Source organism: Anopheles moucheti, chromosome 2, assembly GCF_943734755.1.
Source record: "Anopheles moucheti chromosome 2, idAnoMoucSN_F20_07, whole genome shotgun sequence".
NCBI lineage: Eukaryota > Metazoa > Arthropoda > Insecta > Diptera > Culicidae > Anopheles > Anopheles moucheti.
The window spans coordinates 71,957,168-72,101,346 of NC_069140.1; the positions used below are offsets into that span (position 1 = coordinate 71,957,168).

General features: G+C 41.8%; 6 protein-coding genes across 8 annotated transcripts; 3 read left to right on the forward strand and 3 right to left on the reverse strand.

Annotated features, from left to right (window-relative positions):
* Positions 1-260: 260 nt before the first annotated feature.
* LOC128298858 (dynein axonemal heavy chain 3-like) lies at positions 261-4,478 on the reverse strand. Its single transcript, XM_053034661.1, has 4 exons — positions 4,370-4,478; positions 754-1,064; positions 338-669; positions 261-276 (listed from the first exon to the last, which is right to left on the reverse strand). Exons 1-4 carry the CDS (start codon positions 4,476-4,478, stop codon positions 261-263), a joined length of 768 nt encoding a protein of 255 aa, XP_052890621.1.
* Positions 4,479-5,795: 1,317 nt separating this feature from the next.
* Positions 5,796-50,070, reverse strand: LOC128299138 (protein 4.1 homolog). 3 transcript variants are annotated; one of them, XM_053035007.1, is made up of 14 exons: positions 49,522-50,070; positions 18,728-19,026; positions 18,196-18,641; positions 17,975-18,127; positions 17,541-17,899; positions 17,319-17,476; positions 15,992-16,079; positions 15,862-15,932; positions 12,080-14,866; positions 10,895-11,116; positions 10,541-10,654; positions 10,208-10,372; positions 10,029-10,139; positions 5,796-8,477 (listed from the first exon to the last, which is right to left on the reverse strand). In XM_053035007.1, exons 2-14 carry the CDS (start codon positions 18,866-18,868, stop codon positions 8,412-8,414), a joined length of 4,881 nt encoding a protein of 1,626 aa, XP_052890967.1. In that variant the 5' UTR covers positions 18,869-19,026; positions 49,522-50,070; the 3' UTR covers positions 5,796-8,411. The 3 variants fall into 3 exon arrangements, with proteins under 3 accessions (XP_052890967.1, XP_052890968.1, XP_052890969.1); XM_053035008.1 differs by lacking the exon at positions 10,541-10,654; XM_053035009.1 differs by lacking the exons at positions 10,541-10,654; positions 10,895-11,116.
* Positions 50,071-51,581: 1,511 nt separating this feature from the next.
* On the forward strand, positions 51,582-53,419 carry LOC128306384 (peptidyl-prolyl cis-trans isomerase Fkbp12). The gene is made up of 3 exons (XM_053043885.1): positions 51,582-51,622; positions 51,718-51,892; positions 51,997-53,419. The coding sequence occupies exons 2-3, from the start codon at positions 51,856-51,858 to the stop codon at positions 52,284-52,286; spliced, it is 327 nt and encodes a 108-aa protein (XP_052899845.1). The 5' UTR covers positions 51,582-51,622; positions 51,718-51,855; the 3' UTR covers positions 52,287-53,419.
* A 329-nt stretch (positions 53,420-53,748) lies between these two features.
* On the reverse strand, positions 53,749-58,497 carry LOC128305982 (protein EFR3 homolog cmp44E). Its single transcript, XM_053043641.1, is given in 5 exon segments — positions 53,749-54,422; positions 54,463-54,866; positions 55,240-56,845; positions 57,953-57,955; positions 58,416-58,497. Coding segments are annotated over 5 exon segments (2,541 nt in total). The 3' UTR covers positions 53,749-53,976.
* Positions 58,498-99,038: 40,541 nt separating this feature from the next.
* On the forward strand, positions 99,039-110,059 carry LOC128301029 (uncharacterized). The gene is made up of 8 exons (XM_053037330.1): positions 99,039-99,126; positions 105,503-107,504; positions 107,573-107,813; positions 107,876-108,306; positions 108,379-108,514; positions 108,583-108,881; positions 108,962-109,053; positions 109,131-110,059. The coding sequence occupies exons 1-8, from the start codon at positions 99,039-99,041 to the stop codon at positions 109,655-109,657; spliced, it is 3,816 nt and encodes a 1,271-aa protein (XP_052893290.1). The 3' UTR covers positions 109,658-110,059.
* A 335-nt stretch (positions 110,060-110,394) lies between these two features.
* On the forward strand, positions 110,395-111,370 carry LOC128298160 (transmembrane protein 234 homolog). The gene is made up of 4 exons (XM_053033901.1): positions 110,395-110,504; positions 110,583-110,934; positions 111,016-111,175; positions 111,260-111,370. Exons 2-4 carry the CDS (start codon positions 110,716-110,718, stop codon positions 111,325-111,327), a joined length of 447 nt encoding a protein of 148 aa, XP_052889861.1. The 5' UTR covers positions 110,395-110,504; positions 110,583-110,715; the 3' UTR covers positions 111,328-111,370.
* Positions 111,371-144,179: the final 32,809 nt, after the last annotated feature.

Sequence of the window (144,179 nt, forward strand, 5' to 3'; positions counted from 1 at the left end):
AGCTGATAGTATTAGTGACAAACGAAAAATCATAAAAAGGATTAATAAAGAGGACTCTTCGACAAGCACTCATTGGGCTCAGACGTGGTTTCGCGATCCGAAATTCGAGCTATTGAACAGTTTCGGAGTTAGGATGATGGTAGAACAGTGCCCACCATCATTATAGCAGCGGTTACGATGGCGCCCTGGGCAAAAAGCATAAATAAGGCCGAAGGATGCGCCTTCGGCCTCTTTCACCGCGAACCGTACTAAAATACACACTAATTTTGTGATATACTTCAAAAGAATATCGAACATTATTATTTTACTTAGAACGGGACGCAAACATCCGCAACACCGTTCGATCCACTGTTCGATCTGCTGTGCCCGGAACTGCATCGTGAAGGGTCCCAAGTACGCAACGATACCAGATGCAATCAACACGTCACCGGTGAGCGTGTCGTAGATTAGTGCCAGCGTTTCTGCCGCCGTCTGCCAGCGATCCTTCTCACCACCCAGACCGGTAATGATCTCCGTAGCGCGTTCCAGCTTCTTCATACACAGCTCTACATTTGCTTGCAGCTTTGCATGTTGAGCAATCTGTTCGTCCAGCTTACGTTGGAGATCCGCAAGATTTTCCTCGACGATACGTAGCTGTTCCAGCTTTGCATTCAGTATCGTCATAGCGGACTAGGAGAAATAATACACAATAGTTTGTTAATGGATGCTAATGTGGTGTAGTGAGATAACCGGAAAAAGAACTCAAGAACCTACATTATAACTCGCTTGAGCTTCGGCTAATGCTGCTTTCTTGGGTGCTATCTCCTTTGCTACCTTATTGTACTTTGCAATCGCAATGACCCATTTGCACAATCCTTCCGCAGCCGCCGACGCCGCCTTCACCTTCTCCGGATCAAAGTTTTCGTTGGTAAAGACACGCTCCTCAAGCTTCTGTATTACCTTCAGAGGAATATCATCCTTCTCGAAGTTTAGCACCGCATCGATATCGTAACCTTCCACCGTCCGATATAGTGACCCGAGCAGTGTCCACAACAGATTGACGTCTTTTTCATTTCGTTGATTGGCTGCAAAGAAGCTTGAAGGAATTTGTTTACGACGACTGAAACTTGTTAGGAAAGCAAATCCTGCACTATTTGACAGTTCTACAAAGGACTACTGTAACTACTGTCAGAAGTTTACAATCGAAGCAACCATACGTCTAATATAAACCTTTAGCAACATTGAAATATTATCATTCAGAACATTACCATCAAAGCAACCATACGTTCAACTATACACAGCTTACATGATGGAGTTCATCGAAGTGCCTCTACGCATTCCACGGATTCCCGCTAGTGGATTCGTGTTCCAGGGGGTGCTTCATATAAAGGAAGCGTATTTAACGAAGAATCTCGATTGCGCTGCCGGAGATGGTTCACCGGTGCAAGTTAAACTTTTCGTACACGACGCCGACAACGAAGTGGTAGGAACGATTACGATGATGCCGCAAGTCGTGCATGATGTTGCGATTGCAGATTCCAGGACTACTTCCGACATTATTTATCGCATAAACGACAACATGACCGTTACCGGAGAAACTTGTAAATCAGCTGCTGGTTTGCGATCCAGCCAAACACGACCAGTGCACCAAATTGCAGAAAATCGCTGTTTGCAATATTTCAAATGTTGTGAACGTTGCCAGGCCTGTTTGAAGTGGCTGTCAATCGAGTGCTGCTGTTCAAAGTGTGGCAACAAAACCCAAAAGGAGGAACCTTTGGCAAAATCTATTCTGCCAACCTGCTGCAACGACCCGTCCGAATTGGGGCCGGCACCCAAAGGAAAAACGCCATCTTTCTACGGTTTGGACACAATGGAAGCTTGTTCCCAATCGTGTCGATTGTGCCACATTTGCCAAATTCGTTGTATCGATTGCGCATACCAAATGAGCCTGAAGGATGAGTCCAAATCGTCCAGCTCTTTCAGCTCTTTCAGCTGTGTTCCTCGACAGATTATATCTGCAACCGCTCCAACGACGGCCACAAAGGCCAGACCTGTTACCCGTCGTCCGTGGCGTACTGGTCGTCCATCCCACGGTCCCAAACCCGCCTGCGTTATGCTGGGAAATGACAACAACGAATCTACCAACCAGCCGACTGCTGATGGCAAAGATCGTGTCAGTGCGGCCAGACCTGTTACCCGTCGTCCGTGGCGTACCGGTCGTCCATCCCACGGTCCCAAACCCGCTACCAACCAGCCGACTGCTGATGGCAAAGATCGTGTCAGGACGGCACAGATTCGCAAAAACAACAACGACAATGTACCCGTTTCGACGAAAAAAACGGTCGGCTTCCGTACGGATGATCCTGCACAAGGTGATCACAAGCAGAAACCAACGCTTCACCAACGGAAAGATGTCAAATCCAAAGCTCCCGGAGTAGGTGGAGGTGCAGCGAAGAAAAGCAAACCTACTGGAAAGGGCAGCAAAAAGTAAATCACACCACAACAGTTAGTGTTTCGTTTTGAAGCCTCGATGCCGTCAGATGGCGATACTGTTCGGTTTGTTGGATATTTCTCCAACATGTCCGGCTAATCGCAGCCGTTCTTATACACCTATTTCTTTATCTTATTTCTTTATACACATATTTCGTTATCTTGTATCGTACCTTTGGAACTAAAAATAGAAATTCGCGTATTCTCGGATAAAAAAAAAAATATTTTACATCGAATTAGTGAAATGGCAAATATCACACATGTACTTTGTTACACCAATCAAGTAAATCTGGAATGTATTAATAAAAGATGAAATTAAAGATACTAAAAACAAAGTACTGCATGAAGGTTTTTTTTATTAAATAATGTAATAGTTATTTTTCTGCATGTTTCCATTTTTAAGAAGCGTTTGTGCTACAGTTTACAGCTACAGTTAAACAAACACGGCTTTAGATTCGGCACATTTAGTTGCCAGCAGTTTCAGCAGTAGTAAATGTGGAGGGGAAAGATAATTTCTCGGATAGTGCATAATTTCGTAGTGGAAATTAACGTGAACCTCGTGACAATTAAAAAGGGTACGGTGACACATGTTGCCATTATGTCATCGCTTTGCACTCGTCAACAATTAAATGATGCAATAATGAGTTGGAGTGCACCCTTTAGTAATATGTTTTCATTTTCTTAAGAGAAGGTGAATTAGTATTGACGTTGTCGAATAGTTGAAATTAATAAAAGTGTGTTTTAAACCACATCTGTTTCAACGAGAACATATATCTTCACTGTACTATACCTATGATGCATAGCTAATTTTTTACTGAAAATGTTTGGCAATTATGCAAGTCAAGCGAAGACAGCTAAGGCTTTAATAAAGTTATAACAAATTATCTTACCTGGTTTTTTACATAAATTTCAATTTTAATGGTAATTTCTTTACATTCCTAATATTTCTTTTTAAGTTTTGTTTTAAATTCTGTGGTAACCTAACCTTAAAGTAACCTTTTTTATATCTATATTTATATTGCAAGTTGTTTTCTCTTCTTTTAGCTTCTTTTTATACTTTATGAGCTATTGTTTTGTTATTTGTGTAATTCTGGAGCGGCCCGGTGGCATGATGGTAGCGGAGCCGGTCTTCACACGAACGGACCGGACCAAAACGTCCTTTGGTTGATCTTCAAGACTATGCCATAAAAATGGTAAGTTCCATGCTAACCTCCGTGCGTCGATGGTTGTGAAGTTTTCGTCACAGATTATTAAACAATTCGTAGTCTATTTCAAATGTAAATCGGTTCTCAAAATAACAATAATTACATTTCTTTTAGTTCAGTTGAATGTGCACTGAGCAAATAGAATTTTCTTTCATTACAGGATCACGCCACAGTACATTGTTGCGGTTCATGATGCGGCATTACGTTGCGTATTCCCGCTTCATTACGCGATGGCACCAATTGATCGTTATTGTAGTACACGTAGTAGTACGATACACGTGTGTCGTGCTTATGCACTCACCCGACATGCATGGTTTATTGTAGCGCATCACGCGTCTAGCGAGTGTCCGCGAGATGACGGAATGCTGTTACGTTTCCATTCGTTAGGCGGTGAACGTTGCGGTAGGATCTGCGTATCCGTTGACGTACACAGCGCGTAAATGTGCATCTGATGCCGAGCCCTAGACCCTGAGAGATGCACGCACCCGGGCAAACATGTCAAGTGCAATGATTTGTCCTCGGTAAGGTCAAATGCGATGATAGTCGTACCGGTATCGCCCATCAGGGCTCAGGTAGGATCGCGTGGCACCCAGCATCTGGACGCCACCGAACCGGCCGTGAAAGTTCCCACTGTCCGTTGGCATAAATTACTTAGGATGAAGCCGGTTGATAACGATGCCGGGGTGTCCACGTACGTTCACTGATAACGCATAGTACACTCCGCTTCTCGGTTGGTGGTTGATGAGGTGTGACGACGTCACAATAAGAGGTAATAATCGGAGGTCCCTGCGAGATGACCCACATAGAGCGCATCCATCCACTGCGCAAATTATTCTTCCCAAGCGACAGTATACAGCGTACAGGAAACGGACAAATGTTGTGTACATTTTGTTCCAGTTATTACCGGCAACCCACGGCAACGTTTGTCGGCGAAGAGTGATTATTCTCGCTGGAGGTGCAAACATTATCAACATTGTCGAACGTTCCTTGTCGGGGAGGGTGGGAGAATCTCAAAAACAAGCACGAGATACAACCGAAAGTATAGTAGGTAAGTACATGAAAAAATACGCAACACAGCACATTGTTCGTTACACATAAGCTATATCTTAATCACGTTGCATTGTTTTATTATAATGTCAGCTTTCCATTTCCCATTGTAGCGTTCCTCCCCCATCCTCCCCAGAGGCAGGCCAATATGCGGCCCGGCCTGCCGGAGGGACACATTGCGCACGTAGTATATGTTGGAATAGGTTTTCAGTTTTCAGTGGTCCATTTGGCTCTTTTCGGTTTCCAGCACGGTACCCCCAACTGCTAACTACCACACCGCGACAGCCAAAAGCCAACTCTCTAAAGCACCTTAATATCGATCACACCAGTTTCAAGCAATTCTCACCCTTAAGGATACACGCATACACATTTCCATAAACGACCCAAGCTAATCCATCGGTTTTCTGTTTGCCATCGGAATCACGAGCTGAATGCAGTTTTGCAATGTTTACCACTTGTGCTCACAGTACCACCTTGAATATACCAACAAAAAAAATCACCTTTGTTTCGTTAGAGTATCCTATGTATGTTGGAGTTGTTATTACTATTTCTATACGTAGAAACGGATTTGAGAAGAAGTGTGTAAGCGTTCAAAATACAACGGTTCACAAGAGAAATTGATTAGTGTTTCGTTATGACGCGTTCGTACTGCGCTAGCTAACTCCATTTACGTTGATCATCTCCGCCATCGGTTCGCGTTTAAAGGTTTAATGATAGAGAATATATTAGCTTTGCCTATTCTCCTGATCTGACGCTAACTAGAACAACCGCACTAACTAGCTAGTTTGCACAGCCTCTTTTTCCCTTTCTTGTCGGCGGATCATCATGAATAGAAAGATGGTTATGCTTTGTCACCAGCTTACTTTCGTGGACCACACGTTGCGTTGCATGTTTTAGGTTGTAAGATGAATTTAAACGATTTGATTGTGATTCGATTTAAAAATCATAAAATTTACATTACTGTTAGTGATTAAGCCAAACTATTTTAAATGATATACAATAAAACCAAACTCAATACCCAATTCGGAGTTCAGTAAGAAAATAAAGAAAACAAACAACAAACTTAGCTCGTAATTAGACAATTAGACTTAACAATTTTTAAAGTATATTTCGATAAGATAAAAACACGAAAATCATGTCGTTAACGTATGCAAATTAAATTAAAAATATAAACTGAAACAAACAGCAAATATATTACGATACATTCGCGGCCCACACACATGCCTTGCTGCCGCAGTAACGATTCTAGGTGATGTGTACCGTTTTCCCCCTTCCTATTCCGGGTTGTGTATGTCTATCTGAAACCTCTGATTGCCTGATTGAGGTTGTGATTGCGCTTTGCAAAACCCTTTTGCTACATCGTGCCAATAGCCATACAGTTGGATGGTGAACGATTCCTATACTGCACATTCGCGTGTTTACGTTAACATACATCTAAAACGGGATATTGCTGAACGATCGTAAATGTAAAGAAAAAACACATAAACATTCCTTAGCTTAGCTTGGCTAAAAATGTGCGGATCGGTAACCGATCAGTGCTTTACAGCAAGTATTGTAGATACGCATAGCAAACATAAAGTGCACGAATAATAAAACAAATAAATTAGAGAAGGAAACAACATAGCGTGCTTAGGCAATACAGACATGACAAAACTAAACCATAATACGGGGGCGCAAACACGCCAGATACCAGAGATGCTTTTTTCCAAGAAAGTGTGGAATGTTTACGCAAACAAAAGAATAAAAATACAGAACTTAACAAACAATAAAACAAACGTACAGCTAAAAAAAAACTACATCTGAACGGCGTTGTAGATGGAACAATCCGAATGGTACACGGAAAGCAGTGAAGCACGATCCTTTCTGTGGCGACATCAAGATTTTCTGAACAGGATGTAGATTGCAATGAATCGCTCGATGTTCTAGTTGTGCCTAAGGAGAGTAATTAAAATAAGGCAACCGTTTTGTGTTGATTCGGTTTCAATGCTGCAGCAATGATCCGCGGTGACTTCTGCTTGCAATTCAAGCTTAGCTTTTGTTTAACTAGTTCAAGTGTTACAATTTATCGACTGTATGTGTTGTTTTTACTCAAACAGTTTCATCTCAAGGGTTAACTCCTTTTTTGTACACAATAAATTAGATAATGGTTTGTTTTGTTACGGCCAAACTGGTGTTAAGGAGGGTTTGTGTGTTTGAGTGTGTTTCTCCAAAATTTTCCTTTTGTTTACTATTACACCATTTTAGCTGCTTGAACACCAGTTGGGTATATTGGTTAATATTTTTCCCTCGGTTTGACTCACTCTATTATGTTTTAATGGTTTCGCCTCGAAAGGAAAACTTCTCTCTCTCTCTGTATCTCTCTGTCTCTCGCACGGTACACGGGTCTAACCCACGTTAAAAATGTCTCCAAAAGTATGTGTATCTGCTAAATCGAATCGCGTACAAAACTCCGGACTAACAACACAAAATGTAGACGGCGCAAAAGAAAAAAGTAAAAACAAAGCACGCATTTTCGGTACACATCAGGCTTATTACATTCAATGCAACAAATACAAATATTTTTGCCTTTCTATAGTAAATGATACTTTATATATGCCCGGTCAATGTATAATCGGGCCCCTAACACACTGCTCTTCATTGCTGCTTGTGTCGGTTGTTCATTTTGTCACCATTTAAGACACGTTAACCAACAACTGTAAATAATCGTTTTCGGGGTCTTGTTACCTATCATTTGTCCTTCCGTTTTTATATTTCTTTTGTCAAAAATGCAAATTATCATACACTTTGTATGCCCTGAAAAATTGTAATACATCTTAACATCAAAGATTCTTTCGCTTAACCATTACGTGCGCTGTTTATGTGTGCTGCTTGCTTGCTTGTGTTGTAAGTATATATAAAGGTTTCCAATTTTTGTTGTTGTACGATTACCGTCCAAGCATTGGTGATTTTGTTTTTTTAAAGCGAATTTGATTGTTTGCTTGCTATTTCTTTTTGTTTCTTTTTCCTCTGTGACGTTCACATTTCATCTTTACTTTAAATATGCAAATCGCTCACTTGCTGCACGCATGTTTGCTTCGCTCAAAGCAATAAATAAATATATGAATAATTTTCTTATCTGTCGTGATAAACACGTGTCGACTCTACACAACATTCTCGGTTCCCCTTTGGGCCGATAAAGAGATAGAGAGAAGGGGAACTTTAGAGTGAGGGTCGCTCTAGAGTTTGCACTTTTTGTTTTGTTTAATTACTCTTGACATGTTCCGCTGGGGTTTTTTTTTTTAATATAAATGTTAACAAACGTGAACAACCGCACGATCTCGGGTTGACTCTTTTGCACAAAGCTTGTAACATATTAAGCAAACACTCTAGAACCTTTTTGGGCGGGGAAAAGAAGCGGGAAACTCGAGCTTATGTTTTCCACCGACAGGTGCACCTGTTTTCACTCTCTTTTCCCGGTTTCGGGATAATGGCACACCACATATCGTTAACACGCTTCAAATGCCAATATAATCGCGGTTTCGGTTATCGCTCCTTTCGATTTTCTCGTACAATAGGGCGCTGACAGCTAGTGATGCGCTGTAAGCAGCCAGGTCGTGTTCATTGCTGAGCGTTTTTGTGGGACGCTTTGTTGATCCTCGCCGCTGCTCAGCATACCATAGGGTAAGACGATTGTGATGAACTGCTTGTTATTTATTGCGTTTGCTGTTGAATTTCAATCTTCTCCACCGTCATATCCGGATTCATGGCGGTTGCTTCCTGTAAAATTTAAAGGGATAATGACCATTATTCGTTTTTGGCTATTTTCGCAATCGAGTAAGTAACATTAGCATCAAAGAAACAGTGCGCAAAAGAAAGCGAAAAAAGGAACACGATCGGGTGCAGATCGTTTTATAGAAGGTATTATTAGTCACTATAAATAAAACAATAAATCTTTTACCAATTCGGTGATAAGGGTTCGTTAGCAGCGCAAAGAAATGAGCAAATTTGTCGCGCAAATTTGGGTTTACTTTTGTCGGTTAAAATGAAATGACGAATTTTCAAGTATGCGAATATTGGCGTACTTTCGTGTAATCGCATACGGTATGAATCGAACGGAGATTACCTCATTGACATAACGCAAAAAATAATAATTTTCTCGCGTATTCCAATGGGCAAACACGAATGAGCATGAGAGGGTGCGATTAAGGATGGGTTCTTCCAATATGATGTTACGAAAATTTCCATTTGTCTCTGGTAGGAAACTCTTCAAAAACAAAAACTGATGGTTTTCTGATTTTCAAATGGGGGGGCACATGAGGCGTACACGTTAACGAATTTTGCAGCCCTACTGCAATGGGTTTCTTTAGCATACCATATCTAGGCAAGGTAAAACATGAGCGATTATGGAACGGTTATGCAACCGTTCATAATATGGCAGCCACGCACAAAATACGAAAAAAGAATAGTATATTCAAAATGCTACTCAACCATCACTGGGTGCTTGGTACTGACGTTTGAGTAAACCGTTGCTCGACACGGTACCGTCGTGTGCCATCCTAATTACTCACACACAAGCACACACAAACATACACACCCGTCCATCCCTTTCATCCCTTTCATATTGCTTCATTTCCCATCCGGACGACCGTGGGAGGTTGGGCCGGGTTTCGTCGAATGAAACTCGGTCAGGGGTGATTGGCTTGTGTGCAGTAGATATCTACGGGCTGCTTCCCGGCGATCGAAAGGGTTGATATTGATTTTAAGTGAAGCAACCTGCGTCCGGTTGAGGAGGAAGGCGGCGGGGAGGGGAATCATTGTTTCATGGAAGTGGGGGATCACATTTGTAACGACAGATAACAAGATAAGTAATTCGCATTCTTATTGAAGGCTAGTTTGGTAGCTTAATGTGTAATAACGGCTGTATTGCAGCGTGAGCTTGTACGTAAACCCAACGATATTCAATTTGGTAAACGACTGTGGGGACCAAAAGGCAAACGCTTGTAGCAGGAAAAAGGTGTGCATTAAAACACTGATCACTGTTTGTTTGTTGTTTTGAAAGTAATACAGCTTTTTAGTACAAAGTATTTAAAAGAAAAATCATTACTACTTTAATATGGCTTTTTTTCAAGTTACGAGACATCCAAAAGTGCAACTTGCATTACTCTCAAAATAACCTTTTGCAAGCGAATAAAGTACATATTAAAAGGTGTTATAGTCCATCGTTTTTCATCACATAGGAGCCAATTATGCTGCCTAAATTCTGCAATTGAGTATCCTAATCTAACTACATACGTCTATTCATACCACTCTTAATGTTTTAGGGCGTACCTGAATTGCCTCCGCAAGGGCCTTGTCATGATCAATTGGATCACCATCGGATTGGATGGTGATCTTCTGTTCAACACGTGTCTCCACTACACCGTCCCGTTCCGTTTTGTACTAAAAGTAAAGAAATAGTGTTTATATTTTACGTTCATTACCTCATTGATGGGATGTACGAAACTTACGGTAATTGTTTCAACGGTTCGCGTTTTGCTAGATACCGTCTGGGACGATACAATTTCACCGTGGGTAGTGGTGCCTCCTTCGGCAAGATCATCCAGCACCACACGTCGATGTTCCACGTTGGGTCCTTCCGGAATCTGTGAGGCACCGGCAACATTATCAGCTCCCTAAAACAGTTCCAAACATGTTTCGCTCATGAGTACCTAACGCTTACATAAACAATAGCACGCTCTTCAGGACAGTCGAAGCATTTCTCAATTTATACACATATTCTACCCTTTCATGCAATGGATCCCCGCTTACGATAGAGAGAACATCAATAATGCTGTACAAACCGTGTAGGACTTGTTGTAGATCACCTCCGACAGTGAATCGTCTCCGTAGGGGCCATCGATCGGTGTTCCGGAATCGCCGGAACTCGATGATGAGACACTGTCACGGCGCGCATACTACATTCACGTGCAAGTAGTAGCAGTACAGGTCCGGGATGTATTTTAAGTAATCGTTCGAAAACGGCATGCATGCAATACAACATACAAGCATAACAGTACGACAAAGCACGGGTATACAGTAATGCAAAATAAAAAATCAAAACAAATGGGTAAGTTAATCAACTCATATCGCATCGAAACGAATGGAAAATATAATAGGAATAAAATGGCGATTAAAAAAGCCAGCGAACACCTTACCTGATCACCACTCGTCACAGTGGCAGTAGTTTTCACTTCCTGCGTAATAACACGCTGCTCCTGTCGCTCGCCGTGCTGGGTAGTGGTCGTGGCAACCGTTTTCTCCTCAAGCTGTTGCGTTTTAGCGTTCGTGCCCAGATCTTCGTGGGTCGTGGCGGTACGCGTGGTAACAGCAGTCGCCGTCACAAATTTACCTGCATCCGTACCAGACGGGGCATCGGCCTGGGATTGTTAAACGCGTTGGGATAGGAGTTGGTAGGGTGGCAACGAAATGGAACGCATATTGTAGGTCAAACAAAAGCGCGTTTAGTGGAAAGCAAACCGAAAATACAAACAAAATTATTATTAAATAAATTTAAAACAAAATTGATTTCATTAAACAAACGATTGCTGCATTCCCAGTTGAGTGTTCATGCGTGACTAGAAGGTGCACAGTACAATACTAAATGAATTGTGCTCACCATAACCAGGGTCTATCTACTTTTCGATGTTATTATTGTATGCGAATACCTTTGATCACCAAATGATCAAACTAATGTGTTGTTAAAAGGTTAATTTTATCTGCCTTTTAAGCGATTTAAACATTACCTTAGCGAACCGGAATATGTCCACATTGTTATATTAATGGCGTTCTAAAACTATCGAACCACGAACTGAAATCGCTACGTATTTAAATGTAGAAGAATCCCAATATTACCAGCATACATTACTTAAAAAAAACAGTAAACACAAGTGGACATTTGAAGGATGATTCAATAATACTAGCGTTGTAAAAGTGACTAGAAAATACGGTACAACATTAAATATGCAGAAAAACTACCGAATAGTATCAATAGTAGTGGAGAAAAAACTAAATATGACGGAAAGAAAGTACAACAATATTACACAGACGACAGTAACACACAATGAAATAACAATGAAGACAAGCAAATGTGCAAACAGACAAAACAGTTCATTCGTGAAAAGAACTAAAATAGCACAACAATTGGATTAGTATGATGAAAAGAATGTTATCTTAATAGTACGATAAGCCATAACCAAACATCAAATCCACGGTCAACTAAAACACATTAAAGTAACTAAAAATGCCCCAGTGTTGTAGTGAGAGTGAGTGCCAGAAACGGTATTACGCTGCGGCCGATGTACTCTTTTTAGTTGCGTTCGTGAAATAAAACGTTACACTACCTTGTGCTCTTGCGTGGAGTACACGATCTGGCCGGTGCCAAGATTTTGCACTTCCTCCTCAACATTATGCGTAACGCCGTCCTCGTTCTTGGTGATCACCTGTTTGGTAGTCGTCTTGACAACGGTCGGAGTGCCGGCAGCATTCTGCTTACTGCCGACCGCACTACCTGAGTTGATCTCCTTGATGCTTTCCTTGCCGTACTGTGCGGTCATATCATCGTCCGAGCTTTCCGAGTCCCGGCGCGTCGCCTTCTTGCCCATATGTTTGATACCTTCGTAAAACTGTTCGCGGGTAATGGGGACGGTTTCCTTCGTCACGGTAACGTTCTTGCCGAAGTGGCTCGGCTCGATGTCGGCATAGTTGAGGATGAGTTTGCCCGTGACCGGGTCACGGATTGCTGTCGCTGGATCAATGTCACCCGTGTTCGGATCGATGTGACCCCACTCGGACTTGATGCGTCCGGTGACCGGATCGATCTCGCCGCTCAGTGTCATCGTCTGTGTTACGGTGGTTCTGGCACCGGCGATACGCGGATCGTTCGGATCGACATTGTATGTTTCGCCCGTGATCGGATCACGCATCTTGTACAGGTAGAGTGTTTTCGGTGCCACGTTCCGGATGTGTCCCGTCTCCGGATCCAGATCGACCGCACTCACATCGAGCTCCTCCGGTTTACCGCGCTCGTCCTTCTTCGTCATGATAAAGATCTTGATGATGACTAGTCTGCCTGACTTCGGATCGATACGTCCCACCTTGGTGTAGATTTCGCCGTCCTCTTCGTTAATTTGTGTCGCTGCGAACAGCGGTTCACCAGTGCTTTCGTCCACCTGTCCGGTAGCGGCATAAATCTGACCCGTAGATGGATCAATCTTCGTGAGGTTCGGGTCCAATTTAGACTGTCGTTCGATTTCGTTCGTCTTCGGGTTGAGATAACCGTAGATCGTGATAACGAAACCCGTTTTCGGATCGACCTGGCTGGAGGTGTAAATCGTTTCACCCGTCTTCGGGTCCTTGCCGCCATCCGGCAACCATACCTGGTTCGTTTTGGTGTCCACACGCACATCCTTGTCGTCGACCGGTGCTGCCGGAACATGCTTACCCGTCACCGGATCGATGCGGTTATGCACGATGCGAATCGACACGATACGTCCGTAATCTTTGTCCGTTTTGCCCGTCTTCGGGTTTAGCTGATTCTTTAGCAACACCTGTCCCGTTACCGGATCTACCTTAATTTCCTTCGTTTCTGTCTTACCCGTCTTCGGATCCACAAACGATACGGTTTGCTTCACTAAATCCAACTGGCCGTATTTAGTATTGATCTTGCCCTCCTTCGTGTCTAGCTGACCCGTACTCTTGTCAATCGTAATCGTTTTCGGATCGACCAGACCCTTCTTGTCGAGCTTACCAAGTACTGAGGTTACTTCCACCACCGGATCGACCTGATTGCCGATCGCAATCAGATGCGCCTGGGTGTTATCTAGCTTATTCGTCTTCGGATCGGTTACACCGACGACTGTTATTTGGCCATTGTTGCGATCAACCGTCACGGAACGAACGGCGGCTGCTGCCGGCGAAGGTTTGCCAGTTTTTGGATCAATAGCGCGCAATTCGCCCGTGCGTGGGTTAATGTCACCGTACTTGGTGCTCAGGATGCCGGTACGATGATTGAGAATACCGCGACTCTTTTCAATCTCTCCATTAATGGTGTCTATTTTCCCGGTGTTGGGATCAACCTTGGATGTGATAGTTGTGATCTCCACCACCGAATCCTCATCCGGTACGACCATTATTGCTTGTCCGAGCGTGTCATCTACTTTACCGCTCGAAGAGTCTACTACCCCACCCACAATATGTAGCTGTCCCGTTTTCGCATCCGTTTGGCCCTGGAACGTTTCGTTCTGGCCGGTGCGAGCGTTAAAATTGACCACCGTGCCAGCCTTGGGATCGATTAGTCCGTATTTGCTCTCAATCTGGCCCGTCTTTGTATCCAGCACACCGGTCGAATGCTCCACCACGCCCTGCGCGGTATCGACCTTCTTCGTTTTGGGATCAAACTTGGAAATGATTACCATAATTTTCACCTTCTTCTTGGTCGGTTCGGCAGCAGCGGCGGCTGCTGCTGCAGCGGCCGCGGCAGCTGCACCAGCCTGTTCGCCCTGAATAAACGCATTGCTTGTGTCGTCCAAAGGACGGAACGTACCGGCACCGGACGCTAGCGGATCGACGCCTTGTCGTCCCTTATTGGGCGAGTATGATCGGGCGCTCGTGCGCACACCCTTCTCAGCATCAGTCTCGCCAGGCAAACCTCTGGCAGCCGATTTTGGTGACAGTTGGTCGGTCTTGCCCGTGGCTGCTACCGGAGAACCCGGTGCTTTGCGCTTCTCGACCGACTCGCGCACCTTCTGATCTTCACCCGGAGCATAGTTGAATGCAAGTCCGGTCGCACGGCGGCTCTGCGAGTTGGGGCTCAGCTGCGGTTCGTTCTCCTCGTTCTGGCGCAACGGTGCCTCATCGTAGCGGAAACCGCGAGTTTTTACGTTCTTTTTATGCGCAGCCGGATCTTGTTCGCTTTCCGAGTATTCGTACGGTTTGGTAAAACCGGGCTTCTCAGGCGTGATCTGCTTGTTCGTTCCGTCTTGCGATCGCGCTTGAACAGCTTCCTTCGCTGGATCCTTTTTACCGGCACTGCCGTCACCGTTTGCGGCGGCCATCACCTTAGCCGGTTGCTCCTTGCCGGTTTCTTTCTTCTCCTTGGGAGACTTACGACCGGATGAAAACAGGAATCCCTATAAGCGACGGTACCACAAACATGACGGATGACACATGGAGACGGGCGTACACATTTGGCGGGATGGACGTAACAGACGGATACAAATACGCATACAGGACGATCACATCACAAATATACACACATGGATCATTTGTAGGATGTCGGTATATAGGGCGTGGAAGGATTCATCAGTTCAACGCAATAGAAAACAGAATTTGTAACATGGATAGGAGAAAAGGAGAAACAAAACGGGGTAAAAGAGAAAAATAAAATCAATCAACGTTACGCTAATGTTAAACGACTAAACACTTTATGGAAATCGTGTCAGTGCTCGTGAATCAACTCAAGATATCTCATGGGAATGTACCGTAGTAGTACTGGGAAATTTGACAATCGTACTAACAAAAAAATATCTTCCACAGCAGACACAACAATCAAACTCTACCGCTATACGTTTGTATTGAAGAAATAAACACAGCAGACAGCTTCATTACCGACATACACGTTTTACATGTGGGACTTTGGATGCCATTTTGTCAAAAATACGATTGGCATTAGCAGATGGAAAACATTGCATTCGATACTACGTTCAGTGAGGGGCACGACAAATTTGTATTGACTTGTAAACAAGGACAAAAAACATTCTACTACAGCTGGAGAAAAGGCTAAGATTTGAATAATGTTCGAAAATAGTATCAAATCACAACGAAGTAGAAAAAAGTCTACGGCATAATTTTATGCATAAAGTTTACGAAGTGTGTATCGATCGAATGGAACAAACATGTGCTTATCTTCTAGAGCAGGGGGTCTCCAAACTACGGTCCGCGGGCAGTATGCTGCCCTTCGAGAGCCTTTAGCCTTTGCGTAAATGGCCCGCAAGTTATTGTCTAAGGGTCCCCAACTACGGTAGTTTCAACCAATTCGACCCGTGGACTGAAAAGTTTGCAGACCCCTGTTCTAGAGTAAATAAATTTGTGTTTATTAATTTATATACGTCAATATGTTGCTTACCTTGCGTTTGCCAGATGGCGACGTTGCTTCTTCTGCGGAAGAATTCAACGCTTCGGCTTGTCCATTATTGCCTAAAAATAATGGTTCAATTACTATCGTTGTACTTTCAACCGTAAACTAACACACTTACCATTCAGGCCTTCTTCTTTCTGGGAGACTTGTTCTGGTTTGTCTTTCTTTCCAGCGCCTGGCAATACGGCAACTCCTCCAGCCGGTTTCTGAAATGTTATATCGATTTCAAAACAAATTAGTAACATAATTATTTTCAGAATTTAGAAAGAAAGAAAGAAAATATCTCATAATCAGCATGCATAAGTTGACAGTTAAAAGATGAAAAAGCGTACAGTGCAACATCGAAAACATATGTAGAAATACTAAGCCTACGTAAAAGCGTATCATACTTCAAAAGGACAACAGTGTTTTGTAACTATTAGCTCTTTAACTTAATTCGAATAATTTTAATGCATAATGTATAATTTATTTATATATAAATATTAAAGTTATTTTTAACATCTTTTGTGGTGGCAAGAGGCAAATGAGCACCTTTGGTTTCGTGGCAGTTTTAAAATTATTGTGATATAAAAAACTCGTTAGGAATTAAGTTAAGGCACTAATTAAATGTAACCAAAACTAGGCATCACAATTAGTTGCAATTGCATGAGATAAAGGCAATTGTAAATCATAAAGTAAAGAACGCAACTATGCACGAATATACAATAGTAAACCGAGTTGAGTGTTGAGTCTATTGAGCTATTAACCTGTGCTGGAACAACGTTTGGCGATGTGGTTTCGTACTCTCCCTCGAGGGAGCTCTGCGATGAGGCGGACGCTGTGCCAGTGCTGGACTCGCGCTTCAACTGTACGAAAGCCCACCCAGACGAATGTGACCATCATTTGCGTTCGTTTGTGTTTTTAGATGAGTTTGTTAACCGTATATCATCGGTATTGTTAGTGGGAATCGGTCATGAAATTAGTTATTGATCGAAAAGTAACAAGCAAACAGATAGTCTCATTAGTGAAATGAATTGATATCCGGTTGGAAAGAAGATACAAGGGAAGCAAACTTTAGCAATCAGAACAATCCACGCGATTCGATCGTATAACAAATAAACGAATAACGGTGAAATCGAGTTTGGTAAAATCAGTCTGTAGAAGAAAGTGTACTTATTATGTTTGAATGAAAAACAATAAAACGTCTGTATACAACTGAGAGTAACGTGAAGTTGATCTAAATTTTGCAATAACATCCAAACAAGGCCACGATTTCTACGAGTGTCGTCGCAAATGGGGGAAAGAGGGGGGAATTGAACTGGAACGAGCCAAATTACATAGTGACAGAGAGGTAGGTGTTACGAAACAACGAAACATCGCTAGGTGATCTCGCGCTCGACGAAACTAGTAAGTAGGTTTAGTTTTGTTACAGTTTACAGCCAAAGGCATAGGCTGTGCGCACTTACGCGTTCCTTCTTTTCCTTCTTGATCGGGCTGCGGGAACCACGAGTCGGTGAATCTAAATCGGGGATATGATCCGGAGGATGGGACATCGTGTGCCGTTTGTTCGCATCCTTGTTCGCGTCCTTCGCAGCGGCACGTTCCTTTTCTTGCTGTGCGAGAGCTAAAAATAAAACTAGACATTAGCAGTGCTGTTTAGCGTTTCTGCAGTAAGATCTCAAACTAACCATCCATACTACGGCTGGACAGCCTCTTTCCGGTTAAGCTACGCTTGAAATCTGGTGCCGGACGCTCTACAGGTGTTTTGCGCGTTTCATAATGCGTTCGTCCGGAGTACCGATACTTTGAACCGAGTCTGGGAAAGAGACCCGATTTTTGCTGCGGTTCCGGTGTCATCAGTCGGAAGAAGGTGTGATGCTCGACGCACGCCTTCCACAGCTTTTTAGCAGCGCGATGGTTTTCCAGCTTAAAGCCAATCGTCGACTCGTACTGTTCGAACTCGCCGGGACGGATTTTGATGTAGAAGTTGTTTCGTTTGTAAGAAATTTTTAAAATCTTCGGCCAGGCAAATCGATTGATGCGAAGTCTGCAAAAAAAAACATGTCATTAACAATACATTACAATCGAACTGTTGAACGTAGAAAAATAGAATGTTACTTACTTATCTCTGTACACGAGCAACCCCGATGCGCAAACGCCAAGCATGATGTCGACACCCTCCGAATCCTTCGCCGGGTGCAAATCAACCCCGTACATCGCGAGCTTTTTTGCATTTTCAAGATAATGTAGCTCAGCTTCTGCCGGTGTTTGACTCCTAGCAGACAATATAAAATATGCATTAATTTCCTTTATCTTGGTAGCTGTTTCAACTTTGAATCATACTTGTGAGTCTTGTGAAGATCGATAACCTTATCCAACAGTTCGGGTGTTTGGTTGGGTGCGATCTTGAACTCCTTCAGATATGAACGATCCTTCATCTCTGCCGAATCGTAATCGCCAAGCTCTGACTGTACCAGATACGATCCGAGCAGGGCATGTGTTACGAACGAGCAGGGCAGACGTCCTTCCAAGATGTCATTGCGCACCTGCAGACACAGATGGTACCGCGTGATGTCTTCCTGCAGCTGGGCCGGTTCCGGTGGATAGAACTTCACCTCAAACGCAAGGTCCCACGGATCGGAGCGGAAGAACTTCGTAACCGGCCGCTCGAGATCGAGCCAAGCGCGCGGATCGTTTGCTGTGTGGTACGTCAAGCCGAAGTAATCTTTCTCCAGTATGTTCAGACCGGCACATACCGAGTTCAGCAGGTCGCGTCCACGACATTTGCGCTAAAATAGAGGAGAATGGAGAAAACGATATTAAAATGACAACCTGTACGGCAAATCAAACGCCGTTGCGGTAACGCTCAACTTACATCAATGGTCACCTCCAGAATTGAACCATCGAGCAGTGTAACCTTCGCCAGTGCCGCCTTTGAGTTGGTGGGCTTCTTTTTCGGTGTGCTGGGACTGTTGGCAGCGGCCGGCTCCGCCGCTTTGGTTGACTCTCCAGGCATTGCACACACTAATTAGGTTCACTCGCTGCTGCTGGGCTTTGCTTGGGCTATACGCTGCTTTACCACTTACGGCTACTTCCCTACGACTACCGCTATAGGTCACTCGGCCAACGCCAACACCAGGCGCGTACACAGCGAAACGAACTTCCGGACTACTGCTGCAAGCGGAAACACGAAAGAAGGGAAGAGAAAGAGAATGAAATTTAATTGCAACCATTATCGAAGTGGCAAGATACGCGCTCCCGCCCTATGTTTGCGCCCCCCGGGAATGGAATGGGATACCGCTAATGTATTTAACAGTGTCTCGGCACTTTGCCGTCATCATTACGAGCTACACACGACCGACCCTGCCCAGTTGATAGGATCTGCATTTTACCGTGTAGGGTGGTGGTGGGTTCGCAGAAATATCGGATCGTGGTTTTGAGTGTGATGTGTTTCATGTTTCGTTTTCGTACACGGGCAGATAAAACCAGCCACGATGGAATAGGTCGCACCGTCCCCCGTGTATCAAACGGGCGGAATTTCTCGTCTGTTTAGGCGCACCATTACGGAGGTAAGCAATGCGACACTGGCTAAGCGCTAGTAATTGGACAACCGGCAGACATTCAGGCCGCCGTCTGGGCGATGATGCACAGCCGGACTCGGTGTGTGTTAATGGGAAAGGAATGCGCAGCTTGAATCGATTTATGCCCATTCGATGGACACTCACAAAACGATGGTTAGAGCTTGCCGTGATCTCGAGCTTGTCTTACAGCTTTGGAGGAATAACAGTTAATGTTTTCTAATTAACTGAATTGATAGTTATAATGTATAAAGTAAACATATAAATCAACCCTTAACCGTAACATATTTCATTTCTAATGATTCACATAAATTACTCCATACACAGATTACAAACAAACATGATTCTCCATATGTAATAATCTCGCCCATTTCTTCCATTCGTCTCGAAATGTCTGTAATGGGTCGGGGATCGCGTTTCATTTCGTGGCTTACTTTCGAAACCTTCTTCACTGTCCAGTGAAGCAATTATTCATTATGTGACGCACATATATATGGCATTCGCGCGTCAGCTGTTCTGGCGGAAGCATGATTAAAACGACACGCAGCAAATGTTCCACCGAAGTCAGATAAATCATGGTTGTGTCAAAATCGAGTGCACTTGCTCCAAAAAGCCAAACAGAAATTAAACAACAAACACACTACAAGCTGGGCTGTTTTGTGATAAGAAGCCATTCGAATAACAACACAGGACCCGTTTATATTTATTTATTTATCAATTCGAACAATAAACATAACCGCGAGTTGTTGCGGAGTTACAACTTGGAAGCAATGCAAGCATGGATAATCAACGTATTTTTAGCAGTTTACTAACTTTAGATTCTCTTATCGCGTAAATAACATTGGAAGAATTTATTTTTAAGAGAAAATATTATCTCATCTACAACATTCTTGCTCATTTTTGACAGCTCATTGGTTTTATAAATTTAATATATTAAAATGAAATTAATATAATTCTTTTAGAAGACCACATTCCAACCAACGTCCACCAAAGTGTCTCAAGTTCATCTGCACAGACGGGAATTAACATTCTTCCATGAAATGAAACCGTGTCAATAACGTACGGATGTCCGTTTATCGATGCATTGGGTGTGTGTACATGGTTGCACTTTCCACAATTTACCCCATGGTATTGGAAGGAGTGCCACGGTTTCCGCCCTTGGTTGGCAGTGGATCACACGATAAGAGTGCCCTCTTATCTTATCACGGTCAACGATATGGAGGACACCACGTATCGGAGTCACCACTTGCCGATTGATCCACACACAATAACAAGTGCGTACTCGCTGATGGACGGAGATCGAACCTGAGCAGCTTAGCGGAACTATGTCCGACCGCCGGTCTGGGCAGACGAGACCCCGGATCATTCCATCGACGGGAAAAGTTGAAGAGTGATTGTGTCTTATCAACTCACCGTTCAACCGAAACGAAGAAAGATTATTTCCTTCCCAGTAGTGCGTTTTGTAAAGCTTGTAATCCCAATACAGAAGCGAAGAAGTGAATGGATTAAAAACAATTTTCTGCGTTTGATTGTTTTGTGTTTTGATTTGCGGTTTTGCTGCGGTAAAACGTGAGCCAACACTGCAACAATATGCGCTTTTGGCTGCAATCGCTTACAGGGGGCTTGTTCCGCACAGCACAAACCCACGCGTAAAACATGCTATAATTAGAATGGTGAGCTCATATTTGCATTTATTTCGAGAGGAAGTGGAGTAAAGATGCTTAAGCGAATATTATAATTCATCGTTTTGTTTGCTTAAGGAACACCGGAGCTCTAGGAAATTGTTAAAAGTGACTTCTAAAATTTCGATCGCTTACAGTTAAATACAGGCAGTCCCCGAGATACGCGGATCCTCTTATACGCAGATTCGGAGATACGCGGTTTTTGGAAATTTGACAGCTGAGCTAGTTTATAGCACAAAATGGTTTATAGCGAAATGGTAAAAAATTGGTCGAAAATATCTTTTATGTCATATAAAACATTTGTTTTTGGCTTATTTTAATGTAACCTTTCCAAAAATCGCCTGATCCGTTGCATAAATCAAATGCAGAGAAGGAAGTCGTCTCTGTGACTTTGAAGTATAAACGAAATTGCACCAGGATTCGACTTACACGGGAATTCGAGTTACGCGGATTTTTCCCGGGTTATAGCAGTCCGCTATAATAACGTATCTCGGGGACTGCCTGTACATGGTTTCGAATCACAAAAGGGAACATTTCAACCGTTTGGAGGAATATCGCATTTTTTTTTCGATGAAGAGAAATTTGCAACCCTAAACAAAAAACTTGCAAACATACGGACGAAATTTGCTATAATGAGCTAATTTTTACTAGGTACAATCCCCGAGTGTATGGACCGCTAGAATCCGGGAAAGATACGCTAAACTTGAATTTCCGCGTATTTCGAATCCAGATGCAAAATCGTTTATACTTCAAAGTTACATAGTTGATTTCTTTTTCTACACTTCATTTATTCAGCAAACCATTTTGTAGCTTTTGTTAATGTTTTCTTTCAAAAAGTTGATTCAATTGTCGAAAAAAATAAAGAGCAGAAAAGAGTGTCGATACTATAATATTTAAGTATAAAATATAAATCAGGATTCAGTATTCGACATACGCGGAACTTTGCTTAATAAGAACTGTCCGCTATAATAGCGTATTTCTTGAACTGTCTGTATTGTTATTAGTATTTATAGTAAGCTAACTTTACTGTACTATAAAGATTGACATCACACAAATCGTTTCCCACACATCCAAGTGCGGCTATAAAAAAGCAGAAAATAGCATTTGTAATTTGCTTTATCTGCCGTAACTTTCGCTGTCCATCTTGATGATAATCAGTGGACCATGCTCGTCTTAAATCCTACACGGAACACAATGTGCACACGCCTTTCACTTGCGAGAGCCCACATTTGGAAGCTGACACATTTATTCGGTTTTGTTTCCTCACTTTCCATTTCTTCCTGTGGATGATGTTAACACCATCAGCTCACGATGGTACGAACACTTGGTACTCATTCTGCTAGTTGCGCATCCACAGCAGTTTTGTGCCATTGTTCGCTTCGTACATCCTACAACATATCTTTTTCACCTGAACCGAAGCACCAGACAAACACACACCCACGAGCCAACCGACAATGCCATTCATACACTGATAGGCGCGTGGAGGCGCCAATTTTCCTCGGAGATTGCACCCTCTTTGAAAGTGCGGGGGGACTCACAAATCCACACCCAAGCTTTTGCTTTCACTCTTTCACTCCTCAAAGCAAGGGAATGAGATAGTTTTTCCCCATTTTTGCATAGAGACATACCCAAATGGTGGGTGTTTTTCTCCTTCCGGACGTCTGTTTGTTCAGACACAATGTACAACACACACGTCCGTGAAAACCTTGGAAATGGGGAAAATGGAGTAAGCAAGGGCATTCAGCAGAGAACGGACGAACTATGTTTTTTTTATGTGTCTGGACAGTGTCTCCGATGTGTGTGCGGATAAATTGTCGCCCGATAAAGACCACACCCCGGTAGAATCGTTGCTAAATACTGTATTGCTAGCCCATAGCGAACACAAATGCAGAGGAATAGGAAGTTTTCCAGTAATCATTTGTAATTTGTACTAATAATCAATGAAAAAAAAACCTTATCAAAACCCTATAACAACATCGATAGTGTTCTGTTGAGCATGAGCACGCTGCGGCAACGCTTACTAATGAAAACTGATGTTGAGCTTCGAGGAAAAAGCAAACAAATTAGCGATCCCCTAATGAAACACAAACAATGTTTTAACGATAATGGAGCATAACTGCACTGTACCATCATCACGGTCGGTCACTTTGCACCATAATTATGTTGTAACTTTGCGGTTTGATTCTGCTGTTTATAATTCGCAGTTTGCATGCATTGAAGATGCAGCGTTAACAACAACTTCACATTCGTACATCGATCAAACGCTTTTTTAAACGATTTCCCACCAGGAATGTTTTTTGTTTTTTGTTTTGCTCTAAAGGTCACCTCTTTATAGGGCAAATTCTCATTCATTCATACAGAGGTTCTCATACATTCGTGGACACAGCGATGATGATGATCAAAGCAAATAAAATGAACTATTTTTTGTTCTTCTAAAGCTGCCAATCGATGCGTACCGCCTCCGAACGAACGCCCCCACCGGGAGAGCATAATTTATGCCTGTTTGACGTCATTTTTTATGAGATTGTTACTACCCTTTTTTCTCCCTTCTCCACGCCGGAAGGACGCATGTTTCGCTTTCTCGTATCTGCACCATAGAAGAGTAACAACAAAAAAAAAAAAAATCCCCCCGTAGAACGAAAGCGAAAATTTTGAACATCAGCATTTATGATTCATAAACATGGCATGTTATCTCTGTTTTGTGTTTTTGTCCACTAGCTCCATCATGGCCCCTTTACCCTGGCCGTGTCTCGATGATGCCAGGAAACGTATTGGGGCTTTGATATCGCACGCATTCATGCCACTTTTTTCCCCGAAAGTTTTCTGATAACATCCGTCAGAAGGTTTGTTTCGTCTTATTGGTTGTTTTATTTTCCCGCCATTTAAGCGTTACTGGCCAGTTACGCCAGAACAGAGGAGCTGCTCCATGCGTTCATGTGTAGCCATAATTATTGCACCAAGTCGTAAAACCAAGCTACGGGGCGATATCTGTTGCGTTCCATTAATTTAACTTGCATTAATTTTATCTTTTTCCAATGTCAGCTGCCACGGGTCCGTTCGAAACTGTCACAACCGGGACATCTTTCTACCTGTCACGTGCGAGAATGATAACCACACTTGGGACGTACCTTCCGAGCTTACGGAACAGTCACGTATCGAAAAACGGTACCGGAACGCTGCCGAAAAGCGTGCTTCTTGTTGTGTTCTGTCTAAATGCACGGAAAGCCATGAGAAGCCAAAGGTACAAATTTGTATGCCACTCACGCCAGAAGGGAGATGGATGCGTAACTGTGGCAACTCCAGACGAACTTCCTTATTAGCCCAAACATGACAGGAAGTCGTGATCACCGTGATGGCGACATTGTTTGCAGTAAAGGGATTTCCCTACCTAATCCGCGTGTTGTCACATCTTTGTATTTGTCATTAAAGTATTTTTGACCCAAAACAATAAATGGTAACGGTTTTCATTGAAGCTATTAATCCATTATCCAGTAAACTTTACTATATTTAATTTACAAGTTCTTTATTTAATTTGTATTTCTTTTCAAACAAGTTATCAACGATATAGGGAATGATAAACGGTAAAACACCTAAAGTTATGCAATCCGCTCAACAATAGTACTGTATTAACCATAAACTATGTTATTAGAAATTCTTGATAACTTCGAACCTTAATAATTTTTAAACTAGATGATAAGATCAACGTCAAATAATAATGATCACAGTCGCACAAACGGTATGCTGTCCGTAACGAAATTAACCATTTAAAATCAATTAACATTCCCTGCGTACTTACGCACTATTATCGCTGTCGTTAGCTCATGAAAACCAACGCACTGCTATCGATGTCATCTAACAAAAGTATCATTTGCGCATCCGTCCCCGATGGCAAAACACTCACTATGAACCTGTGCCTCTAGACCACAGCGCCGTGTACTGGAAATAAAATCGATAATAATCGAAAAATTATCGACCAAACAACGGTTGCACTCGGTCGCTGTCTCGCAGAGCCCGGGGATCGTCGCAGATTGCGGCTTTTATGGTGGCCATACTTTACACGCTTGTCCATCGACCCAGCCCCCGCTCGGTACAAAATGGTTATGCTCGTGCGACAGGACGATACGGTGCGTGTCACTGTGTGCTAACGTTAAAGCCATCGCCTAACCGCCCTGCTACACTGCCGCTCCGGCCCACAGACCGTAGTGCGTCAGGACCTTTCGCGTGACAACGTCCCCAAAAAAAAAGGAGACAGAGTGCGTGTTCTAACTTCCACTACTGCTGGTTGCTGCTACTATGCGCGCAACCGCTCTGTCTTGGTCGACGAATGGGGAAAAGCCTGGGTGCGGATCATGTTTACGACCGGTCGGGTCGGGCTTAGGTTTCATATATCGTGTGCACTACTCCTCCACGTCACACCGTGCCATGGAAGGTATGAGTTTCTGTATTCTTTTTTGGTCTGTTTTTTTTTTAATTCGTCTGTGCATTAGACCTACTATCAACTAAGTGATGTGTTGTGTCTATATTAATATAAACCAACGCAGCCAAGCCACCGCATGCACGGACATGCCCTTTTTCGGGTCAATTGCGTCAATTTTGGCCGACAGAAAGGTGTTCCGAGCTCGTCGGTCAGACAAAATGATGATTCCCTGGGCGAAAATGAAAAAAAGTATTCATACAAAATGACCCGAAAAGAACCTATTTGATGTTGGTTTCACTGGGGATAGAAAGTCAATTTCAAAGAAAAGAATTATTCATTTATTAAAATCATACTGATGTTAAAGAATCTACAGATATCAGAATTATACATTCACACATAATACATTCAAATAGAATAAATATATCCTTTGCATCTGCCAAAATTGACTCGACCAGTCAGATAAAGTCCAATCAAATCTTCTTCATCAAACCATCATACTGCTGACCATAACAGTAAATTGATTTTTTATGGCCATTCGTTCGTCTGCACCGTGTTTTGATTGATTGGTCAAAGTATGAAGGTCGTTTAAATCAAAATTGCTTGCGAGAATGCGATTCGACACTGGTGATGATATCTTGTAGATTGTAGTAATGCAATGATGCTAAGTAGACGAGATTGCAGATATTAGTTCACCTCCAGTACACAAATTAACGTTGGTTGAGATTTATGATTGTGTTGAATATTTGAAGGATACTTAATCCAGAACAACATCAAAATCACCTCAACAGGAATCTATCCTAATCAATTCAATAATGCCGTCTGGCTTCCAGGCGTACTAATCTTTTTTTTTTTATTAACATCTGCCTTGCTCCATAAATCCAGAAATAGGGAACATTCCCATCCATCTTCACCGTGCGGCGACGTTTTATCGTCAGCTCCTGCAGGACTGGTGTTAATTTAATTTATCATGTTAAATCCGACACGCTCCAATGCTAAAACGATCCATTATCGTCATTGCGCCAGCCGTCGACACAGGCGGTCGAATAATGCGATCGACTCACCCGGCCCCTCCCAAAACCAGGCACCATAATCGTACCGGGTAGCGGCTGAAGTGAGAGCCGAAGCGACCCGGTGGAAGTTGGATTTCAATTTTGACACTAGCCGAACCATTTCCAACACCGCTTAACCGCTAATCTCCGGAAGGATTTGGACACTGCAGCACCCACAGCAGAACGCCAGGAAGGCTAGACACAATTTGACTTCGCTAGGTCTTTTCTGGCCATCGGCCATGCCCGAGGGGGGGATTGGTGCACGATTCCTATTTTTGTTTAATCGTACGTCAAGCAAATGTCTGGTTCATTTCGGTGCACAATTGGAGTGGGACCCATTGCCAGGAAGCCACACTTCGCTCGCCAATCACTAATCGGACGATATTAAATATTTACCATCATACGTCCCCTGCCCATAAAGCAGACAGGGCGGCACTGTTGCCGCGTCTGGGAGCCGTTCTGCTGCTGTGCCGAAACGCATTCGAAAGTGAAAGTTAATACGATGCTTCATGCTGGCTGAAAATTTAATTCCCACTTGGCACGGCAACACGCCGAACGCCAAATCCGACTGTACTTGGGTGGTGGTGCGCGAGGGCGGTCTTTGATGCTTCTACCCCCAAAGTCCCACACACTTGTGTCTGGAAGCAATTTTAAATCCTCGGCACCGTGCAACAATCAGCCGCAGTCGTGTGTCAGCCCTTCCTTCTTTTATTCTTGCCAAGCGTCCCCGTGTGGGGATGGAGCAATGATGGCTAAAGATTGGCAAACATCGGATGCATAAATCATCATCAGGGAACACAAAACGAGCGTCGGTAATCGTCGCTCGTTGTTGGGTTTTGATGAACGTGCGCGAGTGCGACAAGTTCTCCACTTATGCGGAGGATGCAAATGCTCATGTTGGCACACGTCGTGTATGTTTAATTAATAAAAACGATCCAAGAAAGAATAAAACACCAGAGGAAAGGACGAGAACAGAAGTTGCTGTGGAGGAAGACTGAAGCAGACGTAAAGGACGACGAAAAGGTACTTGTTGTGATAAGATATAAGGAGAACTGCCATACACAGGGTTCATCTCTAGGTGGATGGCTTGTAGATCGTTTATCTTACATCACAAATATCTGGAGTTGTCATTAACTGTTGGCATAATATATCAACCACATTTAATGTAAAATTCTATCTTGTAACATCTACTTTTGAAGTTGTCTAAAACTCTTGGATCAAAGGTCAGCGCATGGACAACAACATTGATGTTGAGATACGCACGGCTGCCTACCGGTCTTTCCTACTCCGTCTCTACTCAAAACACTTGTCGCGACGAACGAGGCTGGGGCTATATAGAACTCATATAGGTCCAGATCTCACATGCTTGTCCTCTGAGACATGAATTTTGTCCAAAACTGACGAAACCCTCTTAGTCGCGTTCGAGACGAAGATGCTCTCAAGGATTCTTCGCCCTGTATGTGTGGAAGGACAATGAGGAAGAGTCGTTACAATGCGGAGGCTCTATGAGCTGTACTCACTGTTGTACAGCGTATCAAACATGAGAATGACACCGGACAACCAAGCAGCCAAGCCAAAGATCTTTTAGGTCGTAAACATGGACAGTGGAGTCGACGACGAACATGGACAGTGGAGTCTGTTTGGAGGACACTTGTAGCAGACCAAGACCGTGGGGTGGTTGTAGCGTTCGACAAGAAAGTGAGTAGTAAAATATTGTTCGAAAATTAATGAAGTTATAAAGGTATTCTTGAATACCTCTAAAAACTTTTTCATTATTTCAAAAAGGACGTCCTGCAAACCTCTGGAGGCTTAAACTGAAAGCAAAACTCACTAATCAGGTAATCAGATCAGACAAACCAGTTCATACAGCCCTTCTCACGTGCCTGCAAAGGGTCATCGTTCCCTGAGCTATTGCACAACTCATTCGACATAAGACGGACCACTTTACACTGCACTTTGCATCATGCCCGCAGATGTATGCGTGTGCGCGGCCGGTGCGCGTAATCCGATCGATCGGATTTCCACCAGCGTTCCATACGCGTGGTCGTAATAGTAAACAAAAATCCACCATCACACACCGCGAAAGCCGGCAAAAGGAAGCCGCAAAGTATGTTATTATTTACCGAATGCAGGACGTTTGTTTACGAACGAATCCATCTCGGTGATGGTGGGGAGCGAAATAAAAAAAAACACGCGTGACTTCTTTCTCCACCATAGATCACCATAGAGGCTCCGTCTCCCCCGCTTGCTGTGGCATGCATTTTCCACGAAACACTAAACACCATAATTGCGGACGAAGATGCATCGCCGACGCCGAATGTTATCGCATAAAGAAACGGAGTAAAGTCGACACCTCGCCGACGCACCCACTTGTGTGCATACTTTCGGTGTAATGATACACCCACAACGTGTAGGTGGGAGATGATGTTGTTGCTCTTAGCGGGCGTGTTTGTTTACGGAAACTTATATCCATCGGTGGATGAAAGCTTCATTTTCTTCAAGAAGTTAAAAAGAAATTTCATTCTAATTGGTCTACAAAATAAGATTTTGGGAAGTTAATTTATTTTAATTTAAATAACAAAGATAAAATTGAATGTCATATTTGATGATAATTTGATGTATTGATCATAAAAGCAGATTTATTTTTAAATTCCATTATGACGGCAATGCCGTATTTTCAATAAAAGCAGATTTCAGGGAGGACAAATTAACAGACATATTGGATTGGTATTTCCATTGGTAGATAAGTTTATTATCAATAATATTTAATAAAACTGATATTTGAAAAATTCTACAATAGACATTTTTACAAGAGTGTTATTAAAAAAATCCAATTTCTGATATCCAGTGTCGTTTCGTTAAATAAAAAACTATCGGAATCCAAAACTTGAAATATATTCAGAAGACGCTTATATCTAGTACTTGTAATAAGTGGCCTGTATAATACTTTAAGGTAGTTTTTCTGTATGCGTTTTGACGTTTCCAGACTTATATGTTGTCAAGCTCCCCATACAAAAATGGCTAGCCTAGGCCAAGCTTGACGTTGAATATTGAATATTTTCCATACTTTGTAAATTATTCAATTTTAGTTATAGCCAATTCAAAGTCGTCTAAGACAACTATAACAATAAGATTTATTATTACCTTGTGTTATTGTTTATGTCAAAAAGATATGTCCTTTTCGAATCTGTACGGTGCTATTTGAATTATTTGACAGATACCGGCTGAAAGCTTAACCTTTCTAATTTATATTCCCAAATGATTCGAAACATAATCAATAAATTTTCGGTCGTTTCAAGTTGAAAATGCGATTTTCACCCGAAAATTTCAAACTATTTTCCACAAAACATTGAGACAACAATTTATTTAACATTTTTTATTTAACAACAACCATATTGCTGTATTATTTGATACAGAAACTACAAATTAATTTATCAAAATCCCCACAATAAAAATAAGAAACTTTAATCCTAATCACAGTCGCTAATCAAACCGATGATATCATAATACAAACGAAGAATTGAAAAAAAGCGATATTAAGGAAACGTAAATCCACCCCGCTTCAAAACTAACAATCCATGTAATGCTTTTTGGCAGCAGCTTACAAAACCGAACCGCATTAGTTACTAGCGAACCCGGTGCCAAGCTGTCCTGACCATAGTAAAGTTCGTCGCCGGGTCCGATCATAATCGAAACAAACAAACGCAATGACATAGCGCGCTCGCGTGTGGCGTGTGTTTTTACATAGCAGCTGGAAAGCACTATGTGTTATTTTGTTTTTGTGAAGTAGAAAAATAACAACAACCAATTGCACAAAGCAAACGAAACAACAACACTTCAACTCTAATTACGGCAAAGATAAGCAACCACTCCGGCGCCAAATTGAACTTATGTACGGTTCCATCTGAGAGTGTTCCGTTCCTTCCTAATTTTTGCTGTACGTTCCCTTCAAGAGGCCAAAGGCAGCCAGTGTGTGCCCGTGAATGGGAGTTTACTTTAATGTTCTCTCAGCACATTCTCTCGAGTGGCATTCGGTTTGCCGGGTTTGTCGAAACAGTCCTGGCATCAGTGTTCATAACCAAGTTCTGCTAGCCCTTTGCAGGGATACGAGTGTTAAACTATGTTTGCAGTGGCGTTCGTCAGCTTTGGAGCTCAAAAAGAGGAAGACACTTTTCTTATGCTGACTCCTTTCCCCGTGCTTGTTTGATTACTTACCACGATGGTTTAAAAAGTTTTCTTCTCTTTTCATGCCTGAGAAGTGTGTTTATGTGTGTGTCGACAGTTCATCAGTAACGATTGCCGGCACCAAACCATTTCTTTCCTCAACGGACCAAGAAACGGTAATTGAGTTCCTGGCCAAGTTTCCTGTAGGCAATCACAAAGGCAACAGACTATTTGTATGTTTCCTCTTGTGTCATTTGTTTCAATTTATGTTTTCCTCCATATAATCAACTTTGTGTTGTTGGATATTTATATACCAATATTTAAACAAGTGTCCAAGTTCACTTATTGTATAATATTTTTAATTTTTTGAAGAATTTAATTCCTAACGAGAGCCCGAATGTTGCGGAATGTTAGATCAAAATTATTTCGTAAAAAAACTTTAAAATTCAACCTTTTCCCCGTGGAACTAATTGAGAGTTCGTTAAATGCTAACCCTTTTTTCCACACGAGTTAAGCCGTAAGATTTATATTCCATTGGAATCACGTCCGAATATTCGCAGAAATCTTCAACATTCCACGTACCCTGCCGAGAGGGTTTGTTAAAAAGCGTAAAGATCGAAGCACAAAACCACTCGAATCGTGAACAGATATCCTATGTTTGCTCAAAGTTTTATAGCAAAATAAATTCAAGAACCAAAAAAGAAAATCTTCAATCCTCTAAAATAAGGAAGACGAAACAGCTTAAGAACCTGAGAAAGGCTGGTACGAGTGAATAAATAATAACTTCAGCCCCCTGCCAAGAAAACAGACATAAACCAACATAGTTTCGTACGTCCGCAAATTCGACCTAAACACCTTTGGAAAAAAAAGACTCCACCAAAAAATAAACCACCACTCTGTAGGGATAAACATTTGGATCGCGTTCGGGGAAGTTTGATAGCGTGGAGCAACAACACCACCACGGCCATCACAGAACTAGAAGAAGCAGAATAAAGCACATATTCCCGCCAAATAAAGCCACCAGCCGGGGAAAGAAGGAAGAAAACAAAACCAGCCCGTATGCATTCCCGGGGAAAATCGCGAAAAAAGAAAGTTCCCTACCGCGTACACGCGATGATGTGCTTCCCCGCTAAAAAACCTTCTTAAGACCACACCCCCGATGATCCAGTGCCTAGCCCGAAAGCTGGAGCGAGGCAGGGCCAAACACAAACTCTCCTTGCCCGGAAAAGGGAAGGCAACTTCTTCGCGTCGGGATTTTGCATTATCGACGGAGTTCCCTTGTGTGTGGAGGTGAAAGTAGGTCGTCGACAGTGCGCGCGTAGGTTCGTGTTCTTGGTGGCTAAATGTGGGTCACTGGGAGGGGTAGATCGCATCATCATCGCCCGGACCTGATATCGAGCGGAGTGGTGTTGGCCAGCCCGTGTGCTTGTTGCTTGTGCTGGAAGAACTTCCGTGCGGTGGCGTTGCCGTTGTTGATGTGGCATTGAAAAGGGTTTTGACAGCCGTAGTTCGATCCGCACCCTGAACGCGTTGGAGGGTAAGCTGACGGATTGTTTGACAGTCAGCGATCAGGCTACCCGTCCGGACGCCAGAAGATTCGATATATTTGTTGCGATATTTACAAGTTCGATTCGATTGGATGTTTTACTTTTTGGTGTTTTTTTTTAACTTTGAGACAAAATCCTTCAGAAATTGTACACCGATATAACGCCACGCCGAGAAGCAACAACACACGCAGCGACGAGCACGATCATCATCGCAGAAACAAATTTAGAATAGTGTTTTCCTTTTTTTTTTCTAAGACCCGTTTTCACGACTATGTGTGTTCCACCGTATGGAAAATGGTATTTATAGGGGTGATGAGGACGCCACCGTGTGAAGATTTTACTGATGCGCTCGAGATTTTTATAGCCTTTTTTCTGGTTTCACATCCCATTGAACCGCTTCGGACCTTGGAGAAAAAAAACTAGTCCTTCTAGTTGAAACACGATGTGGACAAGGCGGCAGCATTGAGAATAATAAACAATCGAGTATATTACGGCGTCCGTTTGCTAGCCATACATCATCCAACCGACAACCCTCGGTGTGAATTGAACTATGATTAGAACACAGCGATGACACATAGGAAGCACTACTCCGCGCAAGATGACCTCTAATCGCAAATTCTGTTCGTGAGCAGCACATCATTCATGAAATCAGCGAAGAGTGAAACACTCCACAGAAATGGACGCCGGTGGTAGTATGAGACGTTATCAAACAACCGGTCTCTCCCAATAGGCACGATAAGAGGTCGGGTCAACTGATTAATTAGTTTCGCCTTTCCACTCTAACGGTGGGTTAAGTTGAACGATCATCCCCAGTTTATTGCGAAGCAAACCATTTCCCTCGAGGAATTTGACGCCGCAATACCCCAAACAGCGAAACAGCAGTACGTGCATCGTTTCCGATTCCGATGGTGGAATTTAGCTGCCCCCTTCGCATGGGACGCTGTGATTGCATTCTGGGAAAAAGGGACGGCAGTGGATTAGTCGGACAGACAACAACGAACACAGATTAATCACTCACCCTCCGCCGTAATGCACGGAGATTGTGCTAAGGAGCAATCGATGGGGTTTCGGTGGTGCGAGAGAATACCCATTCCATCGAACTCGCCGCCAGAGGCTGTGGCGAAGAAGGACGCCATTCAACAATAACAACAGTAGCAATTCAACTATTTTTACTCCGTTCGATGCGCGGTTAGAAAACAAAACAAGTCATCCACTGGCAGTGAGCGGTGCGCGATGTTGGCGTGGCACGGGCACGATTCCACTGAAGGGCCACAAGCGCAAAAAAGGGCTGATTGGATATCTTTATCCTTAGCTGATGAGTAAGCTATTGAGTAAGCAATCCCGTGCGCTTTCGCTAGCTAAATAAACACGGAGTGAACTTGAGACTAGCAAAATTAGCTCGGATTTAGTGTAATATTCTAGATGAAAGTGTAATGCAGACTTTGGTCCCGAGAACTGACGACTTTCGCACGTGGGCAATCATTCTGTTCCAATATTTGGTTTCATTTTACTGAGCTGTGTTTAGAGTGAGAAGAGGCTTTCAATATACCATCTTTCTATTAAAGCTACGTTTAGTATTAATATTAAGTTTTGCCAACTGGCTCATGGTAAACAATTACAAAACCCCAAGCTAGTGATACCTACTAAGTTCGTACCGTTCCTTCTGTGGAACGATCGAACCTAGGTGCATGAAAGATCACAAAGTAGGATTTTTGCAGTCAAAATTATAACGTTAACGTTTACTTGTGTTACTATTGCGCAAATTTCATTTGGAATGTAAGCAACTCCAAAAGAAGCAAAATGAGTTCGCGTTTGTTCAAGGATCTTCTGGAAAATTGATCGTCCATTTTCATGGCTGACAGCTGTCCGTTTGCAAAGATATCGCTGTGTAGGCGAGAAGACTATATTAGAAGGTCGGAATATTTACGCTTAAGGGACTTAAACAAACAACGTTATAAAACATAACTATAGTCGTTAACGGCGTCTTATTTTTATTCTTTTGGAACTCTGTTAAAAAAGATTGCCAATAATAGTTGCAATTAATTCATAGTAATACATTAACATAAAAAAAATTGTGTACATCATAAACTATAATTGAATTATATTAATATGTTTGTTGTAGGGAATGAATCGGTGAAAATTATATCATATTATTTAAATTTTCACGTGAAAGTGGCTTCAACTAATCTTTTAGGTTCGTTTCGGTTCCGTTCAGATCCGCAAAAAAAAAAAATGAAATTTTCCCATCACTATCCCAAATTTAAATACAAAATACCCTGCAGTTAATAGTATATATTTATTTCATAAAATTTTAATATTTTCCTATTTGGCCGAAGATGTATAGAGTTATTATTGTATTGTGAGCAGTCTGTTTAATACGATAATAAACAACCATCTACTCTCGCCGTTTTGCTCCACATTCTGGTCGGCAAACTATGAAAATAAAAGTCACTTCAGAGTTGTGTTAACAGTGTGTGTTACACGCACACGGGCGTTGTAGCTGCTGATGACCTCAGCGAATCGCATATATGATGTCACACCGAAAACGGCATGTGGACCTTCAACCAATAAAACGTCCAACACGTTGGGCGACGATGGTGTATGTTCCGTACGTGCCGATATTGCTGCCCAAGGTGCGGAGGAATAGATTCAAAATATTCTGGACCACCCCCAAGTGGTGGTCACTCGCAGGAAGTGACCTTCGGCGCGTATGACCCATGTCTGTTGCGTGTTGTATCGTATGGAGTTATTTTTACTTCACTATCATTAATCGGTTTCACTGGCAACGATCGAACCAGAGAATGAAGTCAGCCTAATCCGTTCCTAGTTGAACCTTCGGTGGAAGTTCTCAAGTGGATACAAGCCGGCTGCTTTTTAATCATTACAATCCATCAAATAACTCTAATGCGTAGTGCTAAACTCAGTAAAAAAAAGGAATGAAAATGGATCTTCTTGTCTGGTGATCTTCACCTAGTTTCTCATCATCGAGGGCAAGTAGGGGATCAGTCGCATCAAAATCAATTTCAAGTAGTTCCACTCCAAAGCGCACAAGAGTCACGACATACATGCTCAGCCGCGCCTTTTCGGACGCCAGAAAGCCCTCCCTTAGTTGTATCACATTCGTGGATCGTATGCCTCGGGTAACTCGTGACATCTTCACCCTGTCCTTCACAGACAATTGACACATCGGGACCGAAAATGAATTCTAACAAATTTAACTTCCCGAAGGGGCATATACATTCGGCACGCAACGAGTTGTAAGCGAGCACACCAAGAGGAGCTCTCCCGGTTGAAAGTGAGGTTAACTTCCACAGAGTGATGACGTACGGTTATTAATAGAAGCAATAAGTCAGTGTGTCAGTGACACGCCGCTACCCTTCCACCATATTATGCGCTACCCGTAAATCCATTACTCGCGTGCACTGCTGCGACTGTTGCCACTGGCACACTTTGGCCTGTTCCAAATTTATTATACGTGCAAGTGTGCAATGGGCGAGTGCACTAGAGCGGGTCACCTTCTCGCATATGGAGGGGGCGCGTAAGGGAACAAACCTATATGCAACGGAATCTCCGCACCGGCGTTGCATTGTACAGTGTGCGAATGGGACCAAATGGGGAGCAAGGGAAACAATTGTATCAGCTTCACACAACTGCTGGTGCCACCGATGTAAAAGCAAAAGATTCAAAATGTGGAACAGTTTGTAGATTGGTTTGTGCAACGGTTTCTTGCACTAATAGACATTTGCACCTACTCACGCAACACATTCGCACTGGAATGTTGATGTGAAGCGTGATCAGTGAGAGCTGTGTCGATTGTGATCGGAACTTAGTCAACTTCATAGAACTCAGAATGACGTCTTTGGATGACTTTCTCCATCAGCATCCATCACCACTGTGGCGATATTCTTGGTAATTTGTAAAACACGCAACTTTGCCCTATAAATCACATCAAGATCGGTGGCAAATGGTACCATACCAACTGGTCACTCATAATTACATCATCAACCGTTTCGGTTCCATTTGGCTGCACGATGATCTCATACCGGAGAGACACACATATAGGGCCTGGTGAATGTGCAAAGGTGCAGAGAAATTGTGGTTTGGAAAAATGCTTATTTTTTCTTTGGCGGATGTTCGAACATCAGGCTTAACTATCACATGAAATGGTAATAAAAGTTGTCCATTAAATAGCCATGATACTGAAACACACTTATCTAAACCAAGCACCACTCCACCATCAGCTTCCCAATGGTGATGTGTGCACAATATTTACTCGATCGTGCTTGGACTGCCGCTCCGGTATCCCCAATTACGAGCTCCATTAAATCAAAACACGACAGAGCTTTACACTAATTCCATTACCACCGTAAATGGTAGGAGAGTCAATATTGCAGCATCGAATTAGTACAAGCTGACACATTCCGAGCTTTTTCATGCCAGCGTCATTTCCGTGCTCCAGTGGATCATCGATCGCTTCGCAAATTGAGTTTGCATCTTCACTTCAAACGATTCAATCGCGACGGCACGGTGTTGCAAGGAAATGAAAGCCACCACCGTGTCAACCCGGTGGCTTACAAAGTGACATTCACCACCTTGTTCCGGTAGAAAATTAGATTCCCTGCCTTCTTGAAGCCTATCTGAATATTGGTTGCTTCTTCCGTCAAACGTTTGGCAAACGCTGTAACTGATATCTTGGGATGTAATCGTAGAGCTGTGGGCTTTCAAAATTATGGGGAAAGGGAATTAAATTCAACTACGGGCTGGAGTCAGTCAGCGCACTTCCGTGATTGGGATAGATTGTTCATACACACCGTTGTCACCGTGTTGTGTAAACCCTGTGATGGATGAGAATGCTTTGGTAAACAATGCGAAATTGATGTGACTGTTTGGTGCCAACTACAAGCAGAATGTTAACCTCATCAAGCGTACAACATTAACTGACTTTGGGGTCAACCTCTGATGACTCCAACCAGAGTTTCTGTATGTATTTTGATGTTTTAAGAATTAAACTCTGGTAAGTTTACAAGCAAACTAACAGACCAAACTAGTCTTTGAATAGAAATGTTGACAGTTAGCAATTTTACTGCTCGCTGAATATTCATGAGCTTCTGAACCATGGGGATTCCACAATTTTCAAACATTTCTGAATCTCTGGAGAGTCATAATTTTATGTAACTTTATTTGATCAGCGTCGGCAATAAAACTATGTGTCCATATTGCAAAGAGAAATTTGTCTGTAATGTTCTATTAGTAGCAATGGTGTTTAATTTATAATTTGTGATAGCTCCAAAAAAGTAAATTCTGTTGAATTAGTCTATTCCAATCGAAGGAATTATTTGATTTAGCATGAGTCTTCATACTAGAAATTCAGAGCAATTCATTAAAGACTAGAAGATTCAATTAGACTTATGAATCTAAACCAAAGACACCCAATACTAATACAAATATATCACCGTACTGCAAACGTTCGTCTGTTTGTTTTGTAATTCAATATCAAGATAGTCAAAATATCCCTTCCAGTAAGACTGTTTGTCAATCTTAAATAGAACCTCCCTCAGGCTAACACTAATCCCGTTTTCTGACCTAGATAAATATGCTTTAAACGCTTAGTAGAGTCTACAAACCAAAGAGAATCGAACGGTTGACCGTCTGTATTTTCAAGCTTCAGTTGTTAAAAAGTCCGCTTGTAGCAAACGGAAATACGTTCCCATCTATCATGCCGTTCGATTCATCTTTTACTTTAACACGTCGAATTGTGTTTTCTCTAATGAAAGACGGCGATGACGTGCCGGCAGATCCTTGCTTCATTTCGCTACGCCTAGCGGAGCGCGGTGAGAATGTGTCCCTCTCGTTTGACGCCCAGATTATTAGCAGCTCGCGCTATCCCGTGCACGCGCGCATGGTGTGTGTTTGATGTGTAGGGTGATAATTATGCATGCAGCCGCAAGAAGAACGGGAAAAGACCTAAAGCATTTACGGACTACAGAAAACTTGGTAATGCGTGTGTGTGCGTGATAAAGTGTCAAGAAAAATGTTACTCACAGTGTAAGAGAAATCGAATGAGAACGATAAGGACAGGACAGGGGTAAAGAATTTCATAATTTATGACACACGAGGTTCAGTGATGCATACTTATAAGCACGGTGTGTGCAGGAACCAAACGGAGGACGACGACGGCAAGCATTTTTGTGGCAAGAAACGAATCCGCAGCGGTAGAGATGAATGTGCTAGGAATTTATGCTACACCCCTTTTGTGACGTTGCTGTAGAGAAACAACCGACATAACTCCTACGCTTCGGCAATCATCTTCCTTGCCCAGTGAATGTATAGCCTGTGCGGGGAAAAGATATGATTGCCTCCTTGCTGAACGCTCGAGCAGCTTGGGGGACATAAATTTATAGCATAATGAGCTAACAAAGCGCATTCAAATGGCTCTCAACCATCCGGGTGTCGATTATCGTTACCCGAGATTGTTGATGTCCGCGTACCATCCTGTGCTGCTTTACCCGTCCGCAAGCAAAAACAAACCCACTAGTGCTGTTGAGTGGTTGTCATCCATCCACTGGGGTTTGCAGCGCAAGTGGCTATCCCATCGAACAGGTGGCTCTTGTCGGAACAGTGGCAGAAGGATGTCACATCCAGTGTGGTGTAGAATTTTTTAATGAACTTCTACCGAACCACAGAACTGTCACCACCATAAGACAGCACACGCTGCCCGGAATGTTTAATGAAACCCTCTAATGGTATGCAACATAAATGTTATTCTTCTCGATGACTACGAGACGACGATATGACTTTTTGTGTTCTCAGACATGCAAAACATCCGCCCTCTGCCGTGGTCGTCGTCGTCATCGTCGTAGTCGTCATTACGGCTTCAACAGCCGTCTTCTTAAGCATGATCCAAACGAGGAGTAGCAAATGATGCCATCAGAATTAAAAAAAAAACTCCCTCCCATCTTGTGCACTACCGTTGCCCGATTGGATCACGTCACATTGCTGACTTTTAACCGGGATGGATGACTGATGAGCGAAAGAATGGCTGTCGATTTATATCAGGGATATGGTATCGGGATGAAATACCAGCCGGAGCACGAACGATCGCATGTGCCAGCAAGCAGCATTAATAAATAGAAAAATGTGTCGCTTAGTGCATTCGGATTGCTATTTATTCAATGAAGCCAAGACGATTATTAGATAGATTATTAGATTATGTAAAGTTACTATAACTTTTTGTAATTATTGCAGGGTTTTACAATAGATAGGATACGAAGAGCACAGCTTAATGAATCGCACAAACGAATAAGATAAAAGAAAGGATTGATAGTGAAACACAAAAGGATTTACTGAATCGCATGAACCTGGACACGGAATTGTGTGCACAGAGTTTAGTGAATGGAATACCGGCCATCGGTTTACATATCGGTGGTTTCGAGAGTTGAGATTGAAGATAACATTTTTGAGGATTAAGTTAGTTAGGATTAACTTTGTAAAAGTAATGTCTCCTGTCCGGACTCGATGTTTGCTTTATGGATTAAAATCTTCAGAACATAAAAGAATGCCGGCACAGTGCATTTTCTTTCATAAAACTGTTTTATGAAGTATTGACTAACCGTATTTAGCAAAATTAAGTTCCTAGCGCCAGGCAAACACTTGAGACATAAGACAATTTTTACAGCCTGATTTAAGATCCACAACACATAGCACTAATGACCCTATAATTACATATAGTTTTTAATTCTCCTATTCTGAATCTTAATTCTGTTTTCCGTTGCTTGAATTCATCTGTTCGATTTGGCATTCATCACTTAATTGTTTACGCGATTCCATATTTAGTTTTTGCGATTCAGTAAAGTATTTTTGTTTTTCATTAACAATCTTCTCGTTTATCTTATTCGTTTGTGCGGTTCTGTAAATCGGACTAGCGATATCCTATTTATTGTAAAACCCTGTATTGTAGACGAAATAATATCTACTGTTGTGTGTGATAATATTAATCGAAAACCACTTCATAAAAATTACTTATATTTTTATTAAAATCATTTAATTATTATTTATTTTTTGCAACACAAAGTATTGAGGTACGGTCTAAATTAATTCATCATCCAATACGTAGTCTCCAAATTGACCGTTTAAAATGATCCTCCTCAAATAGGCGCACTACTTTCAAACTTTCCGACCAATCAACCCCAATTAACGACGTTTGATTGAAATCAGCGAGATATGACCGACAGTGAAACCTTTCGCAACAAACCCCAAACAACCAATGATGGTCCACAGTGCGACTCACCTGCAGTACGTTTCGGCACACATCACAAACTGCAACGATGGACACACAGAGGAAAAATAGCCTGTCTGCTTCTTCACTTACACCGCAAACAATTCCCACACCAGCGTTTTGTTGGGGTGTGGTCGACATCTAAAACTTTCTTGAGGCTTGCTGAGCGGCACATACACGCACGTCGTTCATTCGTAGCGGTAACAATATATTATTTGCCCGCAAATGAAAACCCGACTACGAAAACTCCCCCAGAGGTCGATGTGGGGTCTCGCGTTTGACACAATTTTTCATTTATATTCATATGTAAGTTTATTTCGCTTCTTCGCTCGGCTATCGGCTGGGGTGGGCTAGGGTAAAAGCGTTCTATGTTGCGACGACATTTGTTCTTCTTTTTATTAGCGTTTAAACTTTGCCTACACATGACAGTTTTGCAACCTACTCCGTACTCCAAACGACACCCCTTCCCATCATTCTCCCGCCTCTGATCACCTTCACCAGGATGGAAGCAGGCCGGCAAATGGTGCAATGATGATCTTCGGCTTCGAGGCCAGAACCGTATGACACCATCATCAGCAGCATCATCAACATCATCCGTGGCAACGCAGCAGTGTGTCTTCGAGAAGGCAGCAGCAGCACCAGTATGACATCATGCGATAGAGCATTTGTGCTCACTGTCGAATTTTGTGTTTGTGTGCACACACACGCGTGAAACGGTTCTTCTGCACCGTTGGGACAGACAAACTAAGACCGCAAAGAAAATACCATTTCTTTCGTTCGAGCAGCAGAAACGCGTTTGATTATTTTATAGCAATTGCGCTTCTGTGTTCGCGAGATGTTGAAGGGAGGGGGAATAACGCAGACCTTCCCCCGTGCTCGTTCGTATTCCGGTCGAGTCCGTAATTGAATTTGATTCAGCAAATCGAAAGTTCGCCTACCATTCGTAACCGTCAATTGCTACCGAAAGACGGTCCTGAATGAAATACAGTATAACGCTTTCCGGGTGGTGATGGCAAATTACTTTACTGGCTACAATATATTATATATTTTGTCTCAACGACAAAATTCCTTACTTCATATAAATGCAGCTGAAACAAAACAAAACTCTTGTGAAGACATCTAGAACAAAATTAAGGCACTTTATGAGTTAGACCGTGGAATTGAGGACTTGGACTCAGACTCGGGACATTCTCGGACATGGAATTGGACTTGTTGCTAAGTCGCTTGGTCTAACACACCAAAGACTGTGAACCGAAGCTCAAATGGATCAGAGGTGATGCCTGGAGCAAAATAATAGAGCAATATCAGATTAAGGGGAGATTCATATATTTCTCTTCCAAACATTTTGCATCTGATGCTCCCAAAGATGTTTGGTGTAGAAGGACAATATAGGAGCCGCTACAATGACGAGCTCTAAGAGCTGTATTACTAACTCACTGCTGTACAGTGAATTAGATTCATGGGAGATGGACCTATGAACTCGGGGGTTATAAACTCGCGGCTTACAAGCTGCCACAGAATCTGGGCTCTAGAAATTAAATGCTCTCGATCAAAAAATACGTTGTTTGCACTTAATATACGCTGATAGCAAAAAATCAAGTGTCGCCAGTCAGACCTGAATAGTAAAACCCTATAATTAAATAACTAAGTAGATATATCTCTGATATACAACTAGATATAAGAACAGATACAACACCCCAATACAAAAGAACATTTATAACAGTTGTTAATTCTGGTTGTGGTACTATAACGTCGAAGGTTTTGGTCTACCATTTCTGACTTCCTGATTGGTTGCTATCAGTAAGAGAATTATCAGTTCTGCTGACAACATTATTAATAACAATATTAATAATTTCCAATTAATCTTACATCTTTTCAGGTGAATTACAGTCAACTTTATCAGTGCTCGAAACGTCGAAGCATGGCAATAGACCAATAGTGTGTCACATTCAACAAACCGCCCAGCTCAAAGCAGACTTGTTACCGATTGATGCGACCCGATTGAATTGGCGGAGGTCTCCAGGCCCGGCGGACGGAGCAACTTCATCAATCCCCTTTTCCATTATATGCAGCGGGATTGTTCGATACCACAATACGACCAGCTGTCAGGGCACTGTTCCCTGCGTTGCCTCGGCACGCGAAGGGACATGATGTTGATTGTGGGTCTTTGAGCGGCTGCCAATCCACACTAATAACCCACTATACATTGAACGCTTCTCCCTTGGGGTTGCGAACCGAGGCTCTCGATGCCGAGTGGAGCTAACAACAAAAAATGCACTTGCACACACACACACATACACACAGAACCAGAAGGCTCGTGGGCTCGAGTGGGCATTGAATGTCGTACGTACCTCAATACCACTTCGTAGACACACAATCATTGCTCCCTCGGCGGAGTGCGGGGAATGTGAGTGCTTTTAACGGTTGCTGATTGAAATGGCCACGGAACAATAGGCTTACCCTCTGGTCTTGCCAGCATACCGAGCGGTATACCGATCGACCACACACCAGTGTCTGACAAAATGAAGTACGTGGTTTATGCTCGGGTGCACTCTGGCGCAGCCGGCACACACAAAGCTCGTGGAAGGTGCTGTTTGATGCACTTCACGGAATTGTTTTTAAAGTGAGCATTACTTTTAGGCGTGATTTAATGGCAAAAAATGGCGAATAGTTCGAGCGTTCGCTGATCATTAAAGAGAAAACAACAGAACATTTTTATCGAATTAATTTCCATTTTAAACTCGTAAGGAGGGAGCTTCGCTTTACGGCTAACGGCTTCGTTTTACGGAAGAAGAAACACACCGATTAAAATAAAACGTGCATTGTTTCGGTAAGTGTTCTAACCAATTCGGGATTATTGTACTGTTGCGTGGTTAATGTAGCATTTAATCCTAACCTTAGGCATTCTTCAGAGAGTACATGGTCATTACATTTTTTGAAGACATTTTCTTCTTAAAGTGACTCCATACGTTTGAAAATGAAAGTATAACAGTAAGTTTAATACAGTGGTACCTCGACATACGTGCTTAATTTGTTCCGAACCCTTGCTAATTGCTGGGCGGCCTAATGGTGGATTGGTGGTGGAAGAAGAGAGAACCTTATCTAAAAAAAACCCTTAATATTAGCAACAAGTTCCAGATCCCCAAATAAAATCTTTCGTAGTGACATAGATGACGCAAGTTCTCTCTTATTTTTAATAAAATATATTGAATCTGATTATAAATATATAATTCAGAAATAAATGAATATCGTCTCGGTTCGGTGGCTCATATTAGAGAGATTTTTATACTTTGTTCATTTGGTTTACTATACTTTGTTCACAAGGCTTTCTAATTCTTCCGCTTTACAGTGATAAGCCTGAGTGTAAAAACATTACAAAACAAGGAAATGAAGTGCTTACAGTAGCAGATGCTCGTCACTGGTTTTTGCTTCCTTTGTCACGCGTTTTCCATTTTCGGTGGCAAATCGTTTTAAAAAGCAGTCTAAGGCGGTTCTCAACTCAACTCCTCAATGGTCAAATCCTCAAAATAAATGTAATCCCGGTGTTGACAAGCTAACGCATTTTTACGCGTACAATTCGGAGGTCGGATTACTCTTATCGCGAATTTGTCTCGTATCTCAAAGCGAAATATCGCTCGCTTGGCGGCTCGTATCGCAAACAAAACCACATCACTGTTTCCCGTCAAGAAACTTTTCATTGAGAGAGGTTTGTTTTTCGTGTTTCAAATAATGCTAACTCCCCGTTTTAGAACCTTGTATCTTTTACTCACTAATTCTAATCCGAAAGCTCCCCCCCGAAAAGACACCCCTTGACGACATGCGTGTGTGTTTGTGTCTTGGTGGCGGCAGCACCACACTGTGTGACAGAGGCCCGCGAAAGGTGCGGCCGCTAAGCTGGTGAGCACACGCGCGTTTTTACCCTTGTCTGCGTGTGATGGGTCACGCGTTCGCGCGACGCTACGCTAGTGCTGCCGCCGCCCAACATTGTCACACGATCACCAACAAACCGCGATCGTAATACCTCCATGCCCTACACCTGCTTTCCCCCTAGTGCTGTGGCCGATTCCGAAACGGCAAATTCCGATCTGCGTGCCAATGTGATTAGCTCCCCCATCTCTCCACCTGGTCAATGGACCAGGAGTTTTAAAGCCCCTACATTAGCAGGGGCCAGCAGCACACAACCACACACAAACACCAAAATAGTCAAACACGTTCGTTGGGCGATCGACAACAAGTTGTCAAAGCCGCTCGAGCGAACTCGCTGACTCAAACATCTGGCGCGCCCGTGTATCGGTACATACGTTGGAGAGGAGATGGCGTTAGCGTGACTGACCGTGAGATTCATTGGTGAGGCAGAATTTAAAACAAAACGAAACAAACTGCAAACATTATGTCATCTTTTATTTTATTTCAGTGCACGACGTCAGGTTGCGTAGTCGCGTTGGCTGGATGTGGTATTCTGAAAGGCAGCACAGCGATATATGTCCTTCCTAACCACAATTTCAAAACATGAATGCGCTGCTCTGAACAGAGGCGAAGTTTATAAACAATATCTGAATATGTAGGTCACCTTACCAAAAAGGTTCTAGCAAATCAGAAAATATATTTGTAGACGAAGATTTTCTGGAAGAAAGCATGTGCTCTGGAAGTTGGAATTCGAATGAAAGGATTGATTGGAAGAGATATGTGAGATACGTAATACTTGGTTGTTAGAATGACCACTCCTACAGATCCATACCAATCTCGTCAGATACCTTTGAAACTGTAGCACTAAATTGGAGATGTCTGAGGCTCCATTTTGGGAGATCCACACCAGCATTTTAATCTCTTCTCTGTCCACTTATGTGTCCACATGTTGGACAACAGAGTAACAACTTTGTCCGAAATTTACTATCACGAACACATTTATAACCTTGTTGGGATATTGTTCCAGCTTGAAGCCTTCGTGCAAGTGTTTCTTAGTGTAGACAATTTACCTATCATGCTACCTTTCTTCGAACGCATTTTCTTCGTCTCTATAGCACACACGTGTCATATAGCACGTTGAGAGGGCGGACCCGAACCACACCCTAATGTTGCTCTGTCTGTGGCATTTCACCAGTGATGGTGAAAAGGGGTTCCACACTAGAACAATGGGGGTCGTCTATGTACCTGCCGGAACCCGAAACATTGAACCTCAACTAACGGGAGGCGATAAAAACGCCACAAAAGAAGACAAACAGCGTTGCAACATTACAAGAAACATTATGAGCACGGTACACCTGTAGATCTTCCTGCTGTGTTTGATAATTGCAGGTGAATAACCTCTACCACCAATACACGCAGACCACCAATGACTTCCCGTCCTAATGTGCGTCGTCAGGTGCGTTTAGAGGTTTTATTCTTTCTTTCCTTCTTGTGGTTTACTTGCCGTTCCTACCGGCAAGAGTCGAAAATTGGAATCTTCATTATGGGTAGAGTTTTAGGGTATTTAAGGGCCAATTAGCATCATGCATGTCCCGGGGACCGGTAATCGACAGGAGTTCCAACAAACACCCATCATATACCGCAACGGGAACGGTGTGTTCCGACAAAAGTTCCGAAAAAAAAACCAACAGGGAGTCTATTTCTGTAAAAGCCACTACTACTACACCTGTACCTAAAGACACTCTCCCAAACATGGCCACCCCGATGCCGCTAACTAACCGGAACTTATGACCCATAATCAAACGGGGTTGGGACTTATTTGGGCGCACCATCTCAAGCAAACGTGTATGCCGGTGTCTGTCAGACGATGGACGCCAATGCCGACGAGACGCGCCGTCGTCTGGAGTGAAACTCTACGCAACAATCATCTGGCGCCACATGACAAATACATCCTTTCCCGTTGGAAGCCTATGGCGCACTTGCCAGTGGCAGTGTGTCTCGATGTCCCGCAACAAAAGTGGAAATTCAACGCACCACCCGGTGGAGTTCTTGGGTTTCAACTGGTAGGAGAACTTTTTTTCCCAGCGATGGCAGACAGTAGGGTGAAATGGGTTTGCGGGAAAATTATAGTGCACCGTACTGAGTTCCTGACGTCACCCCAAGCGCCAAGTGGGGACGCTTTTATTCGATTACGAAATTAGCTAATAATGGACATTGGTTGGGTGTGCATAAAGTTGGAAGTAGTGAAAGTGAAAATTATTAATTTATTTTAAAATTGCAATTTTGCCATTATGTTAGTTGGGAACCTTCTAAGTTGAAAGTCTATTTCTACTCACTGTAATGATTATTTTATTTATTTGTTCAACAAAAGTAACAAACCTCTCGTTACTGCAGCAAGCAGCTGACGCTAGGTCTGCCGTAAGAGTTTTCCTTGACTCTCGGCTTATTTGCTAAACTGCTCCCGTACTCTGAAACGCGACACGCTGCAGTTGTTTTCGAAAACAAAAGGAATAAACACATTTCCATTCGTTTTCGTCTTATTTTAGCCTGCCTGGGGCCTGGTGCTGGCGTCGTGTTCTCGCTTTGGAAAGTGCCCGGTTAAGGCACTAACCGACATAAATTTCACACTTTACATTGCCAACCAGGAACCATATCCATGCGGGAAATCGTATCTTCCGTACGTTTGCTTCACCAGACACCAGAGACACGCCACCACCGGCACCCACCGGCATTTGGGAACACATCGAAACCTTTTTAGGTAAATAGCTGCCGTACCGGGGACGGACCGGATGTGCGGAAGTGTAACGGAAAGTTTATCTTCCCAAGTGGCCCCAGACGGAAGGTCTTAGCATGCGGACAGTTTAGAGCATCTTCCCGGGGATGTCTTGCCACCTTCAAGACACCATACTTCTTTCGAAATTCTAGCACGGTGCCGCGTCCCAAGGGCACCGATGTGGCGTGCTATGCTTCATTTTCATGATATCCGTTTACATGTATTGCACATACAACCGCTTCGAAGCGCGTGAACGTTTGTGCCCTTAAATGTTTGGGTGTGTACCTAGACAACGCTGATCGAGAGGAAACATTTTAACACAAAATGATCATCCTTTAGCAGCTTTAACGCCACTCGATAGCGAAACGTCAGGCGGCTTGTTAATAACCTTTACTTTTTGTTTCCCACGTCCAACGTAGTTATTATTTCCGGTTTCCGGTGCATCACACTGCGGTGCACTTGCAGCTGAGAGAGATAGAAGAGAATCTTATTTTAATGAGAACCTTTTACGTTTCGTTTTTCGACTTCTCATACCCGTATTATGTTCAACGTAAACAACATCGTACGATTAGACCACAAAAGTAACACACACTCCGGAAAAAACAATCTTCGAAGCACTACGTGTAATATTGTAAAGCAGTGCATAACTGCCCCGTTGGTGATGCGCCTGTTGGCCCCATTCTTTGTGATCATTTCCAACGGCAAGAATTCAAACGGTGCTCCATCACGAACCGGTTGCCCCTACCCAAGAGCTCCACCTTCAACGTTCCACACCAACACAAATGTAACACTGCAACGGAGTAAAAACTTGCCAGGTACGACACACTCGCAAGGAAAATATATAAACTGTTAAGAAAGAAGTTCAAAACGTAACAAAGAATTAGTAGTAAAGAGGAGAGGGGAATCAAAAATACCCGCCGAAATGTCTTCCCACGAATGATCGTTGGAATGGTATTTGCACCACCCACACCAAAAAAAAAAAACCGCGAATTAAACGCGCTTGATCTTCTTACTCATCGGTGAGGAAGCCTATGCGCGTACACACCGCCGAGTAAATATGAAACCGATCAGATCTCACAAAAACAAAGTTATTCGAAAAGAGCTTTGTACACGCGAAATATAGCTTTTTGGTTTGAGGGATGTTTATTCTTTTTGATTTTTTACTTTTTGATCTATTTTGGCTCCTGTACTTCACTTCATTCAATTAATCAAAACAATTATTTGTTTTCCAACATAATAAACACTAATCCCTTTAACTGTTTGGAGAAGGAAATGTCTTCAAACTAATGTAAATTGTACACTAGATTAAGCTACCTTGGGCCGTTCTCCATGAATAAACAAAAATGAATAAATGATAAACATTCACTTAACTAAATCACGAAGCATACACTCAACGATGATTAATAGATAAAATAGTTAATCCAAGTAAGATCATAAAATTGCTCAAATACGGTTTCATATTTACACACCAACGGTCAGCATAAAATTGCCGGCTCACTGTTGCGCGGTCTCGGCTCACTGCGTTTGTTGTGTGTATTGTAACTATTTTTTTTCTTCCCTCCGCTATGGGACCCAACCAGTTTTTCGACTTTTCGGTCTTTCGAATTTCGTCAAGTTCTACCCACCCTGCCCCCTCCCTTCCTCCCCCAAAACATTACGTTCTCTCACCTTTACCACACGCCACCCCACCGTACACCCCCCCAACCCCTTGCTGAAAGAAGAAAGGGTGAAGTGGAACGTGTTCCACACACAAAATGGGCCTTTCTTTTTTGGATACACTTTTATTTACACTTTTGGGGTGTATGTGTGTGTGTATGATTGTGTGCGTGTGGTTGTAGTTGCTCTTAAGAAGAAGGGAAACAGATTGGTCCCGCTTGCTATGTTGCTTATGCTGTGTGGTTGTTGTTTACTGCACCTTATTTGATATTCCACTTTGCTTTATTGGTCTCTCCGCTTTATACCAGACATTCCCTCCCCCGGGTATCCCCGGTCCCTGCAGTCTTGCCTGGTTGGTCCCACTCCCCGCCTCAACCCAAACTACCCCTCCCCACCCTACCTTTAAATCCAACCCTCGGGAGGGCGTATGGAAGCAACCGTGACCCTTACCGGCTTCGGAAACAAAACTTTACATCATTCGAAAACGTTAAACGATGAAGTTAAAAGTTGAAACATAAACAGTCTTAACCAATACTCAACGCGAAGGAACGCGTGCCCACGGGGAAATCGTATATAAATGGCGGAATGAATAAGAATAAAAAGGACTGGTGCTTTAACTCACCTTTGATGGGTGAAGTTTTTTGGCGCACCGCTTTATATATCGGGTGGACGTGGACACGACGACACACACGTTGGTGGTAGGTTTTGGGTGACGCAGCCAACTGACCGTTTTGATGACGACGATGAGGTAAGCAGCAACAGATCCACACCACACCGCTGTTGTTCGTTTTGTTTTACTGGCCCCCGTCCGTTCTTGCACGTTCAACAGCTAAAGCTCACCCCTAGAACAGTGCATAATAATCACGAATGGGACAGTGTGTTTTTCTTCCGATATATTTTTCCCACTTTCGTGCCGGGGCTCGGTGTGTCGATTGCCCTTTGTGTGGCGTATTATTTTTCTCTTCTGAATCACACACTCGCCGTACACTGTATTATGCACGCAGCACACGGGATATAAGTAGGCTTTGGGAGGAAAATTGCACCATTCACAGGAGGAGTGTGCGAGAACGAGAACGCGACAAGACGGAACGAAAAGACACACACACGCGCTACGAACGAATTTTCACTTTTCCTTTGTAAACATGCACGTACGCATACACACAAACACACACACACACACGCTCGCTAGAGGGGAAAGAGAAAATAAATAAATTCAAACTTATATTATTCCGTTTCGGGATTTTTTTTTGCTGCTCACACGTACGCGCGAACTGGTTTTGATTTTTCATTCATACGGTAAGAAGAACTAAGCCCGTACACAACGAACGCACGGTTTTTTTTTTGTTGTATTAATTCCTGCCCGTACTTCCTCCCCCTTAGGGCTTATGTGTGCAGCACACGTACATTCGCTGTCCACCTATGGGGGGGCAGAAAGCGCAGCAACCTACAAACACACACACACACAAACGCGCGCGTGAGCTGGACTGTCCAGTTTTTCGAGGAAAAGGAAAGACAGAGAATCAACCCCGTCGGAGCAGAAGCCACGAACCTCTCCGCATAATACCCCACAACCAACCAACCACCCTCTTCCGTGTTTCCGTTCCTAAACACCACTGACACACACCGATGCGAAATGGCTTCTTCACTCCACGGTTTTCCACCTTTTTTTTCTTACTCTTGTTGCATGCACCCTCCGCGATTGCCCTTTTTTTCTGGGCTTTTATGTTTTATCAACGCACTGGTCACACGCTTGTCTGCGTTTGTGGCTTGCTGTTTTTTTTTATCGCTCTACGTGTACAAATAAAATCGTTTTGAATCCTAGTGCGATTTCGCGCAACCCACGAAAGCTCAAACAGCACGACCCGGGATATTTTATTAGTTTTTTTGTTGTTGCACCTACATAAAACACTATGCGGTATTTCAGCGCGACCACAGCGACGACACGACGCACACGTCCACTTTCATCGAGTTCCGCGAAGATAATAAATTCGGCCTAGCGCAACATGGATGTGACAGCGGCGAACCATTTCGGGTATTGAAATATTTCAGCGGCTGTCAAATGGCGTCGCGTCGTTTCGAACATGAATGTTCGATCGAGACATTTGATTGTGTGGGAAATTTAAATTAAACGTTCGATGTCCGATCACTACAGAGAAACTATTTCTGCATCCACTAGAAGGAAAATCAAGAATTCGTCATTATTCCAGATTATTTTGCTAACATTTTCTGCTAACATAGACAACACACCACGACGTTAAGAATAACTTTATACATCGATTCTCTCACAAATTTCCAAAATTAGGTCCAACTGATTTATTTGTTGCTAGGTGCTCAGTTAAAAAATAGCATTTGTAGACTGGTTTCCAGTTATGCAATGCAAATTACAATTAAACTAAAGGAGCAAATAATTTCGACATTATTTCGGCTAATTCAGACTAGAAATAAAAACCTTCTTAAAAATGCTAAAACCCAAAGGGGAAGAGTTATGTAACAAAAGAAAATGAAATGTACAAGTATCCTTAACCAAAGTTCTAACTAATTTTCTCAATACACTACCCAAAAATTTCCAATCCGTTAATTTATTCGTTCGATGGTCGAATTGGGCGAATTCAACTGCTCGAAGGGATTGTTCGAGCACTTGACAGCTCCTTGGAAGATTCTTTTGTTCGATCGTTCCTTGGGAATCGACGCGCAAGACGGAAGACATTTTCTTTTCAAGCCGTGTGAGTTTTCGGTGTGAAATAAAATCGTAAAATTTAAGCAACCATCATCGTTTCACTGACCCGTGTGTTGCGAATTCTTTTCCCCACCATTTCAGAAAACCAACGTTTGCAAGTGTTTGAGCTCACTCGCAGCACCGCAGTCTGTGACCTTCACGTGGAAGTAGTGCAATCTTTGCCGGCTAATTTTTCACCACTGTCGCCAAGAAGCCGTAACTAGGCAGCAAGAAAAAAAGATGGGTGTACAGATTGTCCCAATTGCCAACGGTGACCGTGAGTATTGGGGAAAGAAGTTTCGTGATGGGTTAGATCCTTTTGCGGGATAAGCTGTGAAATGGTGGAGTACCTGTACGTGTTCGTGTCTCTTCTCATATTAGAAACCACCTTCCCGAAACCGGGTCAAACTGCGGTCGTTCACTACACCGGAACTCTGGACGATGGTACGGTGTTCGATTCGTCGCGTACCCGCGGCAAGCCATTCAAGTTCTCGGTCGGCAAAGGTGAGGTGATCCGCGGCTGGGATGAAGGTGTCGCCCAGATGTCGGTCGGTCAGCGCGCCAAGCTGGTGTGCTCGCCGGACTACGCCTACGGTAGCCGTGGCCACCCGGGTGTCATTCCGCCGAACGCTCGGTTGACCTTCGACGTGGAGCTGCTGCGAGTAGAATAAGCAGCATCCTCCCGGGATGCTTGCGCACATACGTTTCACATGCAAATATTTACCAGATACACCGATGCATTGACCGATACCGAATGAAGTCAGATGACGACTCGTCTTGAAGTGTGGCAAACAATCGATGGAAGAGACGCAGCGAAAGAAAGTTGATAAGAACACATAGAAACACACCCCTATCATCTCTCTTTCCTTGCAAACAACACATTCTTATCGTCTCGTTCGTAGCAGTCAGTAGAGATTATCTCTTTAACATCCATCACAAAATACAGCAGCATTATGGTTAAACTTTAAAGCGAGCTACCTCCGTTCAATGTCGCGCTTAATAGTCTGTTTTATTGGAAACATTATTAAAAAAGCTCATCTTTAGTAGTTACGTTTTAACTTAACCTATTTTTCCAATTTTTAATTCCAAATTGCACCGAATTGCATTTACATATTGCACACCGGCTAAAGAAAAGGATCGTGAAATTGATTAGTAGAACGAATGGGAAAGAGGAAGTACCATATAGCTAGAAGGTGGTAGCGTAATACGTGGTACGAGAAGAATTGTTAAATCAAAAGCTAATAGCGGAAAGATAGATCGCTGGAAGAACCAATTCGCATATAATTAAGCTAATTGCAAATGTCCCATTATTACACATTCGTGGCTGATTGTGAACGATGATGATGATGATGATAAAAACGAACTTACTTTTCAAGCACTTGCCAACTTGTCTTCTCTACGAAAATTAGCGCTCAGGGCGGAAGTTTCCTATTTCTTCTTTGCTGTAGAAATACAATCATTCAGCACTGCACATGCAATATGCCGCAGAAGTCAGTTAGTTAATCTACCGGGTTGGGTGTTTTGGGTGTCCAGTTTGAAGCATTTATTCGTAACCATCATGGGTGCATCTCTCTTGATGGAGGTAATTGCATCGATGGGAATTTATCTCTGTTTGAGGAAAGATAGAGCATAGAGGATAGTTTAACCAGTTCAACCTCCCCATTTGACATACATATTAGCTATCGTACTGCCCGGAGTGCAAACAAGTTTGGTAATTCTAAAGAATATCTCTACACAATATTGGTCATGGTCGGAACAATGTGAAATTTACTGAAATTCAATAAACCATTAACTCTATACCAAATCAGAAGTAAAGCGTTGTGATTGTAATAAAATGTAATTAAATGATAATGCTAAGAGGGTAAGTATAGCAATTAACATTCCAAACCTGCTTTAACGATGCCTGAAATAATCTTTTTCACATACTATACATTTATAAACCATTACTCACGACCACTGTTGGGACGTGAGCCAAATAGCTACCTCTATCGCTGAGATCACCTCAGTCTGCTCAGTGCAGAAGATCAACTAGCGCGCCAAACGACAGAACTCGACCAGTCCGATGAGTAATGTTTCTCAAAAGTAATACCCTTTCCAAAATAATACCATACAAATGTTTTCACAAATGGGATTTGCGCCATAGGACCATTAACTGTTCATATTATTTTTGGAATTAAAGACAGCCTTTTATTATTGCAATAATACAAATCTTTAGCAAAAATCACCAACGTCGAAATAAATACAAAAACATAATTAACCCACCAAGGAATTCAAATACCATTTACCACTAATTGCGTTTACTTTCTGTACTTTCTAACCATTTGAAGTTAAACACCATTTCCTACTATTTCCTTTTCATCCCTAGTAGAAGAACAGCTCGGGGAAATTATTCTCGTAGATTGGTCGCTGTCCGGTTCCCACATGTTTGCCCGGTTCGATCATCGTCGCTCCACCTAATCCACCGTTGGCGGCGAGCAAGGAACCGGCCTGTACACTGCACGTGGCCGAGATTTGTCGTTCCGCCGACAGTGCGTTAAAGATTTCGTTCAGCTTGTTCTGGATAACGTCGTGCTTGGGTTCGGTTCGGCGAACCAAATCCTCAAAAGCAGTCTCGCGGAAGGTGCGCCCGATTGCCATCTGCTTTTCGCGTGCCTCCCGCTTGGAAGCTTCCGTCGGTTCGGCCAGCACGCGCTTCATCGATTCAAAGTTGTATTCGGACGCTAGCGCCCGTTTCTGCACGCCGGGAGAGCTGCTAACACTCTCGATGTCATTGTAGCTCGAATCGACCACACTGTTCCGGACGGCACCTAGGAGTAGAAGGAAAGCATATGGATGGAAGAACTCGACAAACATGAGATATCTACAATGGATACATACTGTGCGTGTCAACCCAGGAATGGCGATGAGCGGATATGTCTGTTTGATTGAGTGCGTACGGTGTGCCCGTCTGGACGCGGTTACTTTCCAGCCCGGCCTGCTGCAAACATTCGGCCACCGCAAGCTTGTCGATGAGTAGATGCGGTAGGTTGGTGTTTAGTGTGCTCGGTGCACTCTTATCGTTATCCATCAGGGGTGGCAGCAGATATGATGCTTCCTCCTTTCGGGCTTGGATCAGCTTCTCAACGTACTCGACCAGCGAACCGACACCGGTACAACGTCCGAGCAGGATCAGCAACGAAATGGCAATGCTGTGCAGATTGCAACGATGCTTCGGCGAAAGTTCCACCTCGGTTACGGCTACTTGCTGTAGGCTGTAGCCGTAGAAAAAAGGGGGAAAAAGAGAACGACGGTGCTAATTGAGTTACGTGTGGTTCAATTTATTTGATTCGAGAGCGAACGGAAGTCCTTCAAAGTGGAAGAAAAAAGGATAGGATGCACGGCCATAGGGAATGTAATTGGTAATCTATCGATTTTGTGGATATTTTAAGTGTAGCAAAAAAAGAGATACAAGGCAAATACGGACGAATGAAACAATATTTTTTGACAAACGTCCAGAACAATTGAAACAAAAAGCATCTGGCCGTTGCAATTGCGATAGCATTATTTTCGTATCAAACAGTATGAGATGGATAGAAGGACATTGCACTAATTCTCAGATGCAACAAAGAGAAAAGGCTAGCTTACCCTAGTAAAAACAGCAAAACCTCCTGCACCGTCTCACCGCACGCCATCTCCACGATTACCAGCGCGATCGTGTTGTACGAAGACTTCAGCACCTCCAGATGGTTCTCCTGCGACATGCTCTCGATGATGGCTTGCAGTATGTTCGAACCATACTTGTGCGTGAACAGAATGTCCGACCGTGATGGGCTTTCGATGGTAAGCGTCGGATAGTGGCTTACGCTGATCACGTTCAGCAGGTGTTGGTTTTGATGTCGATCGAGTAGCTGCTGGAAAATTTGCATCACTATGATGCGGATCGGTATGGAAGCGGCCCGAGCCATCTTGAGCAGTGGCTGCAGGAACGACACTGGGAACGCTTTTTCGAACGAAACCGTCCGATACTGGGTGCCGACCTTGAGCAAACTCTTCAGAAGGATGTTCTGTAGCAGCTGATCACCTTTGCTCTTGTTCGACGGATCCGGTACGGTGTTCATGATGAAGAGCATTATTTCGATTTTCTGATAATCGGGATGATGATTAGCGAACTCGCCAAGCGCGTTTATGAGCGCTTCCTGATACTGTGTTTCCTCTGGAGTGGATTCGTGCTGGGTGCTAACGCTCGTCTTCAAATGCATCAGCAGATTGTTGATAATGTCGAGCGCCGACGGACCTACACTTTCACCCGCTGCAATGGCAATAATCTTCGAAAGGACCACCGCTAACGATGTTCGCGTTTTCGGGGAAGAGGTTAAGTTTTGGTCCAGATGTGACATGAGTGTTTCGACGACCGTGTACGAGTACTGCGGTTGAATCGATATCATCACGATCCGGAACGTATCGATCGCAAACTTGTTCGGCACCCACAGCTTGTGATGATCGAGATGAGTTAGCAGTGGCTTTAGCACGGATTTAATATGCCCAAACGAGGCCCTGCTAACGAGCTCGCGCAGTACCGCCTCCGCTAGCAACGGTGGTGTCGAAGGAGTAGCTTCCGTATCGGGCGATTTCGATGGTCCCGATTGCATGTTAAACAGTAGCGATGGGACAATCTTTTCCATGTGCTGCTTTTCCCATATGTTCGCAACCAAATCATCGGATACGGTCTTCCGGATAACGCCCTGCAGGCCCTTTATTCCCGCCATCCGGATGCTGTCACGCAGCTCCATATCGTCATTGTTGCCGTAGCACATCGAGGAAAACTTCGAAATGAAAAAGTCATACCGACGATGGTAGGACGGTGTGTCTTCCTCAATGTTGGCGAACCGCACGAACGAATTGGTGGCCATTATCTGCAGCGTTGGGTTCGTGTCTTCCAGCAGCTTCTGCACCATGCGTAGAAACGATTCAACGAACAGATTCAGTATCTGAGCGTGACATGCCATCAGCAGCAAATCCATCGCTTCCATTGCGATCTCGACGAACTTGTAGCGTTTGCGATAGATGTCCTTTGAGGCACGCTGGTACAGATACTCGCCGATACGGTCCAGCTTCTCCGGGGAGCGCAACGAGTAGAAGGTGAGTTTTTCCATGTTCGATTTCACCAATCCATCTTCCGGATTGGCCGGAAAGATGTTATCCACCAGGCGCTTGTAGCGAGGCCGCAAGGCCGAACAGCAACCACAACAACCTGCAAAAAGTTTCACTATTAATTTTCTCATCACAAATCATCATTTGTGGGTGGGTATTTTCGGAAAGACTAATCCTAGAATATCATTAGCAAGCAAAGTTTACCTAGCATTTTCGATAGGTGTGTGTTGGAGTACTACTTCGTTCGTTGAAACACACAGAGAGTGAAAGAATAGGCCACGAAACTATTGCCCTTCTAGCGCTAGTTACACTACATATGTGGGGGAGCTAATTAGACCATTTTTATCAGGCAATTACCAGGGACACTTTCGTAAAGGTATACCACCGGACAAGATACGCAAAGAAGCAGAAAAAAAGCGATACAAATATGACGAACAATCGCGTTTGACAGATGATGTCATAGGGATTGTTTGGGTCAGCTGTTCCAGGAAATGAGGTTGGTTTCTTTTACAAGTAAATTTACATGTTGATAATTGTAGTTTATGCAATTTAATTTAAACCCTCAAAAAATTAGGTTGAAAAATGTAATTTTAATGCAGAGATGTCAAACCTTCATGACCGAATGGATTCGAGCAGTGTGCATTCGATGTTTTCGAGTAGCCTTCAAAATTCTGCTACAAACCGTTGAACCGTTGTGATTAGAATTGCAATCAGCAATCAATTTCCTTTCCAACGACCCTCAAGAATATATCAGAATATTCCCTCGAAATATTGGCTGAATGATTTTTCGACTAAATTCCTTGTTTAAATTGATGTGGGTCTCTCGGAATATAGTATCTTGCCTGGGCGTTGGTTCTAAACTAACGTGAAGATTTAATCTGCTTTGAATTGATCTCCTTTAGATGGATCTTCAACCTCTAAAGTCATGGCCTCTCAAAATGGTTAACTTTATTGGACTATATTTCCCCAGTTTTTGATAATCACTCTTGCGAACCTGGGAACGCTTTGGATAGGATATTTTACTCGCATTGAAGCGACTATACTAATACCAGTACGTAGTACCAGTCTATACTAATTATCCAGTTACGCAGTAAGGTGCAAGTTAAGCGTCTTAGTCATTGAAAATTAATGTATCTAATTCAATAAGATACAGAGGACACGAAGACACATGAAGTTAGAGTTTTATTAATTTATAACTTTTCCTTACTTGCTTAATGATTTTATTTTCAATTAGAGCATTGTAAATTTTACCTGGGAAATATTAAAATAATAATTAATAACGTAACTATAATAAACTTTACTTTTAAATGTTTCCCCTAAAAAAAATCAGGAAATCTATTTAGCGTTCAGTGGTAAACTGTGCGAAAGAGAAAGTTCCTAAAATAACGCTCACTTTAATTGCTCTCAATCGATAATCGTCAACCACCGAAACGTTCGCTAAACCTGAAAGCGCCTTTTCCATGTTCCGGAAGTAGTCAACCATGTTCCCGGCAGTCACGCGACTGTATTTGCCTTACAGAACGACTGCTTCCCACATACTCCCGTGTGGTTGTTTCGCCACCAATCCAGACTATTCTATTCCCTGCCCTAAACATTACGTTCTGCGTTATGTAATATGTGGTACGACAATTTTTAGCCAACCAAAATCACCCCACGAAGCGTAAACTTACAGCCTTCGGTGCATTTTTTCACGAACGAATCCAGAAATTCGGGCATTTCCAGTGGTTCGAAGCAGCATTTTATCATCGACATTCTCGCTGGCTGGTGTGGATCGTTACGTTGATTTATTAGAAGTATTTCTTTCAGGTGGTTTGTGTATAAATTTGCACAACACACTGTCGTAAGCGAAGTAAATTACAGATGAGCGGTTCGTTTGATGGTCATCTCGGTGGATTGTTATTTACATAAAATATTCACTACAGTATTTTACCCATCCATTTAACATTCCATCACAAAGAATCACTAATTCAATTAGCTCGTTTGCAGCTGATTCACTTGAGTCGTATTCAGAACGCTCCTTAACTGCTCACTGCTATCTATCGCTGTAGTTAGCTCATGTGATCACTACACACATTAGCATAGCCCACTGCACATGACGACCTTTTTTTGCAGAGATATTCATAAGAAAATGACTAAACGGGAGGGAATTAGCCCTATTATTACACAAACCGCATGAAAAATCACTTCTTTTCACTGTGCGAATACCAACCAAACAAGGTCAAACTTGTACGTCCTTCGAACTTTGCTCATCCCCCAGTAAATGCTACCACCGGGTATGGAACATCTTTCCCACTAGGAACGTTTACTCTCTCGCAACGAGTTCGTACGACCGTTCTGAACGCGGCAAGCTTCCTTCACGTAGGACCATCTACGACTGGGAAAGCGTGTACGAGTGTTGTGTGCTTGTGGGATGAATGTTTGTGGACAGCTTTTCCGGCCCATGCGCACTCCGACTCACTCTCTGTTTTCACCGATAACAGTTGACATACGCCAACTGCTGCATGTGCAGTGAATGGGAAAAAATAACATCAAAAACGGCAACCGAACCGAACGAAATGATGTCTCTCGTGTTGAGTTTTCACCATCCCACCAACACCAGAAAATGCTGGCGGAGCAATCACGGCGCACTGTTCGGACTGGTGTTACAGGTTGTTTGTGTTACGATTTATGAATGGATTTACAGTCGTCCTCATTGAATGGGAAAAGCTCCCGTTTGATTCTGTTCTAAGCTGGAGAGCTGCAGCGTGTTTTGGAATGGCAGCGGGCAAAGTCTTTCACAGTTGCAGTGTGTCTGAAATCGATTCTCGGACACGGGACACGTGGATCGTGCGAGGGCCGATGCACGAAGCTGGTGATGAAAAATGAAAATCTTCTGAACTGCAGTGATCCGAAACGAAATCGGTATTTATCAATTACTCATGCGATCAGGCAACACTCAAGGTCAGGCATGTACGACGACGACGACATAGCGATGATTGGGTGGATAAAAAAGTTTCCGATGAAAAGGTAACCAGGTCATCGTTGTGATCGTGTTGGTGAGTAATGAAATATATCAACTATTGGAGCATAAAAGTTTCCTTCGGGGATATCTGCTGTAGTATTTATTTATATCGCTTGATCTAATCTTGGGTTGTTGCCAAATACAATGAAAATAAATATCGATCGGTAGGAGTGTTAGGCCACGATAGCACGGTACAAATGAAATATTGCCAAACTTAATTAAACCATTCCATCCCAGGGGTACCAAATCCTTATCCAAATGTTTTGAAACTTTGTAGTCCTTCTAGAAATGACCCAAAACGAGAAGCTAGAACATAATTTCAAGATATCTGAAGAACAATAATTCAATGTTTCCTATAAAAATATTTTACTTTATTTTGGCTTTTTTCGAATTTTGTTTACAAATTTATTGTATAGCTTATTTGTAATTATTTTATCACCAATTGCCTCAACTTGAAATAAGTTTGATTACAAAATTTTGCAAATTTGGATGAACATTTTTTTTGACTAAATTTTTCCCGAACGTTAGACACCACAAAACACTATATTAAAAGCCAAAATTAACTCACGAAGTGTTCCTGGCACTAACATTTGATACTATTAAAAGATGATTTAATTTTTTTATTTTTACCAAAGCTTTTGGAGAGTTGTTTCTTTTTGTATTTTCTTAATATGTGATGTTTATTTCCTTTAGTCGCATTCTTATTTCATGACAAACAATGATATTCCTATATACAATGATATATACGAAAACCTCCAAGACAGCTATTTCGAGTTCATTTATGCAATCATCTTGAATTTTGTTGAAGTAGAATTGTGGAAGAAGTGACTTTGTAAGTAATACAATGTTCTTCACAATGAAGCAATATTTCATTGGGAAAATGATGTGAATGTATGCATTCGCTTTATATAAACGATATTTATATACAACATCAAACTTTGGAAGGAATTGAGCAGTCATTAAAAAAAGCAACATTGCCAAGCTTTTGCAAGTCTTATTCCTAACTCTTTCTCACTGCGATTTGTTGTACTTTGAAAATGAGCAAGCGTTACATAAACCACACAAAAACTCAAAAAATCTGAGCCTGAAATAAATGTTAAGGTGATGGTTAATAGCTCCAATATACGGTGTTTTACTCCTAAGGCAATTAGGCTTCTTTTGGGTTGTAAGAGAAGAGAATCTTCATAGAAAACCCACTTCTTGCCACAGAAGCCCGCTTGTATGCAGGAACCACCACAGTCAGGGAAGTGTCCGATTCGCCGAAGCGCCTACGGACTAACAATTCTTCAAGCCTCAGAACTTATGCCGAAAGAAATTCGTTAAAGTACTATAGTAAAAGATAAATATTTAAATAAAATATGTACAATATTTTGCAATTTAAAAGGTGTCCCACAACAAATTGCATCACGGAAAATGACCTATTTTCTAGGTTTGTTTGAATTTTGAGTAGAAGAAGTTGGAATGTATTTTTCGCCAATGACTGTATGTCAATTTTACGATAATTATGGAAAATATGACGTTTTTTAAGTTTTTTATTCACAATGAACAGCCCGGCCGTATTTCTAAAAAAGTATGGCGTTACCTTAAAAACATTATCCCGAAAGAAGTTATGCGGACGCGTGGAAAATTGCATGAAAGCGCAAGCACTAGGTGTTGACGAAGCCTCACTGTCTCATAATGGAATTGGAGCTACTGTTGTTAATCGTTCAGGAAAAATCTGAAGTACGGATGAATGAACGTAACAGATTACCACAAGGTTTACCAAGAATTAAATGATTTGGCAAGCAATCTGATCAGATGTGGTTTGAAAAAGCGTACATTCGATAGTACGTTACTACCGAGACTATATAACGAGAAGATTTACCTCAAGGGATTTCCTAGGTAAGTCCCATCGAAAAATGCAGGGCTATTATAAAGCAAGCAATACGATAACATATTCGGAAACAAACGAAAATTAAGGAGGTAAAATTTTGAAAAAATTTAGATGAACGAAAAGTGATTTTAGGTACAGAAAAATTTGCTGACAGATGTTGTACAGAATCTGATGAGTGGTTTTAGCCTTAAGGTCCGTGAGTATATTTAAAGGTAAATCAATTAAATTTGTCAAACGCTTACTTGAAAGTTATATTATATCGTCTGAAATTTTGAAATACATCAGTATACTAGTTAATTTTTTACAGCGTTTCAACCGCGAAGCTATTTGATGCGAGATACCCTTTATCAAACTACTTAGAAAAAATCATTGATAGTTTAAATAAGTTTTTTTTATAAATAATTTGAATAATACGAAAACGATCTCAAATGTTTTATAACAAAAATAGGGTAATTAAATCGATAAATACTAAAAAGTTAAAAAGTAATCGTAATAATGGTGTTAAACGATAACAAAATAATTCTATTACAAAAAACAAAAAAACATCTTGTAATGTTTAAGACATTTTCAATAGTTAATATAAAAACAAATCTTATCTCAAACAAAAACAGCTTCCGACGAGAACATCAAAATATTTCTGTTTCTTGTGTACAATAAGAACTAGAGAAAAATAGAACATAATTGTATGTGTACTCCAACTGACGTCATACCGAAAACGCCCACCTAGAAGCTCAAGTTCACTTTCGATTCGCATTTTTCGGAGCTTAACGAGCAATTCAAAGCAAAACAGTGAAGAAGAAAAAAACACGCTTATGGTGCGAGTATTCTAATTACCACGCTCATAAACGCCATTTTGCAGCCAGGGTACTTACCATTTTCCCTGCCCAAGAACTTAAACCGATCAGCCTTGATGGAAGTTTTGAGGTTTGATGTAATTTTTTTTTTCCTTCCAAAATATACCACAACCCCCTCATCACGGTTACGGATCGGACCGTGGCAGACCACAAACAAGTCCAAAAAAAAAAGGGTAAAAGCGGAAAAGCGAACCACTTTTGGATGCAACCGTTTCATTAGGCGGTAAAATTTTCGTTTTCTGTACAGGTATGCGTTCGCGATTCGCTACATTTATTATTACGTACGGGGTAAGTTACAATTTTCGCTTTCACCGGCCACTTCCCTTTTTTTTTCGTTGTTTTGGTGTAGAGCATCTTTAAGAACAATTAGCCCACCGCTGGACGGATGCGACCTGCGTCCGATCGGTTTGCATATTTATGTGAATGGGTTATTTTTATGGGATTTATGGTTTGGAATTTACACCACGCTTGGCTCGGCTAGCCAATGCGAGTGCGAGAAGTGCAGGGTGCACTTTCATAATGTGCTCACATTATCGTAGACACGCGGTAAAGGATGGAATTTTGTTCGCTTTTTTCTTGTGTGGCCAGGCAAAGCGATACATCAATACCGACACATTGCACAATAGTGCATAACAACAAAACCGTACCGCATAACAGCGCACCATGCGCCGGATGCCCACGATCCGATTTCGCAAATGTTGTACAAAATTATGGAATAACCGAAATAGGAGATGCTTATGTAGGGGGCGATGTATGCACCAACAAATAGGCAAGATTAATTTCACCACCCGGCCATAAACACCCTTGTGGGGAAAACGAACGCATCCGCCCCGAAAGGGTGTGGTAGCTGTTGTAAAAGACTGTGCAAAAATGAAAAGAAAAGTGTGCGATGCTATAAAGCACATAATAATCGCAAAAATTCATTGACCGCGTACAATTTCGAGGCAGCGAGGCAAATGTCTTCCTTTTGTCCATTGGAAGGAAAATAGGGAGGCGGGTCGAACAATGCACTTTTGCAAGGCTGCTTTGCATAATTTCGAGCCAAAAATATGCATCACGATGCACTGAACCGCTCTGATGAGACTGCGGGTGAGTGACAGTTTGATTGATATGAAGCTTAATTCGCACGACAAAACTCCACCGCTGTAAGAAGGCACCAGCGCGCACAGAACCATTTGCGACCAATAAATTTTCTTCCCTTAAAAAAAAACTGTTTCTTTTTGGCCCATCTCTTGGGAGAATTTCTTCACCGTGTCAATCACTCCTGCCCAGTGCGAGCGTTTGTTTGTCAAGTGCGGCGTACAAGGCGAGTACAAGCGGAACACTCTTATCGCACGGTACGCACGATCATTACGTACGTTTAGCACGTTCGGGCAAAAGGGCATTAAGAGGGGTTTTTGCTCGGTCTCAGCATGGGGATGGGTGACCGCTGCGGACAGTTTATGGGTTCTGCCGGATTTAAGTGGGCGGTGTGGTGTACCGTGTGTGCCGGACCGGATTGTCAAGATGGCTTTTGGTGGTACTTCATCATCGTCAAGATTGTCGCGATTAAAGCTTCACTTACGGTGGGTGTGTTGAATGATCTTAGGGTGGGAGAAAGGGACAGATAGGTGATAAGAAAAGGCGAATGAAAAAAGCGCTTTGTTCTTTAAAACAAATTTGCTAAAGCTTAGCTAGAAAAGCTTTTTACTAAGCTTATGAAAATAATTACAAAACTATATAAATTTAAGAAACGAACTCCTCGAACGAAATGAAGGAAAGAAAGAATAATAAAATGAACTAAAACATTAAAATAAATTCGAAAACAAAAAATTGAAACAATAACACAAATCAGAAAATAAAATTAGTATTTTTTGGATTATTGTTTTATCTTTTCATTCTTTGTCACGTTTCTTTGCATTCACACTTTATTTAAATTGTATTCCATTTTTACATTTGCTTGTTTGTTTTCTGCAATATTTATTATTAAAGCCACATTGTAAACTTGTCAATTACTCCGTTGTTTTGTATGCTTTTACTACATATTTCTTCTTTCATTGTTAGTTTACAATAACGAAACAAGTATTTATTACACTTTCTACTCAATGGTGTTGGTGTAACAATATATTAATTTTGATGATTGGAGCGTCGGCCACTACAATATACGTACAACCAGATTATATAAGGTCACGTCATAAGAATGACTCCGGACGACCCAGCCCGTGAAGTCTTTTCAGGTCGTTCACATGGACAGACGAGGGGCACGGTAGTCCCAAATTGAGATGGACTGATGGTGTTGATGCGTTGGATTGGTGTTGATGGATGCATTCTTGGAAGGATTGATGGATTGGATGACGACGGTAAACTAATAAATAAATTAAATAAATTAATCTGAAGGACGAAACCGATCATCAATGGATCTAAACTGAACATGAAACTAAAATTGATCATAATGATGAATGAATAATTTTCGCTATTGGAAAACTTAACCATTCGGCAACCGCGATCCTGTAACTTTTTGTAAATAAATATTTTATTATTAATCAATTAAAAAAACCTATGGCTATGGCTAGAGTGATGCTTTCGATGGATTTACAGATGCACTCGACATTCAATTCGTTTGCTTTCGTTACCTTTTCTTACAATAAGAGTGGGTTCATATTTATGTTTGTAAAAAGCTTTGACAGACTATTTGCAATTCCTTCCTAAGAATCGTTTGGATATAAAATGGATATATTATGCATGTTCATAAGAGTATGCACACATTCAAAGTAGTCATGGTTCAAAATCTCTCTCTATTGGGCTAATGTAGTAGGGATCATGTTGCGACAAATGTAATGCAACCAACGAAAAACAAAACAATTATATTGATGAACTCAAACTAGTGCTGGAAATTGTGGAATTTTTCATCAATTTGGTTGAAAGTCGAAACAAATTCATAATGAGACTTTCCCAAGTTGTAGAACGTGTTAGATATTTAGCTGTTTATTAAATTTGCCGTGAATGGCAGGGGTTTATTGAAGTAATAAACTGAAAGCTGATTGCTAATTGAATGACAAATTTAGTATATAATATATTGAAAAACCAAGTTAAAAAAGGTAAAAATGAAATAATAAACATTATTTACAAATATAACATAAAAATAATAAGGTTTTTAGAGTATCTACCTTAAATTTATAAAAAAATAGATGTTTGACAATCAGTTCATTCATGTGAGATAATATTACCAATATTCAAATTTGTAAATAAAACTTTAATCTTCAAGACATATGCAAAAATGTGTAAAAATAACCAAAAACTCTCCACTCTACAATTTATGTGAATTAATCCCGACTATGGGCTTATTTATTGGCCGCGTACTGCACATCTTACTCCGGTCCGGTTGAAAGCCCTGGAAACAGTATGACGACAAAATAAACCACCCGCCACACACACGCACAGAAAATTCGAAAACTGTAGAACATAATTTCGTCATCCTTAGCACGAAAAAGTGGATAAGATAGCCGTGGGGTAAATTATGCGAAATGCACCATGGGATGAAGCCGCATCAAGTGGTCCTAACAACACATTTCGTGTGCTTGTTTTGAGCGAGTGCTTCACTTCAACGGGTCCGACATTGCGAAGAGGACTGGTAAGGTGCCATGGAGTGTTGTTAATGTGATGCTGCTGCCGAGGGATGGCTGGTACACCGCGATTCGGTTCGGTCGGTTCCGGTCGGTTAGCTCATGGTGTGGGGGGGGTGTGTTTGGGTTTGGGGCTGCTTCTAATGTGAATGCGTACGCCCGTGGGCACATGCAGTTGATCGTGTGCGCCGTTATCGCAATGGCCGAAACCGATGAAGAAGATGTTTATCGCCACTTAATCTTGTTCAATGGGTTTCCTTTCCATCTTCGGCTGATGCCAAGGGCAAGGGTTGTGGCCATGGAGACACGATCGGTGGTAAGGATCGAATGCAAAGTGCATTAGAGAGATGGTGAGTGGTGTTTGGTTGGGATGTAGGTTAGCATGTACCGAAGGGTTAATTTTGTAATTGAAAAGCGATGGTCATAATTTTATTAAGTGTGTAGAAAAATGTTAAATGATGTTAAAAAATGTTGTTTTAGAATAAATTAGATTTAACTGTTAAAATTTATTAACTACGAACGATAATGCTGAACACATAAGGTATAAACTCATATTCAGTTTAAAAGAGAAATGTTCAAAAGACGCAGGAAAAATATCCTGCAACGATTGCTATCATTTCCGTATTAAATAATCAATCAGTAATTTATTTAAAACCTTTGTAGTGTGCTTAAGCACACCTTACACGAATTTAAGCACGAACGAAAGAGCACTTTGTTTGAAATGTTCATTCAGTTCCTTTGCATTATTCAGGCGATCAGCGATTCAAAGGCAAACACAAAACACCAAAGCCCCCAAAAGCATCATGCTGCGTCACGCACTCGTAACAAGGGAAAATATCATTAACGCACGATGGGACCGTATAAAAGGGCAAGCATCAGGTGTCTCCCTATATTTTTTGCATCGTGCCACAAACACACGGGCTACAGCGCCATAAAATAATCACAATAAATCCCGTACAATAAGTGCTGCGCGCGGTCGCATGAAATCATCCGTGGTTGCCTTTTGCCGGACGTCGCCTAAATTATGCCAAGCGATAATTCTTCCCGGCCGTTCGTTTAATCCTAATTAAATTTTACACCAATGCTTCTTTTCAGAGATTTTGTTTGGCTTGTGAACAGAAGATCCAGTGAAATGTAGCGACAAATGCAAAAAAAAAAAACAACTATATAGCTTGCAATAAAAACATGAGCGCAAAATGCAAGCGAAATCATTACCTAACGAGAATGCAACGAAAACAGGAATGCAATGGGGCGATGTTTGGCGTTTGCCGTTGGTGTGGAGGTTTTGTCTTTTTTGTGTAAGCCCTCTTAAAGCCATTCGTGTTTCTCCCGAGGCACAGAATTTATAGAGATGTTACGCTTAGCACGGGTACTTCCCATATCCCTCCAGGCGACACATCGGCTCATCGTTTCACAGCGACTCAATTTCGCGATTCTTTTCTTCATATTTTTGTTGCTGCTTTTATGATGCTTTTTCAGCACTCTTCCTTTGGCAAATTCTGTCGAATTTCGGTTTTATCAGTGGAGTCTTTTTTTTATTTTTAATATTCTTGCATTGCAGCGATTATCATACGTGTCAAACCTTGCATGAAAGATTTGGAAATGCAGTTTTGTCAAGTTCTAAGCAGCAACAAATTCTTTTGTATCAAAAAGGAAGTCAATTAAATCCTTTTTGTGTTAGAAAATTTATATCGATATAAAATAACAAATTTGCTTGGTCTGCTTATTTGTAAAGCTCACTCATTTGAGCTGAGCTGAGTAAGAATCTGAGACAAAAATGTTGTTTACTAGACTTGTTTTTAATATAGTCACTCTTCGTTGCGAGAGAGCGAAGAAAATGAGATTCAATTTGTGCTACAACATATTGTGGTCGTCATACTCGAGTCTAACGAAGAATTATAATTAAAAAATAGACGAAAAAATGAAGAAAGACGAAATTATCGCAAAATGAAAGCAAGTTAAACAAAAAGACCGATATGGCAGAGCATACGAGTACAGTCTTTTCCCGAGTTACGCGAATAATGCGTGCCAGAGCAATTCGCGTAACTCGAATTCCCTTTTTAATGTCGTTTAATTTAGTATTCAAATATAGATTTCTTCTTTTCATGGTACAAAGAGCATTAGTAATTGATATTTTTACGTTTATTTCCACAATTAGTTTACTATTTATCAAATTTTATCTTTATAATATTTGGGAAAATATGTATAATACGTATTTCTAGGAAAATTTGAAATTTGACAAATAAAAAATTCAATTCTACATACAAAATTACACGATCTGTCAAAATTTTGGGATTCGCGTATCTCGAATTCGCGTTACTCGGGTGTCGCGTATTACGGGAAATGACTGTCTTCGTGTTTGTATGAAGATCAGAAATTGTAATTAAAGAGATTGAAAATTGCTAACATATCACAACTAATCTTGTTCGACACCCTTGATGTCCGATAAGTGTGAAGCTCGTTATGGGCTTTGAAAAAATGCATGTTTGAATATTTTCTTACACTGCTCAACGTCTTCTTTCACCACTAAAAAGGAACAAGAAAATGATAAAAAATACGTGAAAAATGTTATTATGATTCATTTTTGAATATTTTAATTCTATACGCGCCGATCCAATCGATCGAGCGAAAACCGGAATGCTTCAAACGTGCAACCGTCGATCATCGTACACCGGCAAACCGTACCCATACTCACGCACATCACCACACACCAGTCTATTGAACAGTCGGTCCCTGTGAGTGTCCCTTAAGGTTCGCTTTAAAGTCAACCGCCGCCGAATATTTCCACGCGTATATCCCGGCACGCAAATGGATTGTGCCTGCGTAGGCTGATAAATTGAGCTGCCTGGCAATGTGCATCATTACTGCAACACGGGTTTCGCACACATTATGCAGCCGGTCGGTTTTTTCGGTCGGGGCCACGGCAAAGGTACACGTGTTTTACGTCCCGGCATGTGGCGCAATTGGTGCACTGATTAATGGCCATCCATTACCCGGCCTGGGATGATGGCGGATGCGAGAGCGATGGGAATTCGATTTGAGTTTGTGTTTTTGTTAATTAAACCCATCTACTTATGCTGCCAATGGGAAGGATTTTGGAAGGTCGGTGGTTGAAACCTGACGACCAGATCGGGAAGGTTGCTAATAATTTCACACTTTCCAGCGCTTGTCCCACCGGTGGGAATGTTATCGATATTATTATGCTTGCTTTATTCGCCAGAAAGAATACTCATTAAAATGTGTTTATACGTTTTGTGTGTGTGTGTGAAGTTTTTTTAGCAAAATCATTTATTTTCTGCTGCTTACGGTAAGCAAAGAGTTTAAAATTTATAGCTGTACCATAATCGTAAAACATTAACGAGTATTGAATGAAGTATTCATTTGGTATACCCTTGCTCGATCAGCGGTTAACGGATGCGCAAGGACATACCTCGATTGTGTTCGGCGTAAACATTACGACATTGTGCGTTGCCGTTATGCGGATGGGTCACTGAACTGTCAACGTGTTTTATAACGTAAAATAGGCACCACGCAAACTCATCCTTAATTGAGTGTGCATCAAATGAAATAATTCCTTTTGAATGGGCAGCAAAGGGAGGGAAGATGTTTCGTTTTATCATAAAACAGTACAAAACTTGTTGAGCTATAAAAGGTTAGTGGTTTATGTCTTTGTGGATTTAAATAATAAAGAAAGTTAAGGTTTTTGATTGAAAAAACAACAATCGAAAATAATTGATAATATATGATAATTAAGAATTCATAATAATTCAACAAAATTCAAAATATTTCAAAATACAAATAAATAATAAATAAATGAGAAGAATTAACGAGTAAACAAAATTAGGGATAAACAAATATTTGACCGGAAAAAGAATAGATCTTTTCTTAATTACTCACTAACCCATCTTAACAGGTTATAAAAAAATAAAACTTCGAATAAAATCTCACCATAAATCATTCCAAATGCCACCTTTGATCTCGACATTGTACGTCTTGTTATACTACCGTTTACAGTGTGACCGGCGGCGCCAATGGAAATCGGCTTTGCGCCTAATACCAATGTACGGACGGAAATGCGCCCCGGTCACAGACTGTTGCAAGCAAATAATTAATCACCAACCGAAACCATTCCTTATCAGGACGGAGGGAGTCAATGCAATGCACACCGATCATTAAGAACGATTCGTTTTTTATTCCAAACTCGGCGCACAGTTCGGTTCAACTAGCAGCGCAGCGCACTGTTTTGGCGTTCGTTTAGCCTATCTCATAAAACAGCAATTATGCGCGATCATAACCGAGCGACATGAATGTGCCGTCGGGTCGGTACGATTTTGGGTCACCTAAAGTCACCTAGCCCGTAAGCCCGTGCGCCCCGGCGTGATGCTACACGGTGAGGATCGCGCGGAATCAATAATCTTTAATTACATGGCCGTGGCCGATCTCCCGGTGCGATACGACCTACCGATGGATGGTACGAACCAGTGTTTAACCAGCAGTGACCAGCATATCTTCACGATATGCTTGCACACACGGTTAAGGACGGTTCTTGCTGCTTATGTTGTGCCTCCGGGCGCACAATTATGACGCGGTATGCAGTCACATCTCGCGATCGGCCGTGTGCCCACCGAAGGTTACGAAATTTCACTTTCAATCGATGAGTTTTGGGCAACTTTCGCACACGGCACGGTAATGTTTCGACCATTCCCTAACCGAGGACATAGTTTGGAGCTGCTGGGACGGTGCAATTGCAGGCGAATGGTGAAAATTGCAACCATCTGCACCATACCGTTTGTCACCTTGTTACGTGTTATTGCCGCACCGTGAGTATATATACATACATATGTATGTGTGTGTGTATCAATGGAAGGGTAACGCGTGGGGTCGTTCCTGGCTCGCGGGGTTGAATGCCATTTAGGGAAGGTTCAGTGTCACGCCGCGCGGGCGATGGTGGGAGAGATTCACGAACCGCGAATCGTGATGGTGGACGGTGGAAGTGTATCGTCGACATTGTCGTGTCGTGCTTGATCGACATGTTTTAGTGGCCTCGTGATATCACTGTCTGCCGAAAACAGCAAACGAACCGAACCGACCGAAGGGAAAGAAAAACATTCATTAGGCTGTGGCAGTACATGCGGTGGGCTGATTCTAATGGCGCTTTGCTTGCTGCAGTGGGGCAAACGGTTTTGATGATGAAGTTGTACGAATTCTTTCCTGACAGTTTGTGGTGTTGGTTTACAATTTGTCACTTTAGGGTAATTAATGGCCTTGTTTTAGGGAGCGACCTTTAATTCTGAGAGTTTCAACTACTCCTAAAATCGATCTTCTCACATAATTTGTTTGCTTGATTTAGATTTTTTATTAATTTTATTTTGTTAAATCTCTTTTAAATAAATGGATCTAATAATAATCATAGAGAAACTTACAAATAATTCCGAAGAACGGGAGGAAACTATTCAAACAATTAAAATTCATCGCTTCGAAATTAAAAAACAGGTAATACTTAAGCAAAAAAAAATGAATTTGTAAATGCAATCCATTTAGAATTACATTTTGAATATGTATGATCAATTCGCAATACTTCACTGTAATCTTCGATCAGTATTCGTTAGATAAACGATCTTAAAAGGATCACTACCACCTGGAAGTTCAATTTAAAAAGCTTTTCAGACGATTTTATTGTTTGTTTGCTTAAATAAAACTTCTGCCGGAAACGTGTGGACATGTGTGTAGCTATGTGCACGCATTTGAAGCAAAACGATCTGATTGACGTTTGAATTTCAACTACTTCCAAGCGCTAAAAAGCCCATACCTTTACAATCGAATATATATATATATATTTTTTTTGGGACCTCATGGAAAGCGGATGTCCCATCTTGTTTTCGTTTTCGAACAAATGGTTTTGTGGTACAACAATGCATAGATTTGGGCCCGGCACCACGAAAAACCAACAATCATTATCGCTGCACGCTCAAATAAGCAGTTCTAATTGATTGACGAAGCTTAGAAATGTGGCCCATTCCTAGGAAGATTGTACGATCGCATTCTGATCGGTGATTTATATTAATTAGCTCGCACCATCAAATTTATGTTCGTGCCAGCACCGAGGGTGAACGGAAGCACGGTATCACTCGCTCAACCATGATGACAATGTCTGACGTATTGGCGATTTTTTGTACTTTATTTCTGTTTCATCGCGTACCCCTATCGGAAACCAATAAAGCAACCATGGCGGGTTGCATTATATAGCTGGCATCCAGTTTTATGCGCTACTAATTGAGCAGCTGCTGCTTTGCTAGTGCGGTGCAGAGTTTGTTTTCCATGTGTCCACCGCTGCTCAGTGGTGTACGAAATATTGCCGATTCTTATTGGGCAAAGTAGTCACCATCAGTCTTCCCCTTTCGAGTGCGAATGGGTTCGTCGTCTGGTGGTGTTGGTATGGCAACAAATCGATCGATAAGTTAATTGTGTTGGGTACGGTTAGCGTACGGTTCAGAACGGTTGGTTTACACACGTACCGCAGTCGAAAAGATGTGCCCCGAGTGCACGTAAACGAGTGCACTTGGCAATAAATAGGAATTGAGCGAATAACTTTAGGTCCCTCCGGGCGACGCTGATCGGGTGAAGGGAGTGCGAGCCACAAAGGTTGCGGTGGCCCGGTGACGTACGAACTACTCGTTAACTTTACCAGCCTCTTGTTTGCTGTGCCTCGCGCACCGCGTCACCGTGGAACCGCCGCGGAACGGGGCCAGACACCTTCGCGATCGCGATCACACCTGTCTTGCCTTCGGTACCACCTACACTGGTGGTGCAAAGTGATGGTATTGGTGCTATCGATCGAGTGATTTCATTCTTGCGCGGACACGATCGTCAATTCATTCATTGCCGATCCCACCCCGGATCGTTCGGATCGCACCGTTTTCGGCGTTGTCGAGCGGACGTGGACGGGGTTCGTCGCTGGCGGCGGCGTACAAGTCTTTCGTAGTGCGAAGCATGGCATTACATTCTCTCGCGTGTTTGACCGAATCGCTCCACGAAAGGAATTTGAACTATGGGAAGGACGCAAAAACGCAATAAATAAATAATAAAATGTGCAGCAAAGAGGAATACATATAATAAGTATTAAAAAAAAAACAATTAGGCTTACATATAATAAACCGAAAGGACCATTATTTTCTATTTTTCATGTGATATTTTCTTGAATTCGAAACTTTTTTAACAAGTTATTACTTCAAATATATTGATGAAGGAAATATCATTTTTTATGTACTTAAATATAAATCACATAGGGAAATTAGATAAAATTTAAACGCTTTTTGACCATTAGATATTGCGCCAACTATTTGATTCGGTGCGGCCCTTTGTTCGATAGCTTGTGCGACGCTCGTGCTCACCGTCAGTAAGCTGAGAGCGAGAGAACACGTTCAAGCAGCGGGCTACGAGTAAGCGTGTACGAGATTTGCTTTTTTGAAAAACCATTTTCGCGCAGTCTCCATCCGAACGCGGTACCGTCCACAATTGGCGACTTTTGGTGACTTCAGTCCGACCGCCGTCGTACCTTGGCAAAGTGTGTGCAAAACAGCCGTCACGGAACCTCCAGTACACGCGAACGAATACGGGTGCGCATGGTTTTGCGCCTAGCCGAATCAATCGATCGAACGAAGGGAATTAATAATTAAACCTCGACTCGTGCCTGATCGAGAACTGGTCCTTTTCAGTCAGGCCTGCCCTGAAAGGATGCAAAATATTTGTGTGTGCAGTGTGATGTAATGTGTGCTAATCGTTAGTGTTGATCCGTGTTGATACAGTGGGTGTATGCGGGAGGTAATTAAGAGAAGCGAGAAAAGATTTCAACGCAAAACAAGCGACAAACCCACTAATGTACTGCGCAACCGTTGGTGTTTGGTTTCAATAGTAAAATAATGTTTAACAGCACATTAAGGTGAGCTCGAAAGGTCGATTTGCTAAGTGGTGTAAATTGTTTTGTGTCAAATTTTGTTCTTATCATCTTTACCACCGGATCGCGTCATCACGAGCGTAAGTGTAATTTTGCAATAATAACAACAACACATAAACGGCACGGGCAGTGGGAGGAATGTTTGACAGCAACTCCGCAAAAGGGTTTATATCAAATTCCACCACAACCGTGAGTGATTACAGTTACAAAAAGGAAAGCAGCTGTAATAAGTGCGACGGACAAACAAACCGAAACCGAATACGTCTGGCTTCGTAGCTAACGGTTTAATTTAAAAGTAATCGAACCGATTGTCACCATACCCGCGCTTTGTGACGTTTGTGAATGGATTAACGCGTGTCTTATCTTGTACCGCCATTTGATGTATGCGTACGATCGATCAAGTGTGAGTAAAGAAGGAAGATTATAGCTAGCGACAAGAATAACGGTGCGATCGTACACTGGACACCCGTTCGAACGATCTTGCAAATCAGGTAAATGTTGGTGTTTTAGTAAATACTTTTGTTTGAAATACCACCCCAAAATTTGGTGCTTATTAATGAAGCAAAATAATGTTTTAATAACTTCTTTATTTTGCTCCTTCGCTTCGAACGCCTTAGGCAATTATTACCCAAAAAAAAAAAAAAAAATCTCCCACAACCCAACGGACGGCGCTCGTTACGCTTGAGCTTGCGGTTTTGATGATATTTTTCTCGTCCATTCCTTCGTCAGCTTCGGAGCTGCCGATTTCCAGTCCGGCGCAAAGTATCTTGTGTCTTGCGGGCGTGCGTAAACAATGGACCACCAAATTAATTCACAATAATCGATTCGGTATGCAGCCGGCGTAGTTCGACCGTCGCGGTTCATCATTGCGTGGGCATAATTCGATATTCCTTTAAAACTCCTTTTGGGGGGAGGAAGAAAGACGCATGACCAAGTGGGCATGCACGGTTTACTGTCAAACGTTTGCGGTTCTATGTTCTCGGGAGCTTTGCTTGCGTATTAGAACCTCATAAGCCTATGGCTAATTGAAGGAAGGCAGGCAGGGGATCGCAATGAGATGAGTTTATTCATTCACCGGAATGGTTTTAATGCTCATTCACAACGCGTCCCCTGTCCGACCGGTACGGAGGACATTAGGTATAGAAAATAAAATAAATACTTCACAAAAAACTGGTTACCTGGTGCGTTTGTGCCCGTGAGAATGGTTTTCGTGATAAACATCGCTTGCGGGCCAGGGCCAAGCAATGGAAGAAAAATGTCCAACTGGAACTGGTATGGTAATTTGTTTTATTACGTCAGGGAAGATAAAAAATTATCATCACTTCAAGGATGTTCCGTATTCATCGCAAGGGGCGTCCGTTTTGCGGTAGAATTTCTTTGTGCCTTTTTGGGGTCTTTTTTTTTGTTTCGTCTGTTAAAAGGAATGTCGCACGCACGTATGGGCGCACGCATGCAAAATTGTCAACAGCGTTCGGTTGGAGATTTATTGCGCAAGTGTATGAAAGCTTTTAAACTTGAAACGAGTTTCAATTACGCTGCGAGGGATGAACCATCAATCAATTTACTGAAGCTTTCTTACTGTGAACACTACTGTATCATACATTAGAGATAGGCTCTCTAGAGATAGAACTATTTGCTGGAGTGCTTATCGGTTCTGTTATTTAAGGACTATTGCTCAATGGACTGTTACTAACAGAGAGATATACGCTTCGAAGTTTTAATAATAGATTTATTTTCGTAATTATTTAACAACACTCAACTATTGGGTTCTTTGGCGGCATTTAAAGCATTCCAGAGTTTGTGAAAGGTTACTGAAACAAATATTGACAAATTTATAGATTCTTCCCCGGGGGATTGTGAAAACCCGAGATTGTGATACAGGTTTCGTCAATAATTTTCGGTTTAATAATATTATTATTAAATAATTATTACAATGAAATGATATTTAAAACGAGTTACGGTTAAACGGAAAATAGTACCAGGCTAAATTGTATCATTTTTTTTTTGCCGAAATGATTGAAGTTTAGATAGATAGAACGTAAAACAGAGAAATAAAATTATGATCGAAGTTTTAGATGAGTTTTATCTGTGAGTAAGTATATCGATTAAAAGTCTGGAAAAAGCTCTCGAAAAACAGTAATAATTGAATAAGGAGTTAATGATGAAAATTTTTCATTAAATTCTTTCACGTATCTTCAAGATGTTTATGATCGTTTTGAGAGAAATGCGTTTGAATATTGTACATATGAGTTATTTTGCACGGAAATAAATTATCTATTTAGGATGTTATTTAGCTGTTTGTCGGTATACTCATTTGAACCACTAGGTTGCAGCACATCACACCGCATCACACAGCGCACACCTGTAAGGAGTGTTTATGTTCCCTTAAACGTAAATTTTGTATTATCAAAAAAGTAATAAAGTTTAAGGTGATTAAAATGCAACCGGTTAAACGCTGTGGTGTAGAGAAAGAGGATAAATACAAATCCTCTTCTTTCTTTATGTACACCTTTTTCGATGTGAATCTACGAGAAAATTCTCTGTGAGAACGATACAGATTGAAACAGACATCTTCAGGCATCAACGGTGCTAGATGAACCATTACTCGTAGCTACAAGAATCCGTTGTATAGCTCTCCAATAAAACAGAGTCATTTAGTCCTGCTGCCCTACGCTTCTTCTCCCGTACACCTCAGTGTTCGGGAGCATAGATTTTATTACAAAAAAAAAAAGAAAACAGCTAGCAAAATTGTCCCCGGAGACCGAAGATTAGGAAACTGAGGTTTAACATCAATGTTTTGCCGTTACCGGAGGCTGCCCGGCTGCTGTTCTCATCGCATCGGCCGTGTACCCATCCCAATTATAATCACATCTCACACAACAGCCTCACAGCGGCTATCGTGGAGATTATTCTTCAATTAGTTTTCTCGGTGCTTTTCTTCCTAGCGTTGATGGGCATTAGTGGGGTTTATTTACGTTGGTCCGATGCTTCACTGCGGCACGGTCCTGGTGGTCTGGGTCGTTTGACCGTACAGTTCTTGATTGTTTTGTTCAGGAAGCGATACGTAAAGACAGGAAGTTTACCGGTCATCATTCTGTGTCGGGTGTGGAGTCTTGTGCGTCCGGCCGACCGGCGGACCCGGTTGGTGTTGGGGAGTTTAATTACCATATTTTGTAAGCGTTGACTCTGATGTGTGAGGTCAAAAAAGAGTCAACATTAAATGCTCAGTTTTCATTGCTCGATACAAATAAGTTGTGTGTAGAGAAGTAAATTTTTAAAAATATATGTGTAATAAAAAATAACATAGAGGAGGACATTGTTTAATATTGAATACAGTATTATAATATGAAAACCTCCGAAAAATACATGTTAATATGAAATACAAACTTTTAAAAGATTAGTGGGCAGCATGTCCAATTAGACTCCATTTCATCCAATAAATGACAAACATGAATCACGACGAACGATGGTACTCGATGTGTCACTTCGTTAAATACACTTGATCGAGGATGTCAAAAACAACACGCAAACATCGTTGCACGTTCGACAGTTTAGACATCTCTTCCTGCCACCCTGCCGAGCGTTGCAGCTTCTTCGAAGTGACTGAAACGTTTCGGCTGAAGGTGAGTTCAAGGGAACGTGTACATTGTCCATCGCCGATGGCCACCTCCGCATTTCTTCATCGCAAGCGCAAAGCGATGCAGGTGGGGTAAGGTACACTGGCGTGCGGTCGGCAGCATGAGAAGGCACGAAGGCTGACATTCAGCGCAAACCGCCCATAGATCCGTAGGAAGCGTACGCGTGAGTGTCGGAACTGATCGTTTACCAGCGCCAGAACGGAAGGCCAAAGAGCACTGTGTGCTTCCGTTGCCCTGCCATCCCACGGCGTCGATGAGCGATGTCGAACGCAGACGAAGCGTACGTGATTAGAGTTGACAGTGGAGGCTGTCAAGGTTAGCTTTTCTCGATCATCTGCTGCCGCTTTTTTGCTGCGCGCGTAGGGCGGGAAGCTAATGCGCGGGGTGGGCAGGACACATGCTAATGCTGCCGGGAAGTAGCTGACCTTGAACGAATCGAGTGTCGCTTGAATGGATGTCGTTGCGTATGTGGAGCTTGGTTTGTGTGTGTTTGTATATAAAGTAATCGGTGACGCGATCGTGTTTATGGTGCACTATGGTGCACTGTTGTTGTCCAAGCCGGAAAGGGAGTGGTCTTGCCGGAATAGAACATCTGCTTCAAAACGCATCGGAATGTGACCCGATCGGGGTTGGTGGGAGTATAAGCGTACCATTAAAAATTAGTATTTACACTGAACAATTGTGCACCGTACTTATCGCGATGTTTGATGATTAAATAAGCGAGCAGGGTGCACCCACTAGAGTGATAGCAACCCATTGCAAGTGTGCTCTAGTTTTCAAATTTCAATAGAAAATTCTGGTTTATTTTTCATTCACTCAACGATGCTTTTGATTATAAATGGACTAAAGTCAGATTATCGTCAGCTTATGTGCTATGTACATAATAAACATTTTCGTTACTGAAACTAAATATGAAAAAAATCATCTAAATATAAACTTTTTGTAATAATAAAAGTTACTGTATATAATAATGAGCATAAGTTTTGTTAAGATAATAAGAGCATAAGATAATTTTATTTTCAAACAATTAATTTAATGTTCAACAAACTAATAATAAGCTTAAGCAATAAGCTTTTGTTGGTTTCGACGGCTAGTTTGAAAAACCGAAGTTATAATCGAAATATTTCGAATGAATATTTGGTTGTGATGTTTACCGGAATTAACAAAGTCGTGTTTTGTACACTTTATAATTTGGTTGGCTAATTGTTCTTACTACATTTAAGTATCAAATCTATTTGTAAATATAACATTTCGAGAAAATCACAAAGTCTTGCATTTCCACACAGCGATTTTAGCTAATGGTGCCGTGACCAGGATTATGTGAAATCTTATTTTTACAACTTTTTGGTTTAAGAACTCTGGCTTAAATAACATATTTCCAAAACATGTTATTATTTCTCTAATTTCTTCTATCTTATTTGTTCACATAAGTACTACATTAGTAAGCATTCTACAATGATGAAAAAAGCTTTATTTTTCAAAATTTAATGCCTCATAATCTTGGGTGTTTTTACGTTGAAACGGTTTGATATTTCAAATAAATAAAGTGCTATTTGTTTCCTTGCATTAGTTGAAATGGCATGCATACAATACCTTCGAATATTTTTCTATTTCGATGGTGTCAGAACATTTTCCAACAACTTGACAAATATTCAGTTCAATGTTTTTTTATCCTGTGTTTCTCTCATTGAAGTCTTTCGTTGTTGGCCGTAATACATCATATGGAATTAAATAATTAAATTATTTAATAATGAAAGAGAAAATAGCTGCCAATTCCTCGAATTTACAGTTTAATCGAAACAAATGATATGTTTATATTTTCCTCCCTCGAGTGTTCTATAAACAACATCAAACATAAACAAAAAGCGTATTTGAAATCCCTGTTCATTAAACTATCGCGAGCTAAATTTGTCTATTCTTTCTGCAAGATTAAATTCCGTTATTCATTTTCGAAAAGAAACCAAATTTATTGTACATGTTTTGACAAACCGTTTCGTGCCAGCTTAGAATGTTAGACAAATTTGCATATTTTATTGCTTCCCTACCGTACGGAAGGATCGAGCCGCAAGTTCTAGTGCTTTTCGAAGCTCCCCAGTCAAAAAATGGTTTCACAACCGTAAAATGTGGTAAAATAGAATCGCTGTCATCTGCGGGTGCCAGGCATGCTGTGCGTTTGCAAGCGCTTAGCCAACCAACCGACCCAGTCGGGTGAGTTATGCGGTGTCCTTCTGCGAAAGCGCTGGGTTTAGGGTGGTACGATTTCCTGCGGCCATCCACATTACTCGTTGACTGGAAGCTGACAGTTTGTTATTTTTTTCCAATGTTCAAACACACGCACGCACGCCTGTTTCAATTTAACTCCCAGGGCGGTGTGGGAGATGAAAGGATTCATCTGAAGGACGTTGCGTTGTGGAGAGTAGCCGTGAGGAAGCAGAATGTTTCCAAAGGCCAACACCAATTAACAATGGATGAAGTGTGTGTGTGTGTTTTTTTTCCTATTTCGGGATGAAAATCTGACAAACCCCCAGACGGACAATAAGGGAGGACAAAACACACGATAAAGAACGGTACCACCTATCGCGATCGGTGAGCGTACGACTGTGCCCGAGCGTGCGCGTCCACGGTTGCGCCACGGTGTCAATTTATCACCATCGCGATGCCGCACGAGGCGCGAAACCCAACAGCGCACACTGTCGCTCTGTCATCTCGGAGTTTGGGTTAAATATCCCGCACGAAACGATAAGTGTTTAGAAAGTGATGAAAGTCGCGTGTGGCGATAAAACGCGAAATCGCTGTAGGATTCTTGTTATTTCAATTTAACGTTTTTATTTCTTTTATGGACATTTTTAATCGAAGAATTAACGGAGACAATAAACCAAAGATTCCTTTGCATGTTCCAAAAACAAAGTTAAGAATAACTTAAAAAAGTTTCGTTGTTACTTGTTCAGCTTTCAAGCTTCAACGAACGTATCAATTCGCCATTAAAATCACACTCAATTTCCGCAGGAAGAATGGACTGCACTGTTCTGCCTGCGACGAACAAAAAACAACCTCAAAATACCAAAAGGATCACAAGGGTTGGTGTGTAAAATTGATTCCACCGAATGATAAGGCAGTTTAATGCAAGCTTCGAATAATTGCTAATTCGTTACCGCCCGCCAGGTGGCGTTTTGCTGCGTATCGTCCGGCTTGGAATCCTCCCGCACCTCCATTCCGCGGGGATCCGCGTCGGAAGGTGCCGTTCTTTTTTTTTGTATCAAAATGTTAATTTGGCACTTTTGCACCAAACAACCCTCGAAAGGGATTTGGGCCGCACGGTTCACTTGAACATGCTGCGTGGGACGATGGCGATCGGTACGATGGCGATCTCCTGTGCGGTCTTCTACCTCCTTGAAATGACCCTCTCCAAAAATGTCCGACGGCGTACGGAATTGAGTGGATTTCACCCCACGGTGGCGGGCGGAATTCGTTGGAAATTTCATCCCAAAAGCGCGGAATTAAGCCGACCACATCGATCATGTGCGGTCGGGCTTAATGTAAGGTGCAAAAGCGTACTGCGTCTTGAAAGCAAGCGTGATAACAATACCGCCGCACGGGTAGGGATTTAATTTGTCAAGTTGAATTTTGAGCGTTAAAGGCGAATAACTTCATTCAATTGCACACACCGGGATGGCTGGATGGACAGTGAGCAATTGTGATGGATGGACGGGGCTACCCAATTTGAGATAGAATTTACCGTGCATTCAGCACGTTTAATTGGGTTTTGCCGGATCGAGCGGTGCGTCAGTTGAAGTGGATAATGTTGTGCGTTTTGAAAAGAAACGCCAAAAATGGATTAACGTCAGGGAATGGCCAGGGCACGTGGCCGAATTGATTGAGTGATGTTTGAGTACAAAATGAAGGGATAAAAAATTATGTTTAAGTCTTTAGAACAAGGTAGAATTGCTGTACCATCTCCTACGATGATCTTCGTTTATTTTAGAATTTAAAAATATAATTTGTTATAATTACTACTATATTATTGAAAATTAATTAAAATATTATTACTATGAATTACTATATTATAAAAAAACACATAATTATATTGCTATTGTGTTATTTTCATTTTAGCAAAAAAAATAATTGTTTTTTTTTATAAATAAAGAAAACTGTTACTTTTGTTACTGGTGTTATGTTTATGAATTTTTGAAGAATATCTTTTAGAAGTCATGAATCTTTCAGGACATATGAGTTTCCAGGGATTAAAGAGTCTTTTGAGTAACGACTTCTGTTTCTTAAGTACTTTAAAATTATCTACATCTAACAACAATGACATTTAAAGAAGAAATCTGTTTGGATCCTTTTTTTATTTCGTTAGAACGGCCTGATCAACTTATTTTACCACGTATAGTCAGTCCTTGCTACGGGGGAGATGTTTGAATCCTGTCAAAAATGACTTTAACACTAAGATACTTCTAGCACTTTACCGTTCAGCTCACCACTTTGTCTCAATTACTAGCTTGATCCCCTGTAAACTACAAAATGTGTATGATCAATGCTGCCACTTGACGAGCGCTTTTGCATATGCCTTCGATCAGGTTGCTGATGATTATAGGAAGTAAACTCTTGTAATGACATAGCACCGAACCGTACAGTTCGGCCCACATCGGAGACACCGGCGTAAAAAAAAAGAGCAATAAAAAGCTTCCTAAATTCTCAAACACAACAAGCATTTGCTTCACGATCGGAAGTTGTAATTTAACCAAACCGCCCTCATCGCGGTGCGTGCCCAATGTCAAAATGCGGAACACAATTCGTTGGTCGCCGGTGCGGATACGTGCGTAACCCCGTTGCGGCGCTGTGGTTTCGCCTAATAGGCCCACCATTGAATGGTGCCGTTTGTCAATTGAAGCGCATTGTGATGGGTTTGCGGTGTTGTTGTGTCGGTCGCACAATAAAAAAGTGGCCCATTTGCTGTCAGGCAGCGTTGCCAATTTGGCATATTTGTACCTCGAAATCGTGACCGATTGTCGATCGGTTGTGTGCCACCCGTGCCGCTAGGCCGTGTTGGGTGAGCGCTAGGACGGTGAATTCATTGTAGCAGGCATGCGTTGCAGTGTGGGAGTAAATGGTGTTTGTCTGTTGGGCGGAATGTTAGTCAGCCGGTGGGACGGACCAGAGTCTGTGTAGGTTTCGCTTTCGGTGAACTTGTGTTGTGGGCCTTCGGTGAGCTCTTCTCGGGCAGCTCGCGGTAGAAGCGTCCGAAAGCAACGCGTCCGAGATGGGTTCCGATACGGCTGGGCCCGTTACGTATCCCCATTGGAACTTACGTAACGATCGCATCGATAAAGGCTGGCAAATCGTCCAAGGGGTAGCAGTTGAGTTGATTTTTTTTGCAAACTACTTTGAACCCCGTGGGTAGCTTCGTGAGAGATAAATGTGTTTCGACAACTAATGTGCTTCGGTTAGGGGAATATTTTGGTGTCATAGTGTCTCGCTACACTAACAGCACTCAATTGACGTGAATGATCGTTTAATTTTGAGCGAAAACTTAAAAGTTGTTATCAATTTTTGTTTTTAATTTTGTATACTTTAATGGCGCAGCTATTTACAGGAAGCATTACAATACTCAAGACCGATGTGAAGAGAATTAGCTAAAATAAAATTACAAAATGCATGCAATGAAAATAGAAAAAAGAATGAATGAAATGTAAAAGAGATCGTAAACAAAAAAAATAAATTAAACTTTCAGAAATGTAAAACTTTTTTTTATTTCGTTTGAACGGCCTGGCCGTATCGACAGAAATGTAAAACTAATCGCTCGACTTTCTATTTATTTAATGTTTGATCAACATTCATGTTAGTCCAATCGTAGCTCGTTTGCTATAATTTCTATTGAATCTTAGTACTCTAAGCTCCGTTTATACCATCTGCTTTACTCCTTAATTTTTTTTATCACAATAACTTTGAAGTAGTAGTATGTATGTTTGCAATATAATTATACTTACTCCAATTTCAACAGCTTTAGCTAGGTATATAACAACCTACATTAATGGAAAACACAAAAGGAAAACAAATGACTTAAAATGGCTAAATATGCCATAAAGTAACTAAAAACTAAATGAATAATACCGTCCATTAATTATAGTATGTATTCGTTTGTATGAATTTTTACAAAAATATTTCAATATTTTTCAATTAACTGTAAAGCAGATTTTCTTTATCCTTGTTTGGATCCATATTCACCACAGACACTGTTCGGCACGGTTAGTGTATTTGCGTAGAATGTGCAACCGTCGGTAAACACCCGCTTCAATGCGTGTAGCGTACGTACAGCCTCGGCAGCTCGCCATTAATTTTTGTGGGTGGATCATGCACTCGTCCGTTGGCGTGAAAGTGGACAAACAGGGCTATTTTGCATGTGCTGTTTCGGAAGATGAACGAATCGATCCGTGCCGCTGATGGAAGGAAAAGAAAACTGGGCAGCATTTACATACTACCGGGTTTTAGGATGAAAGAAAACAACAAAAAAAACAGAAGAAAGAATAGAAAGAGCGGTGTTTGGGAGTCGTTTTATTTGGTAACAGTCTAAAAGAAATAATGGCGAAATGGTGTTCAGCGTGAGGCGGTTGGTGCTACCACGGACTGGGTGACTGTCAAAAAATAGTTAACCGCTCGGTTTGATTACGTTATGATAAGCGGTGACGGGAAAACGAGCCGTGAAAAGGCACCATAATGGTTTCTAATTAGGCGTCAGAAGTTAATAATACATGCTTTTGCCTTCCCTTGTTTTGTGTTGCGGTGTTTGCAATTATCTAACTGGAGTGAATGAACTCGAAATGAGTAGATGCAAATTGGAAACAATTATCAATTTGCCACGAGATGCAATCGATTGTGACAGCGACATCTAGTCATTGCTGTTTAAAAAAAAATATTTTATGGTCTTTTAAACATTTATTGACTTTATGAAAAATTGTTAAAAAAGGCACACCAGGAAAATGTTACCAATAAAAACGAACATGGGGGAAGAGTTTGTCCAAAGGTCAATCACAAATGAACTGCCTGGGTACTTATTTAGCTTACTATAACGACCTTTATGACGTTACAGCATACACAAAATGTAACTTTTATTATTACAATAGCCAAATATGTTTTTCGTAAAACATGTGTAGTTATTACCAAACCTGACTAATGAAAGACATCGTTTGTTTTTATTGCAGCATTGCATTAACGAGTGTGAACGTTAACGTTTCTCCTGCGGGGCAAACGAAATAAAAAGGAAGCATCATCATTATCGAAAAAGTCCTCTGTTTACCATCGGCACAAACCACCATCGGGTAAGTGTTACACCGCAATCTTATCTGCTGGACACCATCAAAGAGCACCAGTTGACCTTCTTAAGCAGCAATGTGCTGCAATGGTCGTGCGCCAGGGCGGGAAATAAAAGTGCACAACATAAGTCAACGTTATATGTTCCCATTTATCACACACCGGTTAAGCTGATCAAGCAAACACGACTTCGCTGGATGAGGACAATTCATTCGTACCGTAGCAAACTCGCAGGGTAGTTCGGATTTTCGGTCAAAATCATCGCTGCTTGCTGGCGTATTAATTGGAAGTGTGTTGTAGCTTTGGGAAGGTGTCAATAAATCTTCCGAATTTGCCTACCAAACCGCTACCAATGCATACCCTCGTTCCGGGATGACCTTCCGGCTCATTATCACACCCGCAACCCCGCAAGCATTCTGGTGATGGGAAAGCACTCAACCATTGAAATGACTGTTGCTTACCCGTTTGCCCAGATTTTAGTGAGTGCTGTGTGTTGTTTGTGTTTTTTTTTCTCTCTCGCTTACTTCTCTTCCATTATACACTTTCCGAACAAATCGACAAATCAGGCAACTGCTGACGGAATATGCATATTTTTGGAATGGTAACTTTCTTTCCTCCACAGGTACGGAGTACCGTACCTGTGGATGATGTCATTGTTCGGCGCTGAACACCGTCGCAGCGCGAAACCATTTGCTGCGGAAGGAAGTAGGATACGGAAGTTGAAAAATATGTTAACTGATTAGATGACCCATATATGATAGAGAGAGTGACAAGTGGTGCAGTTATTGCATTGCAAGTTATACCTGATCTTGCCTTTTTATCGACTATTTTTGGTTAGGTATTGCATTTGATTATTTTCCCAATGGAATTGTTTGGAGTCCTTTTAAGGGTTTACAATTTATTTTCCACTCTTAAATCGGTAAAAAATTGTTTAACGCATTTTTTAATATCGCACATAAGCATTTCAATCCTGGTCACGGCACCGTTTTGGTCGATGATATTTGTTCAACATAATATTTATTGTATTTTAATAGTAAAGTATAGTATTATCTGGGGTTATAAATTTATTGCATTATTTTGTAAATGATGTAAAAACATTTTGTTTAACTGTTAATGTCCTACATATATCGAACAATATTGGTAACAACATCAGAGTCTATAAAAAGAAAATATTATAATCATTTGATTTTTATAGCATGATAGTAAATGATCAGTGAAATTTACTCATGCACAGAAGTGAACAATGTAGGCTACTTGATAATAAAATCATACTTTGTAGTATTTTCTAGCTTCGTTCAATATACACGCCTGTCAGATCTGTGGTGCCATAGCGTAAAATCACTGAAAAAATTGCTTAAATAGAACGAAAAGTTGGTACCGTCATCAACATGTAAATGTTTGATGTACTTTATAATTTGAATGTTTTTAATGTAGTGAAGTACCGAATAAAATACTTTCCTTTTTATTTTTTTTTTTCAAAGATGTAAAACCTTTCGAACAAATAGTAGATAAACGGATAGGTAAAACAATGAATATGGATATATTATTGAACTTTGATATCGCACAGACCACACAACCTTTAATGTAATCAATGAATAATTTAAACTTTATTGCTTCCTATCATTCACGAAAACGCCACAAAATCAACCACTTGCTGCATACGGCACGACTATCGTTTTTTGGGTATATGAAACAAGCATTTGGATAAAGTACTCCGGTACGATCGTCACCAAAATCAACAAAAACAACCCCCTACAAAACCGTGCCGTACGGTTCGATTGCCAATTTCCAGCCGCTCGGACGTTGGTTTGTACGGTGAAGAGTGGAAAAGGTAACGCGCTCGTCAGCTTTCAAGAGCCCGGTGCGTTCTGGTGCGCATATGATTAAGCCGCTATTTGTGACGATGACATCAGCCTTGGGCGGTACGGCCGTACCGCGAAGGTGACAAAAACCGGCTGTCACCGACACGCTGTGAGAAAAAGTCCAAAGTGACAAACACTGGGTGGACACACTGCCAACGTAAGGTAAGATCCTTTTCATTCCACCCCGTGGCGTTCTGTTTGGGTGTGAAAAATGCCCCGGATGCATATCGCTATCGGTCGTCTGACGGATGTTTACCATCGATTTAAGGCGCAATGCGATCGATTCGCCGCAGGACTCATTCTTCGGTCGCATGCGCGCGGAGTTCTCGGTGCAAGTTCTGGAGACTCTTGCAGGCAAAAGAAAAGGTGCTAGAAACAAGGTGTATTAATTGACCATTAGCGTCGCCATTTTAACGCCCCATCGATTATTGAACCACCGAGGGCTCGCTAGGGTTTGTGTGGTGTGCAGCGGGAAACCTCGGGCAAATGTTTAACCATTGCAAATGTGCGGGACGATGTTACACCGTGCTGGTGCGAATATTGCCCTTTCTGCCTAATGAGCTCGTTTATTTGCGATCGCGAGAAACTCGTCCGCGTACTTATTGTTGCGGTGTGTGCGTGTATTTTTGTTGTTGATGTTAAATCGTAAAGCAAAGGAAGGCGGGCGCCCGTCTGCTAATACGTCCACGCAATTTTCCATCTTGCCTGTGGCGAGGTTCGATTGAAGGTGTCTAAGCATTGGAACAGCCCCGGGGAGAAATGCAAAGCTCTACCATGGGTGAAATGGTGGAGCGTACAAAAGAAATCAATTAGAGGTGGCGTGCACCTTCATCGACTGTTCGACTTCACGTCGGCGTGTGTCGGCTTTGCGGTAAGGAAGGTGTCATCTAGAGTGTTGTTTGCTGTGTAGCATCGAGATAGATATGTTTATTATGAATTGGAATATTTAACAATCCCACACATACATATTCGAGTTAGCCGGCAATCCTAATGGCCGTGTTAGGATATTAGAACGTGTAGGATGTAGGTAACTGGATGTAGTGTTGTGAGCCATTTGGAAAAAAAATGCTGCCATAGTTTGAGCACGGTATTACAGGCGAACCATTCAAATTAACGTCAAATAAAAGGTGGAGACAAATTGCTTCGGAAGAGATTTTTAAAAAATAATAAAAATCGATCTTTGTTTGTAATTTCCATATGAAAAGAATAAATGCTTCTTCAGAACTTTTATTTAATCTAAGGGTACTACGTACCCATAAATTCGGAATTTATGGAAAAAGAAAAGCAGTAGTTTGGATTAGATCTCCTATTATTTAAATATATTGGCTAATATGAATAATAGAATGCAATGGACCAGCAATGCGTGAGCAAATTAATGAGCAACACGTAATCATAATTAATGATTTACGGGGTTCGTCGCTTATCTTGCAGTTGAAGTTTTTTTGAAATTAAAAATATTACAATACTATTCAATCAGTAATATGTAGACAAATTTGTGTTTGTAATTTGTTGGGAATAAATATAATTTATTTTTCCCAATATGACGGGTTTTTACGTATTAAATATTTTATCAAAAACATAAAATCATGTTTAATAGCTTTCAAATGTAAAATCACACTGTAAATAGCTTAATTCTAACTTATTAATAGATAGTGTTTGTCACGTCTAATTTCATTAAAGTTTTTCAATTATCTCAATTTTGATTGATTATTTTAATGAAATTAACCATAATGTCCCTGAGATATCGATTTTTTGTTGTTGTGAGAAACAGTACACTTAAAAGCAGCACTCCCGGGTGTAGCGCTGAATTCCCAGTCCCGAATCAACTAAAGCACCTATGCGGAACGGTGTAATCAGTATCTTGTCCAACATCCACGACTGCTAAATTCCCCATTTGCCGGCTTCACACCATGCAAAACTTTCACCCACTCTATCGTGATAGTTTTTCATCCAATAGTGAAACTAATTCCCTGCTAGTCGATGGTACAGTGCAGATAAACAATTATCAGCGAAGATTGCATTTCCCACCACATATCGATCGAGAAAATGTTCTCCGAAGCATGTTTGTTTCCCTCGCGTTTTCCGTAAATTATGTTCATCGAGTATGCTGTGGTATGATTGTGTATACCACAGGAGTCTTCGCCCAGGTTGAATCTTCACCCGGTGGCCCAACCGTGGCTCGTGTGATGTGATGGGTCGGTGAAAGTGGAAACAAACATTTTTAAACCCGAAACATCGCACCGCGATTTGCAACAATTACACGCGCTCCGTCGTAACGAGTTTGTAAAATATGAGTATTGAAAGCTTCAGAGGATGCATAAAAACTAACGCTCAAACTAAGGACGAACGAGTTTCGTAGAGAAATGCCAGTATGGCGTCATGTCTGGAACGAATCTCGCACCCGATCGGTCGAAGATGATAGCAGGCAACGACACTGGTCATAAACAGTGATGAAATCATCCTCCCCGTAGCATCGTTTGTAGCTGCCGCCTGGGGGGAGGTTAATTGATGGACGCACCGTGATTCACGTGATTTTAGAACGATCCAACCCCCATCGAACGGTAGTTTCCTTGTGGGAGGTACACCGTTGGTGGTGTTTTGCCGCGAAAGGAAAAGTAGGTGAAATGCAGGTAAAGTAGGTAGCTTGCCCAAGCTTGGTCCGGTCCGAAGGTCCGAAGAAGATGAAAGTTACTCGCAAGAGAAGATCAAGCGGTGCAGATCTCGATCGATGGTGCTAGTGTCATACGCTTTGTGATGAAATCACACCATCGAAACACAATTCTCCGTTTTGGGCTACGTCCGGTGTAAGGAGGATCAATTAATTAAGAATTACGACTGTCGGCGATCGCACACAACGCCCCCACCCAGTCGCGGTGGGTCGCGTTCTTTTTGCCAGCTCGCCTACTTCGGAGCAATTATTTCACCATTGAAAATCATGAATGCTTAACCTGCTCCACTTTTAAGACGCCGTTTGCCGTCATCAATTAGGCTCGCTGTACTGTCCACCGAAAGGGTGGTGGATTTTGTTTTGAGGCTGTACTGAAAAAGGTGACATTCGTGCCGTGCCACTGCACCTCCTCCACGCCGGTCCCCAAAACAACGAGAATGATCGATCTTTAGGTTGATTTGTGTGCGGTAGAAGATGACGGGTTGTCGGTTGCGTTGTTGGCCGCAACAACGAACGAAACCGCTTTCCTTTTACGGTCGCACCGCGCATGGAAAGAGTCACCGGTTCCAGCTGAATCTGAATCTGCTTACTCGCTCACTGTGCTCCAGAAGGGCACCCATTGACGCGAGGATCGAGAGGGGAGAGAGTCTCAGTTTCACTGAGATCGTACCACCGGGTCAGGAATGCTGTCGATTATGTAAGCCATTCCTTTGTGATACTGTGACTGGGACGTGGGACCCTTTTTCCGGCCCTGCGCATCGGCATTTGGCGGCAATAAATGAATGGCTGCGCAAAATATGATGGCGAAAACTGGCGCACAGCACCAGCCAAGGCAGACGACCGAAAGGCGAAGAAGCACAAACAGTGCGCCAAGGATGCCGACCCGAAGGGTCGGGCATAAATGGGGTTTTTCAAGATTTCACACCAGGGTTATCCAGAGGTTGTGCAAAATGGACCAACCAGCACAGCCATGATTTCACCTGTCCGGTCATGCGAGCTATTCATGAGGGATGAAGCACTCCTTACGCCGTGCGCTTATCGATCGAGTCGTAAATATTTTATTGCTTTTCTGTCGCCAAAGCAATTTCGATTACGGTTGTGTTTGTGTTTGCAAGGTTTTAACCGTCTGAATGGTGCCGTGTCAAAAAGGTATGACCCACGTCTTCCAATACAAACCGCGAAAACAAAAAAAACCCATTAAGGAAGCGTGTGTTAATCGTTCTTTTTAAGGGTGCCGTAATCGAAGAATACCAATGCGCAACACAGTTGCTCTCGTTACGTGTTGCTGTCACCCTTGCGTCCGAATGGTTCACGGTTAGTTAAACATGTTAATCACACTAGCGCTAAGCACCGAAGGAACGTGCACCTTCGTTTGTAGGATGAAAGCACTCGAAGAAAAAAACCGAAACCAAAATCGAAGCTTATCGGACAACTGCAAACTTCCGCCCAATGCTTCGACTTCGTGACAAACGTTCACTCTCCCCACCTCGGTCTCGCAATGGGGTGCTAAATTTTTCACCTCAATCAGACACTTTTCTACCCAATGAGGTCACTAAATTGGCAGTTGAATGGGTGTATTTCCATTACACCGTCGGTGCCAACGATATGGGCTACAATGTTTGGCATGGTGCACGATTTTTGCAAACGAATATTTGTGACAAACTTATAAACACGACACATTCCGCGGGGATTCAGATTTAAATGAGCAGTTTTATTTTGTTCCTCCCTCGAGTTAAAAAAACACTCTTTTTGGAATACAATTAGCGGCATTGGCATTGGTGGTAACGTATGGTAAGGTCTGTTAAAAGGTGCTAACAAAAAAGTTTGTTTGCATAATTCATGAGTATCTGGCAAACGGGATATATCCGACAGTGTCACCGAACGATTGCAACATAATTGAGCGGCTACATGTCGCGGGTGGAAAGGAAGCATACAAATGGTGGCTGATGAGTAGTTATTTCGCACAATATCCTTAAGATGAAGACAAACGGTTGTTTGCGGGTGAAGATGACAATACCAGCAGTAAATTTATTTATCAGACACCGTTTCGCTGCGCAGAAAAGAACGCTTCAGCCGATTTTTGTCATAAATCATTTCATTTTATTGCTTAACTGTTCTCCTTTCAAAATATGTCACATCCGTTAAGCTGTGCTTTGTGGTTTAAAGATCAAAAAATGATAAAAATGGGTTAAAAAGATGTAACTCTTCATAGTGGCTACCTTGGGTAACATTTTGATCATTCGATCGTAATAGCAGCGGGCGCCTAATGTCATCGAACTGGTTCATCTCGATGGGGAAGATTGACAAACGCTTAAGCCCAGATAAATACGAGCATCTTCACACAAAACCGGTTCACCCGATTATGGGAGGGATCTTTCTGCTCAACCTTTTAACCTCCCACCCCCCAAAACACCAACAATAACATACAAAAATCACCCCAATCTATGGACACTAAATCCACATTGCCAGAGGGTATTAAGCAAATAAACGGTTCCCCTGTACTATGTCCGCTCGTGGAACAATCCCCCCTTCCAGCAAAAAAAAAAAAAAAAAACACCCCGAAATAAGCCACTATTTCGAGTCAGTAAAAACAGGTTGTCGGTCCAATTTCAAAAGAAAACAAGAAATGCAAAGGAGAAAAAAACCCCATCGCCCAGAGCGTATTGCGAGGGGTTGCAAAATATCGTGTCTCGGACTTCGTGGTCTGTTATCGAAAATAGGCGTCCTTGAGGGACGCGCGCGCGCGATCAGCAATCTTTCGGTCGGCCGATCGCCCCCCACAATGCGTTTCGACAATTGCGTTGGATCGGTGCTGAAGCCCGGACCGAGCGGAGCAATGCTTCGGTACGCAAACGGACAGATTTGTGCGACATTTGCTGTCGGTGTTGAATTCAGGTTTTTGGCGTAAATGTTGCTACGGTCCGGCTGCGGAAAGAGAACTGGATTCTTGGTGTTTTTTTTTACTACGGCCGGTGAATATGCGAAAACTTCCAATCCAAACAGTGAACACCTGGGCAGTCAATAAATGTTATCGTTTCATGTTGATCCGCTCTGGCAGTGGCTTGATGCTGGGGCGAAAATATGTTGAAATTTGATGATCGTAACATTAGGTTTTGGCATTTAGATCTTTATGATAGAATATTAGTGGAGGTATGGGATATATTAGGTATTGAGAAGGACTGGCTTCGACATCCATTTTGCACCTGTGACATCTGTTGTGTTATATCAAATATGAACTGCTTGAACACCTGGAAGCTTTAGTCTACAGCATATTTAATTCATGGTGCTTACGGAGACGTTTATCAGGAAGTTCATATGCTACTGTTATAAATGTTTTATTAGTATAGCTTACATGAATGTCTGACAATTCATGGAGATTTTCAATGTCACCGATAAACAACATATTTCTACCACTTTCACCTTACATTTGTAAGGAATTGAAATGGCTTATCGTTCTAAATCAGATATTTATTTTTCAAAATGGCGAAGGAGTTTGTAGAAGAATAGGTAAATGTGTGCTATAATATTATAAGGTAACTTTGTTATAAAATTCCTAATCCTATCGTCGTCTAAAATCAAACAGGGTAAATGCATCTAGGATCCTTGTTGAATGCTTTGACTATGAATGGGGTCTTTCACTAAACGTTCCACCTTCTATTTGTTGGAATACAATAACTGTTTTTCACTGTTAACTGTAGATATTGTGTACCTCAGAGCCTCACAGAGCCTCGTTTAGTTACATTCTTTAGTGTCTGACGATAGACGAAGATCTTCTTTTATGGTCTCTATAATCGTGGTATGTAATCCGTGAATGTATTGCTCTCTTTTGATTCATTAGCTAGTGCTGGCTGTTTCCATATTTGTTTTAAATATATTAACTGAATATATTAATGTATAACATCCCTACCAATACCAAGGCAAAGGAATTGCCATAATGAAGATCGCAACAGCGCTTGTACTCCCCAAATCCGATTAACTTTTATGCGTTGATAGAAAAATTTTCTTCACACGGTGCGACAAACCGTAAAAAACACCCAAATGATACCCGTGCAACGCGCACTATCGCAAAAAAAAAAAATGTCGTAAATTGGCCCATGAAAAGTATGCCTCCCCGCGAGCCGATAAACAGACGCTCGCCAGCCATTTGTTAAACGCTTGTTAAGACCCGGCAGAAGCGCTTGCGACAAGAAATAATGAACGCAGCAGAGAAATGCTTTCATCGCCATTTCGCCAAGCGCCTACAAATTAGGAAGTTCGCTTTATCATTTGCTAATGCGATCGTGTGGACCCGCCGTCTGGCGAGGGTCCGAACGGAACATACCACAGGAAGAAACAGATTATCGCGGAAGGCTTTTATACCAAATGAAAAAAAACTGTTCTGAATTAATAAAAACCAGCAACTGCCTCCGAATATTTACGAACACAAATCTTTCCGAGCTGTTTGCTGTAGGATCTTTATATTCGAAAATTTGACCATAATATCAAGCCTTCTCCTGCGATCGTTAAATTCACCGCTCTTGAAGGGGGAGTTTCATCAGTAACAGCATTCCACCTCTATGTTAAACTTTTGCCGTGCTCGTTTGCCGCTCTATTCCTCCGCACAAAAGTGTTACAAAAAAAAGTTGAAAAAACGAATCATCAATTCTGTTTGATTTCGCCTAATATCGTCAATTCGAGCTCACCGTACGAAAGCCCCACCATTAATTGGCGACGCCCAACGAAATCGATCCTAATCAGCACACAATTAGCATATTTTCGCGATTTGTTTCATTTGATTGCTTATGGAGCCCAATTTTGCGGCCCGGCGGTGGTTGCTTCTTGATCGCTCCGGGTTCTCGAGCCGAAATCTTCAAATCCTGCCCGGTTAACAAGCAAATGCTGAACCGCACTCGGTTTTGCAGATTGATTTGCTCGTTTTTTTTTCTGCTGCTGCTGCGAATTCCTGTTTTAACAGTCACTGTAGTTCGGAAAACTTCTCCAACTGCTTGCACCGACGTTGCTCAGAAGCTTCAATCCGATGCGAAATGAGCTCGAACTTTAGCGCACCAATCGAATTCGTACCTCGGGCGAGCTGGACCTCTTCGACCGGTTGTGTGTGTGTTTCGGTTTTGGGAAGGGAAAGGCTTTGTGTGAATCGTGGTGATGCAGTTGCAACACGGAGCACGCCGAACTCCGGAGAAAACCGGAATAATTAACGTTCCAAACCGGTGTGAAGAAAACAAGGGAACCACCTAGAGCCTTCGAAGGTCGTTTGGCGATCGATGGAAGATCGAATTGGGATAGAGTTTAGCACGTTGTTGCTGTGCCTGCTGGCGTTCTGAGGAGAGCCACAACGTGACGAAATGATCATGTCATATCAGAGGGATAAAAAGTACGACAACAAAAAAACACGGAAGCCTATCCACAGGGAGTTGTTTATTGTCGAAATTGACGATAAATCTGCGTTTAATGACTTATTAAGATGCAATTGCAGACATCGGATACCTTGGGGATCATCACGACACACCGTCCCTGACATTGGAACACCCGGCCAATCACACGCACCGATGACAGATGTTGGGGTCGTCCAAATGTGATCGTGGTCGCACTTGAGAGCTTTCCCATATATGGTCTGGGTAGGAAGTGAGCGAGCCGCGTCTGGAGGTCAAAATTAGGCTAGCGAGAAGAGCGGGCGGTTTAAAGACCGCTTGCCATTGACATTGGTACAAGATGGCGCCTCCGGAACGATCACGGAACGGTTCTCCACCGCCACCATTTTGGTAGTGTATAATCATCAACTCCCGTTTTGGACGAGGAAGAGTGAGAGCGCTTGTTCCGATAGGTCAACACCACGGTAACGATCGTGAAGATACCGTTCGTTGATCTCACCATCTGATGGCGGCCCAGCAAACCCTTCAACGAGCGCATTTTTGCAAATAGTCTACATATTTTGCGTTGGCCACCGTACATCGCTATGTTAATCGTCACCTTCAAGGCTGAGGCTCTGCCGTACGGTGGAGAATGCGGGTACGGGTTGGAATAATTTATTTATTGACGCCCCGTGCACCATTTTGCGTTGGAAAGGTACGCCCAGCCGGCGGAATACGGCGAGGGGGTTAAGATTTCGATTTGTTCCGGGGACGCTTGGACGTACCGGCGACCTACGCACTAAATGGCTGCCATTGCCGTTCCGATCCGTCCGCAAGGCACACAAAGGTCCAGGTGTGAGGCGAGTTGAAAGCCCACACTTGCTCCGGATACGTGTTTGCATTCTTCGGTTCACCTCCCTGTATGGAGCATTCTTACGCATGCTGTCCACATCTAGCTTACCCGATGACTTCATACTTCCGTACCCGGGGTTGGTTGAGCTAGCTGAATTGTTTTCCTAGCTCCCTCCATCACTCTTTCTCCCCAAAAACAAATCTCGAACCCGGGCGCCCCTAGTGGCCTAGTTCTGGTTCAACCGTTGGCCTCTAACACCCAAACATCTAACGGACCATCCGTGGCGATGATGGTATAAGCTGGAACTTTGTTTTTAGAAGTGTTCCAATAGTTTCTCCACTAACTCTACCCAAGGGTAGTAATGTTTACAGGAACCGCTTTATATAGCCACCAACGTCATTTGGTGGCGAGTAGGTGGATGCAAAACGAGAAGAGGAAAACCCAAGCCGCATAATGACGCGATCGGGATAGAAGGATTGTGGCGCGTGCGTATGCAAAAATGGCAATAAATTCATGATCACTTCCGCCCCACGAAGCTTGTCGAGCTGAATTGTTGAGTGGAGCGGTTTTACTTTTGCTACGCCATTTGGGAGTCGAGGTGTCGAAATTGGTTGTGGAATAGGCTTACTGGCGTGGCATGATTAAACTCGCCTAGTGGATGTTGGAAATTGGAAATTGAAGGATGTTTTAATGATTCTCTTATTAGCTTCAACTGTTGATTTGGTAATTACTTGTTGACTTGAATAGAAGAGAGATATGACATGGAGAAGTAAATGCTTGCTTTCGGGAGATATATTGAAGATTGCTTGCGTTATAAGAGGTCTTCAATGAAATATTCGTTATAAGATCGAAAGTATCTTTAAAGAGAGTAAATTAGTGTTGCGTTAATTGGATCATTACAATTCCAACAAGAATGCTCAAGGAGGAATAGTGATCAAGGCAATACATCATAATGCGATAAGGTTTCTCAACAGTAAGTACAGCTGATGACGCATAGTACTTGTCAAATTTAGCAACAAAAATGTCCACCTCACCAATGTCGTCGTCAAATAATTGCAAACATTGAACGTGCAACATCCGCTGGGTCGCGATCACTAACAGTTCTTTCGCCCGATATCATCATCGCCGCCGGCACAAACAACCCTTTTTTCGCGATCGTTACCACAGCGGAGATGGCGACCACGACTGCATTTACCGTGCGCAACGGAACCCTTCCACCGTTCGCGAAGACCCTGAGCCCGAACCCGAGTTGAGCTCATTGAGCAAATCCTTAAAAGGCACAGCGAAGGCAACCTCCTTTTTGTACTGACGGTGGTGGTTCGAGCTCGTATGGCTTTTTCACGAAATCACCTTCGTGCTGTAGCTTCTAGGATCGCTACAGGGGGAGACGACCTGCAAATGGAAGCAACGGTGTTTGTGCTGAAGAAGCGATACAAACCTCGAAGACTGCTACATCCTAGAGCACACATTCCATAAGGGCAACGATACGTCAATGCAGCTTCTTCGACAGGGGATGATTCTTCCCGATCTGGCAAAATGACCGTAGGTCATGAAGCTACCGATACGCGACCTTCGGAAGGGAAGATGCCTACTGCTTGAAGTACTGCTTGTCTGAATTGACTGTAACGAAACAGGGAACTACTGAAATCAAGGTCACGTGATGAATGCACACAGTACAGCCCGGAAATGCGGTTCTTTCTACCAACCCTCAATATCAGTACCGATGTTTATCTTTATTCCTATTAATTCTTTTTGATTACAGACTCGGAACTTTTCTGCGATTGCGGGGTGGTCTGTTGCTGGTGAGCATTGTGCCAACTACTTCACCGAATTACTAGCGGTAAGTGTAACGCCATACCCTTCTTGGCAAAGTGGAATGATTGTCAGCGTAACGAACCGGACCTTATGTTTCGAAACAAAAAGTAAACAAAAGAATGGTGTACAGATAATTAGTTCACTGCGCAAAACGAGGATCACTGCACTGATGCATCAGTTGGAATCGCGTTCCAGCATGATACAGAACTATAAAATACTAACGATACGTATTTATGGAGAGCTATTTTGTAAATTGTAGTGTATTAAGTAGATTAGAGAGAAAGATCACATTGATTTGGCTTAACTGATAGTTTTAGAGGGACTTTCTTGAAATAGCTACATGTTGTTATTAAATTTAAGCTTCCTGCTGTCAAAGAATTCTGTAGCTATAAAATATAGTAGCTACAATCCCATTATAAATGCCTAAGCATGAATTATAGCTAGTATTATTCTATAAAGTTCCAATTAGAATATCTCGGTTTATTAGTTTTAGTAGATGTTGTGAGTAAATTAAAGCTTCCTGTTAGCAAAGAATTCTGTAGCTATAAAATATAGTAGCTACAATCTCATTACAAATGCCTAAGCATGAATTATAGCTAGTATTATTCTATAAAGTTTCAATTAGAATATCTCGGTTTAGTAGTTACAAACACTAACAATTTATCGTTTTTTTGTTTAAAATAGGTTTTATTTTTGAATGTTTTTAGACTGAGACTGACTGACTTTGCTGAGCTTTTACTTTGAACGAACAAAAAAAAAACTTTTCAGTTTATGCAATCAAAGACTCTGAATTAGAATGAGTTTTGTTACTCCCTCATAATTACATCCCTCTACACATGTTTATGTTCGATGGTTACACGATCGAATGATTTGATTTTATTGTTTGTTTTCTTTATTTCCTTTGTGTACATCGTGCAGACATCGCAAGTCTAAAATAAATTAAACAACCACTTCTATTATAATAGCACAACATCGTATCATACGAACGCGATGCACACCAAGCACGATCGTTACGTGTCCTTAACCTTAAAAGTGACTAAATGTGTAAGTAATTGTAAAATCAGCGCTGCTCAACTTATAACACTTTCGATCATCTGTCATTATGGCATCCATTTTGTCCTTTATTCAGCGTATTTTCTATGGTTCCTGTTGCGTGCAGTAGTGCCTGAGTAAAAATAGACGAAACAAATCAATTAAAATTAATGCATGCCAGCCTGTGGATCTTGTGCTCGGTTCATCTCGTACTTTTCACGGCCACCACACCACACCATCCATTATAATGTTGCATCCGTCTCACATCATCTGTTCTTTCCATCCCTTTTCCAAAATAGCAAAATTGTTTCTAAGCTCGAAATTCATTTCGGTAGAATTTCGTTGGTAAGCAGTAGTTCGGGTGTTGTTTGTAGACAGTACTGGCCCCGTAGTCCCAAACCGTCGTGCTAGAAGCATAACGCTAGCCACCATGATCGTCGGTTGCAGCACACCCTGTCCAAGGCGGTAGTCAGTCGGACGGGAGGATGACAGAGGTCGAGACGTCTGCCGTAGCCGGCACCTCGCCGGGACCACGTGTCTCGTTCAATAGGGACGTGCACGTGAAACGTATCGGTTAGTGTACCACTCGTCAATTTACTAGTGTCCCTCCCACCCTATTGTTTTTTTTTGTTTGCCTTTGTGACAATCTTGTGTTGTTTTGTTCTGGTTTTTTGTTTGTTAGTTTGTTTGGCACTTATACACACCCTTCCATTCTTGCACTAAAACTGAGCTTCCATCGCTTCCACCCCGTTAATGTTTGTCTCTTTGGTGGTTCTGTTTGTTTTAATGTCATGTTTATTAACATCGGCCCGTGCCGAGCGATTGACACACCCCGTGCACCTTACTGCGGCGGTGAAAATGACTCAGAAAAACAATATCCCCCAACCCGTTTCTCAAACACGCCACTAGCGTCTTGAATCAGCACCACACTAATTGCACCGTAGCGCAATGCACTTACGTTTTTGCTGCACCCGATTTGCATCTAACTCTACGGCGGTCGAGTTGTGATCGTCGTCCGTAACCAACACGATAACACACTTATTAACCAACAGCAACTACTAGCCGTGGTGAAATGGATACCACACCCGATTGGGCGTCGGTTGGCTGGCTGACGTCTAGAACTGGAGCGACCCGGTCGTCACGTCATTGCCCACGGATACGCGGATGCGCGGATGTTTCCTCGTTAGATATTGGTTGGGCTGAGGGTTGACAAATGGCGATAAACTTTCGTAGGATTCACCTAGAAACTGGGCACGTTTCGATCGGTCCATTTCCCGTGCGGACATACACCCACAGTGGGGCTTTTCATTTCTGGTAGCAATAAAACCAGTATTCGTACGAAGGTTTGATGTGGGACTTGTAGGCGTTGGTTTGTTTGTTCAATTCTATGCTAGAGAAATATTGTAGTACTAGCGTGTTCCAGCATATTTTGTTTAATTATAATGAAAGATTTCTTAAAGATCTTTTTCGTGGGGATTAATTGAAATCACTTCCAAATGAACGATATTTGTTCAAAGATTTTCAAAAGTGTCATCGTATGATCGTCTAAAGGACTTCAGTTATCATTGTAAGAAATGTTCAACACACTCTTCTAAAAAGAATAATTCCCAAATTAAGAAGATAAATTAAGAAATGTAAATTATGAATATTAAAAACTAAAAAATATACGAACCATATTTATCTAAATTTAATTTCATTCAATATCAATTCAATTTAAAGTAATTTTATTTGAAAAACAATTCTTCCAACGCCATTTTTAATTAAAAAACATCTTTTAAAGATGTGTGGTTAAATTTAAGCGTAAGATTTGAGGAATATCGAATAGTTAAGCATGAAAAAGTTGACATCAAAATTATATTTATTTATGCAGATTATGGAATAATTTTGTAACGTCTTAACTCATATGTTCGTTTGATAAATCAAGTATCCAAAAATTGTAAAATAACCTTAATGCATTTAGTAAAGTTTTGCCTAATATGTGTTTCTTACACCGATGCAAAGACTAATCTGATTAAATCTACTTTAAAGCACAGCATGTGTGTAAATGTCATAAACGAGAGCTGAAATGGAACGTACATTAAATGATTTCCAATGTCATATTAAATTGAATGGCAACGTAGGCGCATTAATTAACAAATAAAGTCACCTAATGGCCTATATATTCAAGGGCCCAGCCACAGTAAGCCTCACAAAGAAGCTCCTCGAACAAAGGAGTGACAAAAAAGGAACTTGCATACAAACACCGTGTATTATTTGCACCCTGCAGCACTTACACTTTAATCAAGAGAGCAGCACAGGTGCCCACAGCGCATTGTTTTGGAGCATTGTGTGCATAAATTATTCCGTGCGCTGAACATGATGGCGAATATCGGAAGCAACCGTGGGCGTAAGCGTTTCCGAAAGCGGCCTGCAACGGATGATCTCCTACGCAGTGAACTGCTTTCCAAGTGCCATGACGGTTTTGCATGATGGTTGGACTTTTTCCTTGATTTTTTATCTTACCAGGGGTCTGTCGTCACAGTCGCCATTACTGGGATGATTTAATTATCGCATGTTACGAAGAGTTCCGAAGCAATATTCACCATGTCTCGCTGTTACATTCGATCGATTTGTGTGGTTTTGTTGAGCTTTTGCGCCGCAAGGTTTGGAACGGTTTCAGCGAGAGCCCTAGTGGAAGTAGTTGTACAAACAGCTTCATTCACGTCACCAAAAAGGAAACTGACGTGGTGGACAAGTTTTCTACAAACCTCCATCCCGCTCGAAGCGCCCATCTTGATCTAGACGAACAACGGACGTGTTTGTTTTGGGACATGTTTCGCGTTGGCCATCCACTTCCCAACCATCCAATGTGTTGGTTGGTTTGCTATCCGAGGAAGCTCTGTTAGTTTGTTTTAGTCGTCGTATCACTCTTCACACTCTGTTTGCCGCCCAGAAGCATTCCAAAGCCACCCTTCAGGCGCAGAATTGGGCCGTGTTACTTATTCATCTAAAATATTGTAATAAGCAATTTGCGTTTGGTGGCGTTCGTTCGCATCCTATGCGCCGAAGCACTTGCCAGCGACTATTATCGCGGTTGCTTCTTTCTGCCGTCGGTTTGTCACACGGGTGCGTGTACCGTACACCGTTGCCCGGTCGCCGTTTGAAACGTCCGAAACTGCGCGCGAGTTTTCCACCATTCTGCGTCAAGCTCCTGCTGAGTGGACGATCGATCGAATGCGGTTGCGGTGGTAGGGATGTTTCTGCAACAAAGTTGCAATCAGTGCCGCACCGATTCCATTTATACCTGTCAGCTGCAAATTACACGCTACGCACGGCCGCACCAACCGTTTTGCGTATCAGCTAGATGTGAAGTGCGCCGCGCACGGGAAACATCTTCTAGGCATCCCCGGAATGGGATAACGCCAACTAACCTTGGCCATAGGTCGTTCCTTTTTATTATTTCGCCCTTTTGTCGGACGCTGTCTTTTATCTGTACAATCTCGTGGGACTGCATTGCAATGGCGGAACAGTGGACGATGAATTACGACGAACGGTAGGAGAAAATCGTCCTGATGTTTTTGCAGATGTTTTTAGTCAGGTATTGTTCAGTTCTTCAGTTGCTAATTAGTTTGCAGTTGTATTAAATAACTAAGTAAGTTAACACTTACGTTTGTTTATTATTGAGTTTTTTTCTTATATGCTTATTCATGTGTTTAAAACAATTTTCTAGTAAAATTACTATTTTTACAAAAGTTCGAAGTAATACTAAAAGTTGCAATACTTGTAAAAATTCAATTACAATGCCGATGGGTCGACGACCAGTTTTTTATCTTATGTGTTGAAAGAAGTCGATTATAGGTATTAAATGCACTGAGTGAATTGTAGTGTTCGTCACGCCTGAAACTATGCAAAAATTTATGTTCTGTCCAGATTCCTAGAATTTGCAAATATTTGCATAACTTCAGGAGTTCTCATCCAGTTGTAACTGGACGGCATGCTATAAAAGGGATTATTTTTGGTTGTATTGATGATGATAATGATTACTTTTGTAACAATGTTTTGCATTTGTCTGAAAGTTTTTGTTAAAATCAATGGACTTCATACAGACCCTTTGAAGCATTTTTGATTGTTTAGAAATATTATATTAAATACGGTATATTTAAAGAATGAAACAAATTTTTTAATTAAACAGGAACTACGCCGCATCTTCTAATAAAACTCTACTTTCCAAGTAAAGTTTTTTCTCGCTTCCATATTTAAAGCCAGTTTTTAAATTAATGATAAATTGTGTATTTCAACTGTTTCAACGTTTTTAATTCAGAGCGCATATTTATATTGGTACAAGGCCAGTAACGCAAAAGATGACAGCTGTTTAAACACATTTAAGACGATCATTCGAATAATGCTTATTGTGCGCAGAGTAACAAATTCAATCTAAAATTTCAGCTGGCGCCCTAGTTGTTTAAATACGTAATAAAAGCAATCGCTTTACTCATTACCCTAGTATACCTACGCCGTTCGTAGTGCGTGTGTAGTAATTGTGTGTATATGTGTGGCAAAAATAGTCCCACTTACAGAAATTGACGTTAGAGCATTGGGTTAGTAAACACATAACCGTCTGTTTATGTGATCAGTAATCTGCACACAGTCCAGTGCAAAAGTGCACCGCACGAAGAAGACGTCTAACTAAAACCAATTGTTTACTATTTTTTCTATTCTTTTTGTTGTTACCTCCACGGATCGTGTGTGTAATTCATTTATTTGCCATGGCCACTACACGATGTTTACAAATTTTGCCGACCCATCGGCCGTAAATTAAAGCCAGGTGACTTGGTTACGTTCGGTCACCATTATGATGCCTGCGTGGTGTCGCGACATGCGTTAGCGAGATGGTTGGTAGCACGAGCTCGAGTGATCGAGTTTGGTTCAATGTGATAAAGCCTCCCTGGTGGCTGACCGGTTCCTTCGATCGGGCCCCGCACAGACCACGGATTAGCGATCCGTACGTGTGTATGGCGCAAAAGTGAATCTATGGCTGGGCACGCGAAAAATACCCTCGAGGTGATCGAATGCCATACAGCAGCGCTGAATGGGGCGAAAGGGAAGCATTTGCATAATAGCAATGCTCTATGCTAGAACGACCCGCACAGCAAGCCACCCGTTGATGGGACCTCTGCGAGTCGATGGGTTGTTGAGCTGAGCGTAATTTATTCAGCGCCGTCAGTGCCCACCGCCGTGCGCATTTCATCGCCGGCACAAAAGCGGGTTAAGTTTTTCTCTTTGTCAGCCCTTGTTTTTCCCCACCAAACGACCTTAAGGGAGCCCAGCAGAGGGTAGGTGGCTGCCGTGAAAATCTCCCCTGCACCAAATGGACAGGTCGATCGGTTCGTTGTGGGGTTGATTTATTTTGTTTCCCTTTTTTTTCGTGTGAGTGTGCGGCGGCTGTTGTATTTCACGATCGCATTCCAGCCGGTGGCGAGTGCAAGTGCAGTGTGCCCGGCGTTTTGCAGTGAAAGGCAACCGTTCGGTAGCAAGGTCGTCTTGTAGTAAGGGCGCTCCAGGAAGTGTTGCGATCCGGGCTCCACAGACGGGTCGGGTGTCATTCAATGCGGTGCGATTCCACAAATTCGTACGAATGGCATACGATCGTAATTAGCAGAACGAAGGATCCATCGCCGGCAATCATAACGTTTCCGCGTTATTAAGTGGGGTGGTTATTTTTTTTAGGTGTAGTGTTATGCTGGTGGATTTATTTTTTGCCATTTTGTAGACATTAATGCTGATTAACGATATTATATTCCAATTTATGTATCCATCGGAAAGGTAGCTCCTTTATGAGCTCGAGATCATTGCAACTGATCACTGGTCATCGATCATTATAGGCTGATCGTATATAAAATGTGCTAATAATGATGTAGCGCATTCTTTTATCATTTCCTTTACGGACAAGCTGATGTTTTTTGTAATGCTAATGACTGTATTTCTTAAACCAATCATACCAGTAAAAAAAATAAACGTTCTGTATTACATTTCAGATCATATATTTTTTATCAAAATTAACCTGATTGTAATCCAAACAAACTATTCATGTGCATTGTGTTGGACATTTGACTTAAAGCGCCTAAAAGTATACTTTGATTTTTTTTGGCCAATACATTTGTTGAGGAATAGAGCATACGTTTGTTGTACTCGTACAACAATTTACATACTTCCTGGCGTTCTCCTTTCTGAATACAGGTAGTCCCCGAGATACGCTCCAATTTCCGCGTATGTCGAATCCTAGTGCAATTTCGTTTATACTTCAAAGTCACAGAGTCGACTTCCTTCTCTGCACTTAATTTATTCACCAAATCAGGCGATTTTTAGAAAGATTGCATTAAAATAAGTTAGAAATAAATGTTTTATTTGATAAAAAGGTATTTTCGACCAATGTTTCTTAGATATTGTACAATAAACTAGCTCACTTGTCAAATTTCCAAAAACCGCGTATCTCCGAGTCCGCGCATACGAGGAACCGCGTATTTCGGGGACTACGTGTACTTACCATAGTACTAAATTAAATTTCTTACCGGTTAAATCAACGTTACGATTCTTTGGTAAAGATAATAAACAATAATATACGTTTCCTCATTTTGATAACTTTTAATAAACTAAAATGCAATTTAGCTGAATTCTTGTTCAGACTTACCATCGCTTTTAGAATATTTATAACTGCGTAAGTTCGTTGAAGTAAATCCAAATGAAAAATTAGATTGTATTTGTAGTTGTGTTTGATTTTGGGGATGCTTGTATCGTTGCTTGCAGTGGTGTAGCCTTTTACGCTTGTAGTAGTGTGAACGGGTGGTTCCGGTTCCTGTACCTTTTGGTCGTGAGAAAACTCTTTCCCTTTACGAAATACATCCTCCAGCTTAACTCTAACACAACAGCCCCACAGCTACAGCAAACCGCTCCATCTGCTTTATCATTACAGGTCCTCGGCTTGAGGGTACCCGTAGCTCTCCGGCGAACGGAACTGTCCGTAAGGAACTGCCGGAAAATCTCTCCCAGGAGGCGCTTCGTCGGGAAGCCGAATTCGTTCTTGCTCAGGCCGATAAAATCGATCGTTCCCGAGTGAGCGGCGGTGGTACAACAGCGTCGAACAACGTCACCAAGCAGCCCCCAGATCCGCTCGGTGCGGCCCGATTCAATTCGCTGCCATCGCGCTCAAAGTCACGCACGAAAAAGGTCACCCGATCGTCGAGTGACGCCGCTTCCAAAAAACCTTCCAAGAGCCTGTTGAACCTGTTCGGCCGCAAGCAGTCGGATGAGCCTGGCGCACTAAAGGCACCGGCCACCTTCAATCAAGCACCCTCGAGCAGAAGCACCCTTGGACGTAGTAAAAGTGATGTCGGTAGTTCGAGCGCATCCCGGAACGGCACTCTAGTGAAGCAGCGTAAAGTACCGCGGCGGGCCACGCAAGAACTGGGTGATCTACGGTCCATCGGCAAAAAGAATGACCCACTGACTCCGATCATCGAGGCATCACCGCTCGAGTACACGCAGCAGACCGATCCGCTGACAGCGTACGTACGTCGCGGGCGAGCCGTGTCCGAGGAGCCCAAACCGTCGAGGAGAAACACACCGAAACCGGGCGTTATGGAAACGATCACCCTGCTGCGCTCGACCAACACTGCCAAATCACAGGACGCACTGCACAGTTCCCAGCTACCACCGGAAAAGCCTCACCTTACCAAGGGCGTTACGGTGGAAAACATCGTCAAGCGGTTGTCCACCGAACGTCACACATCGCCACCACCGGCCCAGATCGTTGGCGGTGGATTCTCATACACCCGCGGTCCAGGAGAACCGATCGTATACGCACAAGTCGTTGCGAACGAGGCAAACAAATCGAAGCACACCGTCAAGCACCAGCATTACCCTTCTACCGAGGAGGAAGATCCAACCAGCACCACCATGTGGACAGCCGTCGACGGTAAGGTGAGATCAACGGGTGGGTTTCTGGACACTACGCAACGTCCCAGCCCGCCGCTGCCGAAGTATCGCTTGGACGAAGCAGACCATTCGCCCCACTCGGTCAATGGGATTCGTCGAAAGCTGCACACGAACAGCGATGAGGACGAGGGTCTCGGGATAGATTATTCTCGCCGGCAACAACGCTATAAATCGTCCGCTTACGTACACACATCGAGCAGCACCACTCACAACACATCCCGAACGTCACCGAAATCGTTTCTCACCAACTCGGACGAGGATCCGCCAATCGCGCCTAGTGTCGTGCGGTTGACACCGGTCGACAAGAATTTGTCCAACAGCTACAGCGTCCATTATCGGGGCCAAGCGGACGGGAAGGAACATCTACCGGAGTTCCATGAGCTTGCCCAGCGGCGTGAAATTCTCGAGTCTCGTATACGATCACGCATCGGGTCGCGCGATTTGCTCGATCGGATGTCACCGGAAAGAACCGTCCCGGTGCCGATACAACTTACGTCCGGCGCACATCGGACAGCGGCCAGCAGCAGTACAAGCAAGTACCGCACGACCACAGAACGTCGATCGGTGGATCGAGTACTCGATCGGCACGAGTCACCGGTACGAAGGAGTACACTCTCCCCAACACCTACCTTCCGAGAGCCGTCCCAGGAACGCAATGCCGTGCCGAGAAGAAATTCCCGTGGCTATGTAGAGACGTTCGTCACAAAGACGGTTGTGAATCGAGATGGAAAACCCGTATCGGAAGAGTACGTGGAGCGGTACAAATATCCGGGCGATAACGTGGAAGCCGTGACGAGCTCCAGGACGGTGTACGATCGCGAAGGATCGGCTGGGCGCACTGAGATTCAGCGCTTCAACCGATACATACCGGAGCACGGAGCTGCCAGTAGTTACACCACGCGGAATGCGGTCGATAAGGGTGATTCGGGCATTGAGAACGATTTTCGCAAAGATTCGTTCAATCAGGAATTCATCTCGGGGTAAGTAGTGAAGGAGATCGCCATCTTCGACGAGCTTCTCATATTTGCTGAGTTGACCCACCTTACAGGACGAAGTTCACACTGACGGAAAACGTACGCACCTGTGAGGATTTCTTGCGCATGGAGCGAACACACACGAACAGCTGTATGCGCAAGCCGAAGAAGGGGCACGTTTACCGTGAACGCAGCATCGATGATGGATCGCGCTATGATCCACGTTTGGATGAGGTTTCGGCTAGTCGCAGCTATTCCCGCAATACATTGAAACCCTCCCTGAAGGTTGACAAGAAGGCCGGTGGTCTAGCGAAGGTGAGTGAAGATGCCTCGCGCAGCAGCAGAACTTCCCTGTGCTAATTGGTTCTCCTCTTCAGGTAAAACAGTTTGTCAGCTCTACAAGAAAGAAGTTGGTCCGCATGGGCACGGATGGTTCGGATAAGCGGGAGCACTCCCGTGCCGGTAGTCTCCGTTCGGATAGTGCCGATGGGTCCCGAGTACCCGACATTGCCACACGTCGACGGCTCTCGACACCGAAATCCAGCCCATCCTCAGCGAAGCGCTCGCTTTCCTTCAAGAGCTCGAAACTGTCAGCGTCCTCTCCGCCAGACGGCCAGAAACAATCGTCCTCCCGTTCGGAATGGTTTAAATCGTTCGATCGATTGTCGCGCAAGAAGTCAAGCTCGAAACCGAACCTCAGCACAGACACGAAAACGCCACCACCGAAGCAGGCGAAGAGTTTACGCTTCTTTGGCGACACCGATACGGAATATGGCGATCAGCATGCGACCTCGTACAGATCGGCACGGTAAGTTTTACTGATGTGGATGTAGGAGGAGATAGACATTCTTAGTGCAACACTTTTGTACCTTTACCATAGGAGTAATCTCTCGAAATCGGACAAGAAATATCGCAGTGCATACGATCTGGACACGGCCCCCAAGATGCGCGATACCGCTCGCAATCGTTCGTCCTCGTTGCACAACTTGGACGAAGAGGATGAGCTGAGCCTGCGGGTAAGTCTGCCGTCCAAGTCACACAACTGTCAAACCAACTGTACTAATGAAGAAAACTCTCCACGCAGGGCAAAGATTATCGCTCGGAGGAACATTCGAGCTCATTCTACCGGGCGAGATCGCCATCACCGTCGGACTATAGGATGGAACGGACCACTACGCGAGACTACACACCGGAACGTGTGGCCAGAAAGGCGTATCCGCATCATCGATCGCGTGAAAACACTGTCGATCTGATAGACGGGGAACGATCGCAGACACCGCTCCATCAGCGTCCCGGAAGTCGTAGTCGGAGTGAGCACAAAAAGCCACCATCGGGTCCACAGAAGCCGGCACGTGCCTTCGAGCGTCGGGACAGTTTAAACAGGCAAGTTGCAGGAATTTTAGCACTGGACGCACTAGACGTAGAATGCTTGAGGTTCTTACATTCCGCTATTGCTATTGCAGGGACATTGATCGCATTCTGGACAGCTCTGGAACGGAAGGTGAATCTAGTCAACAAAGTCAGCGCAGTGTAGTTTTCCTGCATGCAACCACCGGTAAGTTAGTCACAGTCAGACAGCGTGTTTCCTGGTTCATGGTGGAAGACTGACGCCATCTTCTTTTCCCTCCGCAGTTGGTGATATACCGCACCCTCAGATAGCAAATGCACGTCGTCGGGCGTATTCACGCGAGTCACTGAACAATTCGGTCGCGTCTTCCAAGAAGGTCCAGCCCATGACACGTACCGTGTCGCGTTCGATATCGGTGCTGGCGCCCTGGAAGCCGAAAAACATTCGCGAAGGTTATGAAATCGATTACCACAAGGACCAACATCAGGCGAAACCGATCTCAACCCTGCCGCGTTCCGGTGCGACTAGCCGCCAGTCGACTACCGGCAGCCAGTCTACGCTCAGTCGTCCCAAACACCGTGCACAGTCCGGGCGCGACGATCCGGACTCGGATAAGAGCTCTTCGTTTGAGCAATCTCGACGGCTCAGTGCCGACCAGCAGCGACGGTCGAGTGGACCAAGGGACACCGGTGGATTAGCCACTCCGTACGCTTCCACCACACTGCCTAGCTCGAGACGTTTGAAGGACTCGATCGCACAGTATCCTTCACGTACAACCGGTAGTGGGTCCAACTTGAAGTATCGCCGATGATTTGGCATCCGGTTAACATGTAGACTGCAGCAAAAAAAAATCATCAATTCATACTAATTAATTGAATGTAGCATGTAAGAATACGGAGTTAAATCAAATTCTATCTCGACAGCGGTATTGCGAATTAAAAAGAATAGTTTAATTTACCACACCCTGAACAGGGTTCCATGATGCCAACGATTGGGAATAAAACCAGTCGAAACAAACGGATTTTTAAAAGAATTAATTCAGCTCCATTTTAACAAAACTGAAACCAAGTTTAACAAGTGTTGATCGTACACACTTACGACTGACGGCAGATGATGATGGCAACGAGACGAAACGAAACTGATTTTTGTTTAACAATGCGTGTCGTTCAGATCCCTAATATTCTAATAATAAAGAGTCATTGAAGTACGAGTATAACAAATGGTAGGTCAATGGTTGTACGGACAAGAAAGAAAGAAAATGATATTTTGTTCACGAACGTTTTTCAAATGAATAGGGCGATTCAATGAAACGTAATTGTCAACTAAATCTCCTAATATTGTATGCTTGGAGTAACAACTGTTTCATACATTTACCATCAATTAACTGTTGCATCACTTGTTACAATATTCAATGTAACGGAAAGTTCGAATGGATGAAACGCTGGCTAAACGTCATTTTTCGTTCGAATTTCGAACATAATATTCGAAGATGGCTGGTTTGACACCACTGGAACAGCTGGCAATTGCAATGTTGTTGTTTACGTTTTCCTTGGTGTGTGCAGTCAGAATTGCCGGCGCTAATTTGAGATTCTTTGCCTATTTATTACATTATTCGCCAAATTAGCCTTTGCAAACTGTGGTAATTAGCAAAAAGGAGTGTAAGTTAGTAGTTTTTCATAATAATTAGTTGATTGCTCTTTATTTCGGTTTGTCTTGCTTCTCTACAACCTTTTCAGTGTGATTCTTTTTACATTGTGCTTTTGATTTCATTGTAACGTACCGTGCGAAAAACACAATTAAAAATAGCTGTTTCACAAACAGTCAACTTTATCAATAACGAACAAGCAGAAATCCATTGTTCATTGCATTATGGATTCTCCTGAGAATCCACCAACTGGAACCGAGGCAGATATTACACAAGATGCTGTAGATATCTATGCATTGCTCAGCATTTTACTCGTTGCTTTTATGTGGGGATCGACCAATCCTTTCATCAAACGCGGCAGTATCGGATACAACGAACTGAAGGCAAACAGCAAATTGGGTCAGCTTTGGCTGGAAATTTGTTTTCTTATCTCTCGTTGGCAGGTGAGTTCATAGCTCCACGATCCATTGTTCGCGCTTAATGATTGTCCTATGTTTATGTTTTTGAAATGGTACATTTCACAGTATTTACTTCCATTGCTTATCAATCAATTGGGTAGCATCGTGTATGTTTTAACTCTTCAAAGGACCGCACTATCGCTCACCGTCCCGATGGCAAACTCCTTAACATTCGTCTTTACGGCCATAACCGCGCGACTGCTAGGAGAACGACAATCAGGCTGGAGTAAGTAAACCATGTTCGTGTAGTTTTTTTGAAATGTCCGTAGATTTCCGCTGAACTGATAAAATATTGTACAATTCGTTTTAGAAATTTATTGTGGAATGGCTCTAGTCATACTGGGAACTGTTATCTGTGGAATAGATAAAGTATTGTGATAAATTCTGAACGTATTATTTACAGTATCTCTAATATTAGCCGTGTACGTTGGCAAAATAAATTAAAATATTTTTAACAATATATAGTTCTATAATGAAAATAATTTTAAATTATCATCTTCAACACACCCAGTATTAACTAATAATTATTTATTATTGTATATGACGAACGACAAAAAAACAGTTTACCAAAAACATCTTTCGAAAACAATACTGCGCTCAAATGCTTTATTCTCCACTGCAGAGCTATTGCAAAGTAGTATAGGTAGGAGGGAGATTCATTTAAATGCGTTTATTATTGAAAACACAAACCCATCTTGTTCCTAATGCAGTTGTTATTTGCTTTATTATGCTGCGAGCATAAATTAAACTTTACCCTGACCCAATTATGCAGCCTGCGACCCAGATGACACAGTTGGTCATTGTTTTCCTTTGCGATAGAGCCGGTTCGCTCATGGACCACTAAACATTGACATGCAATAATTCTATGCCTTGCCCGTCCCATCGTGGCTGTGCCGGTATTTTTTTCCTTTCTTCATTTTAATTGCTTTCGCAGCAACTCCCGGGAACAAACAGAATCTCAAAGGCCGTGCTGCGGTTGAAGATACGGAAGTATGTGCTCATACATTCGAAGAGTACATGTGTGCGAGCGAGACCGAGCGAACAGAGCATCAACTGCATTGATCAAAAACGCAAAAGTTTTCCTGGGCTTAGAACGTCACTGAGGTCACCCACTCATCTGCTTCTTTGCCCTTTCCTATTTACTCGCGGTCACGGTCATTTCCAAGTGTACTAGGGCGCGGGTGTGTGTTTGTGGAAAAACTATTCATTTCCCAGTCGCAAAGCCCGTTTTGGCAAACGGGCAAAATCCGTTTCCGTTGGCAGAAATTCTCCCCCGTTCGTGAAAGTGGTCATGAATAAGAAATTGCATTTCTGGTGGAATTGGGGTTCGAGAGCGTAAGATTGGTAGCACGATGCTTGCAGATATATTTGAAACTTTGTACGTCGGTACACTACTCATGCTAGAGTGGTGGTAATGGGCACGATAAGCCCTCCGTAAGTAGGGAGTCGTTTACAAGTGGAGCTATTTATCATAATCGTAGGCACGTTGAACGAATACGAAGGAGGAAAAGTTTGTCGTTTCCATGTGCAAGCGACATGTTTTATTCATGGATCGTTCAAATCGTTGTAGTTTAGGATGCATTTGATTTAGAGTCGTACCAAATGTCTGAATAATCTCGGCAAGATTTTGGATGGTACTTACAATCGTAGCAATTAGTAAACAGCAAGATATTTAAATTAATTGAGTTTCGCTAAGCAGCAACTCCGTCTACTAGTAGGAATAATGTACACAGTTTAAAATTCCGAATGTTTCGGTTTATTCCAGCCAACTTCCAATCACACATTTTCCACCTCCAATGCGGAAAATTCTTGATCACCCAATAGAAAAACCCCACACTCACATACATAAATACCGGCTTCACATACCGATGCTTCCGTGCAAAAGCAACGCACCTTGGCGAAAACTCTCATCCCAACGTTACGGCCACATGGCTCGCGAAAAGATGTGCTGCGCTTCGCGTTGTTCGTATGGCATTGTTTATGTAGCACGTTGGGGTTTTTTTTGCTCTCTTACCGTTACCACCGCATAACGCTCCCGCATGGTATCGGTCAGTTCAGACAAGTTCGTGCTGCTGCTGTTGTTGTTTTTTTCTTCTTTCGCAAAACAAACGCTCTGCGTCGCATCACGTTGGCTCCTGCAAGCGCAATTTTCCACGCTGCGTACGAAGCATTTGCGCCTTCTTATGAATGAAACGCTCCGATCTAACGAAAACGCCCGAAGGTAGGCAATGCTTGATACGGGAAAAGGATTCGATGATGTGTTTGTGTGCGCGCTCGGCAGTGTATTGGTGCCGTTTGTTGACGACCGTGAAAAGCGTTGACTATGGTGTCGGAATGAGTCACGGGACGTGCGGCAAAGCAACGGGGAAGAGGCTTCCGAAAAAATAAGGTTCCCGATGTGAACAGATGGAACAGCTACCGTCGCATGAGAAACCCGACCGTTGCACGACAACGAATTCCTCCATTGCAGACACCACCATGGCCAGCCGCCACAACAGTATGGCAACCCTTTTTTTTGGGTGGAAGCGCGCTTCCTTTCCCAATCGGAAGCTTTCGGAAGCTTTCGGCGCACGAATCGGAAAGCTCACCGTCTCGCTCTTTCGACTGGCCACCCTTACGCAATGGCTACGGTTGCAGCTCGCAGGTGAATGTTATTAATACGCGCCGTTCGATGCGGACACATCTCACAGCGAGTTGAGACACCGAGCGAATCGGACGGCACAAAAGCAGAACCCGCTAACGCCCACGGACTCTCGTCACCCATTTGTGGGGAACGTGATTTTCTTCTGTGTCGGTGTGTGTTGGTCCGCAGACGGTGGTACAATCGTGCAGGTTAATTTTCGAGAATTTTCCGCGTTTTGCGAAGCGAAGTGACCACACCGTTGTTTACCAGTGAACTCGGGTCGGTGTGCTTTGTGGCCGGAGTGTGTACCATGGTGCGATCGCAGTGATTTGTGGTAATTCCAGCATCAGCAAATTCTCACACCCGGCGCAAACGGACGGACACGGCAACGGAACACGGCATAAAGTAAGTGTTACCCTCAGCCCCGAAAGTGTCAATCATTGTGTCGAGAAAAAAAGGGTCGTGTCTGCCCACTAACACACCGACAATACCCACGCACGGGACTCGCACATTATAATCGTAATCGTTATCGTTATTATTATCACACAACCATCCCGTCGGCCGGCGACCGGGCCTCGGTGTCTACAGGTTGTTTCGCCGTTGCTGTAGCTGTTTGGCAGGATGTTGCCAGTGTTGGGTTTGGCGGTCCACAGCCCTACTACCACCATCCAAATGGCAGTGACTAAAGGGCGACGAAAACGGAATGGTTCCTGTTTGTAGCCGTCCCGTTTCCCGGCGCTCTGTACGGTTCAGCATTAATTGTTGCCGTTTGTTTTTGTCCTGCCTACCTGGAAAAGATCTCGGTAGGACAGGGATTTGTCATTCGCTGTTAGGGGAATTAGAGTTTTTTTTTTGGTTTTTTTTTCCGATTCTTCTGTTTAATCGATGAACTACTTCCCAGGGCAGTGTTGCGAGAAAAGCGTTTCTGACTCGTTAAGTGGTATTATTTATAACGGGCGACGACAGGCACAGCACAAACGTAATGAATAATAGGTTAAATGAAACACGCTCTATAGACGACAGCTATACGATATGATATTATTCTTCACATCAGTATTTGAACAGAAATTTTATTTAAACTAATTTCTTTTACGTGAAAGTTGTTTAAAAAATAACTAAACAATACCTTTAATTGAAAACATTAGTACCAAAGGCATATCGCCCAAAATCAATGCCATTTTACGAGCGAGCGTTTCAATCAAGTTCAAACTTCGATTGGCGGTAATCGTACCGCTTAAGCTGCTACTGCACTGCCGTGATTAGACGTGGAAACAATGCACTGTAGCAAATTTTACATTTAATATACCAGAGAGGGTAAACGATTCAAGATTAGCGTGTCACGCTGTATGGAAAGGATAATGTGGATCGATGGAGGCGCCTGGTGCGGCGTAAGCTAGTGGCGGAACTCCTCGGCCAGTTGATTAGAATCAAATCACACGCTCTCGGTGCGATAGAGCGCGGGTGGATAGAAAGGAGGTAAAAGTAATTTGAAGACCTACGACGGCACTCTAATTGTCATTTGTTCGTCATTTGACGTGACTGTGTGCGAACATCACGATCAAGGACGAACACGTTTACTTTTTCGCATGCGTATGCGCCCCTTACGTGTGTGCCGTTTCGACGTTGGGAACTCATCATGCACATGAGCTTGACAGCGAACGAACTGTAAGAGTCGCTACATGCACGCTGTCGAAGCAGAAACGAGAAGCGTATTTGAATAGTTGGTACGGGGTTTTATCCGGTCCTATCCCAGCGTGACGGTATAATAGATTCCTTTGCGAATGGTCTTCAGGATCCTCTGCTGGTTTCTTCCCATCATGTTCACAGCTCAGCACACCAAAGCTGCTTTCATTAGCCTCCATTCATTATGCTTGCTATCCCCATTGAAAACGTCGCACGTACGTTGTACACATTAAATACGGCCAACACCAAGCGCTGTGAACATGTAATTGTGTAATCGATAACTCTTTTAATTACCGTTTAATTTTCGGCATGAAACGACCGTACATCACTTGTGTGAATAGTGCGCTTTACTTGCTGTCAATATCTAGTTTGATACGATGTTAGATTCGTTACTGATTTAGTAGTTTTGTGATTTGATGTAATGAATTATTCAAATAGAAAAGAGGCTAATGAGCTCTTCGAAAACTCTCCAGGTTTGGGTTCAATTCTCGACTGAACCAGTGCAAAAAGACGAGGACGGAAACGAGGTCATGTCACAGATAACTAACCGTCAGGCAAGACAGACCAAGGTTCCACAGTGAAATAGAAACAGAAAGATCAGTTTCATAATACCCGAGGAATTGAAATGAAACATTGACACAACACAATGCCCGCTTCTTTTGTTAGTCTTGGGACGATTGGAATTATCTTTCAAATACTCGGCTACAGCATGCAGGAGCACAGGAAACTTACATCATCCCCTTAAGGGATATGTGGGCGTAAAATTGGAAGGAATATGTTTCGATTGAAGCTCCATGAGAGTTCGTTTCCGCTCGTGAATCAGAATGAATATTGCAAAACGTTCGCAAGGGTGTGTGAACGAGTCGTTGGTGTATTGTTTAAATTTTAAGGCAAACGACCAGGGGAGCGTTATTCACGCAACGGTGGAATAATTTATAACAAAAACCAGCTTCTCTGGTGAAGAATAATAGTGGTACGAAAAATCACCATTTTGTTGAATTGTAGCAGATATCGGATTGCATAACTGTGGTAACAGGAATGCCCGAAACCATCATCTACTGTCAAGAACTATTAAAAATTGTTTCGTTTAAAAAAACGTGATATTCATATTCAGAAGCACACAAAAAGATGACATGTAATTCCAAGAAGTTTTGAAATAACACTTTTTTAATTCGTTTCAAATACCGGATTGACGTATATTTGCGGAAAAAATCAATGGGCATTTAATGGATCTCTCTAGAAAAAACGAATTTTTGTTACAGACAGTATACCATGCGCAAATTATCGAAAATCAAGTATTTATAAAAATATATATGAAAAAAACGAATATAACTAATATACACCTTATAACTAAACTTATATTTATATTATTTTTTTAATATTATCCTTTTAATTAAACTTATTGATGAGACGAAATTTTTAAAATGTCAATTTATGACAAAATTGCAGATTTTTATAGTCGTCAAAGTGCTCAGCTGTCAAAAAAGATTTGTCAGTGCTTTTGTTTGAAAAGGAAGGGAAACCAATTTAAAACAAAACTTGCGGACCAAGCACAGGATATAGAAAATCAAAAATTGTTCAAACATGCATTAAGTACTATGTTCGATAAATACAAAAAATGTTATTGTTAATCCTGTTGTAATAGTTTTCTGCTTTTACTGTCCTGAAGTTTTTGAATATAATTTTAAATTATTCAATTATTATAATTATTCATTATTATTTTGCTATTAAATTAAAACCAAATAAAGCAGTAAAAAAACACTAATAAGTCAACAAATTTATCAACTCATTGTGCACTGTCTACAACAATACGTTATAAATCGCACCAGTTTGCTGTTGCTGTTTTTACAACGTCCGGACAATTCATGTCCACCCCTAAATTGTACTTCCACAATCAATACATATTGACCGATCCATAATTTGCTTACTCCACATTGCCCGCAACGGACAATCAACTGCAATCGATCTTGACGGACAAAAACCAACACAAAACATCATTAATCTACTCGGATCCACCGGTTTCCATCGGCGTAAACATAGCCCACAACTTCCGGCACCATACACGGCACCGGTTACTGGACATTGTCAATTTGCTAACGCGACAGTAAGTGAAAACATCGCATCTATCTGACCGCCGGAATCAGTCACACGAGGGCATAACTTTTCAATTAAACAGTCACCCACCGTTGTACGCACGGGATTGTGTGTATTTTCCCAAGCTTCCTGCGTGAACATTTCCTGGTAAACGTCGATTGGTCGATTCAAATCATGAAAAGGATTGGATCATGACTGAAAAACACATTCCGGTCCGTACGAAGAAAGTTTCGAACCAACTCCAGATGTTTTGTGCAAATGCGATGGATGGACGCAATTTTCCTGAAATTCAATTTGAGCAAATTTGGAAAACCATTAACAACAGTTGTATCGTCGGTGGAAGGGTAACCGAGAATGGGGTCCACCCCCCTCCCACTTGTCCTCATCTTTTTGTTTAGCCGCTGGCGTAAACAATCTTTTCCGCTTGGTTGCATTGTTTATGCGACAACGATACATATTCCATTACATTACGCCGACCATATGGAGCGGTACGAAAAATGGAATTGCAAGTATGCTGTGTGAAGTCATACGTAGGGGAAGGAAGGGGTGTAAGGATTGGCAAAAACTTCTTGCAATATTTGTAACCCTTTCGTGGAAAGGTTGTTCTTTGATATTCTGAAGCATAATTTCCATTAAATATGGTTAGATACATAGTAACAGATTGTTTTAGAATTATTTGTTTGGGAATTACGACTTTTGCTCGACAATATTTTTCTACTCGTGGTGCCGTCGTTGTTTTGGTGCCGTGACCAGGATAAAATATCTAAACTATTTTAAAAAGTCTCCTTTCACTAGTTGTTCATTATTTAAAATGTTTGATTCACATCCGTGAGAAAAAGTTGTTTTGAAATAACTACACATTACGTGTTGCTTAAAATAGAACATTCAAACAAACAATTTAATAAATAATATATTTAAATCCCGATAAAGCAAAAAGAGTAACAGAGACCACAAGATCCTATTTGCTGATGTGTATGGTGATTCATTTTTTAACGGATAAATCACCTAACACATCGAAATTTCATTTTATCGGCGTATTTTAAACCTGTTCCCAATCAGGAAAGTTTTCCCGACCTAGATGATACCTTCCATGGGAAGGGAAATCGTGAGAAACCGTTCTAGTGGCGACAGTTCATAAACCAAACCGCTTCCACATAAATTACTTTTGATTATTTATTCTGGTTCGATTTCTGCCCAACGCTCCAAACGTCCGAGCGGATGAGGATTTTAATGTTTACGTTACGTTAGCTTGACTAAAAACGAACCGGGACCGAAAACGGTGCCTTGTTACTCCAGCGCGGAAAACAAAAAAAAAACGCACTGTGTACTACGCACGATATCGATTTCCGTGTAGACCCACGATTGTCCACGTGTAGACAATGGGGTTTGGGGAGGCATTAACTTTTTCCTTCACTCTCTCTCTCTGTCTGTATGTGTGAGTACGTGCATTTGTGTGTTTGATCGCTCAACTCAGGGCACCATCAAGGGTCGACCTTCACCGTGACTTTCCCGCGCTACAATGTACTCTCAACCGTCCACCGGGCGAAACATGTGCGTTTGGTCTACGAGCCTTTGGTTTTCGCACTTTCACTTGTTATTGGTGCCAGGTACGACTAGGTGGAAAAGTAATGGAATCAACCGGGTCGAGAAAGATTGCGATCTTTCCATCACAGCCCGTGCTGGCAGTGCTGGCTGTAAGCAAATTTATGAATTTGTTTGTGCAAATTCCGATTCGGGTCGACTATTTTTGTCGCTGTGTGCTGCGTTGGGAGAGTGTTTTTTGTTTACTAATGGACCGATTTTATTAGTTATGAAATTAATCAAAATGTATGTATCAATATAGTTTATAGGCTTGGGAGTGTCATTAATTATTCTTTTGGAATGTATAAATATGGATGATTATTATTGTTCAATACATTGGGTTAGTAGGGCTTGATTATGGTCAAATTAATATGTAGTTTTTGCTGATGCAAATTAAGAGCAACAACTTTTCGAATTGTCTAAGCTCAGATTTTTACGCATCTTAAACTCATTATATAAAGGTTCATATTGCTATTTTACCTACCAGTCATATTGTCTTTTCTCGTACTTTAAAACTTTCATAAAGTTTTTGGGTAAATTAACAAATATAGTTCTAACAAAAAATGTATTTTCAATAATTTAAAAAGAAATGTGTTCGTGGAAACGGAGATAACTTATCCTTCTGTACTTCAATACATTTTTGCATTGAAACCAAACTTACTACTCTCCTTTAAGATACTTCGTTAAACGGTAACAAAATGACCAGATTTGTAGAATGATGTTTTCATAACAATCATACCAGCAAGAATATTTAGACTTTCGAGTAATTCCGGTTTTGCTTTTAGATTTCAACATCAAATGAAGTGATTTTGTGTCATAATAACATATAATAATAAAATTGCAGTATTTCTTCCTACACGTATAAGTGCGCCTGAAAGTATGCAACCCACTATTCAATTGATGAGTATCAAGGTGTTTTTCATAATGAACAAATAAAATTCATAGTTTTCCATAATAATCCAAAGAATTCAGGGACTTTTAGCATTGTTATGATAATGTAATTACAAATATTAACAAACCTACATGATGAGCGCTGTCACATTATATTTTTTATTTTATTTTTTGTCCTTCAACTGCTCATCCTTGCCCAGCATCACAATGCATCTAATCATCTCGCCGTGAAAAAGAGCGTTTTTCCCTCGCTGGCGCACATTTTCCATTTTGCAAACTTTCCCATCCCAGTGAATGTCACTGTAAAGGATTTCCGGTAAAAAAAAGCATCTATCCCCTTTTGCCTCCCAAACCAAGTGCTCCATTCTTCTACACACTCAAACGTACCTTCAGTGGCAATGCATAACAATAGCGAGTCCATGTATCCAACTTGAAAACCACTCGGCCGTACAATCCCGGCGGGAGGATTTTTCCACGACCATGCCGGTGCACACACTGTGTGACGGAAAGTTGACTGTAAATTCCGCCTCATTCAGGTGTGTATGGGTGTGTGGCTGTCTTGCTGGAAGAACCCATATCCTTTCATTTGCGAGTGCTTCGGGAAAAACATGATACCGAGCCGCGAAAAAAAAAGCAACAGTGAATGAAACAGAGAAAGAAGAACACATGCAAAATCAAAATATCAAGCTCATCCAAGTGATACGGAGTGAAATGGTTTTATTTGCCATTTCTTGAACGCGATCCCACAAATTATAGAGCTATCGATTTTAGATCCCACACATTTCGGTGTACTGCTTGTCACTTCTTTTGGGATCCATCGTATATTTTTTTTTTGTTTGCTCGCATTCCTTCTTGCCAACAAACCGTTTCGGAAAACAGCCGAACTACGGTGCGTGCTTATGCTGCCGTTGACACTGTTCTTAGGCTGCCCGTGATGGTGCGCTAATATTGCGTCGCCACTGCGGGTGGCACCAATTACTGTCCCGGCTCTATCGCGCTCCTTACGTCATCGATACCGATGACACACGGAAACACGCATAGGCAACGATGTGGCGAACGTTAACAGCTCAATGGACGGTAACGGTTTTCAGGGATGAAGTAACATTAAAAAAATGATACAAACCTGTAGCATAGCTTGGGTTGGGTAAAGTAAAAAAGCTGCTTGTGTGATTTGGGAAAATGAATACCAGACAAGCCTTGTCATTTTGTTATGGCGTTGGTGAGATTTGTCAGTTCATATCAGTACCAGCTCGATGGGAAATGCTTCATATTTTATAAACGAGACGTTATGCTGTGATACATTTTGTGAACAGTTGGGTTGAAATAGTTATGCTTGAATTTGAATTAACTAACATTTATTCTTATATATTTTCTTATTTTCATGTTATTTTGGCAATTTATTTCTGTTCATCCAGCTGTTGGCTGACTGGTATATAGAATTAAATTCACACGCAACTATATTTTCGATCACCTTCATCCACTTTCCTATGCCTCGCCGTATGCAGATTTTCTATTAAACCATCCTAGTTTTGCAAGAAAACACGCAACTAATCCATGCCAAAATGCTAACAAAACAACGTACAATAAAAGCAGTTCGCGCACTGAATTTCATTACAGCGAACACGTCATGATGGCAGGAAGAATGTTCGCCCTGTTGTTTATTTGTGTTGTTTTTATTTCCTCAAAAAGCCACCGGAAACCGGGCAGGTGCGTTCCATTTTTGGAATACTGTATTGTGGGAGAAATGTGCGAAATTGAAGTGAAACTTGATATCGACTGCTGTCGCCTTCGGTTACGCTCAACGGCGAACGATTGCTTAGACCGGCAGGTACCGGCTGTGGGTGTGGGTGTGATTGGTAATAAATTTGCATCCGAGACGAAATATTGGACACGTAACAATGGAATCCATTTTTGCCGCCAGAAAGATCAACGTGGGCCAGCGAATGAAATGTCGCCCACTGGGTGTGTACATACTTTTTTTTATCCGCTGAACGGCGAATAACATGTTTTCCCAGCGAACGCAAATGCAAATAATCGCTTTTCTTCTGGGAGAAAAACCCTCGGTATTTATTACCGGTGGTCGGTTTTGCATCATCGCACTGGTGCTGTGTAATGAACATGATTCACTGACCTTAAACCGTACTGGTAATTAGGATGTTTATTTGCATAGCACTTTGCGATTTATTCGTACGCTCAATAAACATATTTTGCATGCCATCGGAACAAGAAATCTGGCATACTAATTTCATTCGGCTGGAATTTTCTTAACGCTGATGATGTATTTGTTTGTAACAGTCCGGTAAGAGTATTGGAATTTTGTATAAATATTTATTTTAGGGTGCAATGCAGCCAAAAACGATTGTTTAAAACAATTAGTTAGTGTAGCATATTTTGCTTAAACGATGTAACATCATGTTTATCAATAGTTTTTATTTAAAATTACTAATAATTATAAATTAATTAAATAATTTCTTTCCTTTGTCATACAACACATTTATTTTAAATTTATGTTAACATTTTCTTTCGGCAAGTCGCCTGAATTGCTGATTTATTAACGTGCAGAGGAAAAAGTCAACTATGTAACATTGAAGTATAAACGATTTTTGCATCATGAATCGACATACACGAAAATTCGAGATACACCGATCTTTATCTTTTTAATTATAATTAGTTAATTATTTCCTGAATTCTCATTAATGTTTGTTTTCGACCATAATTATCGTACAGCCAAGCTCTTGATCAAATTTTATACCTCGAATGTTCCACCTTCTTGGTATCAACAACAACAATAAGTTATAATCAGCTTATGTTATTTCACTGACAGATTTTTGACCGTTATTCCCAACCATTATTCCGGAAACAAAGGGTTTCGTTAATTGTTTTCGCCTTTGCACCGTGGCCGGTCGTCACACACGCTGGGGGAGATTATTTCAATTAAGCCACCGTATATGCACCAGAAGGATGATGTTTCGCAGCTTACATTTACATGGTGTGCTGGTTAATGGTCAAGTGGACGAAACCTTTCCACAGTTTAATGAACGATCCTTGAACGGAAGGCGATTTTCACAAACGACCAGGCGTCTCCATCGTTCCGCAACTCGTTTCGGATGGATTCATAATTATTGAAACCAGAAACCCCAAACCACGCAAATACGTCAACATGCGGTTCACTCACATCTCAATAATGTTTTTTTTTTGTTTGCTTTATAACCATCGTTCACGTTGTTTTTGGGTGACGGATTGGGAAATGTGTTTTCGGTGTATGTGCTGTCATTTGGGGCAAGCTCAATTTACAGAATTTATGGGATTCGCACTGGATTCGCAGCTGGAGCATAAAGCAACGCAAATACAAAGCCAATCGCTGCTGCCCATGACAGGGTACAGGATGTGTACGGTTGCTTGCTGCGTTTGTTAAGTTTGATTGCCTTTCGACGAAACGCACTACCGACGCGCGCATTCGGTGTTCCGGTGCAACTCCTGATGCATCGCTATGGTTCATCCAGTCCATTTTGTGCGCCAATGGACTGGCATAACCCGACCATGCAGTAACGTATCAAAACCATCGTCAACAACTTTACCGGTTCACAACGTCAAACAAATGCCGCCCGGGAGTGGTACAATGGAGCATAGGTTGAAAAGCTGTTGAAATGCTACCGTTGTTCCGGTAGGCGTTGGCGTTGGATTTGGCAAAAGGAAAGAGAATATTGTGGGCATAATTTATGAGCCTCCGTATGGGCCCAGAGTACCATTACGAGAAGCGTGTAGATTCCAGTGTCCTTGTTTTCTGCCAGGTCGCTGACGGGAAGGACTGCTCGTGTGCAAATGTTTGCTATGCAATTAGGGTTTGTTACATCCATTCGGGTGGATTATGCCATTTGTCTGCAAGCTGAGCTGAATGTTTACGATATTGCCGGGATTTGGTGGCACATGATCTGCAAATTTACATCACACACCGTGCAGGGTAAATGGTGCCGGTCGGTAAATTAAAGTATTATCAACACGATTCAAATAAGATGGTTACTTATATGGTTCATCGTATGCATATTGTACGGAAAATATATCGTTTTCTTGTGTTTCTGTATGATACTGATAGTGTTCTGCTATTAAACCATAAGACATCATTATTATTATCAAATTTCATGACCTTCTCCTTATATTGTTAATAACCTGTTGTTGTTTTTGTTTTTAAAAACCCATCCAAATGAAGCAATATAATCGATTCCTTTAGTGGATTCATTAACTGCGAAAAATGATGAGCCTATCTCTGACCACGCTTAAAATCCCCATCGCTATCCTTTTTCCTTTTTCTGCCGTGCCTTGCCAATTGTGGGCGGAAGGGAGAGAATATTGATTTTTGTCTGCCCCTAGCGCGTACTGCATACTTTATCTGTTCCAGGGTTTTCGAGGTCACTGTCATTCGCTCGGACTGCTTCTATTTTCATCCCAACTTCGATACGAATGTCGGTGCGAAGACAGTTCTACGCCGGGGCCAGTGTTGTGTCGTCGGTAAACAAAAGCATTCAAGGCATGGTTTGAAAAATGTGACTGTGAGGTTAAGGTTATGTTAAAAAAAGTGGTAAAATGAGATCGATCAAGTTGATCGATTAGATAGTGGTAAGCAATAATTGATTCATCTACTGCACAAACGACAAGTGGTGCGTTTGGCGGGTTTGTTGAAAGGGTTTGTTTAAAGCATTTAATGCGTCTTTGCTTTGTTAGTCATTTCCGCAAGTCTGTCTCTTTTACGAAAACAGGTTAGCTAATTTATATCAAATTATTTAAATTTTAATTGAATTCTTAACTAACATTCTTTTTTATATTTTTCGAATATCTTAACTAGACCGTTTGTGTTTTTACTATGAGCCAAACCAATAGATTGATTTGTGACAGCGTCAAAGTCCTGTCAATTCTGACATTTGCAGGCTCCAAAAAGTAATCTGTTGCGCTACATTTACTAAGCAGATGGAGCGTAACACCTTTGACGTGAATTAGCTAATCGGTTACCAGCATTGAGGCCAGGTAGTTAGACCGTAGTGTAACACAAATAATTATGCACTAATTTAAAAAAGTCATATTATACAGAGACTTTTCGATTATGCAGTTATTTTTATTTTTCATTAATCACAATAGATGTCAAATTGATTGTTTCTCAGAAGCAATATAATTGATTCGATCATCCTCCCATCGTTGCTAAACTTAGTTGGGTTCATAAAGTGTTTTTGATAATGTAAAATGTATTTTAAATAAACATTTATTTATTATCAAGTTAGAAGTAAGCAATATTCTTAGTTTATTGATGAACAGCCAAAATTTATTGCACCTTTTTCTGGGTGGTTTTTACCCTCAAACTCAACAACTGCAACACCAACTGCAACATCTCTTGTAGAGATAACGTCATCCATATCTAGTTTACCTTAAAAACTAATCAGCTGCAGCGAATATACATCGTGTAATAACTTGTCGTTTGTCAACTCCAGAGACTATTCCTCGACGACTTCCTTCAAATGTCTTTCATCCTTCTCTAGACCCATGAATTTTGCCAAATAAACAATCTCTTCTACTACTGATACTTCAGGTTCCAATTTTTTGAACATATTTTCTGCTATACTCTCGAGCCACAGGTTCTTCCGTGCGTAGGTTGCAATGTAAAAGAGGTCCTTTCAGAACACTCGTAGAGAGAGGTTTTTGTTTTCTGTCAACTCAAAACAACGAAACAAGTACACATAATGAGCTCTAGTCTGAGTAACTTTCAAGAGGCAGCACCAGCATGCTGTACGCCATTTTTTGCATTCCACATAGATAGATTCCATAAAGTTAATAGAAGCGTTCCCAAATTGATGAAAACAGCATATATAATAGAATGTTGCTAGAATATTTTGCTCATCATATCACATGCCGAAGATCATGTACTGCCGATATCTTTTGTGCTCTTCGCGTAGTTTGGCACTAAAACATTCTTTCAGTCAATTAATTCCATCACGCATGGTACGGTGCGTTATCGTAATCTTGCAAGCAATTAAGGGTTAAATTTCGCAGGGCGGACCTCAGCGGCAGTTACGTCTACATCGCACACTATCCGCCACAGGAAGTGAACCGTCGGATGTGCCTGTGACGCTGAAAAGGAAGTTAACCCGCCCTGTCAAGAGTAGATGACACGAGTGGCACAAGCACTAATGGTGCCCTTGTCAGTTTGGCGCTCTATTCAATTATCGTTTGGGCAGAACGTGGGCAAGAGACATGGGCATGGGCACTAGTTGACACTGGGATAATCCACCATTCGTCGGTCCCTTACCGTTTCTTCCGTTTTTTTTTTTAGTAAATCGTTCACCATCCCAACCGGAGTGTGCTGTGAAAAATCGGTTTCCTTCCGTCCATCCGGTCTAGCCACAGGATTGGTGTTGCATCGATCAATCGATCCACCGGTTGTTTGTGTGTGTTTGTGTGTGTGTGTGCTGACGAGCGATTACTCATGCTTCCTTGGCATGGTGTAAAATCAGTGGTTCGGTAGCAAATGGCAGACTGACAATGAGTGGTAAAAAAGCGACACAAAGCGATTGCCACCACATGGCCCCGAAGGCAGATGGTTATCTGTCAAAAGTCCTTAGCATACGCCTCCGTCGTTGTCGGCTGATAGCATGCATCAATCATCTGTGAACGGTTGGCAGCGTGTGGTCGCGTGTCAGCTGGTGTGAGCAGACGGTGCATATATTCGGTATCTCGGTTATTTTACATCCCGACGATAGTCTGTGATTCGTTTGACAAGTGTGCGATCAGACAGAAGACTTTTTGAAGTTGTTTTAACATCGTCGGTTTTTTTTTCTGTGTGTCTCCAAGATTACTCCCACGAAACAGGCGGAAACTAGCAATTCCATATGAAAATTTGCGCTTTTTTTGCCGTATGAAATTGTTGCCGAAATGTAGTACATCGCTTGCGAGAAAACGAAAATGGATGGTAATGCTATGGACTGAATTATCCAAGCCTTGGTGTACGTTGGGCTTGTCGTGATTGGAGAAAGGGCTCCGAGTTTCCGAGTGCCCGAATGGTAAATCTGCTATTGACTGTCGATCGGTGGTTGAGTGATGAGGGTTGTTTGATTTTCGGCTTCAATTTCGTGGCAGCATTATTTCAGCAAAAGCGATCGTGAAGTAGAATTCGTTACATGCGGTTCGATGCGTGATTTAGATGCTTATGGGGGATTTTATTTGGCAAATCACATTTCGCCGGATTATATTGCATGGTTGAGCATAATGTTCGCAAAATTACCATTGAATATCTCTGATTTAATGGAAAAGGGTGATACAAAAAATATATTCGAATGTAACACAGAGTTGTTTTGTTGTACAACGTTGACAAATGTCACAGGTAGAGTTTCAAAATCTTTATTTTAGAAGCATCTTAAACAATCCCTTATTTTTTGCCTATCGATTTAAATAAAGATACCTTATTATTCCTTCAGACTAACACGCAAACAAAATTTCACATTACTCTCGTGCTACTAAGCCCAGGAAACCTTTTAACAGATATCATGTCCGGAATACTGCGAAATTAAATCAAATCGGATTTGGTTCAATTTTTCTATTCTGCTGCACACTAAACGTATCGGAAAATCCCCATTTAGTCTTAAACCAATCGATCGATTATACCTCCACAGTGTATTTGCATCATTTCTTGCTGGTAAATGAGCAACAGCAGATTAACTCGATTTTTGCTCCGGAATAAAATACAAAACCTCCATCAGTAAAAGGTAATTTGTAGAGAAAGGTACTGAAATGGTGAAAAGTGAGGAAAAATGGCTTTCCACCCCAGTTGTGTAAACAATCACAGTCACAGTCAAATATTTGTTGGTCGACCGTGCCCGTACACGTACACGCTGTGATGATTCTATCCAATTGTGATAAATGTTAAATTTATACTGCTAGCCTTTTGTAACCGAATGAAACTTCGTTGGCTCGATGTTGACACACTTGTTTTTTTTCTCTCTCTCTACTTTATATCATCCCCTTTCACATTTGACCGCGAATGCTTTGCCCGTGTGCTTTGCTACAGTTACACACGCCACAAAACAGTCAACCGAGTGTTACGAGTGACGTTTTGTTCGGTCGGTTCCATCCACTGCGTCGGTCCGGCTTGCGATACTTTTGTTTGCGGAGAAGTATCCTTTTTCAAGCCCATTGCATTCAATGGCACTTTGCGCTTGACGCTACCGTTGCAGCTGCAGTGTACACTGACTTACGATGCTACGGTTGATAGTGGTCCGGCTTCCGTCACATGCGGGTCCCGTCGTGCGGGGTGTTTCGTGTTGGGAAGCGTGAGATGTGTTGAGAATAAAAGAAGGAAAAATCTTTGGAGATGTTTTTTACCTCCTTACACAGTTTTCCACGGTCGGTTGAGTGTCTCCCACCATTAATAGTACCACGAGGGAATCAACTCTAACCACCGTCATGATGCCCTTTTACTACCGAACTTTACTTTCCTACGGTTACGTACAGAACAAATTTATTTGCACCGGTGAACTGCTGCCAGTTTCGGTCCGTTTCCGTTTAAGGTTTTGCCTTTTTATTTGAAGCTTAACGGAAACTGAACATCCAGCCAGTATCACTTTAGCGGCAATAACACTATGTAAGCGTTTTTTCACAGTGCAGAGTTTCATATTAGAAATTGATTATACGATTACGTACCGTTAAGTAAGTAAAGTTATGTAAAGTCAATTTTATGATGTTTATTATTTTTATGTTTTTGAAAGTAATTAAATTGATAACCGAAATTTTTATATTTTTCATATGATTATTAAAAATTAATTAAACACGTTTTTATATTACGTTAATTTAGTAAGGATATTTTTTGCCTTTAAAACAATATCAAAATTTAAATCTGTCCATCTTAAAGTTTTAAAAGTAAGAAATAAATTATTTAATAAAACAGTTATATTGTTTCCGAACACTGACTTTAACAGAACCGCGAGAAAAGTGTTTTTTTAGTAATTCATGTAGGCAACGTGGCAAAAGCTATTCATCCATTAAAACGATCATTTCCTCGTTTATCAGTACTTTCGCTGAGCTTTTTATTAGATTTATAGCACTGCCCCGTCACTGCCGAAAGATAACGGTCCCGAAAGAAGAACGTGAAACTTGCTCTCAAAAACTCGTACTCGAAAAATCGTTAGTAAAACAAAGGCGCTCTTGGAGTTCCAATCGGTTTTGAAAGTTCTGGTTCTTTCAAATGCATTAAGCGTTTCTCACTAGTCAAGGTTGGATACAGAGCTAACGCATCTAGTGAGAGATAAAAACTAGCCGAGAGTTTATCTTAAAGAGACATATTTTTTAAAGCTTAAAATCATTTAAAGTTATTATCACTATTTTCGCGGTTAAACATAATTCAGTTACAATTTGTTGCAGTAGCATAAAATGTACTATTGGCTTACACTGCCGAGAAGCGAGATAAGCAAGCGGTCTCGTTAAGCCCTTATTCCGCGATGCTGATGCTTGAGTTTGGGGGTTAGAATTGGACAAAATGGACGTTATTCGTATTATTCATTAGAGCCAGAGCATGGGTTTGGCTCTACCATGGTGGTAAAGCCCGAGAAAACGTCAACTGGGGAACGAAACTGGGACATACCGTCATGCACAGATAACTCTTAACACATACATTAAGGTGAAAACTAACTGCGATCGTTACTATAGGACCCTCTCGTGAGTTACTTTACGCATACGATCGACAAATAAACAACACTTTCTACCAATGAATATTGGATAATACCGCAACACCAATTAGCAAAACACAGCTTCCACGAATTCTCGGCGTTAATGCTATCGCAACTGGGGCACTGACCGGTCTCTGCCGAAATCGATACACAAGCGCTCGTCTGAAACACGTCTGCTCCCAACAGAGTCTGAATGTACAATCACATTTTGAAAATATATTCATGTAATATGTTTTTGCAAAGAAATATGAATTATTATTCACTACTATTTTTAGTTAATTGTGTTTGTTTAATTATTCCTCCATAAACAACAAGCTCGTTTAATGGTTTACAATATTTATTTATACTATACGATCCATAATCCATGTACTAAGCCACACGATTGAATCCCAGACCATACAGTCATCCTCAAAAACAAATGAAATTAGATGCATATATTTAAAATTAGAATATTTGAAATTGGTATTACTATTCTAGGACGTATTGAGTGTATATTTTTATTGTTTATGTATTATTTAAAAAATCGTTGAAAGTAAGTTTATAAAATTACTCAAATTTTATCAAGTTGTAGCAGGAGCACACATAGTTCGTCATCTTACGCAGTTTGCCGAGACGATCCTTCTCCTGCAGGATCAGAGATTTACTCCGGCTGAGCACTGTATCATAGCGCTGCTGTACATCTTGTATGATATCGTCTCGGTAGAACTATTTCATTTCGAACCGTTCCTTTACCTAGTTGACCGGTACCCAGCGGCGGATCAAACGGTAGGCGGAGTAGGCGGTCGCCTAGGGCCTCGTCGTGTTGGGGGCTCCAAACAATTTGTGCCAATTGTGCGATTTTGGGAATTTAACAGCAGAGTTAATTTATAGGAAAAAAATTAATTGAAAAGGTAAAAAATTGATAAAATATATCTTCCTTGGTTAAACAAAACATTTGTTTCTATGCAATTATTTAAATGCAAAGAAGAAAACCGACTTTGTGACTTTAAAGTATAAACGAAATTACACCAGGACCGGGGCACTAATTTTCCCGTTAATCGAGAAAAATTTCTTTGAAAACTACCAGTTTTCGAATGTATAGTACCAGGAGAGCATCCACGGAAGAGGTAGCACCTAGTATAGCAATTTTGGTCGAAAACCGCCGAAAAGTATGCAATATTTAAACACTATCTTTCCCGTTGGTGGAGAAAAATTTCTTCGAAAACTACCAGTTTCCGAATGTATAGTACCAGGAGAGCATCCACGGAAGAGGTAGCTCCTGGTACTGCGCCGTAAGGTATGCAATGTTTATACACTAACTTTGCAACAAACTTGCAATGCAATGCGCCGTAAGGTATGCAATGTGTATACACTAACTTTGCAACCAACTTGCAATGCAAGTTTGGTGCATGCAAGAAATTTGCAAGATGGCGCCCAACTTCGTACTTGCATGCAACAAACTTGCATGCAAACTTGCATGCAATCTTGCATGCAACTTTTCGCATGCAATTTCTTGCATGCAATCTTGCATGCAAGTTTGCATACAAGTTTGCATGCAAGTTTGCATGCAAGTTTGTATGCAAGTTTGTATGCAAGTTCTTGCATGCAAGTTTGTATGCAAGTTTGCATGCAAGTTTGTATGCAAGTTTGTATGCAAGTTCTTGCATGCAAACTTGCATGCAAGTTTGTATGCAAGTTTGCATGCAAGTTTGCATGCAAGTTTGTATGCAAGTTTGCATGCAAGTTTGCATGCAAGTTTGTATGCAAGTTTGCATGCAATCTTGCATGCAAGTTTGTATGCAAGTTCTTGCATGCAAATTTGCATGCAAGTTTGTATGCAAGATTGCATGCAAACTTGCATGCAAACTTGCATGCAAGATTGCATGCAAACTTGCATGCAAGATTGCATGCAAGAAATTGCATGCGAAAAGTTGCATGCAAGATTGCATGCAAGTTTGCATGCAAGTTTGTTGCATGCAAGTACGAAGTTGGGCGCCATCTTGCAAATTTCTTGCATGCACCAAACTTGCATTGCAAGTTGGTTGCAAAGTTAGTGTATACACATTGCATACCTTACGGCGCATTGCATTGCAAGTTTGTTGCAAAGTTAGTGTATAAACATTGCATACCTTACGGCGCAGTACCAGGAGCTACCTCTTCCGTGGATGCTCTCCTGGTACTATACATTCGGAAACTGGTAGTTTTCAAAGAAATTTTTCACGACCAAAGGGAAAGTTAGTGTTTAAACATTGCATACCTTTCGGCGGTTTTCGAGCAAAATTGTTGTACAAGGTGCTACCTCTTCCGTGGATGCTTTTCTGGTATCGGAAATCTGAAACAAACAAACGCATCATACAAACGTTTATATAAAGACTAGCTTACTAGGCCCATTTACAGGGCTACGCAACAGAACTCTGAGGTGTACGCAAAGGAGCTTTTTTTCCGAGACTTTGCTGGTGTTGTTAAATCATGTTTGAAGTACACCTCCCTTACACCGATAATGCCGTAGCAAAATTATAGGCCCCTCTTTAAAAGTTCCGCCCTGGGCCTCCAAGGGGATTGATCCTCCACTGCCGGTACCGGTAGATTCGACGATTGCGTCGTGTGCTCTTCAACATCAGGAACAAATCAAACGTCAGAAGCAAACGTCACGAGATACCATGTTTTTTGTTTCGCTTGAAACGATACAATTCTCACAGCCAACTGTGTTCACTGCAATCAAGCATTTTGCTTTGATGACATATGGTCTGCAGATTACAGAGCCAATATAGGAAAACTTACAGTGAACTTGAAAAGAATTCGTTTGCTTTTTTACGTTTGTCACGATGCCACGAGGACTTTTGACGTATAACTTGTTGGGGCAAAAGAATTGAGGATAGTGATTCAAGTATCGCTTGAATGAGTTTCAGTGTGCTAATATGACCATGACTTTTAGTCCCCGTGGCAACGAGCTTACTTAAATAGCCGTTACACAGCACACGCCATAGACCCACTCTTATTTGAAAGCTTATAGTAATAATTTTTAGAATAAGATGTCATTTCCCAACCACATACTCCAGTACCATCGAAATATATTCAATGAGACGCTGTAGAGCGTCCGTTTGGAATTAATTGGGTTCTTTGTACGCAAGCCAAATCTCGGTTTTTTGCCTTCTGTTTATCTTTGTTATGAAATTTGGAAGCAAATGCTTTCATTGGGAACCCAAAACGCCGATAATACAACTGGAATGAATACAGTACCGTTGTTTTAGGCTAGGGCGTACTAGGGCGTACTGTGAGCTTACTCACGACTCGTATGAAATCCACTCACAAATGCTATCCACCATACGGCCTTTTCCCGTCATGGAAAACGGAATATCATGGAAACCGTTATGGAAACAACATAGAAAATAAAAAAGAATAAAAAAATTGTTGAAATGCGGCACTGTTTATAAGTTCAATGTTTGTATAATTTTAACCATACTCTACTATAGCATACCAGATCATTTATAATTTTAAAAAATATAGGCGTAAATATAGGCTCATAAAGTGTCTGCTCCTGGTTAACCTTGGCCTATCATTCCACTTACATTTCAAATGAAAAGCTTCAGGTGCCTTCGTGCAATAGCACCACACAGGCACTATTTTTAATGTGACATTTCTATTGCGAAAGCGATACCGCGTATTCCATTTCGTTCGTTTCGTTGTGCAAGCACACCATATGCAAGATGGCAGCAAGAGTTCTCACCGGTACGTGCCGTTCGCCTTTCACTCGCGGTAATTTACACACAGGTGCATGCGATCGAATGGCACGCCGGCGGTGTGTTGTAATTTATTTCGAAATGAATTGCTCCACTCGCCATTAGCACGACATTCGTGGTGAAACCTGGCAACTGTCAAAATGATAAATGGCATATGTGAGAACACTAGTTTTTTCTCCTTTGCTCCGTTTTTGGTTCCATCCCTGCCACGAAACGGCACAAGATACTTTACCATCCTTGACAGCTGACTTTCTGAAAGTTAGCTCACACACAGTGATTCCTTCTCTTTTTTTTCTTCTTGTTGAGCTCGCTCAAAAAGGATCTCTCTTGTTCAACGTCCCGTACTCGTACCGCCGTTTTAAATTGCAAAGGAAATAGAATCTGAAGCTTTTGAACACTCATGAAGGACTCAAGCTTTTATGTGGCCACCAACAAGTAGCGGCGTTACTCCGATGAATGTAGTGCCTCCGTAATTGACAGCATTGACAGCATTTGCATGAGGCGCACTTGTCATTTGCTAGCGTCTCAGATAGGAATTCTCCGTAATGGGAAAAAGAAAGAGAGAAAAAAACACACTCCCGGTGCCATCGCGTGGTTCTTTATTTGCTGCCAGAGGGTTTGTCCTTCCTTCCAAATCGTAATTGACACCATGTTGAACGCTTGCGTGACTGAGCAGCACCGTAGCTAGTGCGTTGATCACGGATGCCCTTTTTTATGGCTTTATAAATCTAGGCGGTGAATTTTCACGATTTATGCAATTAAGGCGCAATGTGAAGCATTTAGCGTTGAGTAAAGTTTAATGGATCGTTCGGCACGATTCGTTTTCCATCTATGGATGCCCTTTAGCGTTACTAGACATGATATAATCGTGTAGACACTTGATGTTTCAGTGCGGTGTAATGCATGGGAAACTTTTATGATTGATAATTATTTCATCCGGAATATATTGAATTATCTTATAGACAAGTAAAGACTTGTAAAGATAAACTTTGAAAACACAAAAATGAAAAGCACATTTTATTATCTATTTCATTTAAAACCTCGTCCAACATAATGAAACAAACAATCACACTGTAAATGTAAATATATCCATCAACAAACACTTCATATATTTTTTTAGTACTATTTACAACAGTTATTAAAAGTTCTCTTGATTCTGTATGACATGTTTCATTTGTTATTCAAAAATAATTCGCTCATTTTAAATCGATTTTAGCGTTTTCATCCAATGGTATCAATCGAAAGGCGATCAAACTAGCAATTGATTAGTCCCAAGTGTTCCGGCGTTCACTCGAGCAAAATGTCAATGAACAAATCGAACTCAATTGTCCTACTAAAGCTGTACTGATTGTTGAGTAAATTAAATTAACATAACCACCAAACCAGCCAGCGTAGTTCGTCAAATCGCATCGAAGAGGAAATTCAATGGGTCAACAAGGCCCTTTACTGTGATTGTGGCTGTGTGCACTCTGCGTTAAGCCTTTCTTCACCACCACACAAACCACCAGAGCCAGTCCGCAGCATACACACTGCTGAATAGCTTCCCTACGGCAGTGGAAAATCGTAATGGAAGATGTCAATGAAACCCCAATCGGATTGATGAGTTCCGCATTAGGCGTTAACATGTTTGAAAAGTGTCAGGGCAAAGAATGCTTAGAGCAGCAAATTGTTATTGCCGGGTAATTAGTGATATTTGTGCTCACATTGGGTGGACTCGATCACTTTTGGCAGTGGAACGTCAGGACGATATAATTTCTGACGATAATCATTCCATTAACTTATCAGTTCGCTCGTCCTGACGATTTCTTCGCCGGCACGATGGGCATGTGTGTCGATGAGCATTGTGCGATCGTTACAAATGCGATTACCGATTCATGCCGGTACAGCGGGTGTCGATCGGACTTTCGCTTCGACGACGACCCACAATGAAGGCCTGCCTACCCAAAATGGCCTTTTGAGCCTCGTTCACAACACAGTTGAAGAGGGTCGTTGAAAACTGACAAAATCCTTCGAAACGAAAACATACGCTGTAATTAAACTTTGTTGCTCTTTCTTATTATGGACCGGGTGATAGTGAGAGCCATCGAGCGAGGAAGGACCATTAGTCAGTCGGTTCTGTTTTATCGATTTTCTTGTAGCGCTTTCTAAGGCTAATGGATTTTAAACATTATCATCATGTCGGAAGAGGCACGTAGAAAAAGGCTTTAATTGACTATTTTTTTTTACAAAGGGTGATTCATGCCCAAGTCATGCTGAAATGTGTTCTTATAGCTCAGAGCTCGTATTCAGCTCAAAAGGGAATACATATTTTTCTTGATAATTCGTGTCTTATCATTCATTACATATTATTTGAATCTCGTTTTGTTGTTTAATTCTAACACAAACACTTATGCTACTACTAAGTTTTTGAGTTCATTGTAGTGAGCTGAGCAAAGCGAAATTCTTTACTAAATGATAGAAGAAATAAGGATCCTTCTTTATGTTGTATGTGAGGTGATGTCATGATAGTGTTCCCTATGTTATGAGCCGGTTCATTTATGTAGGACTCAATTATAAGCTACCTCATTTTAGTGGGAATCTTTCAAGAGCTGCTACTTTTGGAAGAGGCTCGTTCTGGTGAGGTGCTATCATGAAGTGCCTCTTAAGGAAGAGGTTCTTGCGTGCAATACTTCGTTTTCGATGTTCTGTTTTGAAAACCTTAGACCCTCTTAGTTTATTCTAGGCATCATTTAGAATATTCATCTCAACACCTTTACCTGGTAGGACGGTGGTCGATCACTTGTTTGATAGTTGCTTTGTTATCATAGTTTGCGGTTATTTAGCGTTATCAAAAACTAACGGTCGAAAGAGTAACAAAAGAGTACCTTATAAATAAAATCCTCAGTAGTGAAGAGCTACGACCGATATAGTATTCAAATTAAAATGATTTGTACTTTTGATTAAGTTTCCAAAATATTTAAGCAATACTGCCTGGCCATTTTTCATGAAAAAAAAGTTCTTAAATAAGCAACTCTTACGCGAACAATGTTCCTATAACCGCAATGTGTAAAATAATTCATCAGTTCCTAATCATTTACCATGGCTACCTCATCTCATGTTGAATTGTAAGGCAAACTATTTCAATCGATTTAGTTTAATGATTCATTTGTTTAACAGATTAATGATTAATTTGTAAATTATTTTCTTCCTGTTCGGTGTGTAGAGAATTTTTTTATGAACATTTATGAACAGCGGTAAAATTAGAGCTTTTTAAACTATCATTTTTACACCCACTATTCTTTGATCCAATAAGCATTACGCTCGTAACATACGAGCAACGTAACAATGAATTACCATTTCCTCGATAAGTCTTTCGCTTTTGAAGTTATTGCTGTTGTTCGTATCATACGCTGTGCCACAGAAGCTATAAGCTTCACGAGGTCAATAATAATGCCGCGTAATCCGCGCATTTCGGTCGTTGGGAAATTGGACCGGTGAAGATGTATGGCGCGTAATAAAACATTGCACGGTAAAATTTGCCTCCATGTGCACACTGAATGCCCGGTCTCGCCTTTGATCGTCAGCAGGGACTAACACTGGGTGCGCAAACAGGCTCTCTCTGCCGAAGTAATATTTTATGATTAAATTTTGCGTATCCGCACCATACCGCTGGCGATGGTTTCGTGGGTTGTTTATTGCCGGATGTGGGTCCTTCTCGTTGGAAAACTGTTGGAAACCGCCTTTCCCTTTTTTGCTCGTGAAAAGAACTCCAGAACTCGTGTAAAAGGGGTGCAAAATGAAGAACAAAACAAAATGCATTAAACACGTGCCTGAAGGTATATATCATGCGCCTCTCGAAAGTTGGTATTCATCCTCGTTAAAAAACTGATATAATTCATAATCTTGTGGTCGCTAATCGCCTTAGCGGTGATGCAAATAAAAGGTAATATATTAGAAGCTTTCCTTTCTAAAACAAATAAATTGGACAAGACGGTTGTGCTTTTGCGCTGTGGTTAAAGTAGCAAATCAAAGACTTCGATAGCGACCGCAATGTGCGGAAACCAACCAAGAACGAATGGTGTTGTAGTTTGTGAAGTGAAATAACCCACATAAACCAAAGCATTTCCAGCTCGTTAACCAACCGCAGCGGGTGGACAGAGGGCAGTTTGGTGTAAAGTAAATCCCACGATGAAAAAGTTCTCATTTGCATCGCCGGTCAGTTTGTTTGCAGCAGTGCGCCCATCTTTCATTGCCGGAAACCATTCGGGTTTTCACTCGGGCCCATTTGCTCAGGATGAGCGTTTTGTGCTGCTGTCTCCAAACAAACGGTCCGTAAAGTCACGGGACCACCGGGTTGAATATCCAGCGCAAACCGGACATCACAAATCATTCCGCATCATGAAATGGTGTGGAGAAAACTTGAGTTTCATTTGATGTACGATTACAAAAAAAAAGTTTAACCTAACGTTGTTGACAATCTCTAATGTGCATTTAGGCATCTTTGAAGCCCACTTTTTATGTCTGTAATTCGTATAAAGCAAATGTTCAAATAACATTTTGATGTTTTATGAGTGCAATCGTTGGAAAATAGATTACAACCGTTAAATAAGTAAATTAGAAAAATACTTCTTAGCTATTTTGAAAGCCATTTATTTATATTGTAATATTTAAGTATTTATTTTAAATATTTTAAAATTAAGTCGATATGTAAACAAATGTATTTTAAATTTATTAAACCATAATGACTAATATCCTGTTTTATTGTTGCTATTTTTTCAGCTGAAAACTCTCCAAAAAGCAAGTTACTGTTGCTCAACAGCTAAGGTAAGAGAAACACGTTTGTTTATTCAGCATTGAAAAACTTTCACAATGGACAAGACAATACGAAATACTTCAGCATACTTTGAATTTACCTACACCCCTGTCATGCTTATTATGCTTAGTCTACGTTGCCGTACTTTTAACCGTTTCATTAACGTTACACATAATCTACCAACATTGCGACACGACTTCCATTACGTTTGATTAGATTATCGCCCCACTCCGGCGCAAATCAACAACAACGCCATTGTGCCGCTTATTTTTCATCTCAATAAAACAATGGACAATCACCTCTACATGCCATAAAACTACACTGTTCCGTTGATGGCAGCACTCACTTCGCAAATGTTTGGATATTGGTCGATATTGTTTTGCGTGCTGATAGTAAGCACCGTTTCGCAAACCGGTCGCCAATCGATTGCAGAGGCGGGCCACCAGCGGGAAAAAAATGGTTGAGTTTTCTCGCTCACCATCCGATTTCATTAGTGGTGCTACGTGACGAAGCTCGGCAGGGTGGCCAACCGGCACACTGCTGCACACACCAGGCAATGACTGGCCAAATGGGCCAAAGGAAAATCTAATTAAATAGTTAATTTTCTTCTGCCGCATGTACTGCCGGCTGCCAATCGTGCTTCCGTTGCGATCCCGGTACGCTTTGAATGGCGTTCGCTTGCACTAGCCTTAAAAAGTAGAGAAAATCTGTAATTTCTACGATGTACTTTGGAAGTTTGAAAGCCGAAAAAAAGTTGGAAAACGAATGCGAGTGGAATGAAATATTTGTTTTCCGTTTGTATGTTTCTTAAAAATAAAACAAAGTTTCCTCGTTGTGTTTAAATCGTTTGAAATTGTTCTTAGCACTGTGCACTATGGTACAGTCTACTTTTCTAATTTCTACTTCTTAGAAACCGAAAATCCATATTGTTTGTACAGAAACTATAACAGTTTTTATGTTTTTAGTAAAATATCTCCTTATGTCCGATTTTTATAATGAGCAATCTTCGGTTAGTCATTCATCAAATGAAAATCACACCATCGATCTTCCCATTTCTCTTTGAGTAGCATCATTCGTGGCAAAATGACGTTGTGCCTTAGTTTAACAAAACCAACTAGCCATAGGACGGTTCTGATCGTGCTGCATGCCGTCGCAAACCGAGCACAACATTATTTACACTTGTCCGACTCCGGCCAAATATCATCCGATGGGGGAAAAGAAAAATGAAAAACACTCACACAATTTATCCCCAGCAACGTGGCGATTGATCGTCGATACAGTTTGATCCGCTCCGCAAGGGATCAACTGCCGGTGCTTCCGGGTCAAGTTTATTCACACGTCGCGAAGCGATGCCGAATTGGGCGCAACAAAATGTGGATCGGATTTTATGTGTGTGTGTGTGTGTGTGTTTGGCTGTTGATAAATATTAGTATAATTGATGGATACCCGAAAGGTATTGACGTTGATGGGAAGGGCCAAGGAAATTGATAGCCACCATTAGCGGAACTGATACCGGGTGGCCCAAGTCTGGTCGTTAGCACCACAGTCCACCACAGGCACCGTGAGCGACCGGGCGTCTCCATTCAGTGATACATTGATACCAGGCGCCTCCATGTGATGCAATTCGTTAGCGAATTGTCCGTCAGACGGTGCGAAACGTTTTTTGATTGGTAGACAAATGGTTGCCATTTTCTGTTGTTTTGTTGTTGCTTCGTTGCCAAAGATATGCTGGCCAAATATGTTTTTCCAGCGTTTAATTTTTCGAGATTGATAAGCGTTTAGCATTAATGATATTACGACACCTTTTTATCACAAACGAAAGGAAATTTAACTTAAGACCTATTTTATACCAATTAATTGACGTCTTTGATATTCGGAACACTTCGAAAAGGCGTACAATGATAAAATCAATAAAACTGTTTATTCCATTAGAAAATCATTTCAAAGCTAGTTAATGTCGCACCATGCGCAACTGTTTAAAATTTTAATACCAATATTTATTTTGAAAAAAAAAAACTCTCCAAAGACATGCACATTACACACGGAAGAGCTGTCCATCAAGAAATAAGCTTTTCACTATCGTAATTGGATGTCACTTCGACCATGTCCTTTCCAGTGCATCACGCACATGTAACAGGAAATTGGACGTAAACTCATTTCATTCCTGTGACACCGCCAGATGTTCACCCGTTCGCATCCGTCTTCCTTCGCTACTGTATTCAGTAAATTGAAACACATTTTTACGAGCACCACCGACACATTGAAGGTGTCGGAAAGCGGAACGATATGCTTCTTGTTCATATTTTCTGGTCTGCAAGATAAAAAAAACCATCGACTTCAATCATACTGACCACAGCAAAACCACAGCCGCTGGTGAGCTACCTTAGACGATAGCCTTCACGGGTTAGGCAAGCATACAGTGCTGATGATTTGCAGCCTGTTTTTCGCATGCAACACACTGTGACCATCGGTAGCGCAACAAGTGTTTTTGGCGAATAGAATGAAAAAAAAACGTAGAATTTTTCTATTGCGAATTATAGCGCATGCTTTTATTCAATCTCACAAAACGCTATAAATGGTTATCCCATTTTCCTGTCTTTGGGATGTTTTTGTTTTATACTGGCGGGAAGCAGCGCGTCGGAAGGAACCGGGCAATGGCTGTCAGTACTTCATCAACAGCAGTAATCAATTAGCTGTAGTCGCTTTGATGTTTGGCAAGCTGTATACTCTTCTGTGAGGTCCGTGATTGATGAATATGAAGGAGCCGACCGGCCTTCATTTGATTCAGAAGTAAGAAATATATTCCAAAGTGCTTGAGCGTGTAACGTTGCCCACTCGTTTGTTTAAGATGTTGGTGCCGTGTTTTATTTTTAGCCAATAATGTCCAACGAAAATACTAGTGTATTCCTAGTATTTTTTTGTTAGCCGTAATACCCACTTTAGAAAATGTATAATTTAATATATTAAATATTTCATAAACGAACGTCAATTGCAGATTTCTGGATATTTATTACGATAATTGTTTATAATAAAAGTCATATAGCAGAAATCGTTTTTTGATACTTCGTGTGACTGTCAACAATAATCATAAAATATATTTTCTTTTCTTCAATACACATCCAATGCAATCTGGTACCTAACAAACGCTCATCGCATGCAAAGCAAATTCGATGTAAAGTAAACACGAACCGTACCTCACATACACCAGATCGGGAGAAATGTTCGACAGTTGCACGAAAAAAGTGTATTACATTCGCAAAGTGTATTCACTAGAAACAAAGAACAGGTTACAATACACGAGCAGATTGTTGGTGTTTCTTCGCACAACACTTCGCAATTCCGGTGGTTTGTTTCGGTGGTTCCGGTACGATTCATGTTTCATGTGCACAAGGACTGTCACGCAATTCGACTGAAAATTTAATCAATGTCAAAACATTACCTATTTTCATTTTCTCTAGAAGATCTTTGGGGAATTATTCATCGTTCCGGGGTTGGATGCTTATGCTGCAGAACACTCAAGCTGAGCTACACGCTTGTAAATCTCACGTGGGAAGTACATTTTAGCAAGCTTGAATGGGAATGGCATTTACTAAGAATTTTTTTAAGGAAGACAGAATTCTCCGAAATGGTCATAAATAAACTTGCGCCTTCTTTGTATGTCTTCCTTCGTTAGCCAGTACTCTAAACTTTCTCTCTCTCTTGAAATGAATGCTTCCAAAAATACATTTCCAATTTTCCAATAGCTGTGCAATTTGTTCAGCCAGGAACGTGGGAAGATGTTTTTACAAAAATATTCTTGATGCAATGGCATAATGAGAATCATGGACGATCTTCAATCGATAACGATAATGAATGCAAATATGGAAAACCATTTCAATATCTCAGTATCTCCAATATCTTTTAAAATTGTAATTACACACGGCAATTGTGTAATATTTGATCAATAATCAACATCATAAGCTTTTTAAATCAATTCCGTAAAACTTCCATTACTATACTTATTATTACTAAAAAATACGAACTTAGTTTCAAAGTATTTTTTTGTAGCCCTGAGTTGGACACGACTATTCTATAAATAAATGAGCAATATACTAGATACTACACATACGGATTCATCGTTTAATTTTTAAAATATTCAAATTTAAATCATGCATGAAGATAATCTTTTTCTAAATTTTATTCACAATTACCATCTGGAAGTCGTGTTCAGAGTAACAGGCAAAGGGTACCAATTGTAGCATTTGCTTTCAGCTTTGTGTTTCTTGTTCACTTTTCGCTTCATCTCGTTTGCGTGGCGCTGTTTGCATTTTTTAACACCCGCCACACTGTGAAGTTAATTTAAAATTCATTGAAACTGTCGTTACTGTTTTGCGTCTTCTCGTTCGGCCTCTCCGTGCATTTCAGGCGCTCTGCATTTCATTGGATAATCTTTTCATTGCCACGATAAAAGCAAATTGGCCACCGCTTGCTGGATTTCTTGCCCCACGCTGAAGCGCTACCGTAACGGGTTTTTGTTTATTTTTTCTAACAAAACGATCGAACAGAAACACTTTCGGAACCCTTTTTTTCTGAAGAACATACCAAATCGATAAGGGTCTGCATGTTTATCTATTTATGATCGTTCATTTCTTAAGGATTTCGTTTTGCTTCCCTTCTCCTCACCGGCCAAAACTTGCCTTCATGCCGGTGCCTATAAATAAATTGGAATTTCGCTTTGCCGCCAGCAGCAATAAAGAAGCTCTCATACACGCGCCCCTTTCGTAGCGTTTGTGGTTGCGATACCGTGTCCGAGTTGAACCCAGCCACTCGAGTTTTCGCAACAGCCCTCTCAAATTACATCGCACAGAGTGTGCGATACGTAAGGATTCCTGGAAGTGTTTGTGGCGAAGAACAACCCTATCGAACTCTAACGAACTTCCTGCCGACGCAGTCGTTGACCAGGTTGGGTTGTTGCACGGTAAGCGATTGTCCTGCTTTGGAAGGACGATGTTGCTGTCGAATGCTTTTCGAATGGTACGGTGGTCGCTTGAGTCAGCTATCGAATTTCCTTCGGCCCGAAAACAAATGTTGTGAAAACAGTCGTACGTTTCTATTGTCGTAGGCGAACAATCCGTGCTCTAATTGCTTGAGTGATAATAATTTTGCTTGTTAAGTCTAATCGCTTCTAAGCCAACCTAATCGCCATTGGCTATTCCGTTGTGATCGATCGATCATGATTTTTGTTAATCCGTTTAATTGATGCCTCAGCCAGCATTTAATGCATTTAATTTCATTGTAAATAATCTTTGGATTATGAAGCAGACACAGTTTTCCCGAATGTTATGTTTTTTTTTCAGAATCATTGTGCTACTAGTTGTAACCACACCAACTAAATCAGTTCAATTCTTCCTAAAATTTCACAAAACTATTAATTATGCATATAGAATGCAATATGAGATTAAAACAATGTTAGAATTTAACATTTCTTTCGTGTAAAACTGCAACAGATCCAACATGCATATTTTCTGCATTAAATTTTACTTCAATGTTATGTTATTTACATATTTTTTAAAGTAGTACATCATAGTGATTTTAAATTGTAAATAAAAAAATAAAATTGCTTAAAATGTTACAAAAAGAAATCAAAATGCACAGTTCATAGCCACAAAAAAGTATATGGCTATGCAACGTTGCACTACCCGCAATCTCTCGAATTTTCCGAGAACGCTTGTCGGCACTTCAAAGCACACTCAGATGCAATTCGCGAAAACGAAACGAAACTACCCTGATGAAATTGCATTTTTCTTCGTTTGAGATGCACACACAATCTAACGAACTGGGTATGTGGGACGTGCGGACGAACATCGTGCGAATTGTGCTGCGGATGGTTTATACTTTTAATCTGTGAAATCAAATTTACATTCCTTTTACACGGAATGCAAACATATTACGGCAGTCTAATGGTCTACGGCTCAGGCAAAAAATGGCTCACCGAACACTAGAATGTTTCTGGGAAAGTGAAATTTTGATAGAACGCGCGTTATTGCTATCTAGTTTATTTTTTTTAACATCAACACAAAGCATCAAGCGTATTATTCTGTAGAGTAGTGAGCTAATGTGTTCCTATCGTGGAGGTGTATAAATACCATCAGTGTTTTGTTTAGCTT

What these genes read in the sequence shown, in the direction of transcription:
- LOC128299138 (XM_053035007.1), bottom strand. Translation starts at nt 18,868, where the DNA reads ATGCCTGGAGAGTCAACCAAAGCGGCGGAGCCGGCCGCTGCCAACAGT. An exon ending in GATCTTCACAAGACTCACAA is followed by an intron (nt 18,128 to 18,195) that starts GTATGATTCAAA and finishes ATTGTCTGCTAG; the next exon opens with GAGTCAAACACCGGCAGAAG. An exon ending in TTGCTCGTGTACAGAGATAA is followed by an intron (nt 17,900 to 17,974) that starts GTAAGTAACATT and finishes TTTTTTTTGCAG; the next exon opens with ACTTCGCATCAATCGATTTG.
- LOC128298858 (XM_053034661.1), bottom strand. Translation starts at nt 4,478, where the DNA reads ATGTGGGTCATCTCGCAGGGACCTCCGATTATTACCTCTTATTGTGAC. An exon ending in ACTATGCGTTATCAGTGAAC is followed by an intron (nt 1,065 to 4,369) that starts GTACGTGGACAC and finishes GCTTCTTTGCAG; the next exon opens with CCAATCAACGAAATGAAAAA. An exon ending in AAGCTCAAGCGAGTTATAAT is followed by an intron (nt 670 to 753) that starts GTAGGTTCTTGA and finishes TATTTCTCCTAG; the next exon opens with TCCGCTATGACGATACTGAA.
- LOC128298160 (XM_053033901.1), top strand. Translation starts at nt 110,716, where the DNA reads ATGGATTCTCCTGAGAATCCACCAACTGGAACCGAGGCAGATATTACA. An exon ending in TTCTTATCTCTCGTTGGCAG is followed by an intron (nt 110,935 to 111,015) that starts GTGAGTTCATAG and finishes TACATTTCACAG; the next exon opens with TATTTACTTCCATTGCTTAT. An exon ending in AGAACGACAATCAGGCTGGA is followed by an intron (nt 111,176 to 111,259) that starts GTAAGTAAACCA and finishes AATTCGTTTTAG; the next exon opens with AAATTTATTGTGGAATGGCT.
- LOC128301029 (XM_053037330.1), top strand. Translation starts at nt 99,039, where the DNA reads ATGACAGAGGTCGAGACGTCTGCCGTAGCCGGCACCTCGCCGGGACCA. An exon ending in ACCTCGTACAGATCGGCACG is followed by an intron (nt 108,307 to 108,378) that starts GTAAGTTTTACT and finishes CCTTTACCATAG; the next exon opens with GAGTAATCTCTCGAAATCGG. An exon ending in TTTCCTGCATGCAACCACCG is followed by an intron (nt 109,054 to 109,130) that starts GTAAGTTAGTCA and finishes TTCCCTCCGCAG; the next exon opens with TTGGTGATATACCGCACCCT.
- LOC128306384 (XM_053043885.1), top strand. Translation starts at nt 51,856, where the DNA reads ATGGGTGTACAGATTGTCCCAATTGCCAACGGTGACC. An exon ending in CCCAATTGCCAACGGTGACC is followed by an intron (nt 51,893 to 51,996) that starts GTGAGTATTGGG and finishes TTCTCATATTAG; the next exon opens with AAACCACCTTCCCGAAACCG.